Source organism: Rattus norvegicus, chromosome 8, assembly GCF_021556685.1.
Source record: "Rattus norvegicus strain SHRSP/BbbUtx chromosome 8, alternate assembly SHRSP_T2T, whole genome shotgun sequence".
Lineage (NCBI taxonomy): Eukaryota > Metazoa > Chordata > Mammalia > Rodentia > Muridae > Rattus > Rattus norvegicus.
In genome coordinates this window covers 35,831,762-35,975,610 of record NC_141541.1, presented here as the reverse complement: position 1 = coordinate 35,975,610, position 143,849 = coordinate 35,831,762, and the positions used below count along the sequence as shown (strand labels likewise).

Here is a 143,849-nt window from a genome sequence, read left to right as displayed (position 1 = left end):
TTTTCTCCTATGTAAATAATAGATGAGGATGTTTTTCCCATTCTTTGCATTTTTAACAATCTAATTCCTTCATGCAGAGTGCTAATCCAAAGTTAGGTTTCGAATACTCAAAGCAGTCTGGATTCGGTGCCTAACATGTACAAACGTTACCTTCCCTGCCTGTTATCATAGCCACTGGCTACACGTGGCTCTGTAAGTTCATCTCTGGTCTTCCCTGGAGATGACTATTCTCTTTTTTTTCTTAGTTTTTTGTCGACACAGGACACCAAACCTAGGGTCCGGGTCCTTGAGCAATGCAGGTGAGTCCTGTGCCACTGAGCTATATCTGGGTGCATACTTTGACATCCAAGCTATGATCTTTTCTCAGGATAACTATTCAGGGCATAACTTTGTCCTGAGAGTCTGAGCAATAGAGCAGCAGCCACACAGAGAAGCCCCAGCCTGAGACCAGGAGAGGAAACTCCCAAGCTCTGTTCTTTACCCTGCTGCCAAGCTAGGCTGTGGCGTGCATTTTTTTTTTTTCAGATAATTCTCACTGTGTAGCACAGGATGGGGCTGGACTTTCTATCTTCCTGCCTCAGCCTCCTGAATAATGGGATTATAAGCGCCTCCTACCACACCTGCCTTTAAACAAGTATTTTTAACTTTTTAATGTTAAAACACACATGACGGCTCCTGGGTAAAGACTGGAAGACAAGTCTCAGTCATTCGGTCTTTGCTTCCAACATGTGAGTTCCCAGGACCAAATTCAACTCAGATGGTCAGGATTGGTGGCAAGCATCCTTACCCACTGAGCCCTCTTGCCCCTCCCCTCTTGGATATCGTATCACTCTGTAGATAGGACCAGTTAGGACTTGTCTGGTACATACTATATAGCCCAGGCTAACCACAAAGAAGGCACCTCTCCTGCCTTGACCTCCCGAGTGCTGGAATTATAACAGTGTGCCACCATGTTGGACACTCAATGGATCCGTTGTTGGTGTTTTTCAAAACACGGTCTCAAGCAGTTCGAATGACCAAGCTGGTCTTGAACTGTTTCTTATTTGTTTTTTAGCCAGGGTCTCAGTATGTTGCCCTGGCTGGCCTGATTCATAGAGATCGACTTGCCAGTGCTAGGATTGGGATATGTGACACCGTGCCCAGCTGGTCTTGAACTCTTGATCCTCTGCCTCTACTTCGCAAGGGTCCGGATCATCGGCGTGCGCTGCCACACCCAGCCCTCTACCTTTTACCTTTCCTTTTTCTCTTATGGGTGAAGTTTTTTTTTTCCAGTTCCGGGTGTCAAGCACACCCTGTGGGCAGTGACACCTCTAATCCCAGATAATACTTTCAGTTGAAGTTGGAGTCGGGTCTGTGCATTGTCAAAGTGCATGTGCACTTCCATTTTGAAGAGTCAGTCAATGATTGCCATTAATGCAGCGTATAGAAAGCAGGAATTGGGGGCTGGGGATTTAGCGCAGTGGTAGAGCGCTTGCCTAGGAAGCGCAAGGCCCTGGGTTCGGTCCCCAGCTCCGAAAAAAAGAACCAAAAAAAAAAAAAAAAGAAAGAAAGAAAGCAGGAATTGTCCGGTAAGTATTACGTGTTTTTATAAGGGCAGTAAATGATTACGGCATAGAACCATTCCTACAAGGGCCATTCCTACAAGGGCGTTCTCTCCTGAAAGGTGGGACAGGCTGAGAGCACCTGCTAATTTTTGCATTTAGGGAAAACAATTAACAAAATGAAATCGCCACTGACGATATCTTTGTGAAATCCATGAGGGACTGTCGTTATCGCTCTGTGCTACAAGGGCTGTTTAGCTTGTGTGAGGTCCTAGGCTCCATCCCGGTTGCCTGACAAAAACTAAAGTAAACCAAACCCCGCTGAACTCCTCACACTTCCTATGACTCCTGTGGTGCTGTTTAATGGTTTTGTTCTCTGGACTTTTCCATTGGCTTTTACCAAGGTGGGCTGTTCTAGAATGACTCAATGCGACATTTAAACCTTAAATCACCTCATTTTATTAGAACGCCTACAAGTATTTATGATTTCAATTAATAAAAGTATGTCCTTTGCAATAATTGCCTTGGACCATAAGCGCACAGTTAAAAAAAAAAAAAAAAAAAAAAAAAACCTCAGGAAGTTATACTCAGGAACTGTAAAACCCTTCAGCAAATGACAAATGTGTGCGTTAGGCATCCAGCCATCTCAAATAATTTTAAAGTTGCTTTCACAAAATACTCAGCCAGAGAGGTCAACTGACGGAGGAAGAGATGCTCGCCAAACTGCAAAGGAAGCCATGCTGGAACTTCACCGAGACTGAGGCGGAGAGGCAGTTCCGTAAACAAGGTTGTCCAGAGTGAGGCCTCTGTAGGGGAAACTTGAGGACATAGGTGGATACACCCTTTCAAATCTCAGAGGGCACAGGGCTGCTGGGGTGGGGAGAGGACAGCAGTCACTGGGTAACAGAAATCCCAAACCTCAAAGGTATCTAATTAGCTTGGTCAACATGTAACAAGTGTCCTTTGAAGAGAATAGGCAACTTCAGACCACCCACCGTCATCCCACCTCTACCCGTGTACCTCGGAAGACAGTTTAGCCCACACTTGCATTGTTTCAGAGATAAACCAGAGGTTCTATTGTTTTAATCTGTGTTTTCCTCTGAACTATAGACACACACTAGCTGATGTGTTGTTAGTTACCAGGGCCTCTTCTCAGCCCTCGGGGGGCTAATCATCACCAGCTCCTCATCTTTGCCTCTCTGTATTAGCAATAATGAGCTCAGGGAGAGGTTCTGAGGAGCTGCGCTGATTTTAATCAGCCACGCAGAGTCACCAGCTACAAGCAACCTCATTTGTCGAATATAATTTTATGGCAATGCTCAGATGCCCTGAAAAAGAACAGTTGTATAAAAATCGTATTCCCAAGTCCAGGACCCAGTCAATCAGAATAGTTAGAGGTCCTAGGAATCTGCATAAGTTTTTTTTTTTAAATTCTTAGATACATCAACTTTTAAGATTGAATAGATGGAAGACTGTGTTTTTGTTTTGTTTTCTGAAACTGAATTTCTCTATGTAGCCCTGGGTGTTCTGGACCTCTCACTGTAGCCTAGAACAGTTAGCCTAGAACTCGGAGATCTACCTGCTTTTGTCCCACCCTACCCCAGCCCCACTGCTGGGATTAAAGGACACCAGTGCCCAGCTAGATTAAAGATATTTTAATATGCTTTTTACTATGAAGAAACAAGTTAGAAATTCAGCAAAATCTCTAGATCAGAATAAAGAAATAAAACTATGCAATAATTCGGTGCCAGAAACAGCAGGAGTAGACGCAGTTTAGCAGTAAGAGGCCTTCTAGAGCATTCAGCAAACTGGCAAGCCCTCAGTGATGATTTAACTCTTAATTTCAAGCTAGACTCAGTTTCAAGTGCTGTCTTGGATGGACTGAGGGTGTTGCTCAATGGTAGAGAGCTTGTTTAGTGTGTAGAAGACCTAGGGTTCCATTTGCAGGATCACGAAACAAACAAAATTGTGTTCCAGTAGTTGGGTGCATCAGTAAATTTTAATGTCTTATATCCAGTGTGTGCGTGAGTGTGTGTGTGTGTGTGTGTGTGTGTGTGTGTGTGTGTGTGTGTGTGTGTGTGTTGCATTCATGAATGTGGAGATGCACGTGCCAGGCTAGCCAGTGAGACAATCCACTTGTCTTCCTCTGGCATTGCTAGAGCTATAGACACTTATATCTGTCCTGGACTTTACACTGATACATGGGATTTGAACTCAGGTCCTCCTTTTGCAAAACAAACACTCTCAAGCCTTTACACCATCTCCCAGCCCTCTCACGCACATTTCTTTTCTTTTCTTTTAATTTTTTATTAGGTATATTTCTTTACTTACATTTCAAATGTTATTCCCCTTCCTGGTTTCCTGTGCATAAGCCCCCTTCTCATCCACTCCCCCTCCCCCATACAGGTATTCCCCCCCATTGCATTCCCCTTATTGGCCTCCCCCACATATTCCCCTTCACTGGGAGTCCAACCTTGGCAGGACCAAGGGCTTCCCCTTCCACTGGTGCCCCAACAAGGCTATTCTCTGCTACATATGCAGTTGGAGCCCTGGGTCAGTCCATGTGTAGTCTTTCGGTAGTGGTTTAGTCCCCGGAAGCTCTGGTTGGACATTTCTTCTTTAGAACATGCAAATAAAAAACAAAGCTTTTGATTTTGTTTCTTGAGACAGGGTTTCTCTGTATGACCCTGGCTGACCTGGAACTCGCTTTGTAGACCAGAAAATAGAAATTTCTATCCGATGTATTATAGAACGGTTTTTATAAAGGTGGATTAAACAAGAACGCCATTTATAAACAATACTTTTACAACTGTCAAGTCTAGAGAGTAGAAAATTGTATTATTCGTCACTGACTAATGTTTTTTCATAACAAAAAAAGGCCACGAATTTAATATTCTCCTCTGTGAATTAGGACCATGTCTGAATCATGAATGAACTGTCCTGTGGAACAATCCATTCATTGTCTTTACAATTGGGTTAAGCGTGTGGTAATTTACACTGGTTGTGGAGATGCCCATAAGATAAGTTACTAAGGACCATTCACAAGTACAGACACAATGCAGCCCTCATCCCTCTCCTCATATTTCTCCACAGTGGTTCTTTAATGCTCCTCATTTAATGTTATTTATTTGGTTTTTAAAATAAATAGCACAATAGGAAATGTCAAAAAGTATACAGAGTTAGAAAAGAAAACATCCCTTTCTCTTTCTACACCTCCTCGTTTAGTCCCGACCGACCCCTTTCACAGAAAATCATTACTGATTTCGTATGTATACTTTCAGACTTAATCTCACTCATGCACGGATACAAATGTACATGTTCTCCTACTTTCATTTTTCTCCTCAAACATGCTAAGCAAGGACTCTACTACAGAGACTTCCCTTTTAACTAAAAGTAGGCATTGCACTTGGTTTGTTTTGCATGTGTGTATGTGAGTGCGTGGAGGTCAGAGGTCAACCTGTCAGACTTGATACTCTCTTTCTACCACGTGGGCCCTAAGGGTGGACTTCAGGTTGTCAGGCTTGACAAGAAGTGTCTTGTACTCCCAAAGCAGTCTACCTGTCCAACCTCCCATCTCTGCATTTAATTTTTTAACTCAGCAGTAGTGTCCTACACTCAAGTTGTATGCTGTCATGCTTCCTTTAACAATACATCTTGGAAACCTTTCTATAAAAGAGCCTTCTAATGTTTTGAAGTAAGTTCTGGATACATAGATCAGGCTGCTCTTGAACTCTAGATCTTCCAGTCTCAGCTTCTGAACGTTACCAGGAACACGGAAGTGTGCCAGCCTGTCCCTACTTCTCAGCCTTTTTCTTTAATTACTTTTGAGGTGAATTCATTATGCAGATGTGTATTCATGGATGGCTTCCAATTCTTTGCTTTTGTTATAGTGTGTGAGCTTTATACATTAGCACCCATTTGCCTGAGTATGTCGTAAGATAAAGCCCACATGGCTTCTTTTCTGGCCTCTGAATATTTTTAGTTCATGTGTTTGAGACTGTTCCAAAGTTATGCACATCTTTCTTCTATTAGGAACCAAAACTGTACACAATACACATAATCTTTACAGACTTGAATACAGGAAGATTACATTTCTGTCTTTTTGTTCTTGCAAATCAGATAGGCTAGAACTGTAAAACAATTTTTAAATGGCCTAATAACGGCTTCGAAAATAAGGCTTATTAAAAATAATGGCCTACGGTTAATGGAAGAATATTAAATTTCCAAACACCGTGATTTTCAGTTATTTTGCACCACTAAATTGTAGACTTCTTTTATTTTTTAACACGTGTTCTTTTTATTGATTCCCCTCTTAGTGGAAGTGTTTGATTAAGGCCAAAGTTGCTGAATACACAATAATAAAAGCAATTATAAACAAGGAGCATACTGGGGAAATATTATATTAACTGTCAAGAACACATGGTGGTTAAGTGTTCTAATTTAAAGCTTCTCATTTCAGACTGGAGAGGTGGCTCAGTGGTTAGAGCACATGCTGCTCTTGTAGGAGATCCATAATCTATTCTCAGCAACCACGTGGTAGCTCACAAATATTTATAACTCCAGTTCCAGAGTATCTGATGCTCTCTTCTTGCCCCTACAGGTACCAGGCATACATGTGGCACACATACATACTACATACAAACAGGGTACTCATACTCATAAAATTCAAATAAATACATCTTAGAATATTTCATCTCATTATCAGATGATGTGTCTCAATTTTAAGCTTTAAGAAGTATAATCACAATAAAAATGTAGAATTTTTGTTGTTTTTTGAAACATCCTCATTTAGTCCAGGCAAGCCTTGAACTTGCTATATAGTTCAAAAGATGACCTTGAACTCCCGATTCTCCCAGCTGCTACCTCCCAAGTGCCAGGACTATAGGTGTGTGAGACCATATTGGACATCAAATACAGAATACTTTTAGCTCCCAAAGCACTCTGTGATTGGCCAGCATCTAAGGCCTGGATCTCAACCTGTGGGTGGTGGCCCCTTTGGCAAACCTGCATCTCTAAAAATATTTACATTACAATTCCTAAGAGTAGCAAAATTACAGTTACAAAGTACCAAATGAAAATAACTTTATGGTTGGGGGTCACCACAACAGAAGGAACTGTGCTAAAGGCAGGGCTCTAAGTTATCAGCAATTTGCTTGAAATTTTGAAAAATTTCCAGTTGTTCTTAATTTTTTTTTAGATGGTGTCTGCTGTGTTGTCCGGGCTGAGCTCAAGATCACAGACTCTTTGCTTCAATCTCCTGAGTAACGGCATCATTCCCTGCCTTACTCCTGATTAATTCCCAAATGAATAGAAGAGACTATGTGACAGGGAGATTAAACACTAAGTCCAAGGCCATTTTAAAGGACTCACTGGACCGTCTCAAAACAAATGGCACCGATTTGCTTTGGTAAGAGGTCAACTTCCAGCCAGGCATGGGGTGCCTGCCTTTTATCCCAGCACTCAGGAGGCAGAAGCAGGTGGATCTCTGAGTTTCAGGCTGCTCTGGTCTACAAAACGAATTCCAGGACAGCCAGGGCTATACAGAGAAACCTTGTTTTGAAAAATATGCAAATCAATAAGCAGGTAGAATTCCCATAATGGAAAAGCCCAATCACCCTCCGAAGTTCACTATAATTAATTGTTTTGCTGTGCTGTTCTCGGCTGAAGCGCCCACCTGGTCCATATGACCTTTTGCTGGACTTGTTCAAACAGGAGTCAAATAGACTCAGGGGAAAAAATATCTGTGCAGGCATTTCCTCAAGGGAAGGCCTAAAAAGAAGGCCAGTAGGTTGAGAAACTAAGACAGAGGTCTTCAAAAGCACATAAAGTAGATGGTGGGTGAATTTTCGTCAGTCAGTTACAATCAACATAAAGCCGGATTCCCAGAGAGCAAGAGAACTCGGGACTGAACGCCGGACAACTGTTCATCAGGGAGAAGCAAACTGGCATGGACATGGAGAGCCGGATGGGAAGCCATTCTTTATCAATTTTTTTTTTTCTTTTCCTTTTTTCGGAGCTGGGGACCAAACCCAGGGCCTTGCGCTTGCTAGGCAAGCGCTCTACCTCTGAGCTAAATCCCCAACCCCTCTTTATCAATTTTTAAAGACAAAAATTCTCCTATCTCCTGCCGCCTAAGTCACTGTGGAGTCAGCCTCATAGACACTGAAAGTTTCAGCCTGAAGCTGACTAGAGAAGCAGCCAAGAGCTGGAGGGTAAAACCACCAACACTGAAGGATAGCTCCTCTTTGGAAGGCTGGGCTATTGGTCATAGGTCAGACTTTATGACTCGGGAAGTCATGTGGCAACACTGACTTGATCTTGAGATATCCCCAAATCACTTGTCATCACCAAACCACCAAACGTTTATGGTTCTTCTTACATGGGCCTCATAGTCTGCCTTTATCGCTCTCCACGCAAGTCATTGCAAATAATTCCTATCAGACTTCACAGGCTGTTCTTTTTTTCTTTTCTTTTTTTTTTTTTAAATAGATACACATTTATTTATTTTTATGTGTGTTGTCGTTTTGGCCGCACGTGTTTCTGTGTGAGGGTATCGGATTCCCCGGAACTGGAGTTAGGGACGGTTGTCAGCTGCTATGTGGGGTGCTGGGAATTGAACACTTGTCTAACCCACAGCTCTCCCCATCTGGAGTGAAATCTGTCTTACCGCAGTCAAACTGGAAACAGCTCAAGCCTCCTGAAGCTTCTGCCGTGTAAAATGTATCAGGAGATTTAAAAAGCTGATGCTAGAATATGTTTCTGGCCCACTGGATGCTGAACTCGCTCGCTCTCTCTCTCTTTTTAATCTCAAAATAGAACAGCCATCATCAAAGTCCCTGCAGGGCAGGCGTCCAGGGGCTGTTCTGAATGCTGCTGACTGCGCTTTTGAGGGGGTGTGCCAGAAAGCATGACGCTGAAGTAGTTCTCCTCGGCAGTCAGGACACAGAGAGCCACACGAAGCCCTCCAGAGCCTGGGAAACCAGGCCACTGTTTAAGAGTAATATTATGGAGATTTAGAATAGGCTTTCTTAGTGCCTCATTAATCTTAATTATCAATTTGGCACCAGGGCAGAAGGAACCTCTTGTCTCCATCCGATTGGCTTGCGGGCGTGCCTGTGGGATACTTTGATTGCTGATTGACTCAGGAGCGCTCTGATGTGTTCTGACTTCTGCAGGTACCTGCAGTGCCGACAGGCCTAAGCTGATTTAAAAAGCTAGCTGAGCAGCATTCCTTCATGGTTCCTAATTCAGTTCCTGCCTCCAGGTTCCTGCCTGGAGCTCCTCCCTGCCTGGCCTCCCTCTAAGATGGTCTAGAACCTGCGAGCTGAAATATACCTTTTTCCCCCAAGTTACTTTTGGTCATGATGTTTATCACGGCAACAGGAAGCAAGTTCGGATAAGCAGCACGCGTCTAGACTAATATTTGGGAGGCGGCTCTAGAAAGAGGCAGAACTGAGTTCAAATCCCGAATTTTGCTTACTTTCTATGTAATGTAGAATAAATTCATTCTTTCCTTCTCTCTTTCTTTCTTTCTTTCTTTCTTTCTTTCTTTCTTTCTCTCTTCCTCTCTCTCTTTTTTTCTTTCTCTCTTTCTTTCTTTCAAGCTCCAGAACATTTCGTGAGTATGAAATCTGCCATTAACATTTTGGCAGTTAGGGGTCTGGAGAGATGGCTCAGGAATTAACCTTGTCGGTAGGGGATTTAGCTCAGTGGTAGAGCGCTTGCCTAGCAAGCACAAGGCCCTGGGTTCGGTCCCCAGCTCCGAAAAAAAAAAAAAAAAAAAAAAAAAAAGAAAAGAAAAGGAATTAACCTTGTCTGGTAGAGAGGATGAAGGGTTTGGTCCCATTGCTGGCATCTAGTTGCTGACAATTACTTGTAACTCTAGTTCCAGGGGATCTGACACTCTCTTCTAGACTCCTTGGGCGCCTATGCTAACACATGACCATGCTCCCATTAAAAAAACAAGAACAACAAGAACAACAAAAAACCCTGCATAGACATTTAATTAAAAATTAAAATATGGGGCTGGAGAGATGGTTGAGGATTAGAACACTCACTGCTCTTGCAAAGGAACCAGGTCTGGTTCCAGCACCTATATGATAGCTTACAGGCACCTGTAACAACCAGTTCCAGGAAATTCAACAGCCTGTGCTGTCTCCTGCAGGCACCAGGCCTACATGGAGTCCTCCTATATACATGCAGGCAAAGCATCCCTACACATAAATAAGAGTAAAATCTGTAAAAAGATTAGTAAACTACTAAAAAAAAAAGTTGGCAGTTAATATTTCAAGCTCTCAGATACCTTGAGAAAGGGATATTTCCTTGTGGGCTGTTCTGAGCGTTATAGCTCCTGAAATCTGTTAACTCCACTGTCAGCTGATAGGTGCCTTATAGTTCTTTGAGAAAAACTTGTCTACCTTGAGGTGGTATTTTTTTATGTCTGTGTGTGCGGAAATTGGATTAAACCACATGCTACCACAACAAACAAACAGACCAGCAAATGCTCTACTACTGACCTACATTCCCAGTCTACCTATGTATGGAACAAGACCTCACTATGTAGCCCAGACTGACGTTGGATTTATGATTCCTGAATCAACCAAGGTGCTAGTGTTATAGGTGTGTGTCAACACTCCTGGTTCTAAAGCATATTAAATTGCTCCCAAATTGGAGGATCACTGGAGCGGTAGAACAGGATAAATGACAAGTTCCTCTGCATAACACACACGCACACACACACACACACACATACTCACACACACACACACTCACACACACTTCTTCCCTTTTGTTTTCTCTCTATCTCTGTCTTCACATACACACCCACCCTGTCTCCCCCCCCCACACACGTGCACACTCACAAATAAAATAAAATAACAATTGGGCTGGAGAGATGTCTCTTGGTTAAGAGCACTGGCTGCTTTTCTAGAGGATCTGGGTTCAATTCTCAGCACCCATACGGTGGCTCAGAACCATTTCTAACTCCAGTTCTAGGAAATCTGACACCTTCTTCTGGCCTCCGAAAGCATCAGGCATGCACATAGGGCCCAGACATGCATGCAGGCAAAACACCCCCTACGCATACAATAAAAATATTTTAATATAAAACATAATAAAAATGGCTTAATATAAAAATAACTAACAAATAACCTGCTGACCATATAAACCAAATTAAAAAAAATTCTGCCTTATCTTCAAGTTGAAGATTTACTAAGGTGATTTAAGCGCAGGAATTTCATAAGCTCTACTTAAACCATGTATGTTCAATGATCACAGAGGAAAACTAAAAGACAAGGATTGCAGGAGAGATGCTTGTTAGACCACTAAGTGCCAAATTAAACAGAATATTGAGATGGGGGGGGCGGGAATGTAGTCTATTGCTTACTTTCCCAATGAGTCTTTTCTGTTTGATATTCAATCCTGTATCTACCCTTCCCCCACAGTGTTTCCCTCAATTCCCTAGAGTGCCTAGATGGCTTAAGATTCAGAGTACTTTCTATTCCCACCTTTTCCTCCCACCCCAGCCCCTGGCTATTGATTGGGGTGAACATGTGACCTAAATTGTTCAGCCAGAAAAAAATCTCAGGACTCGTTTAGAAGGCTGTGAAGAAGCCGTCTCTTGAGTACAATTTCCTGTGAGGATACAAAACAGGGCCTGAAACTGCCCACAGACTGCTAACACCAGGCACGGCCACACCTAGAGGTGCCACATCTGGAGGACATGGGGATCAGAATAAAGATGTAGATGGACTTGGGGGTAGGGAGTTAATAGGTAAATGTGTTTACCGAGAAGCCTAACTGTTTGAGTTCAACTCTGGGGATTCACATGATGGAAGGAGAGACCATTCCTGGAGTTGTTTTCCTACCTTCACATGTCCACCATAAATGAGTATGTGCTCTGAGACACACACACACACACACACACACACACACACACACACACACACACACTATTTGTTCGTTTATTTATTTAATGTGTATAAGTGTTTTGCTTATGTGTGCCTGGTGCCTGAGGAGGCCAAAAAATGGCATCATCAGATCCCCTGGAACTAGTTACAGATGGTTGTGGGCCATGATGTGGGTGCTGGGCCCACTGAGCCTGGATCCCCTGGAAGAGCAGCCAGTACTCTTAACTGCTGAGCCATCTCTCCAGTCCCTATAATAATTTTATTTTTTTAGATGTAAATCAACGTGCTGATGGGAATCAAGCCTGTTTTCTTCCCCTTCAGGTAAGACTTTTTCAACAAGTAAGTCTATAAATACGTTTTCTTTTTATTTTTCCCCAATACCAAGGATTGACCCCATGATTGAACCAACGAGCTACACTTCAGCATGTAGTTCTGTTTAAGTCAGTTTGAGCAGACTATTTATACTGAAACAGTATATATACATATATATGTGTGTGTGTGTATATATATATGTCTATACATATATATATATGAGACAGGGCTAGCTATGATTTTTAAGGAATTCATTCTAAAAAATTATAATGGCTAGCATGAGAAAGTTTTAAAAGTGTTATAGCTATTACATTGATGGAAGCATTAGTAATTTAAATGAGAGTATAGCAGGTACCATATCTACTTAACAATGGATTGTGAATAAGACACAGAAAAACAAAAGAGGAGGGATCCATTACTCCCCACATTATAAGAGGAATACATGCTTATTATAGAAAATGTAATATATTGAGAAGACTAAAGCAACTGTTTTAATCCTACTATCCAGAAAAATTAACATGTTGGCTTATTTTCTGCTAGTCTACTTTAAATGCATAATTAAAATTACTATTGTATGCAATTTACATTATGTTTTAAAATAATTTATCATATCTTTCTTAGTATGGTGACTACTCCTATAATCGTAGCACTAAGAGGCAGAAGCAGGAGGAACAGACAGTTTGAGTTTTATAGTAAGCTCAGGGACAGCCTGGTTCCACAGTAGGACTTGTGTCTCAGGGAAACCAAGAACTACAAAGAAGGCGATGTACTCGCATAATGCTTGCTGAACTCTGGGCTGTGTCTTCAACTTCAAAATACGTAAGTAAATAACTAATCCCTCGAATGCATTTAAAATATTTATTCTCATCCTAGGTTATTTTTTTCCTTGGAATGAAGTATCTGAGCTGTACAGGGTCCATATGAATATGAAACTAGAGAATGTATACAAAAGAAATTTGTAAATTGAAAAATCGCTGCTCAGAATGAGCTATTATTGTTCTATTGCCATCTCTGGTCCCTTTTTTCTACTCTCCCAAACAATGATCTACGATTCCCTACCATTCTGTACCACGCACTTACTTAAGTAATGTGTATTGAGCTAAACACATGGAGCTAAAATTCCTTCCCTTAGGTCGTGGTAAACAAGGTCTATCCCCCATTCCCAAAGTCTTAGTGACAAACTGAGGTATGAGGCCAGAGTTCACTGTGGGGCCTCAGGGAGTTTATCGCACTTCCCTACAGAGGGTAGAAAAGAGGTTACTAACTGGTGGTATGGGTGGACTCTTTCCCCAGCAGTCTACAGCTGGAGACCTTTGACCCAGCAGGATAATGCTTCCCTTAAAAAGCTGTAGCAGTGTAGATGGAGCCTTCCCTCCTGTAGGGTAACAGTTTCCTCTCAGATTGAAACATTGTATCCTTCAGGAAAGCTCCTTCAGCAATTTAAAACAACTTCAGGATATCCTTGAAACTGACCGGATTCACTTCACTAAGCCCCTCCTGCCCGAGGGAGGGGGAAAAAGCCAAGAGTCCCCCTTAGACAGAAAGAAGCTGAGCTGAGACCAGACCTGCTTGGAAGAGTTTTAGACCATCTAAAATCACTGGAAGGGACACTTTTTTGTGAGCTGCTGGTAGGCTGTGCTACGTGCTCCAGGTTCCCAGCTGTGTGTCTCTGTCTTTGAGTCATTTTTGTTCCTGTAAGAAATCCCTCACATACATCCCTATAAGTAACCCCAATAAAACTCATTGGGCCACCAAATAGGATTTTGGTGCCATATTTATACTTTGGTCTGCCATGATTCCCGATCTGGGGTGTGTGTTGGATCTCCCCAGGAAAAGGTTTGTCATATAACACCTCCCCCTCCTCCTTCACCTTCCCCATACACTCTTAACTTCTCTCTAAGGCCAAGTGCAGTTAAGGCAAAGTTGAATAATACTTAAAACTTAAGTGATGGTCTTAGGATCCTCCCCACTCATCCACGATGGGATGTAAACAGACAAGTCCAGCTAGGATAATCCTTTTGAAGCCAATTTAGCTGAACTTACCAAGGCAGAGGCAGCCAGATCTCTGTGAGTTCAAAGCCAGCCTGGTCTACAAAGTGAGTTCCAGAACAGCCAGGGCTGTTACACAAAGAATACCTGTCTGGGGTGTGTTAGTGGAGGCCATGCCAGTTTTCACTGAAGATACACATGGCCAGGAGTGACAGAGCAGGGACAGAAATTCTGAATTGACCTGATTCTAAAGTTCACCTGCAGTCCCACTATGTATTCTACACAACTCTCAGCTCAACTAAACCCTTAGCCCTTGCATTTCTTCAGTAGGGGTCTTTGCTAATTCCTGTCACTCACAGGATTACCATCTCCATCCTGATTCAGACTCTTATTACATGGTCACTAGGTTACCGAGATCTCTTGTACGATCTCCCTAATCTGTTCTTCGGCCCGGAGTGACCTTTCTAAACCGTATGTCTGGCAGGCATTAATGGTTTTCTATAGCTGTTGAGATCAATGGCAAAATTTTTGTCCCTAAGGATTCCTCTTCGTCTTCATTCCTGTCATGCTGCTTCCTGTACCACGTCAATGCCCATACAGATGGCTTTGTTCTGTTTTACATTCTGCATTTTTAAGGCATGATTCACGTTGGAAAGTATGTAAAGATGGAAGGATAGCCAGAGGATCTGGAAACATCGTCGTGGTCAAAATAGATAAAGAAGGGGTCATATTTACATCAAAGGAGAGTCCCTGAGGAGGAGGCCAAATGGAGAGTGGCAGTACCTTTAGATGTCTGAGGAATATCTGCTCAATAGACAAAAATTTGGAGGCTGGGCATGGATCTCTGTTGATAGAATAGTTGCTCAATGCACACAAAGCCCCAGGTTCAATCACCAGCACCACATAAGCCAGGTGTGGTAGCACATAGCTGCAATGTCAGCACTGAGATAATGTAGAGGCAGGGGGATACGACATTTAAGGTCATTCTCAGCCACAAAGTCAGTTCTAACCATGAGAGAATAAATGAGACCCTTTCTTAAAACAAAAAACAAAAAACAACAACAAAAACCAACCACCCAAAAAAACCCCAAACAAACAAACCCCAAAACAACCAAACAAAAACAAAAATAAAACAACAACAAAAACCAAACCTCAAAACAAAACAAAACAAAGCAACCCGGTAAGTTTTAGTCAAGAGAGCTGTGAGTTTTCCTGTTCTGTCATCACATATGTTGGGACCTCGTCAGTTTTATGGGGGTCTTGAGACATTGCCTAGGATAGCCTGGAACATCTGGGATGAGGTGATTCTCATCTCTCAGTCTCCCTTCTGACAAGATTATCCGTGTTCATTTCTGACCCAGCGCTTCATTATGGATATTGTAGAAAGGACTTCTGCACAGAACAGAAAGATGCCCTAAATGTTTTCAAAATCTTTATCTGGGCATCTCAAACTGAGTGTCTTCGTGTTAGTGATTTGAAAGCAAGAACCTACTTTTAGAGATCGCCCCAACAATAAATATTTACAGTTGGACGCAGCTCCTAGCATTGAGTTTTTTTTCTTCTTTTCTTTTTATTGATTATTTATTTATTTACATTTCAAATGTTATCCTCCTTTCCTGGTTTCCCCTCCACAACACCCATATCCCATCCCTCCTCCATCCCCTGCATCAAGCCTGCACAGGACCAAGGGCCTCCCCTCCCATTGATAGCATCCAGATTTTCATCAGTGGGGTTTACAGTTCTGCACTGGAGGTTCAAGAATCAGTCAGAGGAAGAAACAACACACACACAAACACACACACACACACACACACACACACCATTATTATGGGCGTCTGAGAAAAATAAGCAAAGCACAGAGGTCGATTAAACCAATTAGAGTACAAGGCATGACGTAGCTCCTTTTTCAAAGGAAACTTGGGAACAGCCGCAGTGAAGGAAACTAACCAGGCCGGCCCAACCCACACGGACTGCTCCTCTCCAAATCACTTACAGCCAGAGGCAGTTTTTCTGCCACCACTAAGTTGCAAGGCTGCTCTTTTGCCTCAGTTGTCTGCTTGTTTTTCTAAATTCTTGGTAAGAGCTAGAACAGAGTTGCTCAAGCTGCCTTGAAAACCGAACCAAACCAAACCTGTTTGCTTTAAACCTGCAAGCCAGCTTAGTAGCGGAGCAAAGCAGTATGTTCACAGCCTGTTTTAAGTGTAATTTTCAAGCATTGGATATGAGGCACGCCTAGATGATACTCCGATTCTAACCACCTTATCTCTGAGAACAGTGCTCCCATGTTTACTCTTGGACCTCAAATTTGGGACTCTGCCCTGATTAAAAAATATTTGACATTTGTCTTGTTGGACAAATCCTTGTTCTCATTTAGTCCAGCAGGAATTAGAAGAGAGGCTTTGTGAATTAAAATCTTCACATCATAAATATCCATTCATTTGGTAAAGCTGTGACTCGCATAAGCCAGTCACAGCAGCTTCCACTGTTTCCTTGAGGAGTAATCCCACCTGCTCAAGCTTCAGTGGCAGACAGAACACAGAAGCCTCCTTCAAGGCCTGAGAGAAAGATAGGCTAGCTAGATAACTTTCTAACGCCTCTTGAGTCGCACTTTGAATTAGCAGTAATCACTCCTGGGAGAAGCCTCATTGGCTGTGATTCTGTCAGAGCGCAAAGCTATGAGTCATCTTTATACTGGTTTCTGCTTATTATTAGAAGTGTGATTTTGCAGAATATCACAAAGCCATATTAAAATGCAAGAGAAAAGAAAGGCAAGCCATTGCTATATTTCCATGTGCCCACTGAGGGATTTATTCAAGTATCCTTGGAGAAATCAAAAACCAGGCAGGGAGCTCCAGGGGGCATCTCTAAGAGATGACCCTACTTGGCTCTCCTCCTTGAACAGCCACTTGTACCTTCATTTCCTGCAAGTAGCTTTTATCCTCACAAGGAAACGGCCAATGATCAGGTCTCCAAGGCCAGTCTTCACACTATCTGACTCTCTGTCTAGTTGTCAATTCTCTCTTACCCTGCTGATATTGAATGGATGGAAAAATGACATCTTTCTGCTTTCTTCCTAGTCTTCTTGTTGGTGGGCCCACTAGCTATCTTACTGACTTACGTGATGAATGTTGCGTGGGTAACACCCCCAATGCTAACCCTGATTCCAACTTCCCTCTGAGCATCATTCTCTAAGTAGCTTAGGCATCTTGTATAGGTACCGTCCCTGAGATTTCATTTCACTTTCTCCCATCCCATAATCACACTTTCTCCATTTCTGCCAGTGGAAACAACGACGGTGGCGGCAGCAGCCTATTGTCCTCAATACTACGCCTGGATATTCGAAGTTCTTGTTATCCTTTGTTTTTATCTCTATTGTATATATGATTTCTCAGGCAGTAACTGGCCAAGACAAGAAAATTTCCCTCTGTGCCTGTCTCCTTCCAATCCCAATGCATCCCTGTCAGTTCTATGCTGACCTATCCCTTCCCCGGAATTACAGTATGTCTGTCTCCTCTCCTGCAGCCTCTACCTGATTGCTGATGTAGCTGTCACATTCATTCTGATTTAAAACACCAACTGTGGAGGCTGGGGAGATGACACAGAGGCTTAGAACACTGGCTATTCTTCCAGAGATTCAAAGTTCAATTCCCAGCACCCACATGGCAGTTCGCAACTGTCTATAATGGGATCTGATGCCCTCTTCTGCTGTGCAGGCTACAAAGCACCCAGATACATAAAATACATACATAAAATAAATCTAAAAACAAAACAAAACAAAAACCAAAAACCAAAACAAACAAACAAAAAATACCCCTCAGCTCTTATTGCATTTTTACCCGTACTGACTTGGGTAAACCCATCCACCCTCCTGTCTTAGCTGTATTACAAACTCTCCTCTCCAATACAGTGAGCTCTCACCTTTACAAACCTTGTGGCTTCCCAGGACCATGCTTTGCTTGCATTGTTTCTGCCACGCTTTCGGATTCTTCTCTGACATCCCTTACGTGCATCCTGTGGACATGTTTGCTGTACGTGCCCAGGAAATTTCATGCGCCATCTCTTTCATAATTTCTGGCTGAGATCCTCCACACATGTGTGACTGACTTCCTCCTTCCCACCCTCCACTTGAGAAACTTCCAGTTTTCCTCTTATGTCAGTTATGACTTTCCACCAGGACAATATTTATGTGTCCCTAACCTATGTTTGGTAATTTAATGTTCAACCTAGAAAGCTAAAAATGAAAACCAGCAAATATAAATGTCCAATTAAAAAACATTTTTTTTTTTGAGGTTCGTAGCAAGGGGCCTGCAAAATCTTAGCATTTGGGAAGCAGAGCAGGAGAGTCACAAGTCTGAGACCAGCCTGAACTGCTTGATAGTTACACATCCATTCAGCCATTTTGGAAGAGTGCCTGGAGGGGAACCCAGGGTTACATCCATGCTAAGCACATGCTGTACCACTAAGCTATGCTTCTGGCCTAGCAAATGGTCTTGGAATACTGGTTGGTAATAATCCTTCTGCTGGACTGTAGAGACAGCTCCCTTCAAAGACTTGTGGTATGAACAAACAGCTTATAGTCTGTCTACAAATATCATAGCAGGGGTGTGCCTCAGCTCCCTGTGTGGACTCAAAGGGACTCTAATCAGCTCTCTGTGTGGACTCGAAGGGGCTTCAGCAAGGAAAAAGACAATTACCAAATCACCCAAAAGGAAACAATACACCAACGAAATCTTCAATACTAAGACAGCCAAAGATAATCAGGAAGAAGGCAATGTATAGGAAGAAGCAGGTGAGTCAAGGCTACCAGCACTGGTCAAGGGATGTAACCCATTCAATTCCCTTAATGTAATGGTTCTCCGAGCTGTTAAACGGGACTATTCCGTTGGAAGCATCCACAGTGGTGACCTGTGCTGAGACAAGTAAGAATTATCAGAAAGTACACTGTATCCAACTGTAAAATGTTAAAGTCACGATCATTCTTATCGTTTTGTTGTTAGTTGCTCTATAACAAAAATATGATGATAATATAGCTATATCTTATTCGAAGAAATAGTATCAATCAATATGTTACTGAAGTTGCCCTTCAATTCCAGACTCAAAGAGTGCCTGCCTCACCCTTCTGCAAGTACAAAGCAATGGCCCTCCATGTTCAAGTTATGTTTGATAATTTAATAGGTCTAATATTCAACCTAGAAAGATTAAAAATATCAGCAAATATACCTTCCCAATTTAAAAAAAATATTTTTGAGGTTCATAGCAAGGGGCCTGCAAAATCTCAGCAAACACAGGTCTGAGACCAACCTGAACTGCATAGAAACAAAACAAAACAACAATGTCGCTGGGTTTTGTTATTGCTGGGATATTCCCATCCACCATAGCTGAGAATTGAGAAACCACCACATCACTTTTTTTTTCTTTTTTTCCGGAGCTGGGGACCGAACCCAGGGCCTTGCCCTTGCTAGGCAAGTGCTCTACCACTGAGCTAAATCCCCAACCCCCACCACATCACTTTGAAGCACTGTTTCTTGTTCTTGTTCTTGTTCTTCTTGTTCTTCTTGTTCTTCTTGTTCTTCTTGTTCTTCTTCCTCTTCCTCTTCCTCTTCCTCTTCCTCTTCCTCTTCCTCTTCTTCTTCTTCTCCTCCTCCTCCTCCTCTTCCTCCTCCTCCTCTTCCTCCTCCTCCTCCTTCTACTTCTTCTCCTCCTCCTTCTTTTCTTTTTTACCACCCGCCTTTTTAATTCTTATATTTTTTCCACTCTTACATTTCTATCAACAAACAAAAATAAAAATTCATGAGCCAAAAAATGAAACAAACACCCCCCAAGCCCCCAAAAACTAAAACCAAGGAAAAGCATATGAAATGAAATATGAATCCTGGCATTAACAACTGAACAGAGAATGCAATTTTTGTTTAAATTCTTAGTGGTTGATAAAGTGTAGAAACGGAACATTTACAAATTATTTAAAGCCTGGAATCACTGACCAGAAATTTTACACAGTTGGATCATGGGAAGGGGGTTAAGAACAAATCTACAGGAGCAAATGTACACTGTTCTGGTGGAGCACTGATTCTTAAAAAGGACTAGCGGGTTGGGGATATAGCTGAAGACAGTATGCTCAAAAGGTACAGTGTGTCTAGTATGCTGGAAGCCCTTTGTTCAATTCCCAGACTTAAATAAAATAAAACACTAGTAATTAGAATTTCCTAGGAAGCTTCATAAATATATGCATATTCTGTTTCCCTTAGATTACCTCAGCCTTAGAGAGTCAGGATTTCTGGAGTTGTGGTCTTTCGTAATAAAATTCTTAGTTGATTCTGGAAAGAATCTTCATTTGGGAGCGACAGTCATAGTCTGCATTCTCCATATGTACACAGATGAACGAAGACTCCTGCACAAGTTAGAAATAGAACCAGGAACTCAGGCCTTTTTAAAACAAAGAAATGTATGTGCCTTAAAGGTACAAGGAAGACAAAGTCTTATTATTATGAAAACGGAACAATAAGATAATCAATTGTAGGGCCTTTTACTTTCATGAACAAAAGATAATAAAAGATTAAGGGGCTGGGGATTTAGCTCAGTGGTAGAGCGCTTACCTAGGAAGCGCAAGGCCCTGGGTTCGGTCCCTAGCTCCGAAAAAAAGAACCAAAAAAAAAAAAAAAAAAAAAAAAAGATTAAGAGATGGTGCTCTTTAACCTTGATCACTGACGTGAACACATTTGGGATGAAAATTTATTGTATGAGAGCTGTAAGACTAGGTGCATGCCAACAGCACCACTTAATGAAAACAGAGTATCATTTTAGAGTCCAGAACATTGGTCAATGTGTCAATCACTTCTCATGAACACTCTTTAGTGTCCTGAACATGCAAATAAACTTTTTTCAGCACCAACTCTCGCTTTAGGCTGAAGACCCCTTACATCATTTCCTGTATTTGTTCCCCCCCCCACCCCCCCCACACACATTAGATGCCTTTTTTTTTTTTTTAAGATTTTTATTTTATTGTATGAGTACACTGTAGCTGCCTTCAGACACACCAGAAGAGGGCATCAGACCTCATTACAGATGGTTGTGAGCCACCATGTGGTTGCTGGGATTTTGAACTCAGGACCTCAGGAAGAGCAGTCGGTGCTCTTAACCCTTAAGTCATCTCTCCAGCCCCACATTAGATGCCTTTATTATGTCTTCATAAGGGCAAGGAGACAGAGAAGAGAGGAGAGGATCCAGAAAGGGAGGGCAAGATTCTCATTGCCTTCATTTGTTCTAAGGGTCACTAATACTATCATGAAATGCCCCCCATCCATGACTTCAACTACACCTAGTTACCTTTCAAAGGCCCTGTTGTCAAGTGCCACATTTGTTCAATGTATACATGAGTGTGAAGGAAAATGTAGCCCTAAACTCACGCCAGTTCTAGGGCCTCTGGATTAAATCACTAACATTTATCAGATGAGGTCCCCATTTGGAGACGCACTGCGCAGAATGTCTTGTCAGTGATGTGAGAGACATAGAGACCTAGCCAGGGGGAAAGTGCCACAGTAGGATACAGCCCTCTCAGCATTCTGATGTGGATGGGATGACATCTGCATAAGGTGTTTCCTGTAGGTGGATAATGGAGGACTATGGGAATGGAGCAGGAGCAGGAAGGGCTGTGCAATGGAAAAGTGCCTGACTTCTTTGGAGAATGAGGCAGAGCCAGTTTGACCACAGCGGGGCTGTTCACGTTGGCGTATAGTTGCAGAATGCATCTGTAAAATATAGGGTTCTTACTGTCCCATTCTGCCCACTATTGACACTGTCTCTCCCTCTCCACTACGAGTTTCCTACGGAGAGGAACTTAGTTCTCGATTTGGTTGAAGCTAAAGAAATGAGTCCAGGTCTCCACAGAGGGTGGTACATAAATCACCCGCTACGGAAAGGAAACAAAGCCTGCAGAGCCCTCGTGATGGGGAGGACAAGGTGCCAGTTGTGAACTGGGGCAGCAGGCCGCTTTCCCAGGAACCAAGATGCTGAGAAGCATGAAAAGAGAGAAAGCGTGTCTTTTGCTTTAGAGATCTTAAACTGAAGAAAAATGATGCCAGCATCCTGTCCTGACACACATGAGAAGGGGGTTGGTGGTGGTGGGGGGTGCTTGTGTTTCCGTGGCCTGGCGCCACTGGCCTCCGCGGAAGGCCTGTCGGTGCCGCAGGGGTTGCGACGAGGAGGAGGGGCTGAAAAAGGACCTAAGGAGCAGAGGTCAACGGTGTGCAGACACTGCGGGGTTCAGGGGCGAAACAAGGGCGCAGCGGTCTGGGGAAGAGCGCGCCCCGTGCAGCGCTGGGGAGAACAGAATGCGGTCGTTCATTCTCCCGGGCGACGGTCCTCTGCAAACCGTCCAGGACTCCCAACAATTCATCCTGTTTTTAATTAAAACATTTTCTAGAAGCTCCAAAGAGGGCGGTACCCAAAGGAATAGGAAAAATATCCCGCAGGGTCGGGGGAGTGGGGCGCGCCCGAATCCCGAATCTGAAGGTGGATGATGTAGAGTCACCCCAATAGATAACCACGCAGGAGACTCCCGCCTTCGGAACAGCGGCCCACGGTCTGCCCGCGAATACTCGTGAGTCCCCAGCCTCGAGTCCGGAGCGGGGGCGGGGCTGGCCGAGGCTTGGGGCGGGGCCATGCGGGGGCACGCGCTGGGCGGGGAGGGGAGACGCTGCATCCATGCTCTGATTGGGCCTTGGTTAAACAAGGGGCGGCATCTTAGCTAGTTATGCCTGCTCGTATTGGATCCTGTTGAAGAAGGGCGTGGTTTTGTGAAGTCAGTTCCGGTCGGTGTAAAACCCCCGGGGCGGCGGCGAACGGGCTTCAGACGCTTCTGGGTCGCGTTAGGGAGACGCTCTGGTCCGGTTGTGCGTGAGAGGAGGAGAGCCCAGCGCCACAGCGACCCGGAGAGGGATGGCGGCCACCGGGACCGCGGCCGCTGCGGCCACCGGCAAGCTTCTTGTCCTGCTGCTGCTCGGGCTCACGGCACCCGCAGCGGCTCTGGCTGGCTATATCGAGGTGAGAACCAGGCGAACGCCGGAGCGGCGTCTCCTCCGGTAGCCCGGGAGCGCGGCCTGTGGGCGGGCGTGGGACTGTGGTCGGGGGCGCGGCGCGAGGTTCGGCGCAGCGGCAGGTTGCCTCTCCCCCACCCCGCCCGCGCGCCTCAGCTTTGCGCAGAGCTTAGCGCTGAGGTCGGGCTGCCTCTGTCGCCGCAGAGGCCAAATGAAAGGCGTCGGGGCTGCGGGGCCGCGGGGCCGCCCCAGCCCCCTACCCGCCGGCGGCGCCGCCGCATCCTCGGGGACACCGCACCGCGCGCCCTCCCTCTCCCGAGGCCCTGCGCGCCACGGCCGTGCGCCCTGCGGTCCCGCGGCGCTCTAAGTGGGCCGGCCCGCACAGGGTCCCTGGTGCCTGCAGCGGTCGGGGGGCCTGGGCTTCGGGTTCACCTGACGGTCGGCGCGCAGCCGTCGTTGACCAGGTGGACTTGGCAGCGGGGATGCAGCTCCAGCCCTGGCGAGTGGCCGAGATGCCGAGAGAGCCGGGAGAGGAGGCGCCGCCAGGGCAGCGGGGCGCTCTGCGCCCTTCCCTGCCTCCCAGCCGTTTGCACAAGTCTGGCAAACTAGGGAGCCCGGCTTTCCTGCTCCCAGGGGACGTTGAGCCTTTAGGGAAGCTATCCACCATTACATTTGGAAAACCTTTCAGGGGTAATTTACTTGGGTCGGGATCACAGTGGTTGCTCTGCACCAGAGGTCACCCCCGTTAACCTGGAGAAGTCGTCTAGGGTCCCTGGTGGTTGGCGGGAGTTCAGGCCACTGGAATAGGCAGGATGTCGGGTGTGGAACCGGTATTGCGGCATACTCTGCACCTAGCCTCCCCGCAAGAACCCTCTGTTGCCTAGGGAGACGTGGGACTTTATTTTTACTTACTTTTCTCGAAATAGTGCTTCAACTGTAGGACTGGGATGTGTGTTTCTGGTGTAGTTTATTTCTTCTTGTGCCTGCTCGTTGTATTAAAAAAAGAAAAAAAGCACCGTAGCTTTCTGTATGTTGAGCTTGTGTCAGAGATTGCATTATTAAATAGGCATTACCTGAGATTGTTCTCATAAAAAACCCGACTCAGAATGAATTCATTTCTACAGAATGTGTAAATGTTTCTTCTGGTAAAAAGATCTAATGAGAAAAAAAAATCCTCTGGATGGAACAGCTCAAAACAATCTTTGTATTTGTCTTGCTTAAAACTTTTTGACTGATGTGGGAAAAAAGATAAGTCCTAAGTAGAAACAACGAATGTTTATACCTGGACTTTTAGATTCTTTCACCTTCCACACAGTCGGTAGGGCAGTATCTGTGATCCCTGATAAGATGACGCTGGGAAACTGCTACATTGAGCAGGATAAGAAGAGAAGGGGTGGGGGTGGGGAAACTGAGTTTTATTTATTAGGTGAGACTTAATGGGTCAGTGTCAAAAACCATTGTTCACACTCAACCTCACTTCCCAGTGGTGTGAAAAACGTTAGGTGCTAGTGAATTTACAACAAAGGATTCTTCAGTTTTAAAGAATCTATTTAACATTTAATGCCTCCAGGGGGAAAAAACCAATATCAGAATTAGTTGTTATGGATTAATTTTGACCGTTAGCTACACTGTTCAATTGAAAAGTTTGGCTAAACAACATGAAAAACATTTTTTTCCCAAATCCTTTTAAAATGGGGTTTTGTGGACACTTTAGTTTCTTGGAACAGTATTTTTGTTGTCTCAAGTGGTCTTTCCTTTTGCTGACTGGCAGAATTTTATTCACATGTGTACTCCTTGTTTATTTGCTGTCAAGCAAAGGATTGCTAGAGCCGTAATTCAGATGCGAATGGCTTAAATCATGATGTCTTTGAGAAGGCCCTTATTGAGATTAGCCAAGGGGATTCTGGCCAAATCCCTGATCAAGTTGCTTGGCACAGAATTATTGATTGGCGGATCTTTAGTGTTGCTTAGTGTTGACTAAATTAATCTTTTGCACCTGTTTTTTTTTTTTTTTTTTTTTTAAACACCTCTCTGCTCTGGGCACTTCCTTTCATAAATCCCAGGGCATGTTCTCTTGTGTGCAAGTCCCAAGTGTGTGCCCAAACTGCTCCCTTTCCTATGGATGTTTAAGCTTCTGAAAGCCAGAACTTGAATCTCCTCTGCTATGTCTGAAAGTGATCTTTTGATGGGCAGTATCCAGGAAACTCAAGAGTGACAACTGAGGTGGGAACTGCTTTCTGAGATACTTGAGAAAGGTAGAGTTGTGTCAGGATAATGTTTCTATTGCAAGTGCATTTGTAAAGACACTGCTAGCAACAGAGAAACTAAGTGTTATCAGTCTGGTCCTCTTCTGTGGAAGAATTTCTTTTCATTCCCATCTAACTAAGCAGTCAGCATAATGGGACTTAAATGGTTAAGGAAGAAATTCTTCAATGACGTTTATATTTGAAAGTTGGGGGAAAGCCTTTAAAATATTTTAAAAGATGTTATTTTATTATCTGTGCATGTGTGTATATCTGTGTTGAGTATGGCATGTGTGTGCCCTTGGAGCATAAGAGGTTTTGGATTCTCTGGAGCTGGAACTGCAAGGGACTGTGAGCCACTAGATGTAGATTATGGGCTCCAGACTCAGGTCCCACTTTGGAAGAGTGGGAAGAGCTTTCAAACACTGAGCCTCTCCAGCTCCCTCTGTAAAATATTTTAAGGATACATTCGCTTATTTATTTGTATATTGAGGCCACTGTGCTGGTCATGGACAAAGTATAAAGCATCGAGTCACTTCTCTCCTTCCAACGTGTAGGTATTCCACTGCTGGGGAAACAAACTCTGAAGTAACTTAATTTTTTGAATCTGTTTTACTTGCTTTGTTTTGTTTTGTTTTCCAGACAGGTTTCTCTGTGTAGCCCTAGCTGTCTTGGAAATCACTCTGTAGACCAGGCTGCCTCAAACTCAGAGAACCACCTGCCTCTGCCTCCTTAGTGCAGGGATTAAGGGTACATGCCACCAACCAGTCCAGAATCTTTTTTTAAAAGTTTATTTTTTTATATTAAATGCCAATCAGGTATTTTTCTATGAAAATGTGACTTCTGAATTGAAATGTGCTATGAAGTGTAACATACACACCAGGATGTGAAGACTTAGTATGAAAAAAATAAAGTACCTTAACTTTTATAAGTGCATTAATTTTAATTAGTGCATTGGCTAACATACCTTTGTATTATTTTTTTTAGTCTCTTTGTGTTCTGGTGTAGCTCCTAGACAATTGAATAAACACCACCTATGTAAGCCTTTGTATTTCTCTGGCACACATTTTGCTCACTGCCGTTCTGCATGCATTGTTAGCACCATTTTTGAATATATTGTCATGTTTCCCCCAATAGTCTTGCTTCAAGTTGTTGACATGAGGCCTAATTTTGTTTGTGTTATTTGGGGGGGGTGTGTGAAGGGTGCCCGTGGCCCCTTTTTTTCCCCCTTAAAGCACAGTTTTGAATGTTATTTTTTTCCTTGTTAGCTTTTTCTTCACTTCAAATTGATTTAGAAATGATTTCAAGCCTACAAAAATGCAAAACTGTTCAAACAGCTCTCGTGGAATTTCCCTGCACTCAGCATTGACATTCCGAATGTTTAGAATTGGCTTCTACATGTCTGGGGTATACTCAGTGCAGAGTGCCCAGCACCCTGGAGTGGGGAAAGAGTTTATCATTTGTTCTGTTACCATTATTATATTTGTTACTGATCTTCCTGGGAGTCAGTCATGTATACCACCCTCTTTGCCCCTGAAGACCTACAGTAAAGGCATTCTCTTATATAACATCAGGACAGTTATGATCTGGGAGATTTTAATATTGATATATTATTCTGTGTTGTGTCTGTGCATCAGTCTGTTAGTTGATCTGGTCACTTTCGTTTTTTTTTTTTTTTTTTTTTTTTGGTTCTTTTTTTCAGAGCTGGGGACCGAACCCAGGGCCTTGCGCTTCCTAGGCAAGCGCTCTACCACTGAGCTAAATCCCCAACCCCGATCTGGTCACTTTCGTAAAAAAAAAAAAAAAAAGCTAATATGCTTTTGAACCATTGGCATTAGTATGTGAAAAGTTATGTAATTTTTCCAAATATAAAGACTAGATTTTAACTCACCTGATAGTTTCAACTTTGGAAAATCAAAACATAACTTTTCAAGATTCTTAACTTACTCAGTTCTCAGGATTTCACACTTCTTGCGTATTTGAGATGTATGGTCTTGTATCTCAGGCTGGGCTAATGTCATGGTATCTTCTACCATCCCCACCCCACTTGGGGCTGCTGAGTGCTGGGACTGCCAGCATGTCACCACCACAACCAGCTTGCATTTTTTCCCTTTGAAAGGAACACAAGAAAAATTGTGTAGGTAATGCATAGTCAGTCATTGTAAGATGTAAAAAACAAAACAAAATAAATGAGAAATAGCTTGAAATTATATAAATTCAAAGAAGCCTGGAAAACATTCTGGTGATGCTTATATTTCCAGATATAGGATGTGTAGAAGTTTTATAAAAGTGGCACACACTGTGTATTGACACTGATATCAGCACTTATTTTTAATTCTCTTAAAATGAACTACTTACAGAAAATAACATTTCTGTGTGACTGAAAGCAGGCGAATCTCAGTTCAGATTGCAGTTGCTATGGCGGGGCCAGTTGAGAAGAGGATTCTAAATCGCCTCTAATTCAATTTTCATGTTGTTTTTTAGTGAGATAAACTAGATTACTTCAAAACTTAATTGAGTTTAGTATACTGTACCTTGATTTATAGCTTAAATTGGAAAGTAGACCATGTAGCCTCGGATAGAAGGGATTCCAGTCCAGTATATCAAGCATAACAAATCATTTCTGTTCTTTTATTTTGAGGTGTTTTTGTTTTTGTTTTTGAGGCAGGTTCTCACTATGTAGCCCATAGCTTTGGCTAGGCTGGAGCCTTGCTATGTAGACCAGGCTGGCCTTAAACTCCCAGAGCTCTGTCTGAAGGCATGCTACTACAGCCAGCTGAGGAGAATCTTAAGAATATGTAAAAACATAGTAAACAAGCATTCTACTCCTCATGTGCATCTCAAGCTGAAGCTGTTTTTAAAATGAGGTTGTCTTAAACACAACTGTAATCTATTGTTTTTATTATTACTATTACCATGTGCGTATAGTAGTGCCTGAATGTATGTCTGTACCACATGTGCTCCTGTATCGGAAGATGCCACATTAGGGTGCCAGATCCCTGGGAACTGGGTGGCTGTGCGTCACTCTGTGTGTGCTAGGTATTGAACCTGGCTGGGTCTTCCCGAAGAGTGACCAATGCTCTTAATTAACCCCGAGTCACTTCTCCAGCCCCTGTAATCTATTTTAAAAAGGAAGATTAGGAAGCTGATGGTTCATTTACTGTTTGTCCAGCTAATGCTAACCTTTTTTTTTTTTTTTTTTCCCGGAGCTGGGGACCGAACCCAGGGCCTTGAGCTTGCTAGGCAAGTGCTCTACCACTGAGCTAAATCCCCAACCCACTTTTTTTTTTTTTTTTGCTAATGCTAACCTTATTGGTTCGGTACAGAATGCCAAATGGTGCAGCGGTGGAAGCTGCATCGGTTGCTTCCTGCTGTCCAGGTGTACTCCATGTGATTAAGGATTTCATTGGCCGCATCAGGGATGCTGTTTCCAAAAGCTCCTCAGGCTCCTGAGGTATAGAGAAGAAAGTAGCAGAGGAGTGTTGCTCCCACACCAGGGGTAGTCTGGTAAAATAGTTGTTCTTACTACCCCCAAAAAGTGAGTCCAGTAGATGAATCTGTCTTATTCCAAGTTCACTGCTCTTCATTCTTCTCAGGGAGTCTCCTGTTGTTATTGGCTGTAGGCTTCTGTAAATTCAAGCAATTTATGTTATGGACTGGTACACACCAAACTTAACTCTTTGAAGTTATTGTTACAGTACTGAAGGCTTTACCACATTACATTTTCCACTGATTATAAAGACCTTTTAGCACAAGCTCCCTTTAATAGTAAGCTTGTTTTATCTTTGTGTTTTTTAAAGATTTATTTACTTATATATCTATGTTCTCTATTTGCATGTATGCCTGCATGACAAGAGGGCATCAGATCCCATTATAGATGGTTATGAGCCACTATGCGGTTTCTGGGAATTAAACTCAGGACCTCTGGAAGAGCAGCCAGTGCACTTAACCACTGAGCCATCTCTCTAGCCCTTTGTATTCCCCCAGCCCTTATCTTTGTATTCTAACAATAAGAAAATAATTAAGACATAATTCCATGTTGGGGGTTGTATCAGAATTGGGGTTATGTCATTCTGAGAAGAGGCTGCCAGCTCCAGATATTTTTTTTTTCTTTTTTCTTTTTTTCAGAGCTGGGGACCGAACCCAGGGCCTTGCGCTTGCTAGGCAAGCGCTCTACCACTGAGCTAAGTCCCCAACCCCTCCAGATATATTTTTACAAATCTTCATCAGTGTTCTGTATAATTAGTAGATTGAGGTTCAGAAAAAAAGTTACTTAGATTTTGATATGGGACAGCAGTAAGGTTAGCTTATTAATTGAGCAACTCACCACCAACCTTTTCACTTGGCCTTCCTGAGACTCACTTCTCTGAGGATGGTAATGTCCACAGGAAGAGCAAATTGCCTTGTATATCTCCTTTTGTGGTGAGGAAATATTTCCTAGTCGGGTGGCACAAGACTCTGACCAATGCAAGGCTCCTCTGTGGAGGAGGGATAGTCCCACTTCAATGTCTCAGGTCCCTAGGACCTGCCATGGAGGAGAATGGAGCAGCTTTGAATCAAGTTGGGCTTGGTTTGAAGAGATATTGTTGGTAGAAACCCAGTGCCTGTCTGTTACTAGAACTCTCTCCACTTGGGAAGCTCTGTACATGAGTTGGCTTAAAGAGAAACAAGTAATTCCTACCTACGGAGTTATTCTGGGTTAAAAGTTATCTGATGAGCTTTATCATGTTCCACTTCCTTTTAAATACAAGTGTGTGTGTGTGCGTGTGTGCGTGTGTGTGTGTGTGTGTGTGTGTGTGTGTGTGTGTGTGTGGGCACGCATGTGTGCGTGCGCGAGCTCGCGCAGTATGGAAGCCAGAGGTTAGCATCAGGAATTTTCTTGTTGTTGGTCACCTTATTTTTGATATAAGATCTCTGATTAAACCAGAGAACTTAGACTTCCTGGCTGGTTTGCCAGCAAACTTGGGGCTCTGTCTCTGTTCTCCTATCCCAAGCTGACGGTAGATGTCACTGTTATACCTGACTTTTACATGGGTGCTGAGAAAGAGAACTCAGGTCCTGGTGCTAGCATGGCAGAAGACTTCTGATATTATACTTCATTTTTGAGAGATGTAACCCACACCAGAATGGTTGGAAGAGTATAAAAAAATGACTTGGAGAAGAAAATGGAAGATTTAGTAGTGTGGTAAGAGCTATTTTCAAATACTTTTTTCTCCTGGAACGCTAAATTTATGACTTGGGAGGGCAGAAATAGGATTTTTATTTTGAGAGATGAAATGTTTGGGCAACATTTATTTCACCTCCTTTAATTAATCACAGCAAGGCAGCTTTAAAAATACATCTAGTCAACATCTGTTTTTGTTTCTCTTAACATTTATAATGCTTGCTTTAGACTTAAAAACAATTAGCCAGGCATGGTAGCATACTCCTGTAATCTCAGCACTCCAAAGGCTGAGGCAGGAGGATAGGAAGTTAAAGCCCACAAGGTCAGGGATATATATAGCATACCTCTGTGACTCCAGGACTTAGGGAATGTAAGCAGGAGGATTAGGGGCTCAGGGCTAGCCTGGGCTAGGAACAGCAAAACTAAGGCTAACACACTTCAGGCAGAAATAAAGCATTACTGAGGAAGTAGCTGTTTGGACTTCCCAGAAGTAATTCTTCCCTTGAGCTGATTATTTAGCATTCCCATTCCAATTTACATTTTCATAAGAGGTCCTGAGGGTTCTGATGAGCTGTGATCGTTTGCTCATTGATGCAGGACTTATTATTTGAGCCTGCTGTGAGGATTTCATGAGGTAAGAATGTGAAATTCAGATGTCTAGGTGCCTACTCACTCTTGTCCTCCTTAACCAGGCTTTTCATAAGCCTTTTGTTGTTATTTTAACAGTTTTGAGAGGGAGAAGCAGAGGGAGAGAGATTGCATGTGTACATGTGTGTGCACGGCAAGAATCAGTTCTCATTCAGCATGTGGACCCTACACTCAATAGCAAGTGTAGGAGAGGAGAACCTTGAACTATGTTACATTTGAAGAAACTAAGTCTCATTGTGTAGCCCTGTCTGGCCTGGAACTCACAGAGATCCACCTGCCACTGCCACTGCCTCAAAGATGTGAAACACCACGCCCAGTTTGACTTGAACTTTTGGTCCACTTGGTTTTACTTCTCTTTGCTAGAATTACAACTGCACGCTGTGCTAATGCCTGGTTTATACTTCGGTGGGGATGGAACCCCCCGGGGCTTTGACCATGCTAGGCACATTCTCTACCAACTGAGATAAGTTCCTAGCTGTCTGTTGTTTATTTTTGAGCTTTTAAGATTTGCAAATACACAAAAGAAAAGTAGCCAAGCACGTTTATTGGCATGGATCACTTCCAAGGTCCAGAGAGCAGAGCCTTGCCTTCTTTCTGTCCTCCAGAAGGAACTGTGACCCAGCTTTTCCATATTTACTCTTTGCATTTCTTTGTAGTCTTAACAGGCGTCCTCAGGAAAATTTCCCTGTTTTGATTTTTAAGATGAACGTAAATGGAGTTACTCAATGTATTCCTGAGTATTTGGTGTCTTTCACTAAACATGTTTTTGAGAGTTGTTTGTACTGAGCATAGTTGTGGCTTCTGTTATTGTCCTTTATGAATAAAACCACAATGTACTTTGCCCTTGGACACTTGAGTTCTTTTCACTTGGAGTTAAGATGTGCTTTCTCTCTGTGGCTTTACTAAAAATATTTTGGTTTGTTTTCTTAGGCTCTGGAGATTGAACCCAGGCCTCTAGCATGCTAACCATGCACTTTATGGTTGAACTAATCAATAGAAACCCCCCAACGGACTTTTTTTTTTAAAGGTTTATTTTATATGCATTGGTGTTCTCCCTGCGCATCTGTGCCAGATCCTTTGAAATTGGCATTAGTTGTGAGCTGCCCTGTGGGTGTTGGAAATTGAACTCTGGTCCTCTGGAAGGGTAACCAGTGCTCTTAACTGCTATCACTCCAACCTCATCAAAGGATGTATTTTTAAATTTTATGTATATGAGTGTTTTGCCTTCATATATGTTTGCCCTTGATGATAAGGTACCCAGGTCAGTCAACCTTGAATTTGTGATTTTCCTGCATTGGCCTCCTGAGTGCTAGAATTACAGTCCTGTGTCACCAGATGTCTTTTCCCTTTGCTCCACTCTGCCAATTTTGTTATTTTTTTATTTTATAATTTGTTAATCTGTTTTAAATTTCTTATGTTCCATTGACCTCTCTGCCCTTGCTCTAAGCAATAAGTTTTACATTTATTAGAGTTAGCCCTTGCAACTTGGTTATTTTCTCTCTCTCTCTCTCTTTATTTTAAACACACTTCTTTGTATGTTTACCACATGTCACCAAAAACATACCTCCTGTTGGGATTTGTTGGGGATTGCACGAAATATAGATTAGTTGGGGAAATATTGAATTTGATATTTCCCCAGTTGCAGTTTGATATTGTAAAATTGTCCTTTTGTCCACAACTTTGCTTGCGTCCAAACTTGAGTAATTTATTCTATGATTGGCGACTGCTTTTTTCATAGCCAGTCTATTTGAACATTCCTTTTTTTTTTTTTTTTTTCCCTCCCTTGGTCGCACTGGTTAGAGAGCTCTAGTAAGTGTTCTGTGTAGTTGAAACTGTTAGAGCTGGCAGGATACCTTCTATTATTGGTCTCAGGATGAAGCTGTGGTTCCCTTTTATGTGATACATAACCAGTCCCACTTGGTATCAGATAAGAGGCCTTTGTAAACTTAACACAGGTGCTTGGTATGAATGTCTTTTTTAGATGTGCATGGGTATTTTGCTTGTGTGTGCACGTGTGCACCGTATGACCATGTGTGTTCAATGCCTGCAAGGACCAGCAGGGTGTGTCACATTCCCCAGGATGAGTTATAAATGGTTGTGAGTCACCATGTAGTTGTTGGGAGTCAAATCTGGGTTCTCTAGGAGAGCAGCCAGTGCTTATAAGTGAACTGAATCTCCAGCCCTGTGAATGTCATTTATTTCTTTCCCCCAAACTATTATGGTCTCATAGTCCTCCTTTCACCCCCTACCTTGATTACTTATCGTTTTGGATTTGGTTTGCTAAAGTTTTGTTTAGGATTTCACCTCTATGCCCCCCAAATTGGTTTGACATTTTACTTATCAATGTTTTTACCTTTATCAGTTTAAAAAAATATCTATTGCACATGTGCTTATGTGTGTATATGTATGCGTGTGTCTGTTCACGTGTGTGCCAGTAGTCAGCCTCAAGTGTTATTTCTTAGGAGCTGGCCACCTTGTCTTGAGATAGGATTCCTTACTGGGGCCCTCGGTTTAAAGTTTAGGGTAGGCTGGCTAGTTGGTAAGCCCTAGGGGTTCTTCTAGCTTTGCTCCCCAGTGCTGGGACTACAAGCATGTGTTATATGAGTTGTCATGATTCAACAAGTGTTCCTCATGCTTGAAAACAAGATTCAAGAAGAAAAGCTTTAACCAGAGAAAAGACCCACAGATCCTCTTCAAAGAATTATCCTAACAGCTAAACCCAATAAGTGACTTTAAACCTTCACTAACCATAAAGAAGATATGATCTTTTTGTTTCATTTTTGTTTCTTGAGACAAGGTTTCTTTGTGTAGACTTGACTGTCCTTGAACTAGCTCCATAGACCAGATTGGTCTTGAATTTACAGAGTTCTCCCTTCCTCTGCCTTCCCAAGTGCTTAAAGGTATGTCCCCTTTCCCCATTCCAAAATAGGATTTTTAAGATAAAAGAGAACTGGCAAGATGGCTTGGTGGGTATGGTGCTTACTATGGGAGCCTGGACAACCTGAGGTTGATCCCTCAGAACCCACAAAGTTGGAAGGAGAGACCCAACCCTATTAAGTTGTTATTTGACTTCCTCAGACATTGCATGATATGTGCATACCTCCATCACCCACATACAGCAACAGTTTAAAGTGATAAATAGAAATTCTGTTACAAACATTAACAACAATGAAAGTTAAGATGGCTTAGCAGGTAAAGGTTCTTGTCACTGAGCCTTCATGACCTGCAGAACCCACATGGTAGGAGACAGCAGAATCTTGAAGTTGTCCTCTGACCTCCACATTATACTATTGTACTATGGCCCATGCATGCCTGTCCACATACACATAACACATGCATAAGCAAAAATGTTTAATTACAGTAAAAGTGTTTGACATAAAGATCATGGTCCATTCCTGGTATTGAATGTTTCAAATCACTTACATGAATCAATTATTGACTGAGCCATCTCCCCAAACCCTCTATCAATAATGTTGTCATTCTTTAAAAAAAAGTTTCTTGAGTCTCGTCTTTAGATATTTCACTGCTATGTATTTAGGTGTAAATATTCTCTTTTTTCTTTTCTTGTTTTTGTTTTTTTTTTTTTAAAAGACTGTCTGGTGTAGCCCAGACTTGCCTTGAACTCACCTAGTGGAGGGTAACAGAGCATAGATCCTTTTGCCTCTGCTTCCTAGGGGCTGGATTGCAAGTGTCCTCCATCATCTGGCTTTTAGGTGTGAGTTCTGAGTGGGGAGCTCTTTAAATCTGTGCTATTTGGTGTCTTTCATTACTGTTAGGGAGTTCTCAGACATTAGCTCTTTTAAAATGTCTCTATCAATTTAAATACTGCTTCTGCCCAATTGTCTCTTTTCCTATAGGACCCCAAAAGTATCGCCCCACTGAATGTTGCAATTTTTTTTTCTTTGTTTGGGTCAAAAGGTCATGTAGCCCAGGCTGTTCTCATGGCTGCTGCACAGTGAGATTGAGCCTCTCACTCCACCTTTTGGGTGGATACCACAGTGACAGGCTTCTGTAGTGCGGAGGATGCCCTGGCCTGTGCACACTGAGCTCTACTTCATTCCAATTAACCCTTAGACACACATTTCAGGCAGTCATTTAAAGAACTTTTGGATGTAACTTGTTCAAAGCTTGAAGGTGTTGACATGGTAATTGATTCGTCAGTAGGAGTTGAACTGCTGTGCAGGGTATTATGGCAATATAGTTCCTGAAATGAAGGAAAATATGCTTCTGTTGGGACAAATGATAGTGCCTAGTCGGTAGTTTTGGGTTTTGTTTTGTTTTGTTTTTGTTTGTTTGCGAGATAGGCTTCCTAAGTAGCCTTGGCTGTTCTGGAACTCACACTGTAGACCAGGCTGGCCTCGAACTCAGAACTGTCTACCGCTGCCTCCCGAGTGCCAGTATTAAAAGCATGTGCCACATCATCCAGCCCTGTTTCAATCTATCATAATCCCTTCTTCTTACTAATTATATAGGTTTATTTCATAGTAGTTTATAGTCAGCCAAAAAAGTGCAAAAATTCTTTATATCACACAATTCAAAATCCACAACTTTGAGTTTTGTAGTAAAATATATATAATAGAAAACGTATCATTTTAAAAGTAAACTTTTTATTGTCAGCAAGAAAATTTACAGTGAGATCAGTCCTCGTTTTGTGTATGGAAATACATTCATATGTTGGTGCATATGTATGTGAGTGCATGTGTTCCACAGGCACCTTCCACCTTGGTTTTTGAGACAAGGTCTCATTGGCTTGCCAAGTAGGCTAAGTTGGCTAGCCAGTGAGCCCCAGTCTGTCCTCACATCTGTTCTGTGGGCTTATAATGTATATTACCCACACCTGGCATTACTTATGTGAGTTCTGGGCTCAAACTCAGGTCTGTATTCTACGCAATACTAACTTTGCTTACCAAGCTTTCTCAACCAACCCTCTTAAAATTTTAAGCACACAATACATTGCTAAGTAGTGGCCAGGGTTGTTTTGGATCTCTAGAATTTATGGAGAGTCCATAAAGAAACTTCCACCTGTTGAATAGCAACCTTTTCTCCCTTTCAGCCTCTGGTTACTACAATTTTGATGTCTGTTTCTACAATTTGACTATTTCAGATGAGGTACACTAGTAGGATCACTAAGTATTTGCTCTCTGACTGGCTCTGACTGGCTCAGGTTTATGGAACAGTGTGTCCCCTGTTCATTAATGTTACACAGACAGTTTCCTCCTTTCACTCTCATCCACCTGCCCCGTTTTGGTTTTACAGCCCTCACCTACCCAGTTGTGGGGTTCTAGGCCTATATTGATAGTTCTCTTGTTTGCTTGTCCTTGTGGATATAGCAGAGTTGGGTACTCTGCCTTGCATTTTGGCTCTGCAGTGAGCAGTGTGTCCTTGGCTATGTAACCATGCATGAGATCGCTAGGTCTTTGGTAATTCCTTGTTTTCTTTTTGAAAATTGCTAAGCTGTTTTACACAGTGACCGTACATTTTATATTTCCATTAGCAGTGTGAAGGGCTCCAGGTTCTCCATATCCTTGGTAGTAGTTCTTTTCCCCTTAGAATTACTAGTTTTTGGTAGCAGGCATCCTAATTGTGTGGAGCAGCATTTTGTTGTGGTGTGGGTTTGAGTAAGTCCTATAACTAGTGGTGTTGAATGTCCTTTCGTGTTGGCCTTCCTTTGAAGAAATGTCTTTTCAAAATGTTTGTTTTCCAACTAGATAGTTGAGTTGCAAGAGTTCCCTTTATTTTTCTGGGTGTGAATCAGAGCAGTGACTCAGTACTCCCTCCCATGTCTTTTCACTCTTGACATAGGGTCCTTCGATGTACAACGTTGTAAAGTTTGATACAGGGACATTCTCTATTTCTTCCCTATGGTTCCCTGTTTTAATGTCGTATCCGAGAAGCCATGCCATGAAGCTTTTCCCTTGAGATATTTGAGAGCCATAGCTTTGAGTGTAAGGCATCCCACAGTTCTGAGTTTATTTGTGTGAGAGTGTGTGTACAGGTATGCCTGAAGAAACCAGAGGAGGCTGTCTAGTCCCTTCCTCTGAGAGTCAGGGTCTCTGCAACAGAGGTTGGCTGTTTCAGCTAAACTGGCTGTCGAGCTCCTCCCAAAGCTGGGTCACAGGTGTGAGCAGCTGTGCCCACATGGATGCTGGGGACTGACAGCACAAGTCCCTTTGTTCTCATGGTGTGTGCTCTCACCACTCACTCATCTCCCCAGGCCTTGAGTTTATTTTTATATGTAATTTAAGGTAGGAGTCCAATTTCATCCTCACAAGACCATTTGTTTTAAAGGTCCTTTTCCTATTGTATAGTTTTGGCAATTTTGTCAAAAATCAGTTGGCCATATATATAAAGGTTTATTTCTGAACTGCTCCTTTTCAGGATATGAGAGTCTGTATGACCTGTGTGGTGGCCTTTCTAATCTGTTGAGATTTTGATAGGCGATTGCACTGAGTCTGCAGATTGCTTTGGGTAGTGGTGTTATCTTAACAGTATTAAGATCTTTTCAGTCTTGAGGACGAATCCAGGGTCATGTGCTGTCTAAGCATATATTGTCATTGAGTTACGTCCTGTGCCCAAATGTTGAGATCTTTAAATTATTATAGCAATTCTGTAATTGACAGGATCCATCAGAATTTAGCCTATATTTTGCCAAATTTTGCTCTTTAGATTGCCAGCCCTCTTTACTCTGAAGCCTAATCTGTTAAATTTAGGTTAAGAAACGAAAAAAAATGTAGTTTGCGAATGGAGTATGGCTGTCCCTATTTTGTTTTGTCCTCACCATGTTAGACTTGACTGTAATTATATTCTAGGTAAATATTTTCATTTTCAATTAATAGTTTTAATCTAAAAAGTTTTTGCCAGGTTTTGAAGAAATAACATCTGGCAGCAGGGGCCAAGTAGCAACAGGCTCCTTTAGTCGGTGAGGAAATGCTGGGGTCTACCTATCCTGTTTTCTATTATGTATAGGCTTCTGGTTTTTCAACCCTTGTTAAAAGGGAAGAAGGAGAAAGCTGGTTGAGAAATGATCTCTTAACATTTATAATGGATCCCCTTACCTGTGAGAGGTCTGTTCCAAAATGTCCAGTAGATTTGTGAATTCAGAGTACACTGAACTCTGTCTACTATTTTATTTTTCTGAAATACACATATGCCAGCACATGCGTGCACACACACAGGCATACACACACACACACACACACACACACACACACACACACACAGAGTACACCTGTGTATATATAGATATTTATGTAAATACATACAAGTCTATATGTGTGTGTATCTGTGATAACAGCTTAATTAATAAATTAGGCACAGTAATTATACTAGTAAGTAATAAGCAGGGCAGTTTTAGCAATTCCGTAGTCAAGATGGCTTGAATAGATTTTACAGAACTGAACTTGCCCTTTGTGATAGTTTAATATGGTATGTGAAAGAAGTGTATGGTGTGCATGCATGGCATGTACAAGGACATAGGTTTATTGTACACCCCCCAAAAATGAATGAATGAATGAATGAATGAATGAATGAAGGTTTGAGGGAGGAACAGAGGAAAGGAGGAAGCAAGAAAAAGCAGGCTTGAGTTGCAACCATCATGGCTTTTGTGTCTAGGTGGAGTAAAGGTTACTTGAGCATGCGTGCTGTGTTGAAACAGTTTGATAGCTGAGAGACAGCTACTAAATGACTTAGGTGGGTAGTGACATAGGACAAAGGAATGATTTGTGCCCTGGGTGTAAGGCAGAGTGAAATTTTATTTTGTAACTTAGAATGGTAAGCAATTCAGAACTTAGGAAGTGTTTATTTTTGGAATTTCCCATTCAGTATTTCTTGGCCACAGTTCTCTGTAAACCATGAAAACTGAAACTTTGAATAATGACCTGCTGGTAATTTTCCTCGTTCCACAGTACATTGAATTGTTGAGTGTGCTAGGCATGTGCCCCACCCTGAGCCGTAATTTACAGCAGAGCCTTTGCCGACTCCTTTACCCTCTCCTATCCAGTATTTCTGCTTAACTTTACATGTTTTCATTTGCGTTTTTTTTTCCTTTTGTGCAACCTTGTTGTAGTTTTGTCACCTGACAAGAGAGTTTATAAAGGATTGCCCGTATCAGATGGCCTTGTGGGCATGTGTGTGGGGATTGTCTTGATTGCTAATGGATGTGGGAGGGCCCAGCCTTTAATGGACTGCACTATCCAGACACAAACTAACATTTCTGGGCTTTGTAAAAAAGCTAGCCAAGCATTTGTTTGTGAGTAATCCATGGTTTCTACTGTAATTCCTAGGCTTCAAGTGAGTTCAGAGGTTAGAGGTAATTCTGCAAGGAATAGCAAGCAGGCCTGCTTTTTCAGGTTCTTACCTTGATTCTTGCTTTGATTTCCCTCAATGATGGACTGTGATCTGGAATTGTAAGCCGAATCAATCCTTTCCTCCCCTAAGTTGCTTTTGGTTAGAGTGTTTTTATCAGAAAGAAACTAGAACAAATCTTTCCCTCTGTCTTTTATACAAACGGTTACAGAAAAGGTTATGTGAGATTTTGCTAACTTCTTGGCATCTACATTAATAAACATCTCCTATGTTATATTGAATGATTGAATTGATAAAAGTCATAGATGCTGAATGGTGTTTAGTGCTTTAAAGCAATAGAAATAATACTCAGGACAGATTAAGATATCTTTAGTATTGATATAAAAGATTGACTATGAAGCACAGTTGAGGACCTCAGGCCTGGAGAGTAGTGGCTCCCGTTGTAGTGGGGGAGTGGAGAGAGGGTGGATTGTTGGCTTCAGGAAAGAAAGAAAGAAGAGCAGCAGACCTGTGTGTGCACAGCAGAGTGTTCATGGGCCTTTCTGGCAGTCTCAAGTCTTTGTTTTGGGCACCAAGCATGTAAAAGGAAAGATACAATTGGTAATTCCAGTGTGGTAGTACCAATAAGAATGGCCCCCATGGACTCATATATTTGAATGCATAGTCATCAGGGAGTGGCACTATTTGAGAAGGATTAGGAGGTGTGGCCTTGTTGGAGGAAGTGTGTCACTGAGGTGGGCTTTGAGGTTTCAAAAGCCCAAGCCAGACCCAGTTCTCCCTCTTCTGCTGCCTGTGGACAGATCAGGATATAGAAGTCTTCAGCTGCTGCTCCAACACCGTATCTGCCTGCCTACTGCCATGCTCCCTGCCATGATGATAATTGAATAAGCCTCTGAAACTATAAGGTAGCCCCCAATTGCCTTGGTCATGGCATTTCTCCACAGCAATAAAACAGTAACTAAGACATCTTCAGAGAGATAATACCTAAATATGTGCTGGAGAAATGTCTCAGCAGTTCAGATCACTGACTGCTGAACATACCCAGGTTCAATTCCCAGTACCCACACGATGGCTTACGATTATCTAATTCTAGTTCAGGTGACTTGACACTCTATTCTGGCCTCTGAGGGTACAGGCATGAATGTGGTACACAAAATACATGCAGACAAAACACACACGCATAGAAAAAGAATCTTAAAAACCAGAAATTGGGAGGGGAAAAAAAAAACAAAACAGAAATTGTGGGGCTGGAGAGATGACTTGGGTTTAGAGCACTGGCTGCTCTTCCAGAGCACCTGGGTTCAGTTCCCAGTACTCACATGGCAGCTCACAACTGTCTAACTCCAGTTCTAAGGGACCTGACACCCTTGCTCAACCCTTGCTCAGACATGCAGGCAAAGCATGCACATAAAATAAAAATAAATACAGACAGGAAATTGTAATCCATACCGCACATGTCTGGTATGGAAATGAATCCCTAACAGGACAAGAGAATGGATACTTTAAGATAGTGTGATGGCTTAAGAGTGAAAAACCTGTAAAGTGTAGAAAGACCCAGGGAGATGATTCCATGGGTAAAGGAGATGCTATGGCCATGCCTGGCAGCCCCACCTCAGTTCCTGAGACTCACAAGGTAAAGGAGCTGACTTTTGTAGGTTGTTCTTTGACTCTGCATGCGTGGCACAAACACCCTGTCCCACAAAGAAATCATGACATCTTAAACTTTGAAAAAAATTCTTCTTATTGTCTGGTCTTAAAAGACCAAGAAAAATGCTAAGGATGTGTTAAGATAAGAGGAAGTAAACATCAGCTGAACAACTGATAGCCTCCAAGTGCTACCTCTGAGGGTTGTGCTTACCTTCGCTGGGAACAATGTTAGTTTGTGTCTAGTATATTGACCCTCCCTTGTTTCTCAATCCATGTATGTAAGAAAGTCATTTTGTAAACATTACGGTTTTCAAAATTGAAGGTTGTCATCCTGTGTAGATTTTTTTGTTTATTTAGTCATTTATTTTAATGTGTGTGTATGTCTGAGTTTATGCCACATACACACAAATCCTGTGAAGGTAAGAAGAGGGTATCGGGTCCTCTGGAGTTGGAATTGCAGTGGCTGCCTGAGGTAGTGCTAGAGCTCTGCGTGTGCATTCAGTTCTGTTAACATCTCTTCACATACACTTCTTATTCTAGATAAACATGCTAATGCTGATAAACACGCTAATGCTGATAAACACGCTAATGCTGTATTGACTTAGAGATCACTGCTGACTGTAGTTTAGGGAAATGTATAGAACAGACTTCAAGAGCTCTGGGTTTAGAGCCTGATTCTGTTCTAGAAATCAGAACAGAATTGATTACCTGCTCTATGCTAGGTACTATTGCTAGATAGAGGTGAGTTACTTAAGTTTTAGTGCTGATGTGGCCAGCACATGAGGGAGGCTGGGAGGAACCTTTACAGATTGGACTGAGACAGTTCTGAGGGTCTCCACTGAGTGGAGTCCTGAAAGGTGAGCACACATCTGCTTTAGGAAGACCAGGGAAAGAGACTCACAGGTGAGGGCTTGGAATAAAGCCCCTTGGCTTGGTCCTGCCCTGAAAATGGTCTGGAACATCTAGGGGTAGACTCAGGGACTGCCCCCTGTGGGCCTGGTAGGTCATGGTCATGTTGTTGATCTCCTGGAACTAACTAGTGTTTCTGGGACCTAGAGGTGGGTAGAGACAGGATCCTGATGGGCGAAGACTGATCAGCTCCCCGGTGGCCACCTGACTAGCAGAATTGAAGTGCTGTTGTACTTTCTGCTCTGTGTGTGGGATGTTTATGTGTGTCTCTGTCCTTACTTATTCCTTTCACTATTGCTCCTAAGTTTTCCTGTTCCTCTTTATGCATTTATGTAATAGTTAGGTGACATGTACCTAGAAAGGCTAATTAATGGCCCATTCGGCAAGCAGTAGACATACTGACTTATGGAGTGTATTAGCGTTATTACTTTATTTTTTTAATTGCTGATAATTACAGTAATGCATGTGGGCGTTGGTCCAAGGCAGGGAGAATTATTGTCTGAAAGCAGATCTGGTGCATGCTGATGGTGCAGTCTATTTACTTTTAAATTTAAATGCTACATAAATCATGAGAAAGATGTCTTTTGACTTGCTTTGAACTTGAGGGTGGAACACTTTCATATATTTCTTATTCTCCCAGTTTCAATGGGCATTAAAAGTTAAAATTTATTAATCAAGATTTGTATATAATATTGCTTGCAGGTAGGGAAATATGTAACAAAACTGTTTAAAGATTTAATTTTTTAAAAAAAATCTTACCATTTTTCTTTTTATTAAAAATAGATTTTTTAAATACTCCAGATCTTTTTTTAATTGGATTTTTTAATTTACATTTCAAATGTTATCCTCTTTCCCAACCACATACCCTTTCCTGTCTCCCCGCCCTGACATTCCCCTACACTGGGGTTCCAACCTTGGCAGGACCAAGGGTTTCTCCTTCCATTGGTGCCCAACAAGGCCATCCTCCGGTACATATGCAACTGGAGCCATGGGTCTGTTCATGTGTACTCTTAGGGTAGTGGTTTAGTCCCTGGGAGCTCTGGTTGGTTGGTATCATTGTTCTTATGGGGTTGCAACCCCTTCTGCTCCTTCAATCCTTTCTCTAACTCCTCCAATGGGGACCCCATTCTCAGTTCAATGGTTGGCTTCAAGCATCTGCCTCTGTATTTGTCAGGCTCTGCCTGAGCCTCTCAGGAGACAGCTATATCAGGCTCCTGTCAGCATGCAGTTCTTGGCATCTGCAATATACACTTAATTTTTTTTAAAAAAGTAAACTTGTCCCTACCCTTGGTCATTAAAAAAAAAATCTTTTTTTAGTTACAAAGAAAGAAGCAGATTATTTACCCAAGAAGTTCTTGCCATTCAGTATCATAGACTCTTGGAAATAGTTAGGTTCGTGCCTTCCAGTATTTGTTTTTTGTAAGTTTCAAAATATTTATTTTGTTGACAGCAGTGTGCATGTGGCAACCAGAGGACAACTTGGGAGTTTGTTCTAACCTTTTATCACGTGGGCCCCGGGAGTCAGGTCAGCTTAGCAGCAGGTGACTTTACGTCTGACCACCTCAAGCCCAACAAGGAAGTTTTGGGTAGAGAAGGCTGCAGTTACGTCACATTATAAAAAGACCATGTTTTTTTAAAAAGGGCTACCTACTTACCAGTGCTGTCATTTTATGACCTTTTAATAACAAAATGTGAAAAGAAGGTATCTCAGAATTCTGGACACTTGGTCTGGAAAGAAGACAGTGACTCTCTAGCCTTACATGCCGTGTGCATACACTGGTGCAAGATGTTGTGCGTCCCCTCTCACACCAGCTTTTAGTCATGGTGCAGTGCTGAAGGTTGAAGCCACAACCTCATGCAATGTAGGCAAGCATTCTGCCACTTAGGTCTGCCACTTCTCTGTATTTCTTACTTTTCATGATGTCACCAAACGTGTTGTAAACCTTATTATCTCTATCGTAGGTATCTGGGGAACTTTAGATTTAAAGCATCAGTAAAATTAATCCCAGGACTGGAGAGATGGGTACTCTTTTTTTTTTTTTTTTTTTTTTTTTGGTTCTTTTTTTCGGAGCTGGGGACCGAACCCAGGGCCTTGCGCTTCCTAGGTAAGTGCTCTACCACTGAGCTAAATCCCCAGCCCCGAGATGGGTACTCTTACAGAAGACCATACACACTCAATTCCCAGCACCCACATGGCAGCTGAAAATGGTCTTTAACTCCAATTCCAGGGGGGAATCTGACCCCCTTTTTCTGGCTTCTGCAGTTAATATATGTACATGATGCAGAGACATACATGGAAGCAAAAGCTGCATACATATGAAAATAAATATAAAAATGGTCCTGTATGTGAAATCACCAGCGTTTCAAGGTACATGGTTTAGTTTTCTTACCCCTTCTCAACAAGTGAACTGACGTGGATCCACTTTCAAATCTCTGATACACTGCCATTTATAGTAAATTTTGATACTGTGTAGTTAAATATATGTTTTGGCTAAAACAGAATGTTGGTTAGTTTCTCCTTGTTGGTAAAATCTCCAAGTTAAATACTCATTTTAGTAGAATTATCTGGTAAGTGGAATATTTTAAGAAATATGATTTATAAGAACTTAAAAGATGCTTACGGGGCTGGAGAGATGGCTCAGTGGTTAAGAGCAATGGCTGTTCTTCCAGAGGTCCTGAGTTCAATTCCCAGCAACCACATGGTGGTTCACAACCATCTGTAATGGGATCCAATGCCCTCTTCTGGTGTATCTGAAGACAGCTACAGTGTACTCATCATATACATAAAATAAATAAAATATTTAAAAAAAAAAAAGAAAAAAAAAAGATGCTTACAATTTCTAGATTGTCAGTGATTAGATTCATATAAAAACCAAACACTCTCGCATCCGATCATCCAGAGGCTGCTTATAACTTAAGAGGATTGCCGGCTTGTGTTTGGATATGCTGTAGAAAACCTCCATTTCTATCATGTGACTCACTAAGAATAATTTAGATTTTCATCTTTTAAGATTTAAGTCAATTCATTCCTGTACATCTCTCTAATCCTGAACACGCAGCTCTTAGTAACAGCCTAAGTAATGCTAGTGCCAGTGAGTTAAAGATGAAGGCCAAGTCCATAGGATTTAGATAATACTATGTCACTACAGAAGCCCCTGGGCTTCCTGATCTCTGCAGTTAGCTGGCATGCTTTGCAGAGTTAGGCAAATGACTGTTATGTCATCATAGAGAATGTGATTCAGTGAGTTCCCAAGAGGCGTTTCTTGGAGAAGTTTTGGGAAAGTAGACTTATCTGTTACAGTGTGAAAAAAAAGCCTCACCCTTTAAATGTTAGGTTTCTTACCTTTTGTATAAACTAAAATTCATTTATATTGCACCAAAGTAAGAAATATCAGAAGACAAAAAAGGATTAACTTGTAATATTTTGTAACTAAAAGTATATGGAAGGCTATCAAGAAAACAAATTGGGAGTGAATATTATCAAAGTACTTCATGTGTATGTGTGAAGTTCACAAAAAAGGTAAAACCATAAAGAAGTAACTGTCACTGTTGTTAAAATTGTGTGTGTGTGTGTGTGTGTGCGCGCGTGCGCGTGTGTGCGTGTGTGTTGTGTATATGGTGCAGTCATAGTGCTTGTGTGGAGGTCAGAGAACTTTGTGGCCTCATTCTACCCTTATACAGGCTTTGGGTATTGAACTTGGATCACCTAACTTGTGCGGCAAGCACTTGCCTCCTGAACCATCTCAGTAGCCCCTGTAATATGTCAGTCTCAGATGTGCCTTGGTAGTAGGAGCAGGTCCATCTTGACCTCAGTTCTGACTCAGCTGGAAAGTGGCTCAAAGCCAGGAAACAAGCAGCAGCTCTAGTAGTTTGCTTTAAAAATGGCAGGACTGACTGTTCATACAAATATTTTATGTCTGAGTTCCTACAATCGGCATGGAGCAGTAATGCAACCTGTTTGTTTTTTTTTTTTTAAATCCACTTCCAAATTTAATAACATAAAAACAAATGTAGTCTTTTAAACCAGTTTGATGCCAACCTGTGTTTTGGAGAGATGATGAACACATGGGGCCCTCGTGTGTTCTTCACTTGATTGCCTCTCATTTAAGCCAACTTGTGTGTAATTGCAGCCAGATAGAATGGAATCTTTTTTTTTTTTTTTTCTTTTTTTCGGAGCTGGGGACTGAACCCAGGGCCTTGCGTTTGCTAGGCAAGCGCTCTACCACTGAGCTAAATCTACCCAACCCTGATAGAACGGAATCTTTAGGCGCACAGTGATAACGGCGCTTGTTCTGCAGCAGGAATTGCTCATTGTGCTTTTGTGCACATAACAGGTATGAGAGGAGGTATATTAGTAGCCTTGTTCTATAGATGAAGAAATTTAAATATTGATAATGATGTTTATAAATGCTTGAACTCCTTTTGTGTGATAAGCAAAATTTCAAAACACTTTGTATTAAAATTTATTTTAAAACAATTACTTATTGAAAGTCTGTTACATTTCTTATAAGCTCATATAATATCATAAAAGATTTTTGTTCTGTTTGAAATAATGAATTGTAGGGGTCAAGGGCAGGCTTACAGAGGAACATGGATATGTACTTTTAGGGAAGCCAGAGGCCCACTTTGGATGTTATTCCTGTGTAGTCAATGTGCCCTGCCCCACTTTTTGAAAGAGGGTCTCACTAAACCTGGGATCACCAGTCCACTTTGGCAGGGCCCTTCCTGTCCACTTCCCCGCTGCTGAGGTTACAGCCCTGCTGTTGCTGTTGGTAGTCTTCTTCATGCTAGCTCTTAAGCTTGCAAAGCAGTCACTTTATTAACTAAGCCGTCCTTCCTAATTCAGCTGCGTCCCACTCCAACCCCTCTTATCTCACACTGTATCCTATACTGACCTTGAATTTATAATCTCAATTCATTCCCTCCCTCACCTGCCCAAAGTGCTGTGACTTCAGATATGAATTATGCTTGATTTACTTTTTAAAGGTTTTTTTCTTTCAAACTTCTATGTTTATCGATATATGTCTGTTCACAATATGTGTGCATGGCGCCTGTGGAGGCCAGAAGAGGGCATTGGGTCCTCTGGAACTGGAGTAACAGCTGTGAGCTACCATGTGAGTCTGGGAATCCAACCCAAGTCGTCTGGAAGAAAAGCCAGTGTGCCATCTCTCCAGTCCTCCTGACCTGTCATCATAGGACAAGTGGGCTTGGGAGCTAGTTAACCTTAAGAGGAGGTAGCGCATAGGTAGCTGATGATGGAACTGGACTTAGAGTTGTATTCTTAGTGCCACCTCATGGACCCCTTCTGAGAGTGCAGAGAGATGGCTGTTTATCTAAGATAAGTCCTTCATAGATCTCTACCCCACACCTAGAGGTAAATTTCTTAGACTTCCTGTGTTATAATAGCGTTGGAAACCAATTTAAGCATTATTATTTTTTTGAACAATTTTCTTTATGAAAGACTCAGTTTCCATTCTTGCATAAGGTGAAAATCAGGCTTCTATTTAATAATGATGCTTGGATTTTTACCAATATAATCCAGTTGGACAAATTACCATGTTCCTATAAAAAGCCCTGGAGACCATCTAAACCATTTTCAATCTTGGAAATGATATTTCATTTCTGCTTTAATATTTAAAGTTCTTAATAACAGGTTATTTGCACAAACTATTATGTCTGAAAACAACACCTAATAGTCGATATGCATCAGTCTAAGAATAATAGCTTTAAATGTTTCACATTTCCCCCTATACCTATAAAGGCCAAGACCTTTGAGATGTAGCCTGGAAAATGGCTTGGCGTTTGAGCCTGTGAGGACCCATGATTCCAGTTCCAGCCCTGAGTCTCATTTTGTAGGAGAGAATCAATTCATGAAGATTGGCCTCTGTCCTCCACATTCATGCGTAGCATGTGCATACAAATACCTCCCCTCACCCAGTGAATAAAGTAAACTCTTTTAACTGTATTGCTATTATTAAAAATTATTTTCTTTCTATGTCTATAAATGTATGCCTACTTGTGTGTACATCATATACATGCAAAGGCTAGAAGAGGGCATCAGATCATCTAAAGTTGCAGTTATAAGCAATCTAATAGGTGCGGAGAACTGAACCCAGGCCCTTTGTGAGAGCAGCAAGTGTTCTTAACCACTGAGCAGTCTCTCCGGCCTCATCAAACGTGAGTTTTAAAGACAAGTTTGTCTTTTTTCCCCCACTTACATTGCCTAAGAGTTCTGTTATTTTGTCAACTAGTTGAACTGTTTGACGGTTAAACATGCTATTGAAGGTGATGTGAAGGTTCTTAACGTATAGGGCAAGATCCCTTGACCTTTTCACAGGGGTCGAGTGTCAGGTATCCTGCATATCAGATATTTTCATTAGGATTCATAATAGTAGTAAAATTATAGTTATGAAGTATTAATGAAATAATTTTATGGTTGGGCTGGTCCCAAAATGAAGAAATGTACTAAAGGGTCAAAGCCTTAAGAAGATTGAGAACCAGTGTTCTAACCATACTCTATCGGTTACTTGTTGCTCCTGCAAAATGCCTGACAAAGGCAATTTAAGAGGAAAGAGTCTATTTTTGGCTAATGTTTGAGGGCACAGAACGTTATGATAGGTGCCATGTGGGGTTAAGAGTAGCTCTAGGTGAGCTGGAGAGATGGCTCAGTGGTTAAGAGCACTGATTGCTCTTCCAGAGGTCATGAGTTCAATTCCCAGCAACCACATGGTGGCTCACAACCATCTGTAAAGAGATCCGATGCCCTCTTCTGGTGTATCTGAAGACAGCTACAGTGTACTTATATATAATAAATGAATAAATAAAATCTTTAAAAAAACAAAACAAAACAAAAGTAGCTCTAGCTGGACAGCAGAATTTTGGGACTTCAGATTACATTGGCCTCTCAGGAAGCAAAAGTAAATGCTGTGCTATGCTACCTTTGTTCTCCCTTTGACACCCCTGTCTATGAAATGTGCACATTGTGGCTCCAGCCTCCCAGACATGCCTAGAGGTGGCATCTAAATGTCAAATTGATGGGTTTAACCATTCACACTTTTAACAGCAACCAAAGTGTTTCATGTGTATAATATCCATCATATGCTATATTAGGGCATTTGCTTTTCAGGAGTTGAGTGTGTTCTGATAATCATTACTGGTTGTCTGATCTACAAGTGTGTGTTTTCCTTCCCTCACTCCTTTTACTCCCCATCCTGTTTTCTGAGGTAGGGTCTAACTGTGTTGCCCACTTTTGCCTCAAGCTTTTGGACTCAGACCACCCCAGGGTTCCCAGGAGCTGCGATATACTTGACACCTGACTCAGCTTGTCTTCTTTTTGACAGATTGGATTTCTAAAATTGAAACTATGCCCTCCAGAATGGGATCTAGGCAGTTTGATCAAGATTAAAACAAACCACTTGGTTGTTTTGGTGGTGCTGGGATCTAACCCACTGGTTGCACATGCTGATTAGGTGCTATTTTGATGAGTTACATCAACTCTCCAATAGTTTTACTTTGAGTGTTTTAGGCCTTAAGTAAAAGTTGACAATCCTGCAGAATTCTCTGCAGTGGAGAGCCCAGCCGAGGAGTTTATCTCTTACATAACCCATAGATGGAGTACAGGAGCTTGTGTTGGCACAGCTTACGCAAATGATTGCCCCGGTTTCCCCCACCAGTGGCCTTTTCCTGTTCCAGCATCCTGCTCGAGCTCCCACATTGCACTCATTTGTGGTTGGGACCTGATCTTTCCTGCTTTGTAACAGTTCTGGTTTCTTTTCCCTGACCCATTTCCTTAATGTTTAGCTGCTGGTGAGATTCACACTAGTGTCTGGTAGTGTTTCCACTATTAATTGTCTTTTTGTCCACTCTAATTGTCTTAGCCACTGCCTGAGAAAGATTTTCCCCTTGCTCATTATTTTTTAGATTGCATACAATATACTTTTATTACATCCTTTCTCTTCCCCAGCTCTTTCCAGATTTATCCCCAACCCAACTTTATGTTTTTTCTCCTGAATTTTGAACTGTGCTAAGAACATAATGTATTTCACTTTCTTTTGATAAGAATATCTTTGGTGAAAAGTTTGTGGACATATATTTAAATCGTTATATTTATATTTAGAGATTGGGTTTTGCTGGCTGTCTTGGAACTCTGTGTAGATCAGGCTGGTCTCAAATTCAGATCTGACTATTTCTGCCCATGGTGTGTGCCACCACTGCCTGGTGATCATGAAGGTTTGTTTATTCAATGCTTGGAGAGGAATGAAACAGTATCTTCAAATTTTACTATTTTTTCTTTTTGAAAAGGGTATAAGAACATTCGACTGAGTGTCTTTTATCACTAGTCTGTAAGCCTAGCTAGATGCTGTAGAGATCGGCTTCACTGTGGGAACTGAGCTGTTGGCTGGAACTGGCTGGAAAATGGTGGAGTGTATCACTAAGCATTGCCTTTCCATCTAAGGAAACCTCACTTCCACAGCTGCAGGAGAAAGCCTTGCTACCAGTTCAGTAGGCTCTTTATCAAACTGTAAGGCCAGGTTTGATTTGGGGACAGTAGTTTCAGTGAGGAAAGAATTAACATCACCAGCTTTGAGGTTGGAGAGCTGCCTTGGTCCTAGCAGCTTTGAGAAGGGAGACAGTTTATGAACTCCATCCAGGGATTGGGCTCATGAAGTGACTTTAAGAACAGACTTGTTAGGGGTTGGGGATTTAGCTCAGTGGTAGAGTGCTTGCCTAGCAATTGCAAGGCCCTGGGTTCCGTCCTCAGCTCCAAAAAAAACCAAAACCAAAACAAACAAACAAACAAAAAAATAAACCAAAAACCAGATTTGTTGCAGGCCCAGACTTCTGTTTCAAATATTGGCTGAAAATGCTTCAAACTTCTTCAGAGTGTTAGGAGCACTGTCTACTAAGTTGAATTCCTTTCCTTAGATAGCTGAATTTTTGCTGAGCCAAATTAATAAAATGGGATTTCTTCTTAAGGATGAATTATTAAGTAAGTGGAGGCCCTGGCTAGGAAAGCAGTTGATGCAGTTTGTTTTCAAAGCCTTGAAAGCGCTGCCGTGTGCATAGATTACAGGGACTGGCTTAAGTGCCAGTGTGTGGGCGGGGGCATTAATTTTCTTTCACAGAGGATTCCAAGTTCACAGGATATCAGAAGTGCTGACTTGGCAGTGAAGTCCCATTTGTAACATGTTAGTTTAGGAAGTGGATTGATTTATATGTTGAAGTAATGGGTCAAGGCGCTGTCGGTGCTTAAGAAAATGGAGAGCACATTAAATAAGAGCATTTCCAAGGAAAGACGTACAAACATCGCAGAACAGTGACCCTGTCACGCTCTAGGTGAGGTCGGGGTATGTTTGATTAGTTGATTCCTACATGTGGCCCACAGAGGCCTTTTATATTTCAGAGGATACTGTCTTGAGAGTCTCTCATGACCACAAGGATTAATCTTTCTGAACTCAGAAGTGAATCACTGTATCCTATTAGCTGTCTGGATTGATTCCAGTTACTCTCTTTTCTTGGTGGTAACTGACGTGAGATCTGGCTGTTTTGCTCTCCTTCCTGTTGCTTTAACCTCTGATACTTTAGACTCTTTAGGGAAGATAACACTGACCATCTCACTGCAGAAATCAAATGCACTTACACTGATGTATTGACCTCCGCGGTTGACCCGTTAACTGAGCATTTATACAGTTGAAACTCTTGTGGTCTTTTAGCCAGCAACCATAATGAGTAACATGTGGAACATAGTCTTGGCTGATAAATGCACTAGAATCGACCATTTCAAGGTTGTGGCTCAGTGAGCGCATACAACTAATCAACATTTCTTATCCCTGTTCATTCTGAGGACTTAAGGGTCAAACGCGTCCCCTCTCTGTCCAGTCTCCCATATAATTAGATGTGGCTGGTTTTGTGTGTCAGCCTGACACAGCTGGAGTTATCACAGAGAAAGGAGCCTCCCTTGAGGAACCGTTTCCATGAGATCCAGCCATAAGGCATTTCTCAATTAGTGATCAAGGGGGTCGGGGGGGCATTGTGGGTGGTGCCTTCCCTGGACTGGTAATACTGGGTTCTATAAGAAAGCAAGCTGAGCAGGCCAAGGGAAAGCAAGCCAGTAAGAAGCATCCTTCCATGACTATGCATCAGCTCCTGCTTCCTGACCTACTTGAGTTCTAGTCCTGACTTCCTTTGGTGATGAACAGCAATGTGGACAGTGTAAGCTGAATAAACCCTTTCCTCCCCAACTTGCTTCATGGTATGGGTGTTTTGCTTACATGTAAGTCTGTGTACTACATATATGTCTAGTGCTTGCAGAGGCCAGAAGATGTCCATTTCCTGAGAACTGAAGTTACAAATAGTTTTGAGCCTCTATGGGTGCTGGGAGTTGAACCTTGGTCCTTTTAACTGTTGATCCATCTCTCCAGCCCCTTGGTGTTTATTTTTTTTCCCCCTATGCTTACTTTATACAGTAAGTTTTTTGTGGCATGGAAAAAGCATGTATACAGTTCAGTGTACTTCATAGTTTTAGGCATCCACTGTGGGTGCAGGAGCATAACTTCCATGGATAAAGGACTACTGTAACACTATGCTCAGATGCGTGTGTCTTCAAGGGCACATTGCTTGAGAGGTGCTGCCTTGCCTTTACTAAATACTATTTCTTGCCTATTTCTGAGCTGTTCCTGACTAAAGTCTTGTCCTAAAACATAGATAATGCCAAAGAATGGCTGGAATATTTTTTATGCAGAATGAGATAAATTTGTTTATGAAATCCGTCTATCCCTTTCTTTTCTATTTGAAAAAGTTAGGATCTTGCTTGCTTTGTGGAGCAGACTGGTTCCAAACTCATGGACTTCTGCCTCAGCCTTTTGATGGACTAGAACAATAGACACATGCATAACTTATGAAATCCTTTTTTGTGTTCTGTTTCCATGACTGAGGCTGCCACTACTGAATATTGCAAACTTTGTTAAACATTGTTGTATTATTATGCTATAATGAAGTGCCTGAGAAAATCAGCTTTCAACAAAGAAATGAGTATACTGCCTTCAGGTTTGGCGGCCTCAGTTCATGCTCTGTTTTGCTAGCCCTGTGACTTTTGAGCATCATGGTATGAATGAATGTATGAGAGAAAATGTGGTGTTCCAATATTCCCTTCCGAGAATACTGCAAATAATGTAACTCGATGCCTCTTCTATTCTCCACCTCTAATCTATCACCTGTCTTACTGTTTTCTTTCTATGATCGTGAGTCTCTTCTTACTCGACACCACCTTAGCCCATGCTACCACTATTCGGTTGGACCACACACTTCTAGCACTCTGAGCCCTTCCCTGGCTTACTTACAGTCCACTTTTACTCTGTGACCAGCACAGAGACATTGGGAACTAGAGCTCTATGTTTAAATCTCTCAACACGTCAGTGATGAAGGCTTGAGACTTGGCTCTGCTGCTTCCTTCCATAGCTCTCCACTCCAACTGACAAGGTCACATTCTTCCTGACGATGTTCTCTCAGCACTGTTATTTTCCTCTTTAGGACTGGGAATGTTTTAGTGAGTTTTGACTTGACACTAGATGGAGTTCTGAGGAAGTATAGTCATTAGATTTAGTTGTTTGATGGAGATGTTTTGTTGTAGGAGTGAATTAAAGAAATTATTTGGAGTTTTAGCTGTTCTCTGCTGTCATGATCTGCATGTGAGGGAATGAGCAGCTTGTATTAGACTGGATGGTAGTCAGCTTCTGGATAGCCCGAGTACTCAGTAGCGGTTAGACTTCCCATTTCACTTCATCGTACATACCCAAAAGTCGTTTAAATTCTGGCATACTTTCTGCAGGATGGGTTTGTTTATGTAAAGTACCACAGGCTAATTATCTCAACCACTCAGGAAGATGAGACGTGAAGAATTCAAGACCCGCTTGGGCAGAGTGAGTTTCAAGACAAGCCTCAGTAACTTAGCAAGATGCTATCTCAAAGTAAAAAATGTCAAAAGAGGCACAGATATAGCTCAGTGGTATAGCTCAGGTATACCTCAGTGGTACAGCACAGGTGTAGCTCAGTGGTACAGCACAGGTGTAGCTCAGTGGTACAGCACAGGTGTAGCTCAGTGGTATAGCACAGGTGTAGCTCAGTGGTATAGCACAGGTGTAGATCAGTGGTATAGCACAGGTGTAGCTCAGTGGTATAGCACAGGTGTAGCTCAGTGGTACAGCACAGGTATAGCTCAGTGGTATAGCACAGGTGTAGATCAGTGGTATAGCACAGGTGTAGCTCAGTGGTACAGCACAGGTGTAGCTCAGTGGTACAGCACAGGTGTAGCTCAGTGGTACAGCACAGGTGTAGCTCAGTGGTACAGCACAGGTGTAGCTCAGTGGTACAGCACAGGTGTAGCTCAGTGGTACAGCACAGGTGTAGCTCAGTGGTACAGCACAGGTGTAGCTCAGTGGTACAGCACAGGTGTAGCTCAGTGGTGTAGCACAGGTGTAGATCAGTGGTATAGCACAGGTGTAGCTCAGTGGTACAGCACAGGTGTAGCTCAGTGGTACAGCACAGGTGTAGCTCAGTGGTACAGCACAGGTGTAGCTCAGTGGTGTAGCACAGGTGTAGCTCAGTGGTGTAGCACAGGTGTAGCTCAGTGGTGTAGCACAGGTGTAGCTCTCAGGCCTAGGGTGCATGAGACCCTAGATTGACTCTCCAGTGCCAGAGTGGAGTAAAGACAAAAAGTAAATATCTGAGATTATAAAATATTTTTTAAAAGAGACCCCCTCCCCCAATTGATACTGAGCCATACTTATTCTACCAAATCGAGCTTGAGCCAAGCCACTAGAGGCACTGGTTAGAGACATGGCTGTCTCGATTTTCAGATGCTCTAATTTAGAGACACTTGTTACTGATCTCATATGTCAGTCAGTATAAACCTGTTCATACTTAGGGAAGTACAAAGTTGAATTTTCTTTTATTTGTTTGGAAATGCTTGCTTTCAAACTTGACAGAACTTCAATTCCATGTAGTTTTTGGTAGTTCTTTTGTGTCCCCCGCCCCCTCAGGTGGGTGGCAGTTGAATGGATGAAAGGTTCTTGACATACATGGAAGTCATTTCTCTTTTCATCCTGTAGGTCCTGGGGATCAAGGTCAGTCTTCAGGCTGGCAATAAGTGCCTGATAACCAGTCTTGCCAGCTTGGTTGACCCCCTACCCCCACATCAGAATATTCCTACAGGATTCTTTAGCACCTTCCAACTGTACTGAGTAATCTAGTTGTGAGGTAATGGATCCTGTGTGAGTCCTTAAATGGCTGCCTTTGCAGATCTTTTGCATACATCTGAAGCCTCTGGTTTGTCTTTGATAGGCTCTCGCAGCCAATGCTGGAACAGGCTTTGCGGTTGCTGAACCTCAGATTGCCATGTTCTGTGGGAAGCTGAACATGCATGTGAACATTCAGACTGGGAAGTGGGAGCCTGACCCAACCGGCACCAAGAGCTGCCTGGGAACAAAGGAGGAAGTTCTTCAGTACTGCCAGGAGGTAAGAGTGTTGCCAGAACGCTCCCCCTCGTCCCCCTTTTCTGTGTCAGGGTTGTATGTGTTCCCCTGCCCAAGACCCAGTGCTAACAACTGGAGCTCTAGCCCCCTTTGTTCTAAGTATGGTTCCATCTACTGATTTAGATTGGGCAGAGGTTTTGCTTCTTGACAGCCGCCAGGTCAGATTAGTTTTGGGTTGAAAGCCTGCTGCATTTATCTTACATTTAGACTACATTTTTAAATATAATCAATGGGAGGAGGCAGAAATAAAAGCTATCAAAAGGAAACTAGCCTTCGTTGTATCTGCTTGCACTGGAACTAGAGAGAGCAGGTGCAGCGTCCACAGGCAGAGTGATGATGGTGAATTTGCAGATCTGTGTGACCTGCAGAAATGCTCAGGGAACAAATGCACCATTGGTGCCAAGGGACCCCATGTCCATCCGGATGAATATGGTGAAGTTGACAAGGTCACAGGCAGGTTTAGTGACCAGTTTAAAAACCTGTGCTATCATAATACAGGCAAGTCAGATGATTCTGTTCTCCAGTTGGCTAACGCTGATGATAACGTCTCAAAAAAACTTTTTGGAGGCATTTCATTTATATCTGTTATAAAAGTGAGAAAAGTAGTAGTTCAGTATATTTTTACTCTGTCGTTAGAACACGGAATAGTGTAGTAGAACTTGAGGTCGATGTAGCCGATGGGTGGTCTCGGAGGTACTTGTCCATCTGCGGGCATGTTTATTGTGTGGCTTTTGTTATTTTTGTTGTTCTTAAACAGATATATCCAGAGCTGCAGATCACAAATGTGATGGAAGCAAACCAGCCAGTCAATATTGATAGTTGGTGCCGAAGGGACAAAAAACAGTGCAGGAGTCACATTGTTATACCATTCAAGTGTCTTGGTAAGTGCTTTCGGTTGCCTTTTAGAAGTATTCCTCCCTGCTCCTTGAACATTGCTCTTGGATCCCAGTAAAGTATCTGCATCTGTTAAAGTTAGTGGAGGAGTTTTTCCTATGGGTTCTTGTTGCTTCCTTGTGTGGGTGGTAGACTTTCTCTCTTGAGACTGCATGCCTTCCCATTGTGGACCTCTTTTTGCCTCTAGAGGATGAGCCTTTCCCAGGACACCAACGCAGTGCAGATTTGCCCTTAACATTAACATTTGAAATCAGTATTAAGAAAGATAGTTGAGGAGTAGCACTTGAGAAAGCAGCTAAGAAAAAGGGTCCTCTGTTCCTGCAGTTCATCTTCTTCACATTTGCACTGTTAGTCAGATCAGGCAATGTGTAGTTCGCAGGACAGGGAACATGTGACCAGGTGCCAGGGCCAGTTGCTCTGTGGACCCGCCATTCTCAAGGGCTGGGGCTTTACCCCCAAGTGTTGTCATTCAGTCACTGGTGAGATAGCATTTAGTGCTAGCTTGAACAAAGCTGTGAGTGACAGTGTGTTCCTCAGAAATAGGGTTGTTACTTAGTGAATGTAGTTTTTTTAACCCTTTGTTGTCTGACATGTGAATGGTTAACTCACAGTATTATACATAGTCTGGGTGGTTCAAGAACAGATTGGGTCTCAGATACTAGTAAGGGTAAAACAACTGTGCTTGGCCTAGTCGTGTTAACACAGGTAAGGCACTAACACTGACATCTGAGGAGATCTTTAGATCTAATTTGAGCCATCTGTTAAATTTATTCCTCTCCCTCCCTCCATCAAAACTTTCCCTTAAACTACAGACATCAGCAAAAATGGAGTATGCTGCTTTTATTAGGCTCACACGTAGTAAAAAAGTATTGCCAAGAGAAGACTTAGACCCAAGCAGTGCTTGTGTGGCTGTCAGCATTCCTCAGCAGAAAGAAGGGACATTGTGTATGCTTAGCTATCTCCCTTAGATCTGGACACCTTGCTATGGAGTCTGGAATATGCTAAAACATTTGTATATTTGTATATTTGTATGATGTGGTTTAAGGGTGGTCTTCCTTTCCATTTCGTTCTGAGAAACTCACCCATAAATTTCTCAAACTGCAACTGGAACAACGCTTGATGTGTTTCTAGCTTCAGGGTTTTTTTTTTTTGTTGTTGTTGTTTTTGTTTTGTTTTGTTTTTGTTTTTTTGGTGTAGCCCTGGCTTTTCCAGCTTGGCCTAGAACTCAAGAGATCCTCCTCCCTTACAAGCTCTGGGTTTAAGTGCTTGCGCCACCACTGCCTAGCTTAGTTTGATTGTTCTCGAGTCTTTCAACAACCTTCTGTCTTCATGACTGTGTTTTTAATGGTTTCTGTGATTAAAAAGTAAGTCCCATGAACGTCGCCAGAGGTAAAGTGGTAGCGTTTGACCCGAGTGCATTGTCCAGCGCCCAGCATGTACTAAGATGATGAGCCCTGATAGTAAGCTGCTATTGGACCTAACAACGTTATCTTCAAAAGCTGTGCTGGTTTAGTGGTTTGATCAAGCAAGCAAAGAAACAAACCCAACCATTCAGGCACCCAGAGTACTGAGAACCAGAAAATGTGAATTTCTGGCTTATATCTCCTTTTTGTCACTTCTTGTCTGAACTGTGACCCCATCCTTCATGCATGTTTCTCAGTCATGTTCACAGTTTGTTGCCGTTAGTGATATAAGATGATCAAATTATGTCTTAGCAAAAATTCTGGTTTTTGACCATGGGAGCTGTAGCGTGTGGGAAGAACCCACTCCCAAAAGTTGTCTTCTCACTGCCACACACATATTCATATTCATTCTTTCTCTCTCTCTCTCTCTCTCTCTCTCTCTCTCTCTCTCTCTCTCTCTCTCTCTCATACTCTCTCTCTCATACTCTCTCTCTCATACTCTCTCTCTCTCTCTCTCTCTCTCTCTCTCCACACAACATAATAAACACATGCATGTGTTTTGAAAAGCTACACCACCGTGCTCTTGGGAGGCAGAGGCAGGAGAGTCTCTCGAGTGTCAGGAAAGCCTGATCTTTCTTGAGTTCTAGGACAGCTAGGACTACATGGAGAGACCCAGTCTCAAAACAAACAAAACTCCCCCAAACTTCTGCCTAGTAAACCAGAAAGAGATGGGGAGAATGAATGAAAAGTAGCTATATATTTTATTAGGTACCTCTGCTAATTGGTTTGGATGTCCTAGAGTTCTTAGTTTCATTTTTCTTTTAAGATTTAACTTTTAATTAGGGGTGAGAGTAATGTACACACGAATGCGGTGCCAGTGGAAGTCAGAGTCATCAGAGCTGAGTTGCTGGTGATTGTGAGCCTGGAGCTGTGGGAGCTGGGAACTGAGCTCAGGTCCTGTAAGAAAAATATACACTCTTTTTTTTTTTTTTGGAGCTGGGGACCGAACCCAGGGCCTTGCGCTTCCTAGGCAAGCGCTCTACCACTGAGCTAAATCCCCAACCCCAAAAATACACACTCTTGACCATCTCTCCAACACAACTCTTTTTTCCTCCTTCCCCTGTTTAATGTGAATGGATGTTTTGCCTGGATGCAGGTCTGTGCCACATTTGTGCCTGGTTCCTCCTTCAGAAGCCAGAGAGGGCATCAGATTTCCTTGAACTGAAATTAAAGCTAGTTGTGAGCCATTGAGTGGGTCCTGAGAATTGACTCTGAGTCCTGGAAAGCAACAAGTCATCCCCACAGCCTTTCAGCTTTTCAGCCCCCTCTCCCATTTTGTTTTATTGTTGCTGTTGTGTGGATTTGAAAGTTGAGTATGTGTCTGGGTTCATGCAGTGCCCTACACAGGATAGAGGTGTCTACTGTCTGCTCTACCTGCTGTGTGTGATGTTTTCTGATTACTGGTTTCTCTAGGTTAAGAAAAAGAGTGATATTTTCTTCCTTCGTTTTTGTTTTGTTTCCTTTTCGGGGTGTATATAGCCTAGGCTACCCTCAAACTTGGTATGTAACCAGGGATGAACTTCTAATCTTTTGCTCCCAGCTCCTTTGTTCCGGGATCATGGGCATGTGCCATATACCTGGTTTTTCTTCTCTAACCCCCATTCCCCCAATAATAGAGGCTGAACCTAGGGTTTCTTGCATGCTGAACAAATATTTTATTAATTGATCTATATCTCCGGTGCCAAGAACAATGTCTTGATCACAAATTGAAGGTGAGCTGCTAGCAGGATTTGTGTCAGGTCTAATGTTGTAATGTCTATAGATACCTGTTCACTGCATCTCTAATCTGCCAACCAGTGTGACTCCTCTAGATGGTATATGGTACATTTAGTTAAAAGATGCAGTTCAGACTTCCCCTGCCTCACAAATAGCCTTTGGTATCTGTGACATATATAGGATTGGAACAGTAAGACTCAGGCTATCTGTGAGGACGTTTAGTCATCTCTGATATTATATGTGCATTGTTACAGGTGTTCCTTGGCCAGCCTGGTAGCCTTTGGATTTACTGTAGCCACTAAACATTCTCTCTTGCCAGAACGAGTCCTTATGCAAGGTTAAGGGTTCTATAGTGAGTCAGCCCCATGGGGCCATGTTAACCTCAGAGATGTCACCAATGGATCTATCAGACAGGTCTCATTCTGCTGTTTTTCTGCCACCTGACTATGGCTTCCAGGAGCCCCCTTTTACTTTCAGCGGACAGTATGTCTGCTGTAGATTTATTGCCTGTGTAGCAGCGTTGGGGACTTAACCCAAGTGATTGACAACCTTTGCTGTTATAAGAGATTTGTGCACCTCCAGAAAGGGTTTGAAACCTGGAAGAAACCAGTTGTTTGACTGGACTGAGGTGAGGAAAACTGAGTGGGACAGGTAACTCAGAGCTGCAACTTAACTGATCAGGGCAGGTTCTCTTCATGATCTGTGCGTTGGGCATCCCAACCAGTGCATTTCTGTGCTTGTACGAGTTTAGGAGATTGTATGCTGCTGTACTGTACTGAAAGCGGTAAACTGAGCATTGTTACAAACTAGACATAAACTTCAAGTAGGACAAAGCATTTCAGTGTTTGTAAACCTTGACCAGTGATGGTCTGCTTAGGTAAGTTTCCCTGCAGTCTTGTAGCAGATGCTAAGAAAGACTAGGAGCAGTGAATGATAGAGCTGATGCTGAAATGCAGATGCTCTTCTCCAAGTTCACTGTGTGGAAAGTTTATTTTATTGTTTTAATAAAAGGAGCTTACAATAGAGGGCAGAGGTAAAAATGGTCAACTCCAGTTTCTGTAGTCACCCATAATGTACATTTTGTTATATAAATGCCAAGTTTTCTTCCGATGCATGCATATAGATAGATAGATAGTAGATAGATAGATAGATAGATAGATAGATAGATAGATAGATATGCCTAAATATCTTTTTTTCTGAATGCGATAAGATTGCATAGACTTTTTAATTGACCTTGGGCAGCTATTATATGCCACTTTTAGGGCTATGCGTGTCATTGCCTGAGACAGGCCTGGCCTTAAGTTAATCAACTTGCAGTAAGAGTGACCAGGAATACAGGGGTAAGCTTCTTTGCTTTTGTTTAATGATACAGTTTTGTTCTGTTGAGACAGGTGTCGCTGTAGCCCTGGCCACCACCACCCAGAACCCAGTGCTAGGATTACAGATGCATGCTGCTATGTCCAACAGTTGCTTATTGATTGTTAAAAATTTTATTAAGCCGTGGTAAAACATCCATATTAAATACAGCTGTATTTCTTATGATGTTAATATTCTAACATGTGTAGGTACCAGCATTTAATTCATTCCTTGATGACTCTCCTATTTTTATATTAATAACATGGCCAGTGTTAACAACACTTTTATTTATTACTTAGGGCAGTTGGAATTACTGAGTCAATTTGGTTTTTTTGTTTGTTTCCTTTTTTCATTTTTAAGAATTTAGTTTGCAGTAGGGCTCATAACTTTGATCCCAGAATTCAGGGGGGAGAGGCAGATGGATTACTATAAGTTCACTATACACTTTGGTTGCCAATTACTTGAAAATAAGTTGGGACATTGAAACAGCTCTCTTTCTCTCTTTCTCTCTTTCTCTCTTTCTCTCTTTCTCTCTTTCTCTCTTTCTCTCTTTCTCTCTTTCTCTCTTTCTCTCTTTCTCTCTTTCTCTCTTTCTCTCTTTCTCTCTTTCTCTCTTTCTTTCTTCCTATATCTGTCTGTCTGTCTGTCTATCTTTATTCTATGTAAAACACTGTAGCTGTCTTCAGACACACCAGAAGAGGGCATCAGATCTCTTTACAGATGGTTGTGAGCCACCATGTGGTTGCTGGGAATTGAACTCAGGACCTCTAGAAGAGCAGTCAGTGCTCTTAACCACTGAGCCATCTCTCTAGCCCCAACAACTCACTTCTAAACAACTTAAACTTGCTTCTAAAACAGGAGCAATCTATGGTATAATGGTAATACAGTCACTACACTTCCCTAAATGTTAAATTAATCTTTATAGTTTTCCTTTTTCAAACAAGAAGCACACATTGTATTTGACCAGGAGAGTTTCTCAGCCTTTGAAATCTCGACTGACAATATATTTTGAGTTCAGACCATTTGTTTAATAAACTGTTCCTGGGGGCTGGAAAGACGGTTCACACAGCAGTTAAGAACACTTGCTACACTTGGTAGAAGACCAGAATTTGGTTCCCAATACCCATGTCAGGTAACTCAAACTTGCCTGTAACTCTAGTTCCAGGGGTCTGTGCTAACCCGCACCTTTGTGCATATAAATATACTCATACACATACATTAAAAAGATCTTTGAAATGTAGAATATCTCGGAGCTTGGATTTGTTTTGTTAGGATCACATTCAAACAATTCTGGCAGGCCTGCTGTAGGTGATGCTGATAGACTCTCAGAGCATTGCATCAGCGTGTCCTGAGTTGGAACAGTATCTGGTCACTAAGTTTCAGTAGTTTCCCACCGAAAAGATTCCTTGCTTTTTTTGTGATTAATCATCCATTTAAAATTTTATCTATCAGTTGTTCTAATAGTTTTGTGAAGAAAGGTTTAGCACACTGGTCATGAGGTGTGTCACTTGAGGTGGTCATGGAAGGGGATCCTGTCACATCTCCCAGAAACGTATTGCAGTAGTTCCCACACAGGGTTGTAGCCAGGAAGTGTTCCTGGCAAAGCTACAGGTGGGGTGAGTTGTTCTGGTGCTTAGGAATGCCTGGCTGTGCAGCTATCTGCAAACAGTAATCCGGAGATCTAAACTCAAGGCTGTCTTCACCCTGGATCACAACCAGGTTTGCTTCTGACAAAGGCCTTTTGTTTCTCCCAGTGGGTGAATTTGTAAGTGATGTTCTGCTAGTTCCAGAAAACTGCCAGTTTTTCCACCAAGAGCGGATGGAGGTGTGTGAGAAGCATCAGCGGTGGCACACAGTCGTCAAGGAGGTAAGAGCTCGCCTTGTGTGGGGCAGGCAGTCCCCAGGGGTCAGAAGAGGAGCGTTCCTTTCCACCAGCACCAGGGCGTTCTTTTAAATTTTCTTTTTAAACCGTGTAGCTCTAACTGGCCTGGTACTTGATATATAGCTCAGGCTGTCCTGGAACTCATCACAGTCCTCCAGCTTTAGCCTTCTCCTGCTGTAATTAAGAGGGGTGTGTGCCACCACACCTAGATATTTCAGTGTTAAATCACAGATACCTAGAAGGAGGCCAGAGAGAGGGTTCAGCGTACATGTGCTTGCCGCCCTCTCAGAGGACCTGAGTTAAGTTCCGGCCCCCACATTGCGTGACATACAACCACCTGTAGTTTCAGGTCTTTGGATCTCATGCTCTCATTTGGCATCCACAGGCACCTGTACATATGTGGCAGACACATAGATACAGATAATGAAAAGATACTTGGGAGAAGACCAGCTATTTTTGTACACAGGTACAACAGGGCAAGCGTGGTTTCTAGAGTTAAAACAGTTAGGGAGCTAAGGATATAAAGTTGTTGCCCTACAGAGCATGTTTGAAGCCTTGGGCTCAGTCTATTCCTAGCACTGTCACAAAAGGAACAGGAAATACTTCAGTGGTATTTCCTCCATTTGGGCTAGGATATAACTCATTACAAGAGCAATTCTCTAGTATGTGCAAGCCTTGGTGGGTTTAATCCCTAACACCACAGAATGGGGTAGGAGGTGTTAAAGACAGTTGAATCAAGGATCACGAATGTCGTCAGTAGAGCTTCCAAGAAGGCATTCCCAGCTCCTCAGTGCAGAGCTAGCCAACTCCAGAAAACCTAGGAGTGCACAGTCACACAAGCTTAGCAGAGCAAGTTTGGATGCAGTTTCATTCTTCTGATAGGGGGGAACACCCTTTCTTATGCTGATCCTTCAGTTAGATTAGTCTTCCAGTAATTTGTCTTTAGTCAGACTCTTGAGTAGTGTCTTATCTCGGAGTAATGGCCTTGGATAGCTTTAACCTGTTAATTCCTGAAACTCTTTAAATTGTTCGTTAGATCTTAAGTTTGGTCTTTCAGTTGTTTTTGTCTAAGATGAAATTATACATTAAGAAAAACTTCTTAAAATAATAGTATGATAATTTTTTGGCAGAACAGTTAATGTGTCCAGAAGAGAATGCATTACCACCTAAGTGTTCTGATAAAGATTTCTTTTGGATAAACTAGGGCTTGAGGGAGCTATGAACATGTCCTGATGTGATGTGTACATTTCTTGTAGGCATGTCTGACTGAGGGGATGACCTTATATAGCTATGGCATGCTGCTGCCCTGTGGGGTAGACCAGTTCCATGGCACTGAGTATGTGTGCTGCCCTCAGACAAAGGTTGTTGACTCTGACTCCACTATGTCCAAAGAAGAGGAGGAAGAAGAGGAAGAGGATGAAGAAGAAGACTATGCTCTTGATAAAAGGTTTGATAATTTGTTTAAAGTGTTGGATTTATTTTGTCTGGTTTTCTTTGATTTGTGAAATAGGGGTCTCATTTTGTAGCCTTTGTTGGCCTGTCCAGACCAGGCTGGTCTTGGCCTAGAGATCTGCCTGCCTTTGTCTCCAGAGTTCTGGGACTACAGTTTTATGACACCACAGCAGGCCTGGTTTTTAGCCTTTCTGTAAAAGTGGCTGTTGGTCCCTCATTGCTGAATAAGGTAAGGTCAGTGTCTTAGATAGGTCTCTTTTCTGTTTTTCTTTTCTTTATTTTCTGAATACAAAGAAAAATTTATTGGTATTGAATGTGCTGCAAGGAATAGCAGACTGGGAAGTTAGGTCTCTACTGCTGTGATAAAACAGTAACCAAAACCAGTCTGGGGAGGAAAGGGTTCATTTCACCTCACAGCTTCCAGTCCTCCATGAAGACAGGGTAGGACCTGGATGGGGACTGCAAGATCATGAAGGAGTGCTGCTTACTGGCTTGCTCAGTTTACTGTCACATGTACCCCAGCACCCCCTGTCTAGGGTGACAACCACCCACAGTGGACGAGGGCCTTTGAAATCAATCATTAAGAGAATGCCATATAGACTTGCCTATGAGCAAGCTTGATAGAGGCATTTTATCAACTGACTTTTCTCAGAGAAAGCTTATGTCAGGTGACAAAACCCAACCACCAGGACAGGAGTGTCTCCTTGTGCTGAATGTCATCTAGTTTTTTATTTTAGTCATAACTGAATATATGAAAACCTGTGGCTTTTTTCTTTCCATCAGTTTGGACCACATCATTTTTTAATTACTTATTATTTTACATATATGTGTTTTGTCTGCATACATGTATGTGCCTTATGTGTATGCCTATGCTCTTGAAGTCTGAAGAGGGCACAGGATGATCCCTTGGGGCTAGAGGTGGTTGTGGACCTCCATGTAAGTGCTGGTGATTGAACCTAGGTCCTCTGCAAGAGCATTCAGAGCTCTTAACCAGCATGCAGCACCAGGCCACTTTATTTTTACAGGTTAATGCAGTGCTGTATTGACACAGAGCTGTGCTGAGGGCTTTGATGTTACACGTGAGATGGACTTACTTCCTGCTTCTGTTTCTATGTTTCAGGGAATCATGATTTGTGCATAAAAATTGCTACTAACTTTGCTTTTTGGCATATGGTCCCTAGTGAATTTCCTACCGAAGCAGATCTGGAAGACTTCACAGAAGCAGCTGCAGATGAGGACGAGGATGAGGAGGAGGAGGAGGAGGAGGAAGGGGAGGAAGTGGTAGAAGACCGTGATTACTACTATGACTCCTTTAAAGGAGATGATTACAATGAGGAGAACCCAACTGAACCCAGCAGCGATGGCACCATCTCAGACAAGGAGATTGCTCACGATGTTAAAGGTAACGCAGTGTAAAGCCATGGCTTTAAGATCCACATGCGTCTTTACCTGGCGCTTGTATTGCGTTCATCACTCAGCATGGGTAAGTCTCAGAAGGTGAAGCAGTGTCGGCACCGTCAGGAAGACAGACTCTCCCGTGTGGCAGTGGAGCTGTCAGCATGAGCGGGTGGCGCACCCAGAAGACATTCAGAACGGAGCCAGAAAGCAGGGTTTGGCATCTAAGAGTCGCACTGGGAAATAAGCAGCAGCCTGGCTTCAGGCTCCTCCACAGCCAGCTACGATGTGCTGTCCTCCCAGCGCGCTTCCCACTTCCGTGCTGCTCAGGGACCAGCTCTCTAGAGCGGAGCGACTGCTTGGTTTTCTTTCCCCATGTGTGTTCCTGTCTATAGTCTACCCTTGTCAGGCATGTCTAGTGGGTAAGATGAAATTGAAAAGGAAGAGGCTACGATAGTTTAGAGCCATTACATACAGCTGATTGTATGTTTGAAAGTGTGTCAGACCCGAAGAATTAGTAAGCACTCAGCTGGAGGGAAATTGTTGACTGGTGTAGAAGTGTGCGATGTATTTGGAGATTTTGACAGTGGAAACACTGGTCTTTTGCAGGGACTTTAGCCCCTGCTGCAGGTATTTAAATGGTCCTCCTTCTCACATTGACTCCTTTGATCCTAGGAGCCATCAAAACAAACAAGGAGGGCACCTGTCACCACTGCACAGATAGATCACAAGTGTGAGGGTCACAAGGAGATCCTTTATGTCAGCCTGTGGTACTAATCTAGACTCAGTGCAAAACCAAAAGAGTAAAGTTATCTTCCTCTCTATCACATGGAAAACGGTCCTGCCTGCCTATATTGGTGAGGTTGGTCAGGGCCTTATGGGCTAGTTTTGGCTCCAGCTCTGCCCCAGCTGGCCTGGGGCACTGTGAAGCATTGCACGCACTGCCTCTGCCCTGCTGACACTCTGACCATTTTCACACAGCTGTCTGCTCCCAGGAGGCCATGACGGGGCCCTGCCGGGCCGTGATGCCTCGTTGGTACTTCGACCTCTCCAAGGGAAAGTGCGTACGCTTTATATATGGCGGCTGCGGCGGCAACAGGAACAATTTTGAGTCTGAGGATTATTGTATGGCTGTGTGTAAAACGATGAGTAAGTCCCGCCTTGTGCTGGCCCTGCACAGCAGTGCCATCCTGTCCAGCCTTCTGTCTCTCCTGGCCGTCCTCGTGACTGCATCTGTCATGTTTATGCTGACTCAGGTGTTTGCCGTCAGTCATTTTCCCCTCATCTTTGTGCTTTCTAGACCAAGGCTTTGCTCTCCTGTTGGCAGTTGTAAGCTCAGTTTTTGGTGTCCTGTGTCCCCTGTGTGTCTACTGATGGTTGTTGGTGGTAGTATGCCCACTCAGGGTCTTGTTCTTTCTTGTGGGCCTTGGAATTCATAGGCTGTGGGGGTGGGGATTAGTGTCTTCTGGTCAGCTGTTGTTGAGAGGTACCATAGAGCCCTTACATGATAGCACTGAGCGTGCTCAAGCATGTGCCTTGGGCCTTGCCTCTTTTTCTGACTTTGACCTAACCGTTTGCTGGCTCCTGTGCTACATGCTACCTCTTAGGATACCTACCGTCAAAAGGAGTAGCAACAGGGATACTTGTGGGATTCCAGAATATTGGAACAGCTTGTTTTGTGCATTCTAGTGGGAAGAACTCTGCGCTCTAAACTTCTTGACTCAGCATTGTCGGTGTTGTGGTCACATGGGTTGTGCAGGGCTTTAGGAAGTGAGTGCATTTCTGTGTGTGTGTGATTTGGTTTCAGAGGGAGGGCAGTATTTTAGTTGCATTTGACTCCTGTTAAATAGAGGAAGTTTTTTTTTTTTTAATCTCTCATAGGTACTGCTTCCTTTGTTAAGACTTTGTCTTGGGGCATTAATTCATGTGCTAGGAAAATCCTCAGACCAGGCAGTTTGCCCTGGTTTCTACTCTGGAACTCATTGGAATAAGTCGCTGTCTGTCCCTGATGTTTGCTGTAGCTTCGGATGGCTTTTTATTCACTGCTGTCTTCCTCTTCCCAAGGAGGTTTAAGATCTTAATCTAGTGTGGTGTACTTTTACTGCTTCCATTCCTGCTACACTAGGAAAAGGCTGTTTTTATTTAATAGTCTTGGAAAGGTAAAGAATGAGCCATTGGAACTCCCATCCATAAAGTTTATTTAGAACAGATTTAGAGATAGGAATTTTTGTGATGTTTACTGCTTTTAAAAACGACCTATCTAAGGACTATCAAAACATTGTATCAGGCTAATGTTTAAGGAGTTGAGGCCCTTTATTACCTCACTGAATATGGAGACACTGTTTCTGCCTAAAGCGCAGATGGTGCTTTGGAACGAGATGAAGCTTCCTGTGGGCCAGGAGAGCCCTGTTGAGGAGAAGCTCCTGTATGTGTTCTTGCAGGCCTCTGAGCTGGAGAGCCTGGAGTACCTGTGGATACCAACCAGGCTCTCTGTAATCACATCATCTCACGGGGGCTGAGAGGAGTGGGTAGGCTGAGCTTGTCACGATTCTGACCTGAAGGTCATGTCTCTAGAAGTAAGTCTGCACAGTGCTGCGCTGTCCTTTTTAGTTTCTAGGAGTGTTTAGACCCACTGTGTGCATTTTCCTAGCCCAGAGACCAAAACCATTCATGCAGCATGAAAGTCTTTACACTGCTGATGACTGTATAAAATAGCATAAATAGATTTGAAAAATTTCACCAAACCTTGAATAAACACTAGAAGAATATAATTTCCCAAGAAACATACTGTAATTAAGTTGATCTGAAAGCTAGATACTGAGATCCTTTTTAAGTTACAAAGAAACAAAATAACACAATTATACTTACACGGCTTAATGAAAGGAAGCAAGGAAAGCTGCGTCTAATTAATCTTGTGGAGTGGCTGGCTGATTCTAGGTCTTTGTTCTTTTGGTTTTTCTCATAGTTGCATACCTATTCTAATGGGTTAAAACTATGCAGAGTAAACTTGCCTGCCCAGTCCATCTTGCACATAAGCACTAGCCTTGGGGGCCGTAACAGCCCACGCCTAATCAGGAGTGAGGTAAGAGGTTTCTGTTTTAATGGATCTCTGCTCCGGAGGACAACTGGAAGCATCCTCAGTCATCATCATGAGTCAAGACCACCAAGGCATCTTCATCAAATATAGAAATTTAGTTAACTGCCGTTAGTTAGCTTGTTACTGGACAGAGGTATAAGAGTCCTTCAGCGATGCTTAAACTAGTGTGGTTTGGACTTCGTCCAGCTAACCTATATGCACACAACGTGCACCTGAATTCGTTCCCAAAACTAAGACCCCAAGCTTGCCCTAAGAGATAGGAGCCTGCTTCTTAAAAATGGACGGCACCTGTGTGGAAATGTCTCCACAAGTCTAGTTTCAACCCTGGTTTATATTCCGTACCATTAGGAATAAACAGTAGGGTGGCCCTTGTTTAGGTTTTCAGGTTTCCTGTTCTGAAGGGAAGGTTGTAGAAGCAGGTCTTTTTTTTTTTGCCCAATTAATTATAGGTAAATGTCTCATGGGTGCTGTAGATGCTAGGGCTTCGGGCTGCCCTTAAGTTATTGGATTATCATGGACTGACATGGTCAGTGAAAGAGAAGATTGCCCGCTGCAGTCTAACGGTGGGGTGCTCTGTGCTTCTCTTACAAAGGCCCAAGACAGATGGAGTCCATCTTGTGGGTCCTGAACTTGACTGTTTACCTGACTGCTAAAGAGAACTCCCTCTGTGACTTTGTTTAGTTCCCCCGACTCCCCTGCCAACCAATGATGTGGACGTGTATTTTGAGACGTCGGCTGATGACAATGAGCACGCCCGCTTTCAGAAGGCTAAGGAGCAGTTGGAAATTCGGCATCGCAGCCGAATGGACAGGGTAAACATCACCAGTTCACGCTGTTTGTATGGTTTTCCTTTGTGGTGCTAGGGATTGGAGCCAGGACCTGGTGCACACTAGGCAAGTACTCTCTAAGGCATGCCACAAGGTTCTGGAGAGCTACCTCCTAGGTCCATGAGTCTCTTTTCTTCACCTACTGCCTCTCCTGTGATAACACTCCTTTCAGTGGCATTGCAGATTCTTCTGAACACTCTTTGGGCACTTGCTTATTACTCTTTTTTGCTATTGCTGACTCTAAATTTTTATTTTTAAAAATCCATTTTTTGTCACTGTTAAAATTGAAGACCTGGGTTATAAAACTGTAAAATTAAATTAGATAAGTAAAACAGTTATTAATGCTTTCTAATTGCCAGGGCAAGAGTCTTAAGTCTCAGGGATGTTTCTTTACTTGGAAGCATTCTAAAAGTAGGGAGATAGCATAGTTCATCCTCCAAGATCATGTTTAGCCTAACCCGGGCTGTCCTTGCCTGGGGGCTTAGCTTAGTTTGAAGATTATTTGCCTAGCATGCGTAAAGCCCTGGACTTGGTCCCAAGTGCCACATATACCAGGTTAGAGGGACACAGCTGTTATCCCAGTACTGTGGACGAGGCAGCAGGAAGTTCAGAACTTGAAGGTCATCCTTGGCTACACTGAGAGCCTGAGGCCAGGTTGAACTATAAGACTGTCTCAGGACAGCAGTAATAATAGGGATTGCTTGCTGGACTTGTGCTCTGCCCTTGTATCCTCTACACTGGACTTATTCTTAGTGAAATGCCCATTATTTATTTTCATAACACTTCTGATAAAAGGCATTACTCTAGTTTTCAGTTTTTAAGCGAAGGGAGAATAAGCATAAAGAATAACTTGCCTAAGGTATATAACAAGAAGATAATGTATCGAGGGGATCTGGGAATGACCGAGGCCTAGAAACTTCTGAACAACAGTCTGGACTCCAGGATCATATGATATGGCTTCCTTTTGCACAATTTCCGGCATTGGATTCAGCACCCAGCAGTATTTTTAGAAAATAGGGAAGTTGTTTCGGAGGAGTATTCCCTGATGAGTGTTTTTGATCTTTGTTCTAGGTAAAAAAGGAGTGGGAAGAAGCAGAACTTCAAGCCAAGAACCTCCCCAAGGCAGAGCGACAGACCCTCATTCAGGTGGGACGCTTTCTCGGGGACAGAGGGCCGGTCTGGCCTGCTGCAAACACAGTCCAAGTCATGTAACACCTCCTCCTACAGGGACTTAAATTACAAGGAAGTCCTCTCTCCCTCCCCCTTCCCCTCCCCTTCTCCTTTCCTCCCCATTTCAGTTTCACCACTAGTATTTTTTACTTGTGGCCGAAAGAAACCAAACCCTCTCCCAGAGCACACCTAATTTGTGCAGGAAATAACCTTGGCTTAGCTGTTGGTTAATTCTGCTTTCTTGGCAAAAGCCCCTGTCATCTTGTTCATGGGCTGTGGCTTGTTTTTCAACACTACTGGATTAAAAAGAAACTGGCAGACTCATTGACAAGGCAAAAGGCAGAAACAAAGATCTTTAATGTAAACTTATCCTTTACTTCGTAAAAATGTAGCCTCAAAATCATAGCAACAGATTGTATTTCCTTCCTTAGAAGGGAGGGGTTAGCAATAGAAATAGCAATTTAGAAGACTAATTTGGTTTTGAAAAGTGAATCGTGTTATTCCTTTAACTTGTGAGTGGGGGCCAGTTTTAAGAATTGAACAAAACCTCATCTGGTCTAAGCACACATTTTCTTTTTTTTAAGATTTTATTTATTATATGTATATATGTGAATACACTGTCACTGTCTTCAGACACACCAGAAGAGAGCGTCAGATCCCATGACAGATGGTTGTGAGCCACCATGTGGTTGCTGGGAATTGAACTCAGGACCTCTGGGAGAGCAGTCAGTGCTCTTAACCACTGAGCCATCTCTGCAGCCCCCTGAGCACACAGTTTAAAGTAGGCATATGTCAGGTTAGCTTTCCAAGTCACTGCTATCTTTCCTGGAAGACCTTGGCTTGTTTGGGTCAGTTACTCAAAATCTCAGAGCTTTAATTCTTACACAAGCAATTTCATCTATAGGGATATTTGACCGGGCTACCTTAAGCTGCCAGTAAATGTGGCCAGGCAGCTCACAGATAAATGTTCTCTTCACAGCTCTAGTAGGTGTGACTCAGTGTGAGCCACCATGTTGCTGCTACATGAAACTTGTGTCTCTTGGTTATTGGCTTTGGGATTTAGAAGTTGGTAACTTGTTTTGTGAACATCGAAAAACCAGATGTTGAAATTGCAAACTTAGTAATGTTAGCTATGGAAACATGAGAAATGTAATTTGTTTTTTATGAATGGAAGCATCCTAATAGAAATAAGAGACTGAGTGCCTAGCCCTTGCGCCACTGAACCTGTTACTGTCTTAGGAAGCACAGAGGTACTAGGCAAAGGGAAGCATTGAACTCTGAGGGTATGAGCTTGATAGACTTCCTACAGATCCACAAATTTCTTGTTCTTTCTTGGCTTAGCATTTCCAAGCTATGGTTAAAGCCTTAGAGAAGGAAGCAGCCAGTGAGAAGCAGCAGCTTGTGGAGACCCATTTGGCCCGAGTAGAAGCAATGCTGAATGACCGTCGGCGCATAGCTCTGGAAAACTACCTGGCTGCCCTGCAGTCTGACCCTCCTCGGGTGAGTTGGGTTAGTGTGGCCTGCTTACAGCATATACGTGGAAGGCAGAGGCAGGAGAGTCTCAACCAGCCTACTAAACAGGAGGAGTTGGGTAAACTAGTTCGTAGGAGAACTCGAGTTAAGTGGTCCCCAGCTTTTTCTAATGCTTAGATTGAAGCAGCCTTGGACAGGAAGCTGGTGAAATGGTGCAGAGTAAAGGCACCTGCTGCACATACCTGACAGCCAGAGTTCCATCTCCAGAACCCACACAAACGTGGAGAAGAACTCCCCACCGACTTCTCCATGTGTACTGTGGGCTCTCCTACCCCACTATTTTGAATTTCTGGTCTTGCAGCCACATCGCATTCTTCAAGCTCTTCGTCGTTACGTCCGTGCTGAGAACAAAGATCGCCTGCACACCATTCGTCATTACCAACATGTGTTGGCTGTTGACCCAGAAAAGGCTGCGCAGATGAAATCCCAGGTAAACTAACAGATTTCCAGCGGGCACAGAAACACATTGCTGGTTGTGCTTGTTGTTAGAAGACTTTCGTTGGGGTTGGGGATTTAGCTCAGCGGTAGAACGCTTGCCTATCGAGCGCAAGGCCCTGGGTTCGGTCCCCAGCTCCGAAAAAAAGAAAAGAAAAGAAAAAAAGACATTTCGTTAAGAGACAAGTCAGTTCCCAAATCAGATTTTATGTCCGCTCATTTGATTCACTTTATCACCTGAGTTAGTGTAATTCCCTTTCCTAGGCAGCTACATTATGTAGGCCTTAAAAGTTGATCTTGGCTCACTGCTTGGGACACTTGCCCTATGTGTTTGAGTCCCAGGATTTGATCTCTAGAGCCACAAGACAAAACACTTTATTCTTGTTGTAGCCATTGAGGTTTTTATTCAGACAGACATCTCTGAGTTTGTCCCGTGCTGACCCAGCTTTACCCCACTGTCGTTTGTCCAGGTGTCTGTTTGGTACTGTCTGTATATTCATAGAAAGTGAACTGTGAACTGTACCTAGGGTTGCCGATTCTAACATTCTATTGGCTTTTCAGAGGGCTGTGTGATCCCATCATGATCCTCCTCATGTTATCCTCCTGCTTTAATGGGTGCTCTATGCACTCCTGAAACTGTCCCAGCTTCTTACAGTAAGATCATACAATAATTTACCCAGAAGTCTTAGGAGACTGCAGCTGAGTTTCACTCATTTGTTGGGCAGAAGTTTTGTGTTACCACATAAGTTTATATGTTAGATTCATGATGCAAAGTTGGATTCCTTGTGTACAGCTCACAGAGCAATAGAAAATTAATTTTGTTAATTATGAAGATAAAGAGTTGCTTTCCACGGCTGGAGAGATGGCTCAGAGTTTAAGAGCACTGACTACTTCCCATCTGTAATGGGATCCAGTGCCCTCTTCTGGTGTGTCTGAAGACAGCTACAGTGTACTCACATATATAAATCAAATCTTTTAAAATAAATTTACTTTCCTCCAAGGTTCAGAGTTCACATTGGTAGTTGGATGTTTGAAAGAATTGGAGAATTTTGATGTGTGAGGAACGGACTGTGGGAAGGGATGTCTCTGTGGCCCAGGAAGCTGCTAGTATTATGGGAGTTAAGGTTTTACTTTATACTAGATGGAGTGGAAGAGGGCATACCAGGAGCTGGGGACTGCCTCTGGAAGACAGGCGGGAGAATGAATCCTTGACCACATCCTTTATTATATTTTTTTAATCTTCTCTTTATATTATAATACAATATATACTGCATATAATAATACAATGGAGAGGGTTTGGGTTTGGGTTTGGTGGGTTTTTTTTGTATGTGTGCTAAAGGTAGAATCTGGGGCCTTACACGTGCTAGGCAAGTACTTTATTGCTGTGCTACACATCCCTGTGGCTGATCAGTATAGAAATAACCTCTTAGCAAATTCTTGAGACAAAGATCCACAGCAGGTAAATGAAGAATTAGAGTCAGCCCAACCTATCAGTTCTGCGGACAGACTGCTGGGAACTGTAAGCTGTTCTCAGCTTGTGATTCTGACAAAATGGGGCACTGAACTGCATTGCCTTGCCTGTCCTCTGTACTGCCTGAGCACTGGGAAGTATAAGCACTCACCTAGCTGCATGATTAACATCCCTTACTTAAAAGCCTTGCCTGCAAGTGTTTCTGATTGGTAATTTTAAAAAATGTTTGCTATGTGCACAGTAAGATTCTTGGGGGCTGGATGGTTAAGAGCACTGGCTGTTCTCCTAGAAGACCTGGGTTTGATATCCAACACCCATGTGGCAGCTCACAGCCTGGCCCTCTGGAGGCACCAGGAACAAGTCAGTACGCAGACATATATGTAGGCAGAACACCCATACATATAAAGTTAAATAAATCCTGTAAAATATTTTTCTTGGGTGCGACTCAAGTTTAAACCTGAAATTGATTTATGTTTCATATATACCTTATAGTCTGAAATTAATGTCCTGTAATATTTTTAGTGCTTCTCTGTTTTATCCCTGCCACTCAGGCTCTTTAGCTCTAAGGAGTCTGTCATGATTAATAACCACTGTTCCATCCTGTGGTTGGTTCTTACCCTGTCACAGGGCCCTAATTCCTCTGAGGAGGTATAATGGTGTCTGCATGGGCCTAGGCTCCGGAAGCACACTGCAATTCCATTTGCATTTTTTGCCAAGGCACTCACACTTGTGCTTTCCCATCAGTATATTTGATTGGCAGAATGGCAAGTAGAAAATTAAATTACTGTCATCTTGCTTTTAAAGGGCAGAAGCACATCAATCTACAGTAAAAGCATCTTTAATTTTTCTTCCATTTCAACCCTTCATGTTAATGGCCTCAGGGCCACACAGTACACTGGTGTTGAGCGCCCTCTTTAGGAGAAGCTCAGCAAGTGCAGGCCTAGGCCTGACTGGGTAACGGGACTGTGAGTCACCTTTTCTATCTTGGAAGCTTTTGTTGTTATTGAATTAACAACCTTTGCATTTGGAAACATAGTGAGCTAGCATGGATAAATCTTTCTTCAACACTTACTAAAAATTAGTTATTTGTGCCTTATCTGTTTTTGTTTTTTTTTTAAGAACCATAATTTAAAAGGGAGTAAATTAGTCCTGACCTTAACCATAATATTTTAGACAGTTGTTTTACTAAGCCAAGTCCATGAGCAGCCATGCCTTCCCACCATAGTTTCAGTGTAAGTTTACCTGCTCTAATCTTACTGGCTGAAAAAGTGACAGCACTTTCCCTCCTCTCAGACTCAGCAAACATTTATTAAGGTCTAGTACCTCCAAACCCGGGCTTCTGTGTTTTTAGTACTCAGTGTTTTTAGTGACGATTGTCTTGTATAAAAACCAAATCAACTGACTAGTGAGCTTGTGTTTTGTTTTTCATCTGTAAATGTATTTATTTTATGTGAATGGGTGTTTTGACTGCATGTGTGCCTGGTGCCTATGGAGGCCAGAAAGAGGCTGTTTAGGATCCCCTGTACCTAGAGTCAGGAGCCAGTTGTGAGCCTCCATGTGGGGTTACATGTCCTCCACAAGAGCTGCGAATGCTCTAACCACTGAGCACCTCTCCAGCTCCTCAGGACCATGTTTTGCAAGCGTAGCCCTCTCTGTAGGCGAGTGACTGCATCACTCACGTGGTGTGCTTTCTCGGGCTTTCCTGCTCTGCTGCGTTGAGTAGGAAAGAGAACCTTGGGGTCTCTGGAGCTCTCTGTGGGTGTTTTTTTCCTCCCGATTTGGTAGTTTTCAGCGAGGCCTCTCTCAATATTGTGCTTCTAGGTGATGACACACCTCCATGTCATTGAAGAAAGAAGGAACCAAAGTCTCTCTCTGCTGTACAAAGTGCCTTATGTGGCTCAAGAGATTCAGGAGGAAATTGGTGGGTACCAACTCTATCAAAGCCAGGCTGCTGAGGCCAGGAAGTGATGACCGACTAGGATGAAGCATGTAAGGAGTAAGCAAGGCTGGGGAGACAGGCTTCAGCACACCATGCTTTCAGAAAGCCTGGCATTGACTGGAGGCTTATATGACAAGGCCGAGAGTCTCCAAAGACAGATGTACTGGCTGGGAGCCACGGAGCCTTGAATTTCATTGACTTTCACTCTTACTAGCGGAAGAAGCTCCCGGGTGTGAATTCGCAGGGCCTGGGAAGTTTCCTGTCTCCAGTTTACCTTGTAGTCATTCTATACCATTGGTCTTGTGCTGCACACTCCGGGGTAAAAATGCTATACCTGTAGATAATATCTGCTAGAATTCCTGTTGCTGTGCAGAGATAGTGAAATAATTCAAAGGTGTCTAGTTGCTGTTGTGTGTGATGAGTTAGAGATGGACCACATGTCCCGTAAAGTCAGGCAGTAGGCAGGAGCTAGACAAGAGGTGGGTTGCAGACTACAGACTTGTTCCCAGGTCTTAGGTCTGGGGTGACAAGAATTGGCCTTTCTTAGAGTGCTGGTCCTGTGCCTAGACCTACTTCTAAAAGGTGCTTGTCTGCTCCCTGTTGTGCTTTTGTTAGATGAGCTCCTTCAGGAACAGCGAGCAGATATGGACCAGTTTACCTCCTCCATCTCAGAGAACCCTGTGGATGTCCGGGTGAGCTCTGAGGAAAGTGAGGAGATCCCGCCGTTCCACCCTTTCCATCCCTTCCCATCCTTGTCTGAGAACGAAGGTATGTATGGTCCTCAGAGCCATCCCTAGGAGCAGAGAAGAGCACCATAAAATTAGACAATTGGATTGTATTTTAAACCTGACCGAGTTGGGGAGGTTGTGCTGTTGAGAGAGGCGGGGAAAGGGAGGACATGTTTTTCCCCTACACCTACTATGTGCAGGTATTGTGCTGAATTCCATGAGGAAGTAATACTACACTCTAATACCGTTAGGAAATCAGGACTATGTCTCATTTTTGGAGCAAGCCTTCTGCTTACGTGATGTCTCTTACATGTGGGGATGCTTCCCTTTGAGTTGAACAGAACCTTCATGTTGGTTATATTCATTCTTTTCCCAGCAGTCTTGGGAGGCAGATTAGGGGGAGAGGCTGAGGTGGTGCCCTGACTGGCTCAGGGTCGTATCTCTGAAGTGAGTTAGGTGAGAAGTTGTATCCTTTGATTCATAGCCATGTTTTTCTTGGTGATTCTCTCAGTGTCTAAAAGTGTCCCAGAAAATTGTGAGTCTGTACCAAAAATAAACAAGCTGCTGAGACTTGTGCCCTAAGCCCAGTTTGTATAATCAGATTCTATTTCCTGCTGTTTTGATGGTGAGGGTGGTAAGGATAGAAATGTCCGTGGCTTTGGAATCCTAACTGTGTGCCAGCTTTAGTTAGGCATGGCGCTTGGATGCTGTTTGTCCAATCCTCACAACACTTTTTGAAGGTAGGTACTGTGAGGGTCCCATTTGGAAAACCTAAGGTTTGAACAGATTAAGTTCTTGTCCAGAGTGTCCCATAGCTTAGATGCTAAGTAGATCCACACTGACATTTCAGTCCCTGTAGCTTCTGGGGTAGTCACGTGACTGATTAGATATTGTAGCCTAGTGAAGGTACCAGACCAGTGGGAAAGGTGTGCATGCAAGGTAGCTTTTAGACTTCTACAAAAACACCTTTGGAGCCAGTTAGCTCAGAGGTTCAGGCCCTGTGCACCTGACCCTCCTGTACCTAAGAAACATGGGTAAAGTGATGTCACCCCATTCCTAATTCCCACTCCACAGATCCCAAACCTCCATGAGGTTGTGCAGTGGCCATGAATGTACAGCTTCTCTCTGCTTTGTTCAGGATTAGAACATTACAGGAAAGCATGTGTCTCTGTTAGTGAACCACAATACTAACTTCATTTTTTTACTGTTTTCTTTAAAAAAAAAAAAAAAAAAAAAAAAAAAAAAAGAAGAAGAAGAATAGTTTTATGGGGTAAGCTGAATAATACGGGGCTCTTCCAAATGTCTCTTAGATGGCCGGATCCTGACTTCCCGCTTCTTTCTCCTCAGGAACACATGTAGCCATTTGCTATTTAGGTCATGGTCAGCTTGTTTATGGGAATCTCAGGCACAGTTTTTAAGGAAAATGCCTTTTGGTCACATTATAGAGAGGAACTTAGAAGGAAACCATTTTCTTTCTTAATCTCCTTTTGTGCTATTTTGTTTTTTATTGTTTTCCTTTCTGCTAGACACTCAGCCGGAGTTGTACCACCCAATGAAAAAAGGTTGGTTTGTCAAAGATGTTCCTTAAGACTTCATTCCTTCTCACTTCCCCGGTGTGTTGGAAGTTTCATTTTATGTTTCATACCACCATCTGACTTTCCCCACCTCATTTCCTTAGCCATGGCTGTGAGTGAAGCTAGAGTAGCCCTGTCTCCATGTTACTAACAAGTCCCCTGGCTTTCCTAGTCTAGTTGCCCAAGAAACAGATGCTTTCCTAAGTCTTTGTCTGGGGAAATGTCAAAAAAGGATGTTCAGTTTAACAAAATTGTTGTTTGTAGCTAGTCTGTGTAAGACCACGCTTGACTTTTGCAGTCAGGTAGACTGTAATTTTCCTTCCTCTTTGTTCCCTGTCATTACCAGTGGCTTTCCCCCTTTGCTGTCTTATCTTCTGTCCATGCCGCTATCTCATGTTCCTGAGTGGTAGCACGTCTAAAACACAAGGTGCTTTGTCTCCAGTCTAAAAACACTGCTGCGTTATCTTGTTTACCCACCAAACCTCCCTCTTGGGCAGGATTTTTGGCTCAGTTTTATAGATTAGGCAGTTGAAAAACCCTCTGAGATTATATGTGTTGCTTCCCAAATCTGCAAGTTAAGAAACTAAAGGATCAAGGTCTGGACCCCAGGCTGTCTTCACGGCCCATGTGGTTTCTGTTGCCTGAGTTACGAGTAACAGCTACAGAAGGTCCCAGGTGATTAGACAGTCCCCTCTCTTGAGTCATGGGCAGTAGTGCCTGTTCTTAGTGTATTTTATGAGTGTACTTTCTTGGCTTTGGTAGTGTGGTCACGGCTGTAACAAGTGAGATTCCCTAGCTCACAATTCTATGTTCTAATTTATGCCATATTTTATTCTTAGAATCAAAAAGGATGAGTTAACTCTGTTGAAAATTCTTTGCATGCTAATATTACTGGACTGTGTCTCCTCTTGGAAGTCACTGTGCTAATATTTATTTCAGGTGTACATCTTAGACACTAAGCTCCACTGTTTTTAACTGCCTTACTTTTAAAAAATGTGTTGGAACAACATAACTACTAACTTTGGTCTATTAAAATCATTTCTGTGCATTATGGAACCAAAGTAAGTTTAGTCAGACTTACAGTATTGGGATAGCCTGGAGCGAGCCTTTAAATGAGTTGATTCAGTATTTCTTTTAAAATTCTGAGAAGAGCATGAGGTGGGAAGAGCTCAGAGTTAGAATTTAGTAGTCTTGATTACGCGCATCCATCTAAGTAAGCCAGTGCCCTTCTAAATTCCTCTTTCTCGAATTGTAGGCAGGCAGTGTTGTTTTTTGTTTGTTTGTTTGATTTTTGTTTTTTTTTGAGACACAAATAACTGGTATCAGGTTATGCTTTTCTTTTGAAGTAAATGCTTTAAAAAAAATGCACCACTTTGGCTACAGTAGTAAGTTAATAAATTAACTAGGCTGCAAGCTCAGCAGCCTGGTGACTGCCATTATTAATCACTCCTGTTGGACTGTGCTAAGACAACAAGTCTAGTTGTGAAATGAAGAGCTTCTCTGAGACTGGTCTTTGTGTCATCGCCTGCCTTTGGCATCTCCAGGACAGCAGGGCTGAATGTAACCTGCATGGCACTCACTTGTAGGCAGTCACCTTAGCATGTCAGGTTGGCTGCCAAGAGTCTCTGTATAACCTATTCAAATCATTCATATATATGTATATGAATATATATACTAAATATATTCTTATAATAAGTAACTTGTGATAGCCAGGAGTCACACGCTTGAAGCTAAAAATAAAAGGGATTTTTCTTTCTGCGTCTGTTCTGAGTCCAGACGTGGTGTGTATTTGGTGCCACACGAGTGATGTTGGCTCAAGCCATTTCTGACCTTGGAAAAAGGACAGGTGCTGTTCTTGCTCCTTTTGCCTTGGTTAAAATTCTCAATGTGGATAAACTGTTTTCTCCCTATTCACCTTGGCTTTACCTACCATTCGAGATTTAACTCTGGGATCCAAGTCTGGGGGATTAGACATCCACTGGGAGACAGATAATTACAAACGTATGTTAACTGCTACAACCTAGAAATGTCTCCCTAGAGATCCTGAAGTTTGAAGGGCAAATAGGAGGACTTGAGGGTAGAAGGTGGCAAGGGTTTGGAGCAGAAACAATTTCTTTTGAAGTAAACTGCTATGCTCTCCACACACATGCAGTAGCAGTCCTTTATGTGTTCAGTAGGCTCTAGGTACCAAAGAATTGTGTGGTTGCATAGCAGGTGCTGTTAGAATCGTGTGTAAGGGATGGAGCCCCCTCAGGCTCAGCTTCTCTCCCAAGGCTTACATTCCATTCCTTCAGGTGGGAGACCAGTAAGTGCTGTGTCTTCCTTCATTATATGCATCAGTCTTTTGAAAGTGCTTGTACCATTCATCCTTGCAAAACAGTGCATCCTCAAACATGCCACTGCAGATTTACAGAGCGTGGGGGTGTTTGGTAAGAAGCTCTCTGGCCCTCAGGCAGGGATTTGCTGCTTCTGAGAAACTGGTCTGAAGTGAGCTGCCGAGGAACTCAACTGCCAACATTTTCTACACAGGATCTGGAATGGCAGAGCAAGATGGGGGCCTGATTGGTGCAGAAGAAAAGGTGATCAACAGTAAGAATAAAATGGATGAAAATATGGTGAGCCACTTGTCTTCTGCATAGCACACTTCCTCTTGTACACTAGAGCAAAAGGCATGGTGGGTAGTACTCCAGGCTAATAGTGAGCCAGGCGTCCACTAGTAGATGACAGGGGAGCAACCAGCCATGCCCACCGATTGCTGGTGAGGGGACCAGTGAAGCTTAGTATATAGTAGAAAAACATACCTGTAACGAAAGGTATACATCAGAGGCTATGTTCAAGTAAGTAAACATTTATTAGGTGGAAAATTGATAAAATTGAGTTTCTGTTTTTCTTATACCTCCTTTCATTCTTCTGGTGTTTTCTCTCCATTTAGATTGTTTAATGGCTTCAGATGAACTTGATTTTTTTTTTAATTGCTCTTGTGTGGGTGGGTGGTGTATCACATGCATGCTGTGGTGTGCAGAGATCAGAGGACTGTTAGGAGTCATTCTCTTCTTTCCATGTAGAAACTGTCGGCTATCCTGGCAAGCACTTTTACCTGCTGAGTGTTGGCTGGACCTGAACTTAGTGTTTAAATGTCATTTGCTAGTTATCTGTCCTGAGCTTTGTCGCCACCACAGTTACTTCAAGGAAAGTTCGGGTAAAGAGTCTCGCTGGATTAGAGTAGCCACCATACAGTACCTCCGCCCCACACTTACCTCCTTTTGAAGGTTTGCTGAGTGATCTGGATCAGTCTGATGGAAGAAAATAGCTTCCCAGCGCCCCGTAGCATTGTGAAGTGCCATTTGTGTTCATTCCCTCCTACTCACTGAGTAAATGCTGATGTTTGTGACGATTTCAGGTCATTGACGAGACTCTGGATGTTAAGGAAATGATTTTCAATGCTGAGAGAGTTGGGGGTCTGGAGGAAGAGCCGGTATGTGTTTAATCCAGAATGGAAGGGCGGTCCTCATGTCTTTTACTTTCTAGTCATCTTAGTTCCAAGTGGAAGTGAAAGATCTGTGGTATTTTCAGTTACTAAGGGGCTCTTGCCCAGTTTTCCGTATTTCTGAGTATGACTGCAAAAACTGAAAATGTTCATGCAGATTAGAAAAAGTAGGCAACCTTCCTGATGTTAATGATGCTGACAAAGCAAGATCTTTGTGTTGCCCAGAGTTTTCGAAACCTACTGAGAGGCACGTGGTCCCCTTTGATCTCCAGGCAGTCACTGTGTTCTGTTGTTTCAGGACTCTGTGGGGCCTCTACGGGAGGACTTCAGTTTGAGCAGCAGTGCCCTTATTGGCTTGCTGGTCATCGCGGTGGCCATTGCTACAGTCATCGTCATCAGCCTGGTGATGCTGAGGAAGAGGCAATACGGCACCATCAGCCATGGCATTGTGGAGGTAAGGACTGGGCTGCCTTCTCCCTTTGGCCTAAGCTGATGAGGATTTGCTCTGCACTGTCAACCGGGGATGAGTGGTTAGGCCTGGGACTGTAATTCAAAGACCTGGACTCCTGAGTGCTGGGCTTACTGCTCTTGTCCTTTGTATAGGTCACGTTTTGGAGATGAGCCATCTCTGAGTTACCTTGCTCTTGTTTCAAGGGACTGTCACCCACTTGCAGCATGGCTTTTAATCAGTTAGGTGGGTCGGTACCAGGAGGTCATAATACAGGCTTCAGAAAGTAAAACGTTTTTTCACTAGTTTCTTGGAATTTTTTTTCAGAGAGCCACTTGTTACTATGGAAACTTGTCCTTGATGGCGGTGTGAGTGTGAGTGTGTGTGTGTGTTGTACACCTGTTTATGTTGCCGGGGATTGAACCAAGGGTCCTGAATATGCTAGATATGTTGCCTGTGACACTCTTTTATAACGGTTAGATGGGGACAGAAAGCAAATGCAAGCTGTTTGTGTTCTGTGTCTGCTGATGCACGATCTGAGTCGTGTGCAGCTCAGTTTTAGTGGACGGTGGGAAACGTTAAGTTCTTGCTTCTAGGTGTGTAGGTCGAGGATTGTAATGCTGTGGGAGAGAAGGTATGAGTGCTGGTGCGACCTCTGTGGGAGAGTCTGAGTTGAAAGTGAACAGCCCATCTACCCTTTCCTTGTCTGGTAGCTGAGCATGACATGACTTGCCCACTATCCCAGAACCTGATGGTTGGAAGCCACTTGTCACTGTGGCTACCAAGAAACTGGTCCTTTAAAAGTTGAGTAAGTGTGTATTAGTGTGTTGCGGTTCACAGCATTTTGACAAGGGGAGCAGCACTGCCACCTTGTGTTAAAAACAGGACAGCAAATGAGCCTTATAAGGACAGATAACATAGTAGAGATAGCCTAAGTAATGGTCTTTTAAGTTACTCGTGTGTGTGTGTGTGTGTGTGTGTGTGTGTGTGTGTGTGTGTGTGTGTGTACGTGTGTACAATTAGAACAAGTAACTCTCCTTCCATGTGGATCCCAAGGATCAAACAGAAATTGTCAAGTTTGTCAGCAGGCTGTTTTCTGTTTCTGTCACTGGGACCAAGCTTTCAGAGAGACCTCTTCTGACCTCTTCCCTTCCCTCTGTCCTTGACACCAGCTCTTGCTTGATCTGTGCTGGGCTGCTTTGAGTCCTGGGGGTCGGACAGTGAACAGCCTGGTGCTCTGAGGCTCTGCAGGCCTCCTTAGTACCCCACAGTGACCTGCAGTCTTTGTCTCTGCAGGTTGATCCAATGCTCACCCCAGAAGAGCGTCACTTGAACAAGATGCAGAACCACGGCTATGAAAACCCAACCTACAAATACCTGGAGCAGATGCAGATTTAAGGACAGCAGCGTGTGCGACACCCTGGCTGAGGCTGCTGCAGGTGGGCTGGAAGAGCCTCAGCGTTTGTGCTTGACTGCTGACCACCAGCGGTGCCAGAGGCCTCATCCTACATCCTGCTCTCCTGGATTGTTAAGACTATAAAGTACTACTGTAGGATTGCAATTTCCATTCTTTTAAATGGGTTTAAAAGATGTTAATATAACAATATATGATATATAAACCTTAAGTGAAAAAAAGATCTATTGCAGATATCTGATGGATGTAGTTTTCTTTTTTTAAATTAGAAATGCCACTTCTATTGTATTGTCTCACACATGCTCTATATAAATGGAAAATGTTGATTTTTCAATGATAGACTATATACACAGGCTGTTCCCGTTATGTAAGTCTGTTCTTTAGGCTCGTTTGCTGGGCTGGTTTTGTCGTCATTTGTTTTAATGTATAAAGGCAGTATTCCCCTTTTCAGGTTGCTGAGAAATGTAAGTGGAACTGAAGTACATTGTATGCAGTTACTGACTGTTTTAGGCATAGTCTCCTTGGAAGCCTAGTGCTTCCAGTGCCGGGTGTCCAGTGCTGTCACCAAGCAAGGCTAAGTCACCTTGAGCTAGCTGGATGCAAAACTAGATCCACTGTGCTTTCCTTCAAATCCAGTTCTTCCACAGCAACCAGCCCATAGTTGTTCTGTGTTCTTCCACAGCTGTTTACGGTAGCCTCCTAGCCACTCTCCTCAGCAAGTGCATCCAAGAGTGCACCACCCCCTTCTTTGGACGTCTCCGTCCCATGCACTGACCCTCTGCTTGCCTTCGTACCTCACTTCCTCCACCGCTCTTCAGCCCCTTTGATGTCCCCTCAGAGAATACCGATATACACATGGCTAAGGACCCAGGAGACTTCACGGGAGGCCTCATTAGGTGAAAGGACGATGTTCTGGGCTGTACATGAAATTGGATCTGTAGACACTGTGTTTCCTTCACTGACTTGTAATGTCACGCAGCTGGAGTTGATGCCACAGCCCTTAGTGCTTTGTTGCTGTTTTGTTTTTCAGGGTTCTGGTAACCTGCTACTGTTTTTGTTTTGGTTTTGGTTTGGTTTTTTTTGTATTTTTCTGTGATTTCCCTCCCCTTCCCCCCCATGCCTCTTCCCACTATGCACAGATGGAAACTTTACCTACAAACTCCTTCGTATGATCTGTGGAGAATGTACAGAACTTATTACATCAATAAAACACTTTAACTTCCCCCGAGCACCTCGTTACTGACCATGGCATTGATCTACGACGATGGAGCTTTCTAGGCCTGCTTTTGGGGATGAAGGGCATCTTTCTCCTGAGAAGAGTTACTAGCCTGTATTACAGTGGCCATAGTAAGTTAAACCAAGAGCTCTGTTTTCAGAGAAAGTGACTGGATCATGGATGGCTCAGTGGTTAAGAGCATAGACAGCTCAGGTCTCAGAACCATCTGTAACTCTAGTTCCAGGGGATCTGACACCATCTTCTGGCCTCCATGCGGGTAACAGTCATACACATAACTCCCACCCCGCCACAACCCCCAAGAGGCTGGATGTTGTGGAATTCATCTCAGCACCTGGGGGAGGGGTTGCTGATACAGGAGGACTGTTGAATTGAAGGGCGGCATTGGCCATGTAGCCAAGACTTCTTCCCAGTGATGAGAATAATGTTAATAGAACTCATGGCTGAATTTTCAGGACGTTGTCCATAGCACCTGTGTCTGAGTTTTATTAACTTGCCACTAGGAGGCCCCTGTGCTCAGTGCTGTGGGTTTCTAGCTACTCCCAGTGCACTGTTAGCACTCGGTCTTAAATGCTCTACTACTCCAAGAGTTAATACATGTTATGAAACATGGAGTTACTGGGGCCATATTTGTATGAGTTTCTAAGCCAGGAAGAATGGGTGGGGGGGGGGGTGTTGCTGCCAGCAGTCTGATTCTCTGTGAATAGTCAACACTGTCCAGCTGCTTCTATGATGTCCCCTCAGGTTGCTGCTAAGAGAGTCATGAAGAGGGACCCTTATATCTGAAGTGGCATAAAGAGGTATATTTATTCCTGGACCCTCTACTGCTGTCTGGGAAGTTACTTTGCCATTCATTATCTAATCCAAAATACAGCTTTGTTTATTTGGTACCTGTTGTCTGTTCACCGACAGACACAAGTACTGTGTGGCTTGGTCATCTTTGCAAGTCAACCCCTGTCCAGTTCTATCCAACTGGTCAGCTCTCAGAACTTGTCACCAGCACTCTGTTGAAAGCTTGTGAGAGGATAGCGCACAGCCCGCAGTGGATTAGCACAGCTATGACGGAGGTTGGATAAGAACACAAGAATTAACGCAGCCAGGCCTGTGTGTGTCAGCCTGTACAGATTTGCTTTGCATGCAGCAAAGCGTTGATCGTTTAACTGAATTCGCCGTAAACTGTAGAGGTAGTTGTGTTTATGGTAGCCATATAGTGATTAAATTTTGTAAGGAAACACCCACAGAAACGTAAAGCAGGAACTGCCCTTTGACCTCACCCTAGTAGTACAGCTCCCTCGTGGGCACAGAGGGAAACTTACTCATCTGCTGGTTTCTGCTTGGATGACTAAGCTGTGACCTCTGGGGAATGTGGCCCTGCCCACCTTGCAGTGAACTTCAGGTGCTGCTATTGAGTGTGAAAGGCTACTCTCTGCCCGTCCTCTCAACTGCAAATCCAAGCTCGGTGGCTGAGATCTGTGCCAGACCCAGGTGTGTAGACAATCGCCATGGCAGTCAATACTCCTATTTTAGAAGACGGGTTAAAATGCAGTGAGTCCCTAAGATTCCAGAGGAGGGGGGCGGGGGAGGACACATTCATAGAAACATACTGTCAGATTTTTAGGAGAGGCCGTGAACAAGGGCAGAGCAGAAAGAAAGGGGTCATCTTGATTGTAGCTGAAACATGACAACATTGTCACCAGCACTAGTGACTCAGCCAGACTCTGATTACGACCAAAAGGAGTATTTCCCTTCATTTGTAAAATGAAGAGACCAGTGCCTCTTGCCTTTTTGCCTATGAGATAGGGATGCCTCTTTATGTTCTTGACCACAGACTTCATTAGTCAGTCCTTCTGTCGAGCCGCCCAGAGATTAGGCATAAATTACATTTTCCCTAGAACCTAGATTAGAGAGGACTTGAGAAAATCCAGATCTGGATAACAAATTTAAAAGTCAAATAATGGGTCACAGTGGTGCGCTCCTACAATGCCAGCACTTGGGAGGCCGAGGCATTCAAGGGAACTCCTTCAAGGTCAGCCTGGTTTTCAGAGTTCAAGACCAACTGGGACTACGTAGGAGACCCTGTCTCAAAGTATGTGTGTATGTATTTGTGTATATGTTTATGTATGGATGGATGTGTGCACATATACATGGAGGTTAGCAGTTGATGTCAGATGTCTTCCTCAGCTGCTTTCTCCATCTTAAAAAAATCTGTGTGTGTGTGTGTATATGATGTGTTTGTATGTGTGTGCAGAGGCCTGGAGAGGATGATAGACACCCAGGAGCTAGAGTTAGCGGTTTGTGAGCTGTCCAACATGGATGCGAGGAACCGAATCCTCCTGTCTCCTGGAAGAGCAGCAGTACTCTTTAACTGCCAAGTGCTCCAGCCAATCCACTTAGTCTCTCACTGAACCTGGATCTCCCTCTTTGGCTGGACACATCAGCAGTCCTAGGAATCTTTACCTCCCAGGGCTGGGACTACAAGTGGGTGCGCTTTGCCCAGCCTTTGGCCTTTGTGTGAATCCTGGGAACAGACATCAGACGCTCAAGGCTTATACAATAAGCACGATGACAGCCTTTTTTTTCCCCCAGTCAGTAACTGAGTAGAGTTATGCCTGATCTCAATGGCACTTTTCAGGAAGCAGCGCCATGTGGATATCTATAGTTATTTTTAAATTATTTATGTACCAAATCCAAAATGGAGACAGAAAAGAGATGAAATAGTCTTTACCAAATTATTGTATAAGGAGGAGATAAAGCCTTTAGGATTCAGATATTATTTGTGTGTGTGTGTGTGTGTGTATGAGTGAAGCTGCATAGATCAGGCTAACCTCAAGCTCACAGCATCCGCCTCCCCGGTGCTGGGATGACAGGCATAGTGCTGGCACCTCACACACCTGGCCGGGGTGATCGCTTATGCTCCTCCTCATTGAGTGGCATAGTGCGCTCCTGAAGCGCATGCTCTCCCTGTCTCCCTCTCCTTGCTTTATATGTACAGCTCACTTTTTCTCCTAGGATGTGGTCTTTGTTGTTTTGGTGGTCATGACAGGTGAGTACTGGTCACCTGTCTTGTAAGATATTCCACCTTAAAACATCAGAGTGCTTGGGTTTGTCGTATAAAAACCTCCCTGGGGGTCTGGGGGCCTGGAGAGATGGCTCAGTGGTTAAGAGCACTGACTGCCCTTCCAGATGTCCTCAGTTCAATTCCCTGCAACCACATGGTGGCTCACAACCATCTGTAATGGGATCTGGTGCCCTCTTCTGATGTGTCTGAAGACAGCTTCAGTGTACTAATGTATAATAAATCCTTTTTTTTTTTTAAAGCCTCCCTGGGGGTTATGTTTTGTTTTGCTTTGTTTTTACTTTAATTTCTTTGTTTGAGATCAAACCCAAGACACAGTGTCTAGTTAGGATTTTACTGCTGTGAACAGATGCTGTGACCAATAAGGATGCAGCTCCTATAAGGACAACATTTACTTGGGCTGGCTTACAGGTTCAGAGGTTCAGTCCATTATCATCAAGGCGGGAACATGGTGGCATCCAGGCAGGCATGGTGCAGGAGGAGCTGAGAGTTATGTATCTTCATCTGAAGGCTGCTAGCAGAAGACTGGCTTCCAGGCAGCTCAGACTGGGATACTAAAGCCCACACCCACTCCAACAGGGCCACACTTCCTAATAGCGCTGCTCCCTGGGCCAAGCATATTTAAACCATCACACACACTAAACAAGTGCTACTTTCTGAGTTAGACTTACATCAGTGGGTGATCACAGACCCCCCTCCCCACCCCCCAAAAATATCACCGTCCACGTTATGTAGTTGGTAGTGACCTTGATTATCTGAGTAGCCTGGTGGTAGCAGATTTATCTACTTTAAAATTATGTTACCCCGCCCCAACAATTCTGTCCTTGGAAAGATAGTTTCATATAACTTACATTTAAAAGGATAGGGAGTTAAGCTCTCTCTGTTATAGCTTTAAAGGGAAGAGGGGTTGAGACAGGGTCTCATGGAGTTCAGACAGACCTCGGATTTGTTATGCGGCCAAGAGAGATCCTTAGCTGTTCAACTCTGTTCTTGCTGCCCCTTCCCAAGTACTAGAATTGTAGGTACGTGCCACCACTCCTGGTTTATATAGCTTCAAGGTCAACCTTGAAGCTTCATGCTTGACTGGTGTACTTTGTCAAGTTTGGATCCCAAATGTCTCCCTAAAGGCCTGTTTGTCAGGCTTGACCTCCGGCATGTGATACTGGTGAGACCTAGTATGAGGAAGTTGGGCCCTTGGGGAAGTGTCTTTGGGAGGTACATTGGGGCTTTAGCCCCTTCCCTTCCCACACCGCTGTTGCTTGGTCTCTAGGAGGTAAGCAGGTGTCTGCTACATGCTTTTTAATGTGATGAGCTGTCTCACCACAAGACCAAGTGACTATGGCCTGGAAGCACCAACAAAAATAGTTCTTCCTCCTTGTAGCCGTTCACTTGGCACTCTGTCACAATGGTGCCAGGCTGACTAATGCACTCTTACGATTTTTTAACTTGTATTTTGATACCTTCAAGTAAAGCAATTGGGAAGCCTGGTCCTAAGGTCAGTTTGTTGCAACGCTGTACCTAATGAGTCATCAAAACGGAAAGAACATTCTAGATAATGGTAGTAGTCCCACAGGTGGCATGTGTGTCAGAGCTTAGATCAGACACATACACATCTTACTGTGTTGGTGATTCTGCAGTGCTAGTCGCTTCTCTGTTGCTGTTATAAAGTACCGGGACACCAAACCACTGAGGAGAAAGGCTTTGTCCTTGGTCACAGTTGCTGAGGTGATGAAGCCCTTTGTGGTGGGGTAGCCATGGGCAGTCAGGAAGTAGAGAGCTGACAGAGGTAGAGTCAGGTTATGAAACCTTGTGGGTCCACGCCTTTAATTCTAGCACTCACGAAAGCAGGGGCAGATGCATCTCTGGTTTTTCAAGGCCAGCCAGAGCTACATAGTGACACTCTGTATCAAAAGAAAATCCTCAAGGCTTGATCCCAATGACATACTTCCCCCCAGCAACACTCCATTTCCTAAAGTACCTATAACATTTCTACCCAGCACCATTAGCTGGGAGCCAAGTCTTCCACACACGAGCTCATGGGGGCATTTCATAGTTAAACTGCAACACTCAATAGAGCTCTCTTTTTTTTTTTTTTTTTCTTTCTTTTTTTTCAGAGCTGGGGACCGAACCCAGGACCTTGCACTTGCTAGGCAAGCGCTCTACCACTGAGCTAAATCCCCAACCCCAAGCTCTCTTATTTTTATGGCAGAAGAGTGCTGGTGATAGAACACTTGGGGGAGTGCCTGGGTTCCATCACTGGCACCACCACATAAGTCAGACACGTGCCTGTATTCCTAGAGAAGCCCAAAAGATGAGAAGTTGAAGGTTATCCTTAGGGGGCTTGAGGGTAGCCTGGACTAGAGACCGTTCTAAAAAAAAAAAAAGTATTTTACAAAGATAAACTAGAAACATGGTTCAGTGGTTAACACACGATCACACGCTGCTCATGCAAAGCATCCATGTTCAATTCCCGATACCTGTACTGAGCAGCTGACAACAGTAAGATTGATTTATTTATTATATATAAGGACACTGTAGCTGTCTTCAGACACACCAGAAGAGGGCATCAAATCTCATTACAGATGACTGTGAGCCACCATGTGGTGGATGGGATTTGAACTCAGGACCTCTGGAAGAGCAGTCAGTGCTCTTAACCGCTGAGCCATCTCTCCAGTCCAAGGCTGGAGATTTCAAAAGACTTCATGGCATTCCCAGTATCCTCTCTGCCTCCTGCTTGTGGATGAGGAGTGGGCTCTTGGCCACTGCCTTGCTTTTAGAGCTCTAATGCTGTGGACTCGGGCCTTAAAACACAAGTCCAATGAAGTGCTTTCTTTTTCCAAATTGCTTTGGTCATGGTGGTTTGTCACAGCAATAGGAAAGCAAGCTGAGCTCCTGGAAACTCAGCAACCTTAAACACTGTCATGAAATGACTCTATAAAGTGTTTTCTTGGTCAAGTCCAATCTACTTTAAAAACACTAAAGCTCTCAGGAAGCAGGTCTCTGTGAGTTGGAGGCTAGTCTAGTCTATATTCCAGGCCAGCCATGGCTACTAGTGAGAACACCCCCTCCCCATATGTGTATTTAAAAATACAGAAATGCTGAGCTCTGGAGTGTTGACTTGTTAGTCCTAGCTACTTGGAACCCTGGGCAGGAGTTAGAGACCACCCTAGGCAACTTAGATCTAATCACAATAATAATATAGAATTTATACTTTATTTTTTATGTTTTTGGAACTTAAATATATAAACCAGGTTAGCCTAGAACCCACCAAGAGCTGTATGTCTCTGCTTCTGAATGCTGGGATCACAGGTGTGGCTACCATACCCTGAGGCATTTAATTATTAAGCTTATTAGTGACATTATTAGCCTCATTAGTTCTATGCACTTTCAGTGAGACCTTCAGTGGCTGCCTGAAGCCACAGATAGGCCGTACTAACTCCTTTTGAAAGTGTTTCCTCCACTCACATACCTGTTGCTGTTGTCTGGATCCTTACATCTTGCCAAGGCCATGTGTCCCCAGCTTGGCAGTACTGGGAGGTGTTAGAATCTGTAAGAGGGGTCTAGTGGGAAGCCCTTAGGTCACTAGGGGGTGCCCCTGAAGTAGATCTTGGGGTTTTGACTTAATCATTTACTCTCCCTGGCTTGTCATGGGTAAGCAATTTTGCTCCATCATTTTCCTTGTAAGTTGATATTTAGGTATTTATTACATCGCTAGAAAGCTGCCCAACGCACTTATCATTAAGCTCAGTTTATTAATTGCATACAGTAAGAGATTAACAGGAATGGAACCGTTGTAGCTGCTGTAGCAATGCTAATGTCTCATTACTATGCTCCCCCTTTCTCTTGAGACAATGGGACACAGTACAGTGCCTATGTGGAGAGATGGAGTGAGGCAAATCTTGCAGGCACAGAGACACAGTGGCTAGGGGTTACTTTAACACAAGCCCTGAGATACAATGACGCTTGCTCTGCTCATTACAATAGCTACTAAGTAACTTAATGGGAAAGTCGTACATATAGCATTGATACTGTGAGTCACAGGCTGGGAATGTAGCTAGGTTGGTAGAGTGCCTGTCTAGTATGTAGGAAGTCCTGGGTTCAGTTCCCCGCACCACATAAACCAGGTGTGATGACGTGCACCTGTAATTCCAGCCCCAAAATGGCACTGAGAAGAAAAGCTGGTCACTTTCAGCCATATAGCAGATTCAAGGCCAGCCTGGGCTATCTGAAACCCTATCTGAGTAAATAAAAATTTAAAACAAAAGGACTCAAATCCTAGATGGGATGGAGTAGAATAATTTGAAATTTCATTAAGCTACTCAAAATGGTAGACAACTTAAGATGACTTTTTGTTTGTATAATTTTCGTTTTTTATTTTTAGACCAAAGTTGACCAAGGATAACGGAAACATCTGAAAGTGAAATTGAGGATAAGGTGGGGCTACTATAAAGATAGCTTCAGGGTCTTTATGATTTAGAAGATATTTGGGGGCTGGAGAGATGGCTCAGTGGCTAAGAGCACTGGTTCTTCCAGAGGACCTGGGTTCAATTCCCAGCACTGCCATGGTAGCTTAGAACTGTAACTGCAGTCACGGGGACCCAACATACCCTTCTGGCCTCTGCAGGACTCCAGATGTGTTTATGATGCACAGATGTGGGGCTGGAGAGATGACTCAGTGGTTAAGAGCACTGACTGCTCTTCCAGACTCCCTGAGTTCAAATCCCAGCAACTACATGGTGGCTCACAACCATCTGTAATGAGATCTGATGCCCTCTTCAGGTGTGGATGAAGACAACTACAGTGTACTTATATATAAATAAATAAATCTTTTTAAAAAATGCACAGATGTATGCAGACAAAACATCCACAAATACGTATGTGGGGTGTGTGTGTGTGTGTGTGTATGTGTGTGTGTGTGTTAAATATGAATTTAAAAAATTATATGGCCATATTTTTATCAAATGGTAAGAATTTTAACCTAACCAATTTTAACCTAATCGAAGCATGTGAGTGAGTGACTCAGTGGACTTTGGTTTTAATGAAACCCTATGTGGCACTGTGGACCAGGCAGGAGGCTGGCTGTAGCCACACACACTGCCCTGAAGGAATGATGATCTCGGGTGTGCTATAAGGTAGACAGGACAGAAGAGGCAGGGAAGGCTAACACCGAGTAGCCCAGAGTGAGCTGTTTCTAGATGGACTCTGAATAGCTCCCAAGCAGGCATTTCAGATGTGTTCAGTTTCTTTGCTGAGGCAAAGAGGAAGGGCTTATTTTCAGAGCTTCTAGTCCAGCGATTCTCAACCTTTTTAATGCTCCAACCCTTAAGTACAATTCCTCACGTGGTGAAGTCCAGCCATGAAATTCTTTCATCGCTACTATATACTACAATTTTGTTGCTGTTATGAACTATAATGTAAATACCTGACATTCGACACCCCCCCCCCAAGGGGTCAAGAGCTGCAGATAGAGAACCATTGTTTTGGACCATGGTTTGGCTGTTTTGTTCATGGCCCGTAGCAGCATGATACATCAAAGTAGGAGTGCGTGATAGAGCGAATCTGTTCCTCTTTACTGCTTCCTGTTCCTGCCCTTCTTGCCTCTCTGACTCTGGGACAGAGTGTGACTTAGGGTCATTTAAATGAGAAGTGAGACTAGATGAATTAGATGAAGTGTGGGATGAGAAGGCAGGGTGGAGGAGAGAATATTGGGAGGGATCACTCACTGACCCTAAAGACTCCTGAAAATGCCACGTGCAAACAGAATCTTGAAGCTTTCTAAAACACATGCATACTCACCCTGTAACAGGAAAACAGAGCCTCTCTTGGATACCATAGGGTACCAAATGAAAGACACAGCACGATAGTGGTGACACGACTTGAATTGCTGTGGTACTTGGGAGGCAGAGGCAGGTGGACCTCAGTTGGAGGCCAGCCTTGGTCTACAGAGTGGTCTTCAGACCAACCAAGGCCACTTAAGATCTTGTCTCAAAAATAAAAGGTCAAGCACCAGAAATAGGTTGCTTATTTTCCAGCTATTGGCCCATGGTGTTCTGTAGGCCCCAAACAGGCTACTGCCATCCTGTGGTTTACCTTCCAGAACTTGATGGCCAGACCCTTTTTTTTTTTAAGATTTTATTTATTCATTTTATATATGATGAGTACACTGTCGCTGTCTTCAGACACACCAGAAAAGTGCATTGGATCTCATTACAGATGGTTGTGAGCCACCATGTGGTTGCTGGGATTTGAACTCATGACCTCTGGAAAAGCAGTCAGTGCTACTAACTGCTGAGCCATCTCTCCAGCCCCCCTGGACCCTATTTTTGCAGATACTAAACACTTGTATCATAGGACATTGAAAAATCAAACTGGTACTAACCTAGAAGCTTCATTCCTATTGGCCAGCTTTCATACACACCTGGAGGAGAAAAGAAACCGACGGTCTTACCCAGATGTGAATTCTCTGAAATAGAAATTGAACAACCTGGCACAGACCCACCCGTGGAATGGTCATTATGGAAATAACCAACTCCTTTCCCATTTGAATTTAAGACCCACCCCACAAGATGAAATTCGTATCTGTCGCCATTGACATGGTAAATCATAGGCCCTACAAGAGAACTACTACTACCAATTGCTAAATGGACATAATATTAAATCAAGTCCTAATGGCTTATCACTATAGCCATGGATTATTGAGTCTCACGACCCTCACCAGAGAAGCTTCTTCTGTAGTAGATGGGAATTGACATGGAGACTCACCACTGGTCATTACGCACAGAAGAAGGGACTTCAGAGTGTGCAGGTCTAATGGGATGTCTATATTGTATACACAGAGACCTCTCCTAAAGTGCTGGGATCATCATTGAAAGGGGAGTGTAAAGGTTGTAGAAGCCAGAGGCAGTAGAGGGCTATTGCAAGACCGTGTTTTCTGGTCACAGCAGGGCTAGTGCACATACGAATTCACAGCAGTTGTGATTTGCCTGCGTAAGACCTCCTGAGATGAAACCAGACAAAATCTCATAGAGGAGGGAGGTCATGAGGTCCCCCCCATTGCTGAGGAGTTAGGTGGCAATTGATGTCTCCTAGGAGAGGGAGAGGCAGTTCCTCTCAGGGACACACCCTCCGAAAGTCTGCCCATGCTCAGTAGATGCCCCTACACCCGTGCACATATTGGCAGCATGAAGTGGACCCAACCGATTAAAAAATCAGACAAGTGAAATTTAGAGGGGAGAGTACTGGGGAGGAGAGGTAGCAGAACAATTAGAGGGAAGGGATGGGGAATAAACTTGACTAAAACACATTAATTTGATGTATATGAACACCCTGTCGCCAACACACCAGAAGAGGGCATCAGATCCCATTACAGATGATTGCGAGTCACTGTGTAGTTGCTGGGAATTGAACTCAGGACCTCTGGAAGAGCAGCCAGTGCTTTTAAACACTGAGCCATCTCTCTGCCCCAACTAAAACACATTTTATGTGTTTAAGAAATACTCGGGGGGGGGGGGAGGATTTAGCTCAGTGGTAGAGCACTTGCCTAGCAAGCACAAGGCCCTGGGTTCGGTCCCCAGCTTCGAAGGAAAAAAAAAATACTCAAGGGGCTGGAGAGATGGCTCAGAGGTTAAGAGCACACTGACTGCTCTTCCAGAGGTCCTGAGTTTAATTCCCAGCAAGTACCACAGCCATCTGTAATGAGATCTGATGCCCTCATCTGGTGTGTCTGAAGAAAGTGACAGTGTACTCACATACATAAAATAAATAAATCAATCCTTAAAAAAAATAAAAAGTGAGGCTGGGGCTGTACTTACCCAGCATGCGTGAGACCTCGGTTAATCCCCAGTGTTGCTAGAACAACAAAGTCACATGACGGCTCTCTGAATTACAGATAGAATAAGGTGCTATTGTGTGTGCCTACATTGTAATGAAAGTCTCAGTTGGAACCTGTGGAGGACCTCATTTCATCTAAGGTTCCAGCTTCCTGAGACCAAGGTTGCAATTCTGAGTTACAGCACACAGCTCAGCGTGAGTGTGGCCCCTGGTTTGGCCTCTAGCACCAATATAAAATAAATAAAATAAAAACCCCTACCTTTCTTACCTAAAGTTCAAGAAACAATGACCAAGGGACCAAGGCATGGACTTTGACATTTCAAGGAAGGCGGTGGTGGCTCAAGCCTTTAATCCCAGCACCAGGGAGGCAGAGGCAGATGGATCTCTAAGGCTAGCCTGGCCTACAGAGTGAGTTCCAGGACAATCCAGGCTACACAGAAGCCCTCTCTCAGCGGGGGAGAAAAAAGACTTTGACGTTTCATTCTCAGGATATAGTAAAGAAATGGCTGATGGGTAGTGTCAGCCATGTACACTGTAAATGTGGAGAGTGAATGTAATGATGTGTAGGACTGGGTCAGGCGCCTTCGCTCCCGCGAATGTGGAATGTATACGTAAGTATAGTAAAGATGCCTAGGACAGCAGCCGAAAGGGAAACCTGTCAGCGAACCTCGCCGCTCAAAGAGAAGATAGTTAAACGTACGTATGCTTCACAATGTCAGTGAACCAAGAAGACGTTTAAATCCCCAGAGTCCTACCTATAAACGTAGCAGACTGTGCTAGGGGTGCAGCTCAATGGTGCAGAGCTCAAATAGAAAGCTCTGGGTTCAAGCCCCAACACTGAAAAACAAAAAACAGTAAAGCCAAACCGATTAGTCTGCAATCGCTTGGCTATAGAGAGAGCCTTATGAGGCCAAAGCTCCATTGGTGCCATTGAGAGGCAGGATGCGTAGTGGCACAGGCCTTTAAACCCAGCTCTCCGGAGGCTGAGGCAGGTGACGCTCTGAGTCCAGCCTGGTCTACAGATTGAGTTCCAGGACAGCCATGGCTACACAGAGAAATAAGTCTCACAAAAGAGAAGTGGTGGAAATTTTAAGAGGTGGATCCCAACAGGAAGTTTCCAGTCTCTGGGGGGCATGCCCTTGGAAAGGATTGTGGGACTCTGGCCTTTTCTGTTTCTCTCTGACCTTGAGACGAGCAGTTCTGGTCTACAAAGTGCCACCATGCTACACTGTGCTACTCCAGGTCCCAAAGCCGCCAACTGAGCATGTGCTGGAACAGTCAACGTCTTTGTAAGCTGATTATGTCAGGCGTTTGGTCACGGCGCCCGAAAGCTACCAGATAACCTCAGAAGACATGAAGGAGTCAACCTTTTAAGCCAGTTAATGAGGAGAAATATGAGCAGACGTTTCCTTGCTTCCCGGACCTCCTGCCTTCCGTGTGTGTGTGTGTGTGTGTGTGTGTGTGTGTGTGTGTGTGTACGTGTATGCGCGCGCGCCCGTACGCACATATGCGTGCACGTTCATGCTAATATAAACGGATGTTGTGAAGTCTTACTTTCTAAGTATTCAACAAGTCAATAAGCAGGAATAATGGGTTCAATATTACTGTTTCCACTTCCTAATGAATTTAGAATTGAGGTATAGAGTTTAGGAGACAAGAAGTAACCAGATAGGAGATCCATATTAAATATTAAAAAAACAAAATCGTCATCATCATCATCATTATCATCATCATCATCATCATCATCGTCCCACTCCCTGTGAAATCGATTCTCTCCAAAGTAAAGGGAGCACAAGATGGCTCACTGAGTAAGGGTGCTTGCAGCCAAGTCTGATGGACTGAATTTGATCCCTCAAACCCACATAGTGGGAAGAGAGCACAAATTTCAGTAAGTAGTCCTAACATGTGTGCCACTGAGGCAGAGCTTGCCCACACATACACACAAAGGTACATACACAAACGGATAAGGAAGGACAGAAAGAAAATAAGCCTTTGGTGAGTTTCTGAACAGGACGGTTTTTAAAGAAAAATCAGTCCTGGGAGCTCAGTAAAAGGATTCTAGCATGAGAGACATTTGGCAAAACCGAAATGGAACTGCAGGAGAGTCTGCACAGAAAACAATGGGGAGACTGTGATCAAAGAGTAAAGGGGAGGGTAAAAAACAAGTAAGCCAGGCTAGAGTGGTGCACTCCTTTCACTCTCCGTGAGTTCGAGGCCAGCCTGGTCTACACAGTAAGTTCCAGGACAGCCAGAGCTACACAAGGAACACTGTCCCAGAATAAACCTTGTCTTCAAAAAATAAAATAAAAAAGCAAAGGTGGGTGTTAGTGTACACATATTCACAAACAGAAGATTACTAAGCTAAGTAAAGCTAAAGAAGTAGTCAGAAAAGGCTACATTGTATGACTTGAGGGGAAGTGAGGAGGTTGTCAGGTTGTCAGGCATGGCGGCAGCCGCGTCTTTAATCCCAACACAAAGAAACTTTACTCCCAACACCCAGAAGAATCTGTGAATTCCAGGCCCGCCTGAGCTACATAGTGAGACTGCCTCAAACTCACTCACTCACTCACTCACTCACTCTCACTCACTCTACAGGCCGAGGACAACCCTATTCTAAGAAAGAAAAATACATTATCAATATGCCACAAGTGGACAATTCCACACCCAGGGTAGACTGCACACACACTAATAACGGTGTATAAAGTTACACTCAGCTACACAGATAGGATATACACGAAAAGTCAATGAATTCTGCCCTTCAGATGTATGCAGATATTCTCAAACCCCAGAGAATTCTGGGCCCAGGTATTCCCGATGAGGGAGAGAGGTGACCTGCATTTTCTTGTTCCGCTATCCCACACAGGAGTGATGTCTCTCTCCGTCTTACGTCTTCTGCACTTTCACCACATTTATTCCTGAAAAGTTAGGTGATAATGGAAAAACTGGAAAGTGTTTATTGTCATTTTTGGGGGGCACATTCACCTTCTAATAACAATGACTCATTGCGTGTGCTGGGGAGACAGATGCTAATCCTCGCCTTCGAGAGCTTTTGTGTTTTGAGAACGCGGACACACTCTGGATGCACTCTGTCTCGGACTGTGATCCCAGTGGATTGGGACTGGGGATGAGGACTACGGCTCCGCTGACCTACAATACAAGAGAGCCGGAGATTCCCAGCACCCCCAGGGAAACGAATGGATTAAGAGTGCAGCAGAGTGGATAAAGAAAGTCTTCCGGGACCATCTTAGACGACGGTAGCTCGGGTGGGGCGTGGCAGAAGACCGAGCAGAGAGATTGCGAGCGTATTTTGGAAGGAGGACAGTCAGGGTGTTCATGAATGTGTTTGTTGTTTGTAGGTGGGTGGGGTCAGGACAGAAAGAAGTGAGCAATGCTTCTAGCACCGGATGATGGAATAGAAACCATTTAGTGAGAGGGCCATCCAAAGCCACTGCCCAATGCAAAGCCGCAGACAATGAGACTCTGCTCAGAAGTGCTGTTTTTTTGTGCGCAGAGCAGCTCCGTAGCCCACCTCAGAGCTCTAGAGCTTTTGCTTTTACCTCATAGAACTGCATAGACGGCTTACCCAGGGAAGGTGCTCACGGGACAATCTGAGCACAGTGTATCCATTGGAGATGTCAGCCAAGGTCCTTCCTAGGGATCACTGTGCCGGATCAAGATATTGAGTACACTCTGTGCATGGCAGAAGTTTAGCCTTCCCTTAATTAAGTTCAACCCATTTGGCTTTAATCCCCATACAATTACAGCAAGCTTTTGTTTCTACACTGTAACCAAAGATCAACTCAACCACAGCTCGGGCAAGGGCTTAATACACCGATCGTTAGCTTCGCGGACTGTCATCAGGCAGTCCATTTTGCAACGGCAGTTTGAGAGCCAGGAGGAAAAGAAAAACATTTTAAAATCTCTGCAGCAGTTTCAGGAAGAAGAGATTTGTTTCTCTGGGGGAGAATGTCACAGAGGTGACGTGCCAGAGGACGTTGGGTCTCACTAGGAGTCGGCAAAGTGGTTATGGGTAAACAGGGGGAGGGCTGGAGACAAGAAGGTTTGTCAGAGTGGCTTGCCAGAGCAGTGGGCTGTGAAGGGAACAAGGTCACTTTAGCATGAGGTGTTTCGAGGTGGCGCTTGAACGTGCAGTGTTACCACGCAGGTCAGCTCGCACAGGTTAGCCAGTAGCACTGTGTCAGACAGACCCTTCTTACTGCAGGAGACACAAAGATGTGCGTGGCTGAGGGGACTGTAACGTGTTCTGTTCATTCTGAATCTCTCCTACACATCTGTACTGCTGCAGGGTTTTCCTCTTCCTTGAAGCAGTGGCCCTCAGACTTCCTGGTCCTGCTGTCTTAAGAGTCTTGGTGACTTTAGAGTTCAGGTAGGTCCCCACGCTATGACTTCTCCTTCCTTTGCCATCGCCAGCTTGAGCAGACGATTTAGCCAGGGTCAGGCCCACATATGCTCACCTAATAAGTGACTTGCCCCAAGGACATGAGTGAGTTGGAGAATCCCTCGAAAGGTCCTAGGAGCATGAATCCAACTTTCCCAGCAGGCAGAGCGTTCTGAGAAACCCAGGAAGAGATGAAACGGCAGCCGGGGACTAAGCTGGTCCGGCATGGGGAGGCTCATGGTCATGGCAGTCATGCAGTGAGGAAGGCATCTTGTGGAGGCTGGGTCATTTGATTCTGAGTTAGCCTTTTTCTGTGAGAGATGAGAAGGACTGTGTGTGTGTGTGTGTGTGTGTGTGCGCGCGCACGTGTGTGTAATGCTGGGTATCAAATACATGAACACTCATATGAGACGTACTCTATCAGTGTGCTACATCTCCAGTTTTGGGTTTTGAGGCTGGCTGTTCCTGGGGTTCTTCACTGCCAATCTGGAAACAAGAGAACTTAGCATCATGTATATTTTTATTTAATTTATTTATTGAGGCAGTGCTCACTACGTAGAGCAGGCTGGCCTGTGTGTTTGCCACCACACCCGCCTTATATATACTTACTTTATAAGGATTAAACCAAACAGGTTTATGTCAGCATAAACTTTACTTTGTCCTGTTGTTGGTCATAGGGATGTCGTGGGCATGCACACAGGGTATGCATGGGACAGGGAGGTGACTCTTCTACTGGATTTACAACAGATTCGTTGTAAATGACCAGATGGGTGCCTTTCACAGGCGAGGTACACATTTAGCCTTCTGAGGTCAAGGATGAAACTGTAGGAAGCTGGGAAAGAAAAGGAGTCATTCTTTTCTCAACAGGATAGCAGGTTCAGGACCACGAGTCCCTTCTGGTCTTTGGCGCCTCCAACCCGGCTAACTTTCAGTCATTCACTAATTGAAGGGTGTTGTGCCCGTGGTAATCCAAAGTGGGGAGTTATTTTTTAGTGTGCTCCATTTGGCTTTGGAGTGAGTGCTTTGCATGCTGTACGGTGGCAGATTTATTACCCTGTGCATTACACTGACATCACTTACACTTGGAGGACTCCGGCCAGTGAGACACAGTAGTGCAATGAGAAAGACCCAGCCTTGGCTCACAGGGAGGAAGAGTCATCTGCCCATCAAGGAAGGATCAGTCTATGTCAGTAGACAAAACCATTATCTCTCTTTGGTCTAATGTTCCCAGAGTTGTTACGTCACTTATACCCAGAACACACCAGCAGGGGGCTCTGCTTGTGGTATCTGCTGTGGGACACAGACTTATAGGGATTATGTCACTTTAAGAAGGGAAGGCGGAAACTTGGGGCTTGTTAATTTCAAAGCAGGGGTTTTCATTTTGCTCACTCTTGTTACCCCAGAGCCAGGACAGCGCATACTCTGCGCTCAGTCCTTTTGGTTCACTATTCGAGTAGCAGTGGAGGAATAGCCCAGGGGATTGCTAAGGCAGAGGGAGCACTTTTGATGTCTGTGCTGGGAAGGCAGGTTTCCTTAAGGAAGGAAAGTATAGGCCCCGTAGGATGACTCAGCCAGTAAGGGCTCCTTACTGCCTAGCCTGATGATCCTCCATTCTTAGAACCTACAAGGTGGAAAGAGAGACCAGATATCTTGCAAGTTGTTCTCAAACACACAAATAAACACAACAACAACAACAACAAATTAAAGGAAGGGAGTGTAGAAAAAAGGGAGAAGGTTGACGAGCGATCCGTGCATCTAGGGGTCAGAAAGGATTACGGAAGTTTTAGAAAAGAAAAATCCAGAAAAAATGGGATGTGCAGTCAGTATGTGATGCTGCAAACAGTTGGGGAAAGACTCTGAGGACCTGCAAGCTTTTCTCTGGGCACAGGCCACTGTCAGAGGCTCCAACAGCGAAGAAGAGGCTGCTACTGTCCCCAGGAGGGGACATGACACACGGGGAAGGCATGGTCTTACAGCAGGTGGCTACGGTTTTGGAGGGACAATAACGGAGACACGGGTATCTGGTAAGATGACTGATCGTAGAGAAAGGTGCAGGGGAGAGAGATTAAAAATTGTGTAAGATGTGGTGGAGAGAGGGCCAGTATCAAAGGGTCGGGCTGAAGGGCAGTGCTCCAGGAGAAAGAGCCACCTGTGACAAAGAGGAAAAGCCAGCCAGAACTTTGTGGTGCTTCTATTCGGGGTTCTGGGGGGAGAGGAGGAGCTTCCCGGGGACATGGCGGAAGGCGGGACCGGCCGCAACAGGTGTGCGGGCGCCCGTGCTGGCTGGATGACGGGGCGGGGCGACCAGGAGGCCACACCCTGAAACTACCTGCGCGGGGAGGAAGGATGAGATCGGGAGCCTCCGCCGCCGGCCGGGCGCGCTGGGCCTGCCCCGGAACTTGGCTCGTGCCTCCCCTCACACCCTTCGTTCCTCGTGTCCCCAGCACCCCGCGGGTCATGGTAGTCGGTTGCCGGCAGAGACCACGCGTCTGAGACCGGCGATCGGGCCGCCGAGACCATGGGGAACAATCGGGGCCGCAAGGCCGGAGGGGGCTCGCAGGACTTCGGCGCCGGACTCAAGTACAACTCCCGGCTAGAGGTGAGCGAGCGCTGGGGACCCGGGACCGGGCGTTCACAGTCCCGATCCGCGCGCACCGTCACCTGCGCCGGGCCCTCGGTTTCGCCCGAGCTCCGCTCTATGGCCCGTGGGTGGCCGGAGCTCGGGTGCACAGGTGGAATTTCCTGTTCGGTGGGTGCCTGGCCGCTGGTGGCAGGGCGGGGCCGGTCGGACCTCGGCCACCGAGGAGGCGGGAAGCCCTAGGGCCCCGAGGCGTCCTGCGTCTTGCCCCCTCTCTTCTTCCGGTGGCTGGAAAAAGAGGACCTCCGATGGGGGCCCCCATTGATCTGGGCAATCAGTGCTCCGAGTGGGTGACCTGGGCTATAGCAAGGACAAGTTGGAGACTTGTCTGTCCTTGGCCTCTGCAGAAACTCGTTTTAGTCTTCCTGGTAAAAGGCATTTTGGATCTTTTGTAAGGGGTAAACTCAGAGCAGAGCTTTGTCCACAGAGTGTGGAGCCGAGGGCTTGTTGGCCCTTCAGAAGGTGGCTGTCTGGGAAGTGGTGAAGCCTCTGTCCTGAGCTTTCTGGAAGAAGCCTTCAGTAAATGGGAAGCAGAAGCATGAGAAGTCTCTTGAAAGACCTCAAGAAGTATTTCACTTTATAGTGCACAGAGGGAAGAGGGCGTTAGTTACCTTACTAAAGACAGGACGGAGTGGTGGTGGTGCAGTGCTCTGGTGGGACTAGCGGCCAGGCATTTTTCTGAACCGCAGCAAGAGGTTGGTGAGCGAGGCTTGTTGCCATCTCTGGCAGAGGCAGTTTCCTGGAGCCGAGCTCGCTTCCCCTTCCGCCACTTTTTTCATGCGCTCCTTCTCTGGTGACTTGGAGAAAAGCAGATCTCCGGACCGCGAGCCGCGACTCTGTTGCCTTCACTTTTCACCGCTTGTAGCCAGAGTCCCCACAACCTGCGCTTCTGTCCTGATGCCACCTGCTGCTGCCCTTCTCTTTCTTTCTGTAATTGGGGTGTTTGTGAGTTCTTAGTAATTGCTTACTTGGCGCTCGTGCTTCCTCAGCAGGTAGCCTGTTGTTTGATGTTTGGTCTTCAGGGCGACTTTTCTTTCATTCTCAGTTTGCCCTTCCTGACTTCCCTTTCGAAAAACTGATGCTGATACTGAAAGTGGGTTCTCTGGTGGTTGAACTCAGTCTCCTGCTTAGGCTACCTACCTCCCGGGCTGGGCGCACAGTTTCTCCCCGACGGGATCCAGGGTGGGGCTCACCGCTCTGGTCCCTGGGCTCCTGTTAGATTCCTATTCACCAGTAACTCCACTTTGCCTTCCCCCTAGGTCCTCATTCATCTTGTCCCCATCCCTTGGGTTGCTCCTACTCACTTCTGCTGGTTTCGTTCCCCTGCTTGGTTCACTCTTTTCTCCAGTTTGGTTGCCCGACCCCTGTATCAGTGTTGGGCCAGGCACTCACTGCCCAAAGGGGATGTGTTTGGTTCATTTAAGGAACTTAGTCTTTTGGGACATGTGAACAGACGCACACACAAAGTTCGACACGATGCAATGTGTCTTCAAAGAGAAGGCACAGCTCACGTTCGTAGCAAGTGTGCCTTCCACCCTAGACTTCAGTGTTCGTGGTTGCACCACCCAGGAGGGTCTGTTTACAATTGGGGTCTGCAAATCTGTCTTGACGCTTTCTCTGACCAGTCTGTGTAGCTGCTGCCTCTTGGGTGGCTTCTGTCACAGAGACTGGGGTCATGCTGGGTTCCGGGGGCACCACTACACAGCTTTTGGGTTGTGACTTGTCTGCCTTCTTCCCAAGGTTGATTATGCTGGCCCCTCATGGCTCCCAAAGAGGGCAGGAGTTATGCATATGGTAATGATTTCCTTAGGTAAGACAGTGTTCTCTACAATAGTGAGACAGACTGGGCACTTATAGATGCTGTGGGCCAATATTAGGTGTTTAGGGGCTAGGCCTTTCAGCCTTGAATGTTTAGAGTCATCTGCTAATTGCTCAAACATTCACCCTTTCATTCAGTCACTTATTTGCATAACAGGTATTTACTAAGTACCCATTGACCAAGCACCTGTCAGGTACTGAGAAGGATCCCAGTCCCAGTCCCTGCCTTCTGGGTCACCATGGGTAGAATGGACAAGCACAGAGTGGGCATTTAGAAGGATATCTGTTTAGCCCAAGCTGGTGGCCAGGGCAGATGAATTGCAGGCATCTGTGATGTAGTAACAAGGGAGGGAGGACAACATGGAGCCAAGACCCAGGGCCACGACTGCCCAACCAGGTGATCTGAGATGTTATCCAATCCCAGTAAACCTGTGTTCCCAGCTAGGAAATGGAGTAGCGTGTGTGACCCCGGTTTATTCCTAGGATTTAAAGAAGTACTCTTTGCTTAGGAAACCTTTGTAAATCCATAGTGGTTTTTAATCAAACAATCAGGGTTTTTTGTTTGTTTGTTTGTTATTTTGAGTTTAAAAGGCCCTGAGACCAATAAGAAAGTGACATTTTTGGGGGTGCAAATTGGGGGCAATCTCTGCCTTAGGTGGGTTCCTGACTTTGCAGAAGCCCTGGGCTGCCTGGCTGAGCACAGGGCAATGATCCATTCATAGAGGGTTTGCTGGGGAGCCACACCCCCAGCCATCTGCAGTGTAGACCATCTTGTTGAGCCTTTCACTTTACCCTGTCTCCAGCTTCTGTGAAGAAGACCCCCCTTTTTTTATTTTGACAAGAAATGAGTGGCCTACTGACCCTGATTTCCTCAGATTCTTTTCTTCTCTCAGCAGGCAAAGTGCACCTGTAGAAACCTCTAAGTACTGGGTGCTGGGTGACAGACACTCGGGAGGCAGCGGGCAGTGGGAGTGTTGTGTGGGTGAGGAACAGCAGGTGCTGTCAGGTCCTGCTGTCCTCACTTAGGAGTCCGGAAAGCTGAGGCAGAGGAAGAAAGCACTAAACTTTTAAGAATTGCTTCTATGTGCCTGAACCTTCTGTTCCCAGAGGACTTGCTTAGGGCCACCTGTGGCTAAGGTGCTATTATCACAGGCTACGGAAGGAGAATCCATCTTGCTTCCTCTCTCTCCTGGTCTCTGTGGACAGTGGCCTCGGAGTGCTGCGGTCTCGGAGTTCCCCTGGTGTCTGTTTGTTCCCTAGTGTGTGGTTCTACCCAGGCTGTTGGCTCTTCTCTCCTAAATCATGAAGTGTGTTCTTGAAATGGGAGAGAGAACCGGACAGAGTCTGGAGAGAGGCCAGGTCTTAAAGATGTTAGCTGGCTCCCCGTGGTGACCACAGGGCAGGACCATGTGCAGCGCTAGCTTTTGCTGCTAGTACTTGGTGGCTTACCCTATCATCTCAGAGGTCACGATGTTCCTCTGTATCCAAGGGGGATTGCTTCCTGGATTTCGGAATCTAAAGTGTTCGTGTTCCTTCGGTAAGGCAACATGGTAGGGCCCTGATTGGATTCACAGTAGAGAGACATTCTGAACACTTTGTCATTAGGCGGTCTGGTCAGTATGTAAGCTGACATGTTGTAGCCTGCCACGTACTGGAGCTGTATGTGTGTGTGTTGTATGTGATGGTTTTTGGTTTGTGGAGTGTGACTATTCATAAATAATTCAAACAGCCCTCACGCACTTCAGGTCATCTCTAAATATAATACAACGTAAACAGTCGTTATATTAGAGACAAACGAGTGTCTCTACCTGTTCCCTGCAGATGCAGTTTTTATTTAATCATTTAGTAATTATTTCTATTTGCTGGTAGTTGTTTGTGGTGCTAATGATTAAGCCCAGACCTTTGTGCACTGACTCTGAGCAATCCTCGGGTTCTGTGTAGCCCTGGCTGTCCTGGGACTCGCTCTGTAGACCGGGCTGGCCTCGAACTCACAGAGATCTGCCTGCCTCTGCCTCCCAAGTGCTGGAATGGAAGGTGTGTGCCATCACCGCCCTGCCCGTCAGACAAGTTTTCCAGAGTCGGGTTCATACTGAAAGTGCCTCCAGGTCTTTCTGTTTTGCTCTTTCTGCCTGAGGTTTTCCCAGAGGGTTTTGTGACTGTTGTCTAACTGGTCGGAATCTCAGATCCCTCTGTCTGTCTGGGGTCCCTGCTAGGTTATGTGATTATCACGATGGTGATGAGGGGAAAGGTGGAGGTTTCCTCTTCTACCCTTGCCTCAGTAAGTAGCTTCAGTCCGTTGTTGACTGGCTGCAGCGTTGACGGGGAGAGACTAGAAGCATAGTTTACTCTGGGGCCCAAAGGCCTTGTGTAAACTGCCCAAAGACAGTGGGAGGTAAAGATTTCAGACCTTGATCTGTGTGACTTCAAAGCCCATGAGCTTAACCACAATGCTATTATAAAACGGGGTTCCAAAGACAGGGGTGATTGATGCGTGTCCCCAGCAAATCCCAGAACACATCATTAGGGCGTTTCGAGCACATAAAAAAAAAGAAGAAGAAGAAGAGGTGATCACCAGGCGCCAGCCCAGTGCACCTAAGTCATCGCACTCCAAACCTGTCTGGTTTTCCTTTTGATGGCTGAGGTAGCCGGGAGACCAGGAGCACAGCAGGGTGATCGCAACGTGGCTTTCAACGAAATGTGCCTTCATTTATTATGTGCACCATTAAATATCATGGCACTATTTTAAACTGAAAAGCAATTCACCCAAGTCAGCCTCGTGCCAGCCCTCAGCTGGTGTGGGAATGTTACCATGTAGTGCACAAGTCTGGCAAAGGCATAGCATTGAACCTGTCTCTGGGCCTCATGGAGGACTGGGGACTGGCAGTCTTAAGGTCTGGTAGGTTTGCGAATGATTACGCAGTATGCTAAGGAGTCCCTCTGAGTGGTGACCTTTGGGGTGCCCCGCATTTCCCTCTGGGTGTTGTGCCTTTTCCTCTTTAGTGACGATTCCGACGGGACATTCAGACTTGGGACATTGGCCTCTTGGCTTCTGGAGACAGCAGTAAGCCGGGAGAGAAAGGCCGATGCCACTGATGGTTTAGCAATGACTCAGACGGAGCTAGCTGGCCCTCTGGGTGGATTGTCGAAACAGAACGTGTCCATCTGGGTCTGGAGGAAAGACTGCCCGCATGACACCATTCTCCCAGATGGAAACAGAAACCACCTCCCTCCCTGGCTCAGGGTGAGGAGCTCACCCCACCCCAGTGCATCCAGAGTTTTGAGGTGACAGTGATTTTACCACAGACAGAGCTTGTCATTTGTCCAGTGGCTGTCCCCAGTCTAAGGTGCGAGTTGGTTTGTTTTTTCGATCCCTCCTGCACCATATTTATCCAGATGGGTTAAAGAATATTTGTGAGGACCAGTGAAGTAGCTCAGCAAAACCAGCCAAACCAGCCATAGTTTTATCCCTGAAACTCACAAAAGCTCTACATGTAATGGCTATATCTGTAATCCTAGCATTCCTCCTGTGAGATGGGATGGAGAGATAGAAAAGTTGCCCAGGAGCTAGAAAGACAGCCAACCCCCACGTATCACATAGCAGAAAGCCCTCAGAGTAACACATAACAGAAAGCCCTCAACATAACACATAGCAGAAAGCCCTCAACATAACACATAGCAGAAAGACCTCAGAGTAACACATAGCAGAAAGAAAAAAAAAAAAAGAAAAGAAAAGAAAGCAAGATCCTGTCAAAGTAAGGTAGAAGGAAAGAACGGACCCTTGAAGTTATACTCTCTCTCTAACTTCCTCACACACCTGCACCGTAGCACAGGTGCATCCACACACACACCATACACCCCGCACTAATAAGGAAAAAAATAAAATATTAGAAGGCTAAGAAAGTTTAGTATACATTCAAAGAAAATATGCTCAACCCGGATACACAGTGTTTTTATTCTATTGCTCTAATTAGATGTGTCCTGTTTATTTTATGTATGGGTGTTTCATTAGTACGTATGTATGTGTAATGTGTGCAGGCTGAATGCCTACGGAGAGAAGAGGGCAGCACTGGAATTACAGATGGTTGTGAGCCACCATGAGGGTGCTGGATGTTGAATCCCGGTCCTCTGTAAGGGCAATAGGTGCTCTTAACCGCTGAGCCATCTCTCCAGCCAGTCAGAATATATATATGTGAGTCCACTGTAGCTGTCTTCAGACACACCAGAAAGAGGGCATCGGATCCCATTACAGATGGTTGTGAGCCACCATGTGGTTGCTGGGAATTGAACTCAGGACCTCTGGAACATCAGTCAGTGCTCTGAACTGCTGAGCCATCTCTCCAGCCCCTAGTCAGTCAGAATTTTTAAATGAGAGGAAGTGCTCTGGCAAGTGGCTGCTGTTTATGTGAGTTTCGTCTCTCCCTCCTTCCCTCTCTCTGTTTTTGTTTGTTTGTCTGTTTTCAAGATGGTCTCACTCTGGAGATCTGACTGTCCTGGATCTCACGATGTAGACCAGGCTGGCCTTGAACTCACAGACACCGCCCGCCTCTGCCTCCACAGTGCTGGATAGTTAAACAAACCTCTTAAGGTTTCTTTGTGATGACAAAAGTTAGGGAGGGGTTTAAAGTCAAGAGTATAGAAAAAAGATGAGAAGGTGAATTTTTTTTTTCTGGAATTCGTTCGCCAGGGTAATGATTTAAAATTTTAAAAATGATTTTCATCTACATGTATGTGTGTGTGTGTGCATCCCTGTGTATATAGACACGTATGTGCAGGTGTTCTCAGAGGCAGAAGAGGGCATCAGATACTCTGGAGTTATGGGTGCTTGTGAGCCACCCCGTGTGGGTCTCACCAGTGAGCCATCTCTCCAGCCCCTGTTCCCTGAGGTTTTGATCCTGTAAGTAACGCTATGGCCCCAATTTTTTTTTTAATTTTTAAAATTTTTCTGGGGAGATACTATGAAAAGCATACACATGGAGGTCATTTATGGGAGTCAGTTCTCTCCTACCACATGGGTACCAGGGACTGGACGCAGGCTGTCAGGCTCGGCAGCAAGCATCTTTAGTCACTGAACCACGTCACTGGCCTTTATTAAATATCTTTATTCTTTTGCTTTTGTTTTTATGTAAGTTTTTTCCCTTATTAATCTAGTCACCCACTCTACATCCTGATGGTAGCCTCCCCTCCCTGCTCTCCTCCCAGTCCCTCCCTCCCCCTTCCCTCTCTCCTTCTCAGAGAAGGGCAGGTTTCTTGTGGGTTTCAACCTGCTCCAGTCCATCAACTGCAGTAGGACTAGGCGCCTCCCCTTTCACTGAGCCTAGACAAGGCAGCCCAGCCAGAGGCAAAGGGTCCAAAGGCAGGCCACAGAGTTGCCTGCTCCAGTTGCCAGGGGACCCACGTGAAGACTAAGCCGCCCATCTGTCACACATGTGCAGGGGGCCCAGGTCCGTCCCATGCATGCTTTCTGGTCGGTGGTCCAGTCTCTGTGAACCCTTATGGGCCCAGGTAGTTGATTCTGTACGATTTCTTGTGGTGTCCTTGACCCCTTTGGCTCCTCCAATCCTTCCTCTCCTTCTTCCGTAAGATTCCTTGGGCTTGGGGAGGGGAGAAAAAAAAAAAGATTCCTTGGGCTCCGCCTAATGTTTGGCCGAGAGTCTCTTAAGCCATAAGGAAATTGTGGAGCTAAAATCACAGTGCCTCCCCTTCCGTTTCCCATCAGTTGAGAGTTGAGGAAGGGATGTGTCCCAGGGAGTTCATCTGATGGTTCATAAAGGACAAGAATTACCCATAACCCTCCCTATCTGTTCTGCATATCTAACCAACCACTGATTGAAAATATCTGAAGAATTAAGTACGCCCATATAGGTTTTTCTTGCGTTTATTCTGAAACATATAACACACTGCCAGTTTGTCTATGTTTACATCTAGAGATAATTTGAGGTATACAGAAGGATATGCAAGAATTATAGGTAAACAGTACTTCATTTTATTCAAGTGACTTGACTTGGGGACTTACAGGTTCTGTCATCCAATGAAACCTGGAATCCATCTTCTGTGGGTGGGGACCAGTACCTATTCCAGATGGATATGACTTCTATTTCAGTCTGTCTTCATTTTTCTTTGTTGGTTACTGACTCTTTGAAGGGATGTTTCGGTCCATCACGCAAGCTTCCCCTTGGTGCTGTCTCATTCCTTCTCCTTTCCTTTGATTGTTTAGGTGTTTTTGGACGATTGATGAAAACGCAGAGATCAGGTTGTGCTGTCTCATTTAGATGCTGTTCATGAGAATATGACTGATGAGGAGGTTAAGCCGGGTGGCCAGAGGTTTGGAAAACATTCCGTTTGACTGATTGGGAGAATCAAGCATGGTTAGCTAGTGAGAACAGAGGAAGAACACACACACACACACACACACACACACACACACACACACACACACACACACACACTGCACTGCCCTGAGCCGGAGAAATCAGACAGGTTGGATGGTAGCGCTCACAGGGGGAGTGATCTTTTCGAAGCCGATCCCGCTGGAGAGAAGAAGGCCTTGTAATGTCGGTGCCCAGTGAAGGAGATTTCCCAGAGAAGCAGATAGCTCTGGGATTGAGAGCAGGGATGTCTCCTCGAGTCTGCTAGCTTGCTCTGAGGATGAAACTCCGAGAATCCTCCAAGCTGCCTCCTGAGAGTCTGGCTTGTAATTATAAACTCGGCGGAAAGGGTTTCCCGGTTTGCATGTCCAACTCTTTCACTGCAGCCGATCCTCAGATCTGCAGCGTAATTAGGGGCCTGGGAGCCACAGAGCACATGTTTCTGAATCTTACTAATTTGCGGAGGCTTGAGGGTTTTGTTTGCACATCCCCCGGGGCCTCCCAAGGCACACGCAAACCGTGGTATCTATATGCCATGTGTTGTCCCTCAATCATAGAAAAGAAAGTCACGAATCTTTCGGTAGAAACAATGCCTTGAATGATTCTCCATGGATACACTAAACTTTGTGTAGTGAAAAAAGAAAAAAAAAAGCCAACACTCCCCAAATCTTTCATGTTGTGTACTTAGATACTTAGATTCCATTTTTAAAATGATCCAGCCGTGAAGCTAAAATACATTAGTGGCTGAGGGACTGAGGAGCTCGAGGGGGCAGGAAGAAAGAAAGTGTGGCTTAAAGGGACAACGGGCTGGGTGTGGTGGCACACTCCTTTAATGGACTCCCAAGACAGAGGCTGATCTCTGAGTTTGAGGCCAGCCTGGTCTACATAATGAGTGTCAGGACAGCCAGGACTATGTACAGAGACTGTGCCTCAAACCCTTCCCTCACCCAGAGAAAAATAAAAAGACAAGGGGAGGGTCTTTGTGGGTTGGAAGCAGGACACAGCCTTGTCTATAGTGGGCACAGGAACCTACCCCAGCAGCAGAGCACATTGAAAGACCATGTACAAGCTATGGCAGGAGACCTGGGTAGTGTGGAGACCATCAATGCCACACCAGTACAGCGTTTTGAAGTGCTACGCTATGGGGAACACGGGCAAAACCTACAAAACAGTTCATTAATTCTTACGTTTTTAATTTGTTTAATTTGTTGAGATAATTCTTAAATTATCTCAACAAAAACTGCAAGAGTAAACAAAACAAACAAACAGACAAAAAAAAAACACTAGCCTCTAAAATAGGGATGTAGATTCAGTGAAAAGTCTAGAAGACGAATGAAAAGACATCAGGAGATGCTCGACACGCCTCTCCTTTCTGTTGACTAGTTTGTTTTTTGGGAGTGGGGTGGGGTCGGGTGGGTTAGATCAGCGGGGGTGTGCTGTTACACTTGGCCACGCTGGGCAGGGAGGATGGTGAGGTGGTTGGGCCATATCTCATTCTCCTGCTTCTTCCCACTCTCCCACTCTCCAAATCAAAGAGTCAATAAGTCTCTGTGGGATTGAGGATGGAGGCTATAAGGGAGGGGAGGTAGGAGAGGCTCAGGAAGGTGCACTGGGCTGGGGCTTTTTTTTTTTTTCTTTTGATGAGCACCCCACACCACACCTGGGCTTGGTCCCCCCTGGGCCTGTCAGGTCTGCTCTGGGCGGGTGAATGCATGGTGGGTGGGGAAGTAAAAATCAAAGGGACACAGTAGAGAGGCCCCTGTCATTAGCAAGAATTAGCTAATTATGTTCTCTAAGGGATCATTAGCCCAGTTTTAAGAGCGAGAGACTGAGGCCCAGTGAGAAGTATTTGCCCCAAGAGCTTAGGGGGCTCAGCCCAGAATCCCCATCTAGGTCACACCCACTCTACTCCACAAAAAAAAAAAAGGGAAGGTTTATGTTAGGCAGGCCCTCCCCACACTGCGTTCCTTCTCTTCTGAGAAGGAAGGTGTCTTGTGGCTGGGATGTATGGCTTCTGTCCCCAGGCTGTGTTGGCAGTGGCCACCACTGTGGGCTTCAGTTTAGACAGGAGGCAGAGAGGCATAAGAGGAGCCTGCTGTGCCCTGTCAGAGACTCTCGTTTCTGTGTGTTGTGGACAGAGCCAGGTAGGTCCTGGGGACTTTCCCTTGTGATCAAGTCAGGTATGGAGACTTTCTGTTTACTTTACTCAGTGAGAGCTACTGGCCTTCTCTTGGTGTTCTGTTCTGTTCTGTTCTGTTAGGCCGTAGTTGATACCAGGATAGAAAGTCTGCATCCAGCATTCACATCTTATGGAACAGTGGAAGGAAGCCAGTGATAGGGTCAGATAGCAAAGATGAGGTGCTGCTGCGTGGGGAAATGGTGAAAAGGTTCGGGAAGCCTCCCTTCTCCCCATGTGGCTAGGCCTGAAGCTGGCTGGGTGAATGGGGAGTGTGTGTTTCCCTGGTAGCCCCAGGGAATTTGAGGAATGATGCCTTAACTATTCTGGGAGGGTCCCATGGCAGGAAGTATAGCCAGCCCACTCCACAGGTACCTTGCATCCTGGGTGGCTTAAAATAGACTGGCTGGAGCTGGTAAGCCAGGCCGCTTCCTTCACCAGTGGTGAGACATGGGTGAGCCTGGCTGCCGAGAAACTGGGAAGCGTGGGTGGAGTTTCTCAAGTGACAGTGACCCAGGCACTTGTTAGAACCTTTCCAGGTCCTGGGTGCTCAGCAGGGTCTGCAGACCGGGAGAGAGGCTGGGGAATCCCAGTGCTGATGAGCAATGTGTTTGTTCTCTAGATCACTTCTTACTAGACAAGACTGGGGAAGGGCTGGCTGGCATTCAACAGGGACCACAGGCGCCTGTGAGCGGAGAGGCGGGCTTTTGGGTTGATCAAATGCTGTGACTAGTGGCTGGGCGGGAGGTTTCAACTGTGTGCTTTTTCTTTCCTTCTCTTGGGTTGCAAAGTTCCTCTTTGGATGAGCGTTTGGGCCGGATCCTGGGTTGTAACAGTGATGGCTGGGTGAAGTCTGATATCGGAAGCTGGCAGGCAGGTGGCCGCTGGTTTGCTGGAGAAAGTCCTCAGAAGAGCTATTCTAGCAGAAAAGTCTTGGGGGGATATCGTGGGTTTAGTTCAGCTCCCTGCAAAAATACCAGACTGTCCCAGTAGACATTCTGGTTTCCCAGTACATATAAAAGTTAATTTCCCTTTTACTCTCTTAAATCTTAAAAGAAAAAAAAAAAGCAACCAACCAAACGAAAACAATCAAAAACCAACATACCAACTTAATTAAGAGTAGTCTTGCTAAAAAATGTAACTGACGATTTGAGCTGCTGTCAAAATGGTGCCCATGGATTGAAGGTGACCTTACCTTCGGTTTGTAAGCAGCACCATATCTTAAGTGGAGTGCAATAAAATGATTTATGCCAGTAATCAGCAACTTGACCTCTGGCTTTTCTCTGACTCCACCTCTGCTGTCTATCAGAGCTGCCCATGTCCCCCAGGTTCAGCTCCTCCCGTCTAAACAACAAACCCGGGGTTCCATTTCAGGATCCATTCTCTATTCTGTGGACTGAGGTGGCCTTTTGGCTCTGTGGTCATTTCTGGGGACTCCGACTAGGATGCCCAGAGCTGGCTGGCAAGATTATGGGGGTATCTTCAAAGGCCTGTCTTCTTGCCTTGCCGACCACCCCAGTGCTCAGCCGTCTCTCACACTTTTGTTTCTTGCTTTGAGAATCACAGGAGGGCTGGAGAGATGGCTCAGAGGTTAAGAATGCTGACTGCTCTTCCAGAGGTCCTGAGAGTTCAATTCCCAGCAACCACATGGTGGCTCACAACCATCTGTAATGGGATCTGATGCCCTCTTCTGGGTGTGTCTAAAGACGGTGACAGTGCACTCACTGTTTATATTTATTTATATAAAATAAATATTAAAAAAAAAGAAAAAAGGAAGAGAAAAAAGAGTCACAGGAATATTTTACAGTTCTCAGTCCAGTAGTGGTGATATCACTGAATTGAAATCTGTCCCACCTGTTGAGTTGATACACTGAGTCACAGGTTACATAAGTGAACACTGTCTATCGAAAATCAGTGACAGTTGGCAGAGGCTCATGCATCCGCTACCGTTGACTTAGTCGCAGATCTGAGCCACACACCTGTGTCCCCGAAACGATGACATCACCACCTCTGCCCCTTGACCTTGATCTCCAGCAGCAGAGACAGGCTTGCCCTTATCATGTGACTGCCCTTCACCCTCCCTGAGAGTCTGAGTAACCGCTTCACGTTTCCATGATTACCTCTGTCTTACCATCAGGTCACACCCAACTTATAAGACATTGAGTCTGGAGCGAAGGTTTTAGTTTTCTCCTGTGCTTTGGGCGGAATCTCTTTAGAATCTTGTGGAATGTGGTGAGGAATTGACAGGGAGTGAAAGAATTCACCCAGATCAGACCAGCATAGAAAAGTTTACAGAGCGTACTGCTATGATGTAACAGGGGAAAACACAGTAACAGAAGAAGCACCTGCCTTGGGCAGTTGGCTGCACTGGTTGGTAGCTTCAGTTTGAGAGCCATCCTGAAGCCCACCAACCACCACCGGACATGCAAATGACGGAACTCGTGATTGGTTGGATATTTGACTGGGGAATTCTGGGTTTACAGGGCCGTGCAGGACGGTGGTTAGCCTGGTTGACCACTGTTAGTCTGACCAGTTCCCATTTCTCCTTTGGCACTGTTAAGGGTGCTCTGCCGACCAGACATACATTATTTAAATTCCCTGATAGGGACATTCCTTTCTGGTCTCTAAATGGTGATACCCTCTCTACAGTTAGTAGTATTGTTGTTTCTAAATATAAAATCACTTTCTAGTTAGTTTCTTTCTAACAGGAACCATGCTGTTAGCAAATTCTTGCCTTGCCTTTCTGGATCAGGGATACTGTGAACCTCAGATAGGCTGTACCCTTATGATGAGTCTGAACCAGGAGAGGGAGCCTCTCAATGAGAGGATCCTGAGTGGATTTGAACAGTGTTGTTGGTTCAGCATTTAGCTTTCAGCCGCGTGTTGTTTCCTACATAATGGAGTAAGGTGGTTGCCAGGTTCTTGTTTACATAAGCAAATAAAATATACAAATAAGAATTTCATTTGTTGTTTGTTTTGAAAACGTCATTTCTAGAGAGATGGGTCATTTAGTAAAAGTGCCTGAGTTTGGATCCTCAGCACCTGTAGCTGCGTGGGAAGAAGGGCGGATCCGCAGAGTTTGGTGGCCAGTGCAGTGAGACAGGTGAGCCTTTGGTGATTTTTGTTTAAAAAAAACAAGGTGAAAGTGATGAGGAAGACACCTGATGTCTTCTGGCATTCACTGAACATACATGTGCACCCACAGGTGTATGCACCTGTGTGCACACATGTATATACATAGACACATCACCCACTCCAAAGAAACTATTTCCTTCAGGGTTTCTGTACTCTTCGTTCCTGGTTTCTGGACCAGGCTACCTCTCACTCCAGGAAGTTGAATGGGAATAGATACTCTGAGGTCATGCTTGTAACCTGAGCCCAGGGCTTTCCCCTTTCCTGCCCCCAGGGTCTGTACTGGGTTACACACTTCAAGCCACTCAGTTCTCTTGTTTTCCTGGAAATTATCCTGTACTCTTTTGTCTCAGTGCCCTGGGGTCATGTTATGTTTCAGGCTACTCTGGGCCAGCACCAAACTGGAGCTTGTGGGTAGGAAGAGGCCACCATAGTTACGAGGCTTCTGTTTGTGGTAAGCAAGCACCTGGCTTCGCAGCCCGGTGTTCTGTTTGTACACCTGCAGATATGTTTACATCTAAGGAGTAGAAACAGACAGGACAGGTGTACTTTCTCTTCTGTTGTCTCTGGCTGTATAGAGATTGTGTGTGAATTACAGCAGGGTGTATAAGGCTCTCTGCCCACCTCTTCCTCCCCACTTGGTCCCCCGCACTGGACTCTGGCGCCAAGCATACACTTGCCAGAAATCCTGCCTCTGGTGGGAAGAGCTTGGCTCTTACCCCAGTATTTCAACTTTACCGTCTTTGAGACCTTGGTCGGGCCGCTCCCTCTCATTCAGCCTCAGTTTCCTCTTCAATAAATTGATGGAGTTATGTAAGAGGATCTGTCTCATGCCTGAAAATGGAGTCAGAAAGCTATGGTTATGTTAAAAAAAAAAAAAAAGGACCAGGCAAGTTATTGATTAAACAGTTGTTTCTGGGTTGAGAAGAACCCCAGAACTCTGTATTTGCTCCCTCAATTCTGGAAGGCGATCTCGCAGGGAGGCAGAAATTAAATCGTAGATCTTCCCCAAGTGCTATGCCACTTTGCAGAAGCGTTGTTTGTCCCTGCCTTCTCTGTAAATTAGGATGACAACATCAGTCTTGAAAAGTTCCTGGGATTATTGTGAAGGTCTAGGAAGGAAACGGGTGGGAAAATACTCTAGAAGTTAAAAAAAATAATCTAAACATAATGATTTTTCTAAACAATATCTCTCATGTCTTCATGTATGTAGGTGCACATGCATGTATGTGTGTGTGTGTGTGTGTGTGCGCACGCCCACATGGATGTGTGAGCACATTCGTGTAAAGTTTCAGAGGTCGACATCAGGTTTCTTTCTCCAACTTAAAGATTTATTTAGTCGCATGTGTGAGTGTTTTGTCTGCCTGTATAGATGTGCGTTGTGTGCATGCAGCGCCTCTGGAGGCCAGAAGGGGGCACCAGCCCCCGCCTGAAAGCGGAGTTAGAGAAGGTTGTGAGCCTCCTTATGGGTGCCAGAAACCAAACCTAGGTCTTCCTCAAGAGCGGCAGTGCTCTTCGCCACTGGGCCATCTCTCTACCCTATTTTTCGAGACAGGTTCTTCCATTGAACCTGCAGCTCACCGAGCATCATCTTGTCTCCTCCCCAATGCTTTTGTGTGGATGCTGGGTATCCAGACTGGGGTCCTCTTGCTTACACAGCAAGCACACCGTCCACTGGTCCTCCTCCCTGGCCCCCGTCTTCCATTCGTGAACATTATTAGACGACTGATGCGCATCCTATATTTAATAGAAAGCTTGCTTTCCGAAAGAGAAAAGTAGAAATGAGCTAAACAAAGAAAGTCGTATCCTGAAAAAGAGCAAGAAGATAGTGACTTCGGATGATTAACGAAAGGTGCGCAAGTCGCTGCTCTTCAACGAATAAAGTATTCTTGGAAACGAGATGCCTGACTTCTGGAACAAAACTTTGCCTTTATAATTAGCCCTGCCATCATACCCTGGGAGCCCTCCAGTTTTGCTCTCTTTCTAGGGCTTTGCATTTGCATATGAATTTCACATCCAGCCAGTTAGTGTCTTTAGAAGACACACTGGGATTTTGATCAGGGTTGTATTGAGTCATGAATACACTTGAGATCAGACACCTTATCGATATTGAATCTTCCAGGCTGGCAACAGTACACATTGCCCGGCTCGCTTGTCTCTGGAGTTCCTCCCATTGACGTTCTGTATTTTCAGTGTGCACATTTTGAATGTCCTTTGTCAGACTTGCCCCTGAGGAGTTTGTCTTTGGGAACTATTGTAACTGATAACTTTCACTATCACTTTCCAACTGCTCCTTGCTGAAATACAGAAATACAGTAGATTTTTTTTGTTGTTGTTCACTGATCTTAATACATTCTGCAGCCTTCTTGCTAAATGATTTCAATAGCTTTTCTTTAAAAAAAATTTAAATTACATTGATCAGTTGATGTGTGTGTGTGTGTGGGGGAGTGTATGTGGCACAGTGGTATGTGGAGGTCAAAGGATCAAAGGACAGATTGTAAGAGTCAGGAGTCAGTTCTCTCCTTTTATTACGTGGTTCTGGGGCTAGAACTCAGGTGCTCGGTCTTGGCAGCAAAGAGCCTTTGCCTGCTGTGTCGTCCCAATGGCTCACAAACAGCGCGGTAATCATACGAGGACAGCCAGGTAGCCTGACAGAACCAATTAGTCTGGAAATGAAGCTATAGCTAATTGCATGAGCATTTGACAAAGGTGGCCCTGAGGAGAAATGATAGTTTGTCAATAAAACATGATAGATTTATTGGAGATCTGTTCTGTTCGAGAAATGAAAAGGACTTTATCCATACCTTACATCTCGAAAACAAAGACCCAGGGGAATTCTTGGGTATATAGGCCCAAATGGAAAACCTGAAACTGTAAAACTTCTAGAAGAAAATATAGGGGAAAATCCAAGCCACAGTCAGTAAAGGAAATATTTGACAAGTTGGTCATCCTCAAATAAAAAAAGACCCCAAACTTATCAAAGAACTTGCTAAAAAATTAAAACACAAGCCACAAGGGAGGAAAGTCTTTGGGAAGTGTATGAAAAACTTGCATCTAGAATATATGGAACGAATTCTCAAATCCAAGGACAGGAACATAAGGAGGGCATTAAAAGAATGGGTAGAAGATTAGAGAAAACACCTTCACCCAAGAAGATAAAACAGATGGCTGTGGCCTATGTGAAAAGTTGCTCGGCGTTCTCAACCATCAGAGACAGCCATTTAAAGCCACAGTGATAAACCACACGCATCTATGAAAATGCAGAGGACTGGCTGCCCTAGTTTGCTTTCCACTGCTGTGATAAACACCACAACTGAAAGACACCACAACCCAAAGCAATGTGGGCGGGAAGAGGGTTGGTTTACGAGTCCCTGTCGTGGTCTGTCATTGAAGGAAATCAGAAAAAAGAGCTTGGCTTTTTATGGCCGAAAACCGCCTACTAGCTTTCTCCTCATGGCTTGCTCAGCGTGCTTTCTTACACAACCCAAGACTACCTACCCATGGACAGCACCGTCCACAGTGGGCGGGGTCCACTCACATCAACCAGCAATCAAGAAAATGCCACACAGGCACGCCACAGGATGGAGGCATTTTCTCAGCTGAGGGCCCCTCCTCCCAGATGGCTCTAGTTTGTGTTCAGTTGACATAAACCAAGCAGCCCGTTGGCCACACCAAGTACTAGGTAGGGTGTGAATATCTAGAATTTCCACAGCTGCTGATGAGAGTATAAATGGCACAACCACGCTGTGAAACACTGTGCCTGTCATACGGATGCATCATTCCACGGTTAGACCATCACCCTACAGAGATAGTGTGTATTCTACGCAAAGATTTCTTACAGGGGTTTGTCCCTACTGAGTAATTCCATTAACATAGTGTCCTCCTCTGTTTTCTCAGGGATTTCCATGAGTGGTCCCCAGTTGGGAGTACTGTTTTGAGAGGCTGAGGAGGTGGGGCCCTGCTGGAGTATGCCCCTAGGGGCTGGACTTTGAGGTAGCAAAAGCCATGTGCCATTCCCAATTCGACCTCTCACTTTGCTTCCTGCTTTAAAGTTCTAGCTGCCATGCTTGCCTCTATACTGCTTCTCCGCCATGATGGTAATGGACTCCTCTTATCCCTCGGAAACCCGAATTAAACCCTTCCTTCTACAAGGTGCCTTGGTCATGTTGTTCTATGCTAGCAGTAGGAATGTAACTAGTACATGTTGAACTCTAGAAAGAACAAATGAATCTTCAGTGACAGGAAATAGTGGTTGCTTGGAGATGGGAGAGGGAGTCAGGGAAGAACGGGAGGGAGGGCGCAGAAGCAAGCTTTTAAGGGTGGGGGCACATTCATTGTTTTGACTGTGGTGTTGGTTTCACAAGTATAAATACATGTTTGTATTTGCTAGCTTTTCATGGCTGTGGCCAGACTACCTGACAGAAGCCAGCTCCTAATGATGAGCTTCTACCCATGTTGATAAGCTCCATCTATCAAAGGTCCCAGAGCCTATCATCTGGGGAGCAACCACTGAAAACACAAACCTGTGGAGGGGGGCACTTCAGATCCAACCATAACAATGCTCCAAACTAGAAGTTTTAAACAGGCACCATTGATTGTATGCCACGTGGCCTCAGTGACATGTCTTAAACACTCAAAAGGCTTGCGGAGGTAAGCTTAGAATGCCCCCAGAAAAAGCTAAATGATATAAAACACAGGGAGGGAGAACAAGACAGCGGTGCCACACACTCCACCATTCTGAAGTGTCATCACGATGTATTGAGTTATTTATACCTTTGTCTTTATCTTGCTCACCATTTGTGAGTCCTGTGAACTTGAAGACTTATCATATATCTTTCGATCTTCCTTGGACAAGGCCTCTTGTCATTTCATTGGCAATGTGTTCTCTGCCAGCTCAGAATTGGATGCCAGCTTCCTTCCTCACTGTGGTGTTTTGAATAAAAATGCCCTCTATTGGCTAGTGTAGTTGAGTACTTGCTCACCAGTGAGTAGAATAGTTTGAACAGATTATAAGGATTAGGAGGTGTGGCCTTGCTGGAGGAAGTGTGTCACTGGAGGTGGGCTTTGAGGTTTCCAAAACACATGCCAGGTTGTCTCACACTCTCTGGGACTAGGGGTCTCAGCTCTCGGCTAATTCTCCAGCAACATGGTGCCCTGCCATGATGATAATGGACTAAGTCTCTGAAACTAAGCAAGGCCCCAATTGAATGTTTTCCTTTACAAGAGTTGCCTTGATCATGGCAACTTCACATGCCATGATCATGTTTCTTCACAGCAATAGAACAGTGACTAAGAAACCCTCCTTTCCTTCTCTTTCCCTTCCTTCCTTCCTTCTCTTTCCCTTCCTTCTTTTCTTTCTTTCTTCCTTTCTTCCTTCCTTTCTTCTTCTCTTCCCAGGATGCTATGACTGTTGGGGAAGCATTGAACCACCGAGTGCCTAGGCCTAAGTGTTAAAGAAGATAAGAATGAGACTAGGAAATTTTTTAGTTCAGAATCTCAAAATCTTTAATTTTGCTTGAGTAAAGAGACATCTATCCCTCCAACCTCCAAGGTGGATAGGAAGGATAGTTGGAGAAATTTAATCAGAGAACATTTGGACTTGAGGACACAGGTCAGAAGAGGCTATATCGAGGAATGGTAGAAGGAAGATGGATTTATTCCCCCACCTGCTCCCGAATGCCAGGGGCCGCGTATAAATCTAGTTAGGAGAACAGAACACTGTGTCTTCTTTGAAGCAATGAAACCATACCATAGCATGATTAAGATACTGTTGGAAGTGCTCAGGAGAAAGTCTGAGTAGACATTCGCATGCAGAAGTGTGTACAGCCTTTAGGATCTCACTCTGTAATGGGAACTGACAATGAAGGATCCTTGAGTGTTTGAAGAAAAACATCAATATAAGGAAATGGTACTCAAGAGAAATATAAAGAGAAAAGCATACTTCTGCAAAACAAATACAAGATACAATAAAAGAGAAAAAAAACCTTATTAAAGTTTTGGCAGCAAACACGAACAACCTCAAAATAAAAGGTTAAAGAATGAGATAGTGGGGCTGGGGATTTAGCTCAGTGGCAGAGCGCTTACCTAGGAAGCGCAAGGCCCTGGGTTCGGTCCCCAGCTCCAAAAAAAAAAAACCAAAAAAAAATGAGATAGTAATACAGAGAAAAGATAAGAAAGGATTAATATAATTAGGAAAAAGTAGGTCATAAAAATGAAAGAACAGGAAGAAAATATCACAAGATATATCATAAGAAAGTTTCTTAGATTGAAACATGGAAATTTCCAAATTCAGAGGCCATATGGCACCTTCGGTGTAATGAAATTCCGAGCCAATTTAGGGTTCATTTTGATGTTTTTCAAAGAAAGACAAGCCATTAAATAAAAGATAACAGATTTATGCTCTCAGAAGCAAAATTAGAAACAGTGTTTTCAAAGTTCAAAAACGAAATAATATTTAACCATATAATTCTATACCCATCCCAACTATCAACAAATATGAGTGTAGAAAAAAGTGTGTGTGTGTGTGTGTGTGTGTGTGTGTGTGTGTGTGTAATTTTTTAGAGATAGGGTCTCTCTATGAGGCCAGACTACTGTAGAATTCACTATTTAGACCAGGATGGCCTTGAGCTCAGAGGTCCACCTTCCTCTGCCTTCTGAGTTCTAGAATTAAAAGTGTGTCACACACACACACACACACACACACACACACACACACGAAATAAGAAATAAAAACTATATTTTAAACTATGTAAACTATCAAAACTTTTCCTTCTTGGAAAGCTTTTTTTTAAAAAAACTATTTATTTATTTATTTATTTATTAGATATAAGTATATTGTGGCTGTCTTCAGACACACCAGAAGAGGGCATCTGATCTCACTACAGATGGTTGTGAGCCACCATGTGGTTCCTGGAATTTGAACTCAGGACCTCTGGAAGAGCAGTCAGTGCTCTTAACCACTGAGCCATCTCTCCAGCTCCTTAGAAAGCTCTTAAAAGTGGAATAAGCTTCAGACAGAGTGACTCCATGATTGCAATCCCAGAACTCAGAGGCTGAGGTAGGAGAATCACTGAGTTCAAGCCTATCCTGGGCTAACTAGTGAGTTACAGGTCAGCCTAGGCTATGGAGTTGTGAACTTTGCTCACAAAACCAATAAAAAAGCAAGAACAACAACAACAACAACACCCCCCAAATGAAAGTCGAATGAAGCACAAGAGATGAAGACGGGATTTTAGGGAACAGAGGCTTCATAGCCAGACAGGGCAAAGGATGTTCTCAGGTCATGGAAGGACAGTTCCAACAGGTATAAGAAAGGACAGAGAGCACTGGGACAGGGCCTCACAGGGAGAAAACGAAGTGCGTTATTTGACCGACTTCATATGTGGAAGGTTGAGAATACAAGGTCTTTTTTTTTTTTTTTTTTTTTTTTTTTTTATTAACTTGAGTATTTCTTATATACATTTCAAGTGTTATTCCCTTTCCCGGTTTCCGGGCAAAATCCCCCTCCCCCCTCCCCTTCCTTATGGGTGTTCCCCTCCCAACCCTCCCCCCATTGCCGCCCTCCCCCCATAGTCTAGTTCACTGGGGGTTCAGTCTTAGCAGGACCCAGGGCTTCCCCTTCCACTGGTGCTCTTACTAGGATATTCATTGCTACCTATGGGGTCAGAGTCCAGGGTCAGTCCATATATAGTCTTTAGGTAGTGGCTTAGTCCCTGGAAGCTCTGGTTGCTTGACATTGTTGTACTTTTGGGGTCTCGAGCCCCTTCAAGCTCTTCCAGTTCTTTCTCTGATTCCTTCAACGGGGGACCTATTCTCAGTTCAGTGGTTTGCTGCTGGCATTCGCCTCTGTATTTGCTGTATTCTGGCTGTGTCTCTCAGGAGCGATCTACATCCGGCTCCTGTCGGTCTGCACTTCTTTGCTTCATCCATCTTGTCCAATTGGGTGGCTGTATATGTATGGGCCACCTGTGGGGCAGGCTCTGAATGGGTGTTCCTTCAGTCTCTGTTTTAATCTTTGCCTCTCCCTTCCCAGCCAAGGGTATTCTTTTTCCTCATTTAAAGAAGGAGTGAAGCATTCACATTTTGATCATCTGTCTTGAGTTTCGTTTGTTCTAGGGATCTAGGGTAATTCAAGCATTTGGGCTAATAGCCACTTATCAATGAGTGCATACCATGTATGTCTTTCTGTGATTGGGTTAGCTCTATGAAATTCGTAGGCAAATGGTTGGAACTGGAAAATATCATCCTGAGTGAGAATACAAGATCTTAGCAATTACGTTCAAACTTGAGTGTATTGACATAAACAAATTATTATGTAGGAGAGAAAACAATAGTGAGTGGAATAGTCTAGTGAAAAGACCAAGATGATTTATGTATTCACTTATTCACTCATTTATGGTATGCATGTTTGGTCATTTTTTAAAAAATTGTTTCTTTGGTTTGGGAGGGTTGTTTTGTTTTGAGACAGGGCCTTGCTATGTATATGTGTAGTTCAGGCTGGCCTGCTGTTTTCTATGTAGTCCAGGCTTGCTTCAAACTGGCATTCCTACTGTCCCTTGCCTGCCGAGTGCTAGGGTTACAAATGTGCACCATTATCCCTTGTTGTATATAGGTTTTTTAAAAAAGATTTATTTATTTATTTCATGTCTACGAGTACACTGTCACTGTCTTCAGACAGGCAAGAAGAGGGCATTGGATCCCATTACAGACAGTTGTGGGTGCTGAGAATTGAATGCAGGACCTCTGGAAGAGCAGTCAGTGATCTTAACTGCTGAGCCATCTCTCCAGCCCATATATAATTCTTTTCAACTTTGATTCTACAACCTTGGGAGGGTGGAGGAAAAGAAAGGAAGGGAGGACATTATGATTTACATTATCAAGCATTACATTAGTAAATTGGGGCTCAGGTGTAGAGAGCACTTGTTGCTTTTCCTCTGTGTGTGTGTGTGTGTGTGTGTGTGTGTGTGTGTGTGTGTGTGTATTAAATGAATCTTAAAAAAAAAAAAAAGCTAGGGGGCTGGAGAGATGGCTCAGTGGATAAGAGCACTGACTGTTCTTCCAGAGGTCCTGAGTTCAATTCCCAGCAACCAAATGGTGGCTCACAACCATCTGTAACGGGGTCTGACGCCCCCTTCTGGTGTGTCTGAAAACAGCGACAGTGTACTCACATATATAAAATAAATAAATATTAAAAAAAAAAAAAGCTAGGCATGGGGGTGTATGTTGCATGTAGTTTTAAGCTACCGCCTTTGCTCCCAGCTTCCCTTGAATCCTCAGACAAAACACACACACACACACACACACACACACACACACACACACACTCACAGAGTTTATTCCTTTACAACTTGCCTTCTTGGCACAATTGCTGGGCACTGCTATCTCCTGACTAGAAAAGCATGCCCTTACCAATTTATTATCTCTGTCTCTCCACCTGCCCTAAACTTCAGTGCCAACCCCCCGCCCCCCCAGCCCCTGTCAAACATCCCCGGCCACCTGTCTGTAGTCGTGGCCACAGGCCCCAGTTCCCCCAAGATCTCACATGGTTGCTGTGTTCTTCTCCCCTCCAAAGCATGGCAGAAACTCCTCTCTCCTTCCTTGTGTCTGCCTTTTCCTCCTAGGACCAGGAAGTCCCGCCTGTATCTTGCATCCAGGAATTCGCCCCTGGCCTTGTTTACTGACAAATCAAGAACCAACTGGGGAATAGGACCTTAGCGTTAGAACCACCCCCTCCAGGTGTATGCCTTTAATCCCACCTCCCGGGAGATGCAGAGACAGGGCTATCCCTAAGAATTCGAGGTCAGTGGGTTCTGTATAGTGATTTCTGGGAGAAGTAGAATGAAATATTTATAAGTGCCTGCCTCTGAGATGTACATCTGTGGGATCTATTGAGTACAAGCTTGAGACTTTGAAATATAAATAATTTCATTGTGGCGGGGGGTGGGGCCAATCATACCAATGTTAATACTGCGACAACGTGACACATCAAATGTTGGTTCGGGCAGTGGTTGAGCGTGAAGACTCTTGCTGCTCCGGGTGCTGAGAGTAAGAGATGGATGAGTGCTTAGCTCTAAGATATTTAAACTGCTCTCCTCTAAGTCCCAAGACCCAGGAAACTGAGTTAGAGGGGCGTGAAAAACCTGTCAGAGCTGGAAGACATTCAGGAGGCCTGACAGGTACCATCTTTAGGCAAGACATACTCATTGCAATCAGTGGGTCCCCACAGTCAACAGTCGGCAGTCGGGCATAGATGGAGGAGGGGCTGGGGCCCTACTTCTCATCCCTGAGCATACAGCCAATAGTTTCAGGGAAGGGAGAAGTCATTGTCTTCATTTGTATGCCTACTGGTAACTCCCAAGTGTCCAGTGGCTAGTTCCCATCCAAAGGTCACACACACACGGCATTGGGTAAAGTAAATGGGTCACAAAACGGAAAGTCATACATCTGGGAATGAGACTGTAAGGAAGCAAAGGGAGATTGATGGGTGGGAGGCAGAAAAGAGAGGGTGTGGGAAAAACGTCATCAGACTGTATCATATTCACACGTGAAATTGTTGAAGAGCAGCCATTGAGATGGCCCAGCAACTAAACGCCTTTGTCACTGAGCCTAACAACCTGAATTTCATCCCTGGAGCTCACCTGGTGGAAGTGGAAGAGCTGACCTCTGCAAGTTGTCTCTTCTGACCTTCACATCAGACAGACAGACAGACAGACAGACAGACAGACACACACACACACACACACACACACACACACACACTTGGAAAGAAGACATATTTGTTGTTGGAGCTTGACATACAGTACATAAATGACAGCAAATGTGCCTCAGAGACCTGAAACAGTTCTGCAGCTGAGGCAGTCAAGATGAGGCCATTGTTTCTTTGCAATATCAGGGATAAAGTTGTTAAGTAGGTTGGGCAGTTTCCGTCTTGCCCACAGGCTCCTGGCCCAGGTGACCAAGGGGAGTGCACTGGGTACAGTTGAGGCTGGCCTTAGAAGTCCCTGCAGGGAGTCCACGATGCCACTGGTGTTCCTGGGCTGTTTGCTCTGCATACCTGGCAGCCACTTATGCCAAAGACATTTCTCACAAACCTAGGACTGGGTGTAGAGACTCCTGACATCTTGTTTGGTTTTATCTTGAGCTATACCGTGTAGCTCAGGCTGGCTTCCAACTCCTTTTATAGCTGAAGCTGGTCTTGAACTCCTAATCCTCTGTCCTTATGTCCCAAGTCCGGGACTTGTAGAAATAGGACGGCCCACCTTGCTCTGGGTTTCATTGAGCAGCGCATGCCCGCCAGCCCATGGGATATGGATAGAAACCCCTCCACTTCTTCCGCAGGGGTCGTGATTTGTATCTTGGGACAGGTGGTGGCCCTTGGGCATAGAGGCCCCGCACTCTTCGGTGAAGCCTCTTCTCCAGTGCGTAGACCTGGTTCCCCCAAGCTCACAAGTGTCGCTGAACTTGAGTGGGAAGCCATTGTGAAAGCGTTTCTGAGTCCTGGAACCTTTTTGCGTTTAGAACATGAATGGCTTTGAGGAGGGTGTGGAGTTCCTGCCTGTGAACAACGCCAAGCAGGTGGAGAAGCGAGGCCCCAGGCGCTGGGTGGTGATGGTGGCCGTAGTGTTCAGCTTCCTTTTGCTCTCGCTCATGGCCGGCTTGCTGGTGTGGCACTTCCATTGTGAGTACCGTGGCATCGGAGGGCGATGTAGTGGCGGTTCTCCCTCTTCCCTCAGTGGGCGGGCCAAAGGGCAACCTATGAAGGAGAGGAGGGGGTCAGGGATGAGGGGGGATGGGAGGAGAGGGATATGTGGGAAGGGTCCAGTGCACTGTCTCCCTCCCGGAGCCATTTCAGACCATGGCGGTGAATGATGGGGGCCTGGTCAGATCTGGCCCCTCTTGGCATTTGTCCCTCCCAACTGAGGGCAGCGGGGTGGGCCTGGTGGAGTCACGTGATCACCCGACATCCACCATCATTCTTTACCTCTGGCAGACCGGAATGTGAGGATCCAAAAGGTCTTCAATGGCCATCTGAGGATCACGAATGAGAACTTTCTGGACGCGTATGAGAACTCCACCTCCACGGAGTTCATCAGCCTGGCCAGTCAGGTGAAGGAAGCGGTGAGTCTGGTACCAGGGGAAGTCCTTTGTCCTGCCTGCCCCAGCACAGTATCATGTACAAAGGACTCATCTCTGCTCCCAGATCCGTGGGCCGGGGATGGCGTGGGGCCTGGAAGCAGTCTAGGGAAGGGGCCGTGTCTGCTGTTTAGCCAGCTTTAAGCCTCGTCTTTCTCCTCCAGCTGAAGCTGATGTACAGTGAAGTCCCTGTCCTGGGCCCCTACCACAAGAAATCGACTGTAACTGCCTTCAGGTGGGTGCTGGAGGTTGGTGTGTGGCGTGGGCCTTGACTGCCTGAGAAGAGGGTCAGTGTGTCTGTCCTTTGTGCAAGTGACTTAGAATGCCGGGTCCTTCTGTCTCCAAGGCAGGGATTGATGGTGCTGGCTGGGCAAAGTCCCCAAACACCATTTTCACAGGCGCTGCCCCGTGCACTAAATTCATAAAGGCATCGATTTTCCAAATTTGGGTTTGATGGAGTTGGGGTGTCCAGGAAGGCTGTGTGCAAACTTTGTTTGTTTTCATTGGGGGTAGAATACATCGCCTTACACATGTTGGGCAAACCACCAGTGAGCCGCACTCCAGTTCCCCTGCCCTCCATATTTGAGACATGCTTTCACTGTGTTGCCTACATGGGCCTTGAACTTGTGGATTTGGGTGATCCCCCTGCCTCAGCGTCCTGAGTGCCTGGGACTGTGGGCTTTAGTCACTGTTCCTGGCTCCCAGTGTACATGTGTGTGGTCCTGAGGGTTCACCACGGAACCTTACTGGTATTAAGCACTCTGTTGCTGAGCCGACAACCTCTTCTTTTGCTCTTTTTTGGAAAAATCACCTCCCCAAGTTGCTCAGGCCGCCCTCAGACTGGCTGTCCTCTTGGCTCAGTATCTGGAATTGGAGGTGTGCACTACCACACCCAGCTCCAAAGGTCTTTTATTTTGCTTGTTCAGTTGAAGCTTCCGTTAATTCAGGGTAGCAAGTGGATTCTCATTGCTGTCTCAGGTCAGCAGTCAAAGCCAGGAAGGTTCTACTGAGCACTGCGAGCTCAATCCTAGCCCAGGCTTCCTCCTCACGCTTAAACTTGAGCTGGCCCCAGGATATGTCTGCTCGGGATTTAAGACCAAGAGAGCAGAGGACCAAGGGCTATGGTGGGTGGACAGCACATAGAACCCGAGGCAGGGCTAATGTCGCTTGGAGCAGCCTAAGTTGTCCTGTGTGTGTGTGTGTGTGTGTGTGTGAGAGAGAGAGAGAGAGAGAGACAGAGAGACAGAGAGACAGAGAGACAGAGAGAGAAAGAAAGAGAGAGAGAGAGAAAGGGAGAGAGAGAGAGAGAAAGGGAGAGAGAGAGAGAAAGGGAGAGAGAGAGAAAGGGAGAGAGAGACAGAGACAGAGAGAGACAGTGAAAGAAACAGTTATGTGCATGACTGTCATATGTATGTGTGTGTGTGTGTGTGAGAGAGAGAGAGAGAGAGAGAGAGACAGAGAGACACAGACAGAGACAGAGCTAGACAGTGACAGAGACTGTTACGTGTATGACTGTCATGTGTATGTGTGTGTGTGTGTGTCTGTCTGTCTGTCTGTCTGTCATATACAGTGTAGGACGACTCTGGAGCTCCCCATCTTCGTCTCTCCCCTGTCTCCCCCGCAGTGAGGGCAGCGTCATTGCCTACTACTGGTCAGAGTTCAGCATCCCCCCACACCTGGAGGAAGAGGTTGATCGCGCCATGGCTGTGGAGCGAGTTGTCACACTGCCACCCCGAGCACGGGCACTGAAATCCTTCGTGCTGACCTCTGTGGTGGCCTTCCGTGAGTAAGGGGCAGACCAGGGTGGGACTGTGTGGGCCAGCCTATAGAGGGGTGGGTCCGGGAGATCACAGGCCCAGGGGTCCTGGAGGACCCTGCTCACTGACTGGCACTTCCCTTCGGGTAATAAGGAGACAAGAGTAAGGAAACCGATTGTCTGGGTAAAACGTTTGCCTTCTTGTTCTTCAGCCATTGACCCCAGAATGCTCCAGAGGACTCAGGACAGTAAGTATCATGTTGACCTCCGGTGGAGAAGAAAGGTGTCTTGCTAGATGCCCCTTCAGCCATGGGGTCCCCAGAAGTCAGAGGGTACTGATGGACTTTTTCCCTTCCCCTCGGAAGCTCCCTTTCTTGTGTCTGCCTGAGCTCGCAGTGATTTGAGATGTATCTGGGGTGGAGCTAGGCCCTGGGGTGGGGCCTGCGGGGTTCACGGCTTCCTTCTGTCTTGTCTCTCCCACAGACAGCTGCAGTTTTGCCCTCCATGCCCGTGGCAGGACAGTGACACGTTTCACTACCCCTGGCTTCCCTAACAGTCCCTACCCAGCTCATGCCCGCTGCCAGTGGGTCCTGCGGGGGGACGCGGACTCTGTGCTGAGCCTCACCTTCCGAAGTTTTGATGTCGCGCCCTGTGATGGGCATGACAGTGACCTGGTCACAGTGTATGACAGCCTGAGCCCCATGGAGCCCCATGCTGTGGTGCGGTGAGTGTCCCGGAAAGCAGGGGAGGCTCTGGCTGAGGGAGCCTGGCTCTGGCTGGGGTGAACCATTTCAACGGATTGTGGTGTAGGTTTGAGATTGAGTTGGTGACATTTGGCCACAGGCCACCGTGAAGTGGGCAGTGGAGGGCAGGCATAGTATGCACCTGCACGAGGTCCAGAGAGACCTCGGGAAGGAGATGCTTGGCTTTGTCGGTGTTAAAGGCTGGTGTCCATCCTGCAGAGAAGTGTGGGCTTCCCTAGCTGCTGCCGGAAAGGCAGGACTAGGGTACAGCAGGTATGGCCAGGCCTGCAGTTCAGGAGACAGTTCCACCAAAAAGGTTTGTTACAGTTCCCAAGCAGACGGGACACGGTACAACACAGCTCAGCAGAGCTCAGCTCGCCTATGCATACGGAGCAACCCTGGAAGCTCCAGGTTGGCTGGGAGGCGGAGGGAGTAAGGGAGACTGTGAAGGTTCATTTAAGAAATGAAGCTGGGCTGGAGAGATGGCTCAGTGGTTAAGAGCACTTACTGCTCTCTCAGAGGTCCTGAGTTCAATTCCCAGCAACCACATGGTGGCTCACAACTACCATAATAAGATCTGATGCACTTTCTGAAGACAGCTACAGTGTACTTATATATAATAAATATTAAAGAAAAAGAAACGAAGGTAGCACGGGGAACAGGCCTCTAATCGGCTCAGTGGGACCGTCTCAGCAAACTATGGAGCCAGGGTTGCCCCAGCTCTCTGCCTCTGGGCCCCACATGTGACAGCCTGGTGGGAAGGGTTTGGGGACTCTGATTGGCTGGCAGGCATCTGAAAGGGATTGGTTGGTACCAGGAAGGCAAAGCAGAGGCTGTGAGAGCATCAGAGTTACAGAAAATGAAGGTGTCATTAATATTCCTGTTGGGAGGGCTGGGGATAGTCCAAAGTGGGTGTCCCAGAAAGCCTGGAGGGAGCTGGTTACATTGTATCCACAATCAAGAAGCAGAGAATGATGAATGTTTGGTATCTCCCCTCCATTTTGTACAGTCCAGGAAGTGGCATCACAGCCATCCCGCCTCCACTGTCAGATGTCCTTTGCACATCCAAAGGCCCACCTCCTGGGTGATTCTAGGTTTTATTGGGTTGATAATTCTAATCATCAGAGACCCCTCTTCTCCAACCGATAGGTTCGACCTGACTTGGTGTGTGTGTGTGTGTGTGTGTGTGTGTGTGTGTGTGTGTGTGTGTGTGCATGGTTTTAGAAGAGGTTATACTGTATTAGCTTTCTTGTTTGTTTTTGTTTTTGAGACAGCAGCTCTCTATTTAGATGGATGGTTCTCACTCTGCAGCTTGCAGAAGGCACACGATGCCCCATCTGTGCTGTAGCCACTAAAATAATTAATATTGATTAAATTTATACCTGATAAATCATTTAGAACAATAAAATAGAGGTTTTAGCTTGGCATGGTGTGGTGCGTGCCTACGACTCCAGACTCTGGAGACTGAGGCAGAAGGATGAGAATTTGAGGCTAACCTGGGCACTATGCGGAGAGACCTGTTTCCCAAAACGGTCTTACTTGGTAGCACAGGCTAGCCTTGAACTCAACCTTCATACCTCCGCCTCCCATTGCTGGGGCTTCAGGTGTGCACCGCCATGACTCTTTTACTGAAAGCCTTTCCACCTTGCCCTTGTGTGTTCAGGTCCAGGTTAGGAGTGGGGTCCTCTGACTTCTCTACTTGGGAGCTAAGCTGCGTGTGAAAGGTCTATTTCATCTCTGTCACTAACTCTGTCTCTCTGCCTTGCAGGCTGTGTGGCACCTTCTCGCCCTCCTACAACCTGACTTTCCTCTCCTCCCAGAACGTCTTCCTTGTTACGCTGATAACCAACACTGACCGGCGACATCCTGGCTTTGAGGCCACTTTCTTCCAGCTGCCCAAGATGAGCAGTAAGAATGGGCAGGCAGGGGGCAGGCCTTAGAGGAATTCCTGGACCCAGGGCGTTGGCAGACTGGCCCTTCTGTGGATAGGCTGGAAACTGAAACCAAAGGGCATTTTGCCTTTTTAAAAATTTTTAATTTTTTTGTGGGTTTCTCAGTGTATAGCTCTGGCTGTCCTGGAACTCACTACAGGAAGAGGCTACCACAACTCAGAGAGATCTGCCTGTCTCTGGGATTAGAGGCACACACCCCCATGCCCAGCTAAGGGACCACTTCCTTTTTTAAGTTCTATTTATTTCTACGTGCATCGGTGTCTGCCTGCGTGTCTGCTCGAGGGTGCCAGATCCTCTGGAACTGGAGTTGCAGACAGTTGTGAGCCACCATGTGGTTGCTGGGAATTGAACTCAGGTCCTCTGGAAGAGCAGCCAGTGCTCTCAATCGCTGAGCCATCTCTCCAGCCCCAAGGGACCTTAAAAAGCAATTGGCTTTAAGCTCCTTGCCAAAGTACAGTGTCCTGTCTGAAGACAGGTGGTGAGAAGCTCGAGTTCTCCCCAGGTTGTACAACTCTTCTCACACCCTGTGGCTGAGGAGGTCCTTAAATCTCCCGCTCTCTCCTCTCCTTCCTCTTAGGCTGTGGCGGCCTTTTGAGTGAAGCCCAAGGGACGTTTAGCAGCCCCTACTATCCAGGCCATTACCCGCCCAACATCAACTGCACATGGAATATCAAGGTAGGAGGGGGTGGCGGTGAGTGCCACAGGACTTGAGGAAAAGCAGGAGGGGAAGATGACGTTAGCGACCCAAAGAGTCCCGTTAAGGGGACCCACAAGACTAGGCTAGCTACCAGCCACATCCAGACTTACGCCCTAGCTCTTTGGTTGGGAACGGAGAGGACCTGGGCTACTTCCTTGTCGTCTCTGTGACCGCTTGCTGCTGGGTAAAGTGAGGCTGAGGCTCTGTTTCTAAGAGGTGTTGTCAAGACGACCTCTCAGAAAGCGAGAAGAGAGCAAGCCCTCGCATAGCGGCAGCGCCTCTGGGTGCCGCTCGCATCCTCCAATCGGAGGTCTTTCCTTAAAGATGCCGAGACACCATCCTAGCCTTTCAAAGTAATGGAGTACAAATCCCCCACTCATTCATTTCCAAGTTGCAGTTACCCGCGGAAAGTGTCAGGCGGAGGACTCCTGGAATAAATAGGGGCGGGAAGAATGTGTCCAGTTGCCCACGCTCGGTGTTCTGCTTGACTCTTAGTTACTTAATACCCTTCGGGCTGTCACACTCACCGTGTGTATCACAGGGCTTGCATTCAAGGAACTCTTACTTAATAATGGACCTCAAATAATAGCTCTTTTGGATAAACCACAGAAAAGCTAGAGAGTCCTTCCTGCGGGTGAAAAATGTAAAATTTTGGTATCACGATTATCGTGATAAAACCGCTATGTTGAGGGTATTAAGACTTGTAGACCATTGCGTTAGTGAAATAAGCCAGGCACAAGAAAGACAAGGGTCACATGACCTCACTCATAGATGGAATCTCCACAGGTTGGCCTCTTAGAATCGAGAGAGTAATGGTTACCAGAGAGGTTGGGAGAGTAGGGAGAAGGGGTGGGAGAAGCAGATTAAGGACTGGGGGGATGATGTTCAGTTAGACAGGAGCCAGGCGCTCTGCTGTGTATCACAGAGGGACTGACTAGGGGTCCTGGTAACTACTGTAGACCTCAAAAAGCCAGAGGAAAGTCTTTACCATTTAAAAAAAAACATGAGTGTTTGAGGGGGTAAACATATTTAATCTGATTTAAGTATTATGCAGTAATAATGTATATAATTTTATCATCATTATGCCAGTTAAAATAATTAAAACTTAAAAACAGGAGAGCAGGGCTAGAGAGATGGCTCAGTGGTTAAGAGCACTGACTGTTCTTCCAGAGGTCCTGAGTTCAAATCCCAGCAACCACATGGTGGCTCACAACCATTTGTAGTGGGATCTGATGCCCTCTTCTGGTGTGGCTGGAGACAGCTACAGTGTACGTGTAATAAATAAATAAATCTTAAAAAAAAAATAAAACCAGGCGAGCTGTTTATCATATCTATGTATGTATATATGTAAGAGAAGTCTTGGTGTGCATGGGGTTCGTTCAGGACCCCATTCCCCTCCCGTGACTATCCCTTGTGTTAAGAAGTACCAAAGAGGCCAGGGTCCCCATAGCATCTCTCTGTGCAGGTGCCCAACAACCGGAACGTGAAAGTACGCTTCAAACTCTTCTATCTGGTGGACCCCAACATACCAGTGGGAAGCTGCACCAAGGACTATGTGGAGATCAACGGGGAGAAGTGAGCCCCTAGGGGTGCAACCACCATCCTGGATGTTGGGAGGGCTGGTCCCAGGCACCCCCAGTTGTCTGGTTGCCAACTGAACCTCCCTCAGCCTCACTCTTGCCCTCTAGGTTCTGCGGTGAGAGGTCCCAGTTTGTGGTGAGCAGCAACAGCAGCAAGATTACGGTCCACTTCCATTCTGATCACTCGTACACGGACACCGGGTTCCTGGCTGAGTATCTCTCCTACGACTCCAATGACCGTGAGTGAATGCGACTGCTGATGGCGGGCGGTTGGCGGGATTGGCGCAGGAAGTCCTCTCTGCTCTGTTCTGTCCTACGCTGTGCTTCCTCCGAGAGGACGGAGACTCAGATGCATCCCACTGCGGTAGCTTTAGAGGAAAGCAAGTCTGTTTACTCCAAAAAAAGGCTGGGCTAGGGGTGTTGCTCTGTGTTAAGAGCGGTTGCGAGCCTCTGGGTTCGATCCGCAGCGCGAGAACAGGAGAATGAGAGCAAAACGCTGGTACATCCTGTGCTTCTCGGGGCTGCTTCCCATGGTGCTTCTCGGGGCTGCTTCCCATGGTGCTTCTCGGGGCTGCTTCCCATGGTGCTTCTCGGGGCTGCTTCCCATGGTGCTTCTCGGGGCTGCTTCCCATGGTGCTTCTCGGGGCTGCTTCCCATGGTGCTTCTCGGGGCTGCTTCCCATGTGCTACAAAGGAGCCCTAGGACCCTGCTTACCAACTTCCTGGGGCCACAGTGACTTTGGTAATCTGTGCTTCCCCTGAGAATCTATTAGCCTTTTAGGATTACTTTGGAGTGTTGAGACATTAGAAAACACTATTAGCTCCGTGAACAGCAATTCGTTGGCCTACAGAGCACTGATTGAGTCCCATATCTAAAATGCGTGGGACTAGACGTGTGGTGGACTTCAGGTTTAAACCTTTCTGCACGTACACCGTGGATCTTGGAAATAGGACCCAAGTCTAAACGTGGAATCTGGGGCTGCGGAGAAAGCTGAGATGGTAGAGTTCTTGCTGCCTAGCATGAGGCATTTGGATCATCAACACCCACACAGAAACTGGGTTGTGTGCCCATAACTCAGAGCCGGGGAGGCAGACACAGGAGCCTGCTTGTTAACCAGTATAGCTGAATCGATGTGCTCCAGGCTCAACAAGAAAGCCTGAATCCCCCCCCCCCCCCCCGCAAAAGGTGGAACAGGATTGAGGAAGACCTTACATTGCCTTCCTGCCTCTGTGTTCACAGACGGATATGCACCCATAGGCACAGGAATATGTTCACATATGGCATGCACACACACACACACACACACACACAATGAAGCTCAGTTTTTTTCTTGGGCCTCATCAGAGCATCATATCAGCACACCTGTGTTTTCTCTGGTCACATGAGGTCACATGGGGTCACATGAGGTCAGGTATGTGCCTTCCCACCTGTAGCATCATGTCAGCTCTGAAAAAACCTCAAGTTCTGCGGCCTTCTGGGCCTGGGTGTTTTGTCTGAGGGATGTTCAACCTGCAGGTTTTTTTTTTTTTTTTTTTTTTTTTTTTTGGTTCTTTTTTTTTTTTCGGAGCTGGGGACCGAACCCAGGGCCTTGTGCTTCCTAGGTAAGCGCTCTACCACTGAGCTAAATCCCCAGCCCCCAACCTGCAGGTTTTAATTTCAACCCTGTATCATGGAATAACCCTTTGGAAGGCATTTTAAGTACTGAAAGTCACGTTTAATTTAAAATGTAACTGCAGGGGCTGGAGAGATTGTAAGGGCCTCAGAGTTGGATCAGGACACCCCATGACCAAGTTCTCATACCAAAGGGGATTTATTTGCCCCAGAGAGATAAAGGGCAGGGAGTAAGGGACAAGAACAGCTGATAGAGGATGAGGAAGAAGGGAACAAGGGAGAAGGGGAAAGGATATTTGCCCTGGAGGGACAAAGGGCTGTCTCTGGACTGAGAGGAGACAGATGTAGCCCATAGGCAAATGGTGGTTTATAAAGGTCCAAGGGGAAAAACCCGTTAGGAAGAGGTGTTTAATTTTAACTGGCCATGTTAATTAGGTGAGCCAAAGAGGGCTTTTGAGTGCTGAATACTTCAATACTTTTATAGCTGGACCTTGTGGTCAGCCTCAGGAAGAGGAAGTAGCCCAGTGAGGGAATAGACCTTTGGAGCTAGCTTTAGGAATGTAACGGTTTTTAGCAACGGAGAAGGAAAGGGGTAAAAGGGCAAAAACCTGTCTTCAGGGTCTGCCATGCTCAGGCCTCTCTGTGTTTGTCCTCCTCTGGCCTGTTAGAGCCCCCTCAGAGACGGTTTAGTGATTAGGAGCACTTGTTGGACCAAGGTATGGTTCCCAGCACTCACAAGGTGGTTGGTTAACAAGCACCTGTTAACTCCAGTTTCAGAGGATATGCCGCCCTCTTCTGGCCTCCATGGGCACTGCATGCAGGTAGTGCATAGCCATGAATGCAGGCAAAACGAACAAACATAAAATGAAAACCAATAAACCTTAAAAACGCAATGCAACTGGCTAGCTTCCAAAAGCCTTTCTGGATGACCAGATAGCACTGTCAGAATTACTCGTGACTGAAGTTGTGTTTGTGCGGGGTCAGTGACAACTGCTCTGTTCTCCACTCAAGGAATAATTGTCAGGTTTCTCCCAGTTTCGGGAACTTCAGATCAAGCGTTAGCGTGAAGGAAATGCTGATGTCCTTTTCACTTGGCTAGGACATCAGGACGCACGGCTCTGTGTCCCCCACAGGCAGTGTGCCAAGTCACAGGCCTCTGTTTGGGGAAACACAGGACCGTGGAAGACCAAGCATGCAGCCGGCTTCTCTCCCCCTCGGCTGTACTCAGTGCAGTCCGTGGTCAGTGCCACCCACCTGCTGCTACCCATTCTGGCTGCTGATACAAAAGTCCCCCTTGTCAGATTTGACTCTCAGTGTCTACATCTGCTTGCTGGCTGCTAGGGAAAGAGGGGGCAGGCATGGATTCCATCCCTCTCTCTCTACACCCCTACAGCATGCCCAGGGATGTTCATGTGTAAGACTGGACGGTGCATCCGCAAGGACTTGCGCTGCGATGGCTGGGCTGACTGCCCGGACTACAGTGATGAGCGTCACTGCCGTGAGTCCCACTGTAGTCTGCCCCAGCCCCCTCTTTCTCGCACCGTGCCCTGTCCCCTCCTTCCTCCTCCTACTCTCTCCTACCCTTTTCTTGTCCAATGGCACGACCTTCTCCTTCCCTGGTTTTGCACTGTCCATCCTGGCAAAAAGACACAAGGCTTTTTGTCCCCCTGCCTCCCTGCCGTACCCCCCACCCCCATGCCATTGGAAATCTTGGTTAGCAGTCAAGTGTCTGTCAGCACTGACAGCTAGTGGTGCAGAGCAGCTCAGACAGCATCTCTGGCAATTGTGACTGCCCAGGCTGCCCCTGGGAGCCTCCAGCTGACTCTGGCTCTCCCATTATAGGATGCAACGCTACCCACCAGTTCATGTGCAAGAACCAGTTCTGCAAGCCCCTCTTCTGGGTCTGTGACAGTGTCAACGACTGTGGGGATGGCAGCGATGAGGAGGGCTGCAGTGAGTATCTTGGGGTCAGGGGCTGCTATGGTTTCCCCAGTGCCTGTTCAGCCTAGTGAGTTAGGGCATTGTTGGAGGTTGTTAAGGATCTGCGTCTCCATAGGTTGTCCTGCCGGGAGTTTCAAGTGTTCCAATGGGAAGTGTCTCCCTCAGAGCCAGCAGTGTAATGGGAAGGACGACTGTGGAGATGGGTCTGACGAGGCCTCATGTGACAATGGTAAGACCCAGTCCTGGCTGCTCTCCCGTAAGGGAAGGTCACTCTTCCCACTAAAACCACACCCCAAGGTAGGAGCTGGTCTCAGGCCCTATGGAGTGCTCGCAGAGATTATCAACCCAAGTTTCCTGTGTATTAAGCCTGGGGAGAATCTTCCAGAAGGTGGAGGACCTGTAGCAGGGCTGAAAGGACAGTGGACAAGGTGGATGGTGGTGACATAACATGCGCGTCCTCTCCCATAAACAGTGAATGCCGTCTCTTGCACCAAATATACCTACCGCTGCCAAAATGGCCTCTGTCTGAACAAGGGCAACCCTGAGTGTGATGGGAAGAAGGACTGCAGCGATGGCTCGGATGAGAAAAACTGTGGTAAGCAGGGCGACTGTGCATGGTGGGCCGGGGTGTTTCCTGTGCAAGGTACGCAACTGGGAGAGCAGCCAGGGCTGGAGATCTTACCAGAGCCTTACTCACACAGCCTGGTATCCACTCAGAGGGCACCTCTGTCTGGAGGAAAGGAAGACTTCGCCACTTGGCACAAACACACAGCATGTCAGCACCTCGGGGACATAGCTGACATACTGGTTGCTCCATAGACAGACAGATAGCCATGGGCGAGTGGCTTGGAGGAGAAAGAGCCCAGCTGCCCAAGCTTCATCCTCACCCGCCCGTGCCTTAAGCCTGTGTGTCCTAGGAGAGCTGGCTGGATGCCTTCATGTTTCTCCGTGCACTGTGCTCCGAGCTGTATCCCTTAGCAAGTCGTAGCACATCAAGCCTGAGAAAGCAGCAGGTGTCTAGGATGTACTCGTGCAATATAGCATGGGGTAGGGAGAGGGGGATGGAGGAGGATGGGAGATCTGTGAGAGATAGGGACACTCTGGCGCTAGTGTTGCTGTGCACACCCAGTGGAGATCCCTGAGCCGAGCCTCCCCGTGCATAAGGAACGCCCCTTTGATGTTGAGTGGCTGCACTTTGGTTCTCTGTCCCCTCTCCAGACTGTGGGCTGCGATCCTTTACCAAACAGGCTCGAGTGGTTGGTGGCACGAATGCGGACGAGGGCGAGTGGCCCTGGCAGGTGAGCCTCCACGCTCTGGGCCAGGGCCACTTGTGTGGGGCCTCGCTCATCTCTCCTGACTGGCTGGTCTCTGCAGCTCATTGCTTTCAGGATGAGACAATTTTCAAGTAAGTATCCAGGTGTGCAGTGAGGTGTCCTGTGTCTGAATTCTTGCCAGGGTAAGCTGGCACCAGAGCAGGGTGATGGAGGAGTGGGCATCCCAGATAGGACTTTCTACATAGCTCGGGTTGTTCTGGTACTCAGTATGTAGACCAGGCTGGCCCGGAACTCACAGAGATCTACCTGCTTCTTGCCTTTCGATGCTGGGACTGAGGGCGTGCTGCACCATGCCCCACAGTCACTGTGTGCCACCCCTAGACAGTTCTGTATCTGCCCCTACTTTACAGGTACTGCTTGGAGAGAAGAGGGCATTTGTCTAGGTTTGCACAGCTCAGTGGTAGAGCCTGACTCGTGCCCAGGCATCGACTCCAAAGCCTACTTGGTTACTTCCTGCTTTTCATGGCTCCTTGGGATTGGTCAATGAGGAGCCTTGATTCAGTCTAAGCTCACAGTTGGCTCTGGGGCAGGTTATTCCCTCTCTAGGCCCTGACGATGTGAGTTCTCACCCTTAGAGTCGGGAGAGCTAAAGGTGATAATTTACCTGTGGCCCAGCACCGTATGTAGCACACAGTAGGTCTGTGTCTACAGGGAGGGTTCAAATTGGTCTCTCAGGACAAGGCAGGCAGGTGCCAGAGTCTTCGAGGTCAGAGAAGTAGCAGGAAGAGGTAGGTAGGTTTGAGGCTGGGGCTAGTCGTGCCTGACCCCAGGCTCTCTGGCCATTGGCCACAGGGGTCTAAGAGGAGACAGACGCGGGGGAATTTCCTAATACTTGTCCATCCTTTGAAGGAAGGTCTGGTTTTCCTGTCAGCAGCACACTCTTCTGCAACAGGGGCATGTGAACCCTTCCCCCATGACCATCCTTTTGCATAGAGGAGACTTCCATTTCCACATTTAGTTTCATCTCCGAAACCGTCCCTTTGTGCTTCATGCCCGCTCACCCCAATTCCCACCCTTCGGGGTTTGGCTGGCAAAACTGTAGCTGAGTTCAAGGCCGTGCTTCGCTCCCTCCTACCTGCGTTTGTCACCATCCTGTCCTCTGTGGGATGCTCTGATTGGTTCTCACGTCTCTCCTCTCCGGTACACTCTGAACTTGACACAGGCCCTAGAGCTTTTCTCGGAACGTCATAGATGTCCATTCACGACTGAGTGAGTGAGTGAATGAACAAACAGGTGGATGAGTAATCAGAAATAAATAGATACGAGAATAAAGATAGAATAGGAGGACATTAGAAAGAGCCTTGGGCTGCAGCCCTGGGCCAGTGGTTAAGAGAGCGTACTTCTAGAGGACCAGAGTTGAATTCCTAGCATCCATATTGGGTGGTTCACAACTGCCTGTGACACCAGGTCGGGGGGGGGGGGGGATCTGACACCTCTTACTAGTAAGAGAGCTTCCCTCTGCCTCCTGTTCTGTGGCAGCTGCCTTAAGTATGGTGGGTAGCCGTCTCAGTCTTTGTGAGAACTTAGAGCATTGCCTGAGGGGTCATAGCCACCCACCGATTTGTGACTGCTCTGCCTCCTCTATGCCGTCCCAGGTACTCAGACCACACCATGTGGACAGCCTTCCTCGGTCTGCTGGACCAGAGCAAGCGCAGTGCCTCTGGGGTACAGGAGCACAAGCTCAAACGTATCATCACTCACCCTTCCTTTAATGACTTTACCTTCGACTATGACATTGCCTTGCTGGAGCTGGAGAAGCCGGCAGAGTACAGCACTGTCGTGCGCCCCATCTGCCTGCCTGATAATACCCATGTCTTTCCTGCCGGCAAAGCCATCTGGGTCACAGGCTGGGGCCACACGAAAGAAGGAGGTGAGTTTCAGGCCGGACCAAGACCTGCAGAGGGTTTCTGTGGGATTTTCGATGTTCTGACGTTTTCCGTCCAAGATATACCTTGCTGTATATCTGACCCATCAGCAGCCGCCATGCTGTGCAGTCTGGTTACTTTTAATGGCTACACAGTATCCTGCCATCTGTTGTCAGCTACTGACCTATTTATCTGTCAGCCGCAGGCTCTTGGGTTATTTCCTAACATTGCTTGTAAACATGACCAGTGGGGAGTATCTCCAGTGAGTTTTCCCCATGTAGACTGGCCTGTCCCAGGAGCTGCCTGCCTCAGTCCCTGGCTTACTGTCCCCACAGGAACTGGAGCACTGATCCTGCAGAAGGGAGAGATCCGGGTCATCAACCAGACCACCTGTGAGGAACTCTTGCCGCAGCAGATCACCCCACGAATGATGTGTGTGGGTTTCCTCAGTGGGGGTGTGGACTCCTGCCAGGTGCGTGGCCTTACAGGGGAGAGAGGCAGAGCTGGAAGGGGAGGGATCTTAAAAGGCTGGGGAAAGGCCGGACCTGGGAGAGGAAGGGCAGTGCAGAATGCAAAGGGAAGGGGCGGGGCTAGGGAAAGAGAAAGGCGGGGCGGGGGAAGGGGAGAAGGAAGCTAACAAGGCTGGAGCTGGGGATCGGTGGGGCTGGGGAGAGCCTGGGCAGAGGTAAGCAGGAGTCAAGGGGAGGTCAAGCTGCTGGGAGAGTTTAGGTAAAGGCCTCATGCACAGGATTCGTTTTTTGCGCAGGGTGATTCCGGTGGCCCCTTGTCCAGTGTGGAGAAAGATGGGCGAATCTTCCAGGCTGGTGTGGTGAGCTGGGGTGAAGGCTGCGCTCAGAGGAACAAGCCAGGCGTGTACACAAGGATCCCTGAAGTTCGGGACTGGATCAAAGAGCAAACTGGGGTATAGAAGCATGGACAGACAACCCACCATGAACTCGCAAAGGGATGCCCCCCACGCGTACCTGGATACAGCAGAGGATCGCTGAGGACATTTGTGCTGTGGCCTCTCCCCCACATCCCAGACTGTGAACTGCTTCCCTAGGACTCAGAATCCTTCCCTGAGCTTCCAAAGTGGGACCCCTCAGGAGTTGGCCAGAGATCTTCTGTGCTGGTGGCCCAGCCCGGGGTGGGGCAAGGATTTGATGGCAGCCTTCCCCTCTAACCCTGAACTGGGTAAAGACGATGCTTTCCTGGAGAACTGCTTCCAGACTCTAAAGGAAAACTATCGTCGCGCTCCTGGGGGCCCTATGGGCAGAGGGGCTGCAGGGTCTTTCAGGAAGCTCCAGCCCTAGGGACCCCAGAAAAGAGTGGCACCTATGGCTGAGTTTGTTTTGCTGGTATTTGAGAGTAAAACATTTTATTTCTTTTTAGGTAATTTTGTTTTTCTTGCTATACTTCTATTACACACACACACACACACACACACACCCATCCCTTCTATAAATAGTTCCCTTTGCACTAAACTGGGACTAAATTTCCCTAGCATAGACTCTGTTGCAATATTGGGTGCAGACCCCAGGGCCTTGTCTCCCCTAGGCCAAGGGCCGTCTGTCCTTGGTTACAACAGGCGCTCACTTTTAAGCCAGGGCCCTGACTGTGACAGACGTTTGGTCAGGAGGGAGTTTGGGGAAGAGGAATCATGTAGAGAGAGGGCACCATGACTGTCCCAGCCTGGCCCTACTTGGGGAGAGAGGACAGGCTGTGGTAGTCATGGTGACATGTCAGAGGAAGAGGAAGGTGCAAAGTGTTGTGCTTTCAGTGCAGAGGTGGTTATATGGCTGTGTGCACGCACATGCATGCATACACGGTACGCATGGACACAGGGTCCAGCATGGGGGTGGGTGGATGAGTTCCAGTTGGGGGAACCGATGCTGCATTAGCAATGGCTGCCTAGACCTCCTCTGCCGTCCTTTTTTTTTTTTTTTTTTTAAGATTTATTTATTTCATGTATGTGAGTACACTGGAGCTGTCTTCAGACACACCAGAAGAGGGCATCAGATCCCATTACAGATGGTTGTGAGCCACCATGTCGTTGCTGGGAT

General features: G+C 45.1%; 2 protein-coding genes across 5 annotated transcripts; both read left to right on the top strand.

The window, feature by feature from the left end:
* Nucleotides 1-22,584: 22,584 nt before the first annotated feature.
* Aplp2 (amyloid beta precursor like protein 2) lies at nt 22,585-84,735 on the top strand. 4 transcript variants are annotated; one of them, NM_012906.1, is given in 18 exon segments: nt 22,585-22,789; nt 55,036-55,209; nt 55,984-56,107; nt 62,410-62,522; nt 63,794-63,984; nt 65,171-65,391; nt 66,366-66,533; nt 69,163-69,293; nt 70,380-70,454; nt 71,820-71,978; nt 72,313-72,441; nt 75,739-75,838; nt 76,472-76,624; nt 78,111-78,146; nt 80,688-80,773; nt 81,559-81,633; nt 81,944-82,099; nt 83,390-84,735. In NM_012906.1, coding segments are annotated over 18 exon segments (2,298 nt in total). In that variant the 5' UTR covers nt 22,585-22,684; the 3' UTR covers nt 83,492-84,735.
* A 17,703-nt stretch (nt 84,736-102,438) lies between these two features.
* Nucleotides 102,439-143,177, top strand: St14 (ST14 transmembrane serine protease matriptase). Its single transcript, NM_053635.2, is given in 19 exon segments — nt 102,439-102,645; nt 127,693-127,852; nt 128,165-128,292; nt 128,472-128,542; nt 129,932-130,089; nt 130,276-130,311; nt 130,547-130,787; nt 132,575-132,714; nt 133,336-133,433; nt 134,921-135,030; nt 135,144-135,274; nt 138,040-138,144; nt 138,489-138,599; nt 138,703-138,816; nt 139,060-139,182; nt 139,806-139,992; nt 141,517-141,791; nt 142,122-142,258; nt 142,553-143,177. Coding segments are annotated over 19 exon segments (2,568 nt in total). The 5' UTR covers nt 102,439-102,564; the 3' UTR covers nt 142,715-143,177.
* The last annotated feature ends 672 nt before the right edge of the window (nt 143,178-143,849 follow it).

Excerpts from the sequence above, each read along its gene's own strand:
- Aplp2 (XM_087563571.1), top strand. The coding sequence starts at position 22,685 with ATGGCGGCCACCGGGACCGCGGCCGCTGCGGCCACCGGCAAGCTTCTT. Across the intron at positions 56,108-62,409 it reads TATACCATTCAAGTGTCTTG|TGGGTGAATTTGTAAGTGAT; the intron begins GTAAGTGCTTTC and ends TGTTTCTCCCAG. Across the intron at positions 71,979-72,312 it reads TGCAGTCTGACCCTCCTCGG|CCACATCGCATTCTTCAAGC; the intron begins GTGAGTTGGGTT and ends CTGGTCTTGCAG.